Raw genomic sequence first — 144,179 nt, 5'->3', positions numbered from 1 at the left:
GAGAAATGGCATTATAGTCATTCAAAGATAGCGAAACTAGTGTCATATTCTAACTTCAAGAAGGAGGAGACCACAGGACAGTTATAACATCAATCTATCATATAATGCTAAATTTGTTGAGAAGTAACAGATGACATTTCAAATGTTCCTCATTATATATTTGTCAAGACATTGCAAAGTGCTATTTTATTGTTTTTGTATGCTTTTTCCATTTAATGGAAAAAATTGCAGTTTTGGTCAGACTGATCTGCAAACCAAATAGGCAGCTGTATATTCTGGCTATTTAAAAATCTTACTGTTCTCTTTTGGAGTGATTATTCCAAACTTATTTGTGAGAGTACACCTGTTGCCCACAAAATAATATGTCAGACTGTTGCTAAAGCTGCAAGACTGGCATACCAATGAACATCCATCTTCCGACCGCAAAAATTGCTGCACCAAAAACCATAAGAGCTGTGCTGAATCAGACTAAAAGCCCACTGTTTCGGCACTCTGTTCCCACAGTGGCCAAGCAGATGCCCATGGGAAGCTCATAGGGTTTATATGTAGCCACTAATGACTAATAGCCATTAATAATCTTATGCTCAATGAAAGGGGAAAAGCATTATTTGTGTGCTATGTTTGGATATTCAGCTACTTTTGACCCTATCGCCCAACCTTATCTGACTAATCTGGAAGACTGCGCATCTTGGGGGCTCTCCATTCATGGCATTACTGTAGGGATTAGGCTTACATTTCTCAAAAAATGACATGCCAGGATAGAATCTTAATTTGAGCTGAAAAAAAGAGACAGGGTCAGAACGCTTAACTCAGTCGCCAAGGTTAATGAGCTGCACAATAGGCCAAGTGGCTGGTGAGAAGCAGACTACCTCTGGTGCAGAAGAAGACCCTCTGAAACTGGGCGCATCAGAGCGGTAGACTGTCATTTCAACAGCCCAGTAGTTCACCACTGGGTCAAGTGAGTAGACCAATTAAGTAATGTCTGACATTCCAGCTCCATTCAAAGCAGAAGGGGGGAGCATTCGGTTTGGAAACAACTCCTGGCATAGGCAAGAACTAACTGCACAATTAGAAGAATCATTAACTTGATGGATGGTTCTTGTTAATGACATGTTTATTGCCTGCTCTGTATTACAAAGCCAGTCCCAACTGGACCGCTTAACTCAATAAAGGACTGTAGTGAGAAGCCTTTAGCTGTGTTCTCCTGTGAAGAGAAAAGGAAAGGAGTTGGGGGAGGGATTTACCAGTTCACAACTACTACAATTTTCTGATTGTGTTCACCAGCGTGAGCCCTGCTATGCAGTCAAGTGGAGCGATATGTGAAGAAGAACCTGTGTCTCAATGGTAGAGAAAACTTCTTAAAGCCTTGGACCGAAGCCACTGGGGCTCTCCTACAGGCTAAAAGTCTTGGGTTTTGCACTGACACAAAACCATAGAACAAATAAACTGGCCACGCTTAACTGAGTCAACGAACCCTTGTCATTAGCTGCATGACAGCCACTATGATGAGCTGAATGAAAATGAGAAGTTGCCTTGTGCTAGCCCGTTAGCTAATGAAGTGAACCAGTCCAACTCACACAATTCTTCGCAAAAGATGTGATTGCACTATCTGGCTGTGTGCCAGGACTTCTCTTGCATTTAATGTCACTCTGTTGTTTTCACCTTTGTTTTCTGCACACTGGCATGGTTGTTAAGTCAACATAGTTTATGCTTATTGATGGTCGGTTGGTATTTCCAAAATGTACCTTGCTGGCCAGCATTGCCCAGCAGGAGATTCCATGCAGCTGGCAAGGGAAATGCGCATGAGTCCTGCCTCCAAAGACCCAAACTGAATACGATCTAGCAGTTCCCAAGATAGTTTCTTCCATTTATGTATTGCTTCATGCAGCCAAAAGGAGTTCTGACAAAGAAATAATAAAAGCCAAAGAAATCACACCCCCAAAGTCTTAATACAGTATACAATAACATATTGATTGAAATCATATAAATGTACAAATGTATTCATCAAAATTCTCACTCAAATGGCAAAAGCCATCCTTCAACCAGGACATGAGTGAACGATGAAAATAAACAACAAAGCTTGGCCATTATCCAAATGTTCAGGGAAAGAGAAAAGGTAACAGAGTTGGTGCCCAGTGAGTTTCTCTGTGTAGAAATTTCTGCAATTGGAAGGCTATCACTGAAAAGTCCTTTTCTCTCCTCACTATCCTCTGAACAACCCTTAGAAGAGAGGCATGGAGACAGAGACCCCAGTTTTTGATCTGCAGGTTAGCACTGTGTAAGGCAGTTCTTGAAGAACTGGTAGTCCAAGCCATGCAAGACTCCGCACTTCAACTTAGTCTTGGAAACAAATGGGCAGCCAGTGCAGAGACATCAGATCATGAGCAATAGTTCTCACTTCCAAGCAAACATGTGATGCTCTATCAGGATTAGGACCATTATGTATAAATAATGGAAGTTTAACCCGCCCTCCAATTTCCCCAATCTCATGTAAAGGCACCAATAGCAGTAGTGGATTCCAGCACATATGAAGGGACTCGTTTGGGGGAGACTGGTCTACAGTGAAATACTTCAACTCAGTATTGTATGTTAAAAAAACACACATACCGTACCTCAAAAATATTTGCATCATTCAAGCATAACATCTGTGCCCCAGATACAAGTTAGTTAGGGTTTGCAAAGCTTACACTGCTTTTCTGGTATCTACTAAGTAGCTGCCACTTAATTTTTAAGGTGTCCAAATTTTGCAGTGTTAAACATTCATTTTGCACTTCATATGTAAACCCCTGATGATTTGCGGCTGTACCAATTCTGAGATAATTTGCAGCACTAGTCATGATTCTGCTTGCTTTGGAGGGATAATTATGCATGGTAGGATAAATTTGGTTCTCTCCCAGGAGGACTTCGCAACACCATTTAAGTATCTTAAAACTGGAAATGGAGGAGAGAAGTAAACCTATTCCTGCAAAATGCCAGTTTAAGCCTTTTATTCCTGGCCTGTCTTAAGTCAACCGATCTGACACCATCAGAACTTAAGTGTGACATGAGCAGAGATCTTCTCCATACAGTTCATGGTGTCTCACAACATATTTAACTCTTGAAAAGCCCTGAGCAAGTACTGTCCGAACAGCTAAATAAATAAAAAAAAAATTCAATGGGCGGGTTCACAAATCACAACAACCAACCCTGGAAATAAGCTATGCAGTGTGGGTTGTTCATGAAATCATCCACAGTGCACCTAACAGATGATCGTGCTCAACATGGATTGCCCCTGCACCATTCCCTACTCACTCCTCTCAGGGGTATCCCAGGGGACTCTGCAGCAGACCGAGTTGTCTGCCTTCTTCCCGCTGTGATCGGCAGCCCTTCAGAGTTGCTGCTATTTTGTGCCTTTCACCATTTTTTCAGAAATCATTTTTCACACTCTCCAGTTCGACAGCTACTGACAGCCCCTTCAAAATGCAGAAATGGCCTATGGAAGGGGTGTCCGCTTGTTTGTCACTCATGGCTCACGGGTGCACAGGACATGTGCACCCATGCCTGCATATTTCCCTTTCAAACAGCTCTGAATAGCTCTGTCAAAAAAATTAAAAAGGAAGCAGAGTTTTGACAGCCAATTGAAAACTTCTATGTTCCTGTAAAAGAGGCTGGGGTCACACTTTTCCACTTTCCAGAATACCTATAATCTCAGGAAATGGTGAAACAGTGTGAAGATACTGACAAATGTAAAGTCCAAAATGAAAAAGAAAAAACTCCTAGAAGTTTTTATCGCAAAGGAGGAGGTGCTCTATAAGCCATCCATTTCAAAGACTACCCATTGCTTTGGTTTCTCTTGAGAACTTGCCTTTGAGAGCTGTCAAGGAAAATAAGTTACAAAATACAGTTTCTGGCAACTTTCTGGATCAAGTATCATGGTAGGTGCCAGCGTGTAGGTGCCATTTCGACAGCAAACTTTTCCCCACACATTTGCCAGGTAAGTCTTGCCATTTGGGGCTTTAGCATGCATACACATGCCCAAGTGCAACCAAAACAATTGATTAAAAGCTGTGTGGAAGCATTTGTGCCCATTACTTGTACTGTTTTGTAACAGTGACAGACCGGTGACAGTGTGATGCTTGGGCACTTGCTGTCAAATTCGAGATTGCAAAAAGTCGTCTCTGGGGGGAAATGGGGACAGACTGCATCTGCTGCACACAGGGTCCAGCTGCAGAAATGGTATCCATGCATTGCCTCTCTTTGGACAATATAATCTAGGAGTCAGGCATGGCAAAGAAATTCCAGAACTGAGTTAGAATGAACCACTGAAAAACACCATGACATATAGAACTAATGGATATTTCATTAAAATAATAACTCCCGAAATCAGAATCCTCAAACTCCTGTACAAAGTACTATAGAAGAATAAAAACAACTACAATGTAGTATCTGCAGGATATTGCTGAATGTAGGACATGGAATGCAAGCAATTAATCATTCAGTAAGGATGAAAATGAGCTTCCTCACTCAGATTCACACTATCTTCTCCCAACAGCAAAAAAGAAAGAGCAACACTCATTTAATATGGGGCCACTTATCTGCAATAGGCAGACATCAAAAGGCTGCCATATAACATGCTAATCCTTAATATTTCTTTCTGCTATTTCTCCAGTGTGAGGAAAGAGATAACCATGTTACTAATGGCATTCTGAAACAGTTTATAAGGCACGGCTCTTATTTATAAAAGCAAAAGCTGCAAAGGAAACTATCGCTCTAAGGCTAAGTACAGCATGCAGTGGGCATGGATAATTCAGTACAATTTGCCTCATTCAGGATTCCAGCAATATTATAACTTAAGAACAGCAGAGTAAGGGGAAAGCCTTGTTGCTGCAGCTCCAAAACCTCCTCTCTGGTACACCTCTTCTTTTAGTGCTGGCTTCAGGTGTCTGCACACTCTTGGGCAAGCCACCTTTAGTACCCATCTCCCTCTGCCCTCTAAACATGTTCAATTGCTTCTCCCACTGTTCCCATGTGGAATGCTGGCTGGAAATCCAGGACGTTGCAGGCCAAAAAATGTGGAGGTCACCAAGGTGGGGGTGTCTGGCCTGCTTGCTCATTGCCAGATGCTCTTCATTCTCTTCTGCATCATTGCCAGCATTTGCTTGCTGGACAGTCAGAGGACCAGGAAGCAAGCAGGCCATGGCATCTGTTGCTGCTGCTTCTCATTACTATGCTGTCTGGGCCAGAGCAAGAAGCCAGTAAGCAAGGCAGATGAAAAGGGAGAACAAATCCAAGGGCCTTTTTTCTGTGAGCTCTTACGGGCAAGTGGGCCATTGGCAGATGCCTGACTATGGCAGAGGCCGTGCCTCTTCAGGTAGGGAGAGGACTCTTGCGCTCAGCTCTCAACCATATCTTTTGTCCTGACCCCATTCACATTATGTGTCACCCCATTGTCTGTCCATACAGATTTTGAGTTCCTTTCTTAACCCACTTGTCATAGTATGTCTCATGTCTCCTGTGCCAAGTTTCTCAAGATCTAGCAGCTATAGTCTCCTTTTAAAGTTTACAGTCTGTGTCATATTCCCTGAATAGCACAACTCATAATGCAAGTAGCACAAAAGATTGCATAAGCTTAACCTCGGCGCAGATACTATTAATCTACTTGCCTCACAGAGTTGTTGAGAGGATAAAACGATGGGGTAGTTGGGAGAAGAGAATCATGTATGTTATCCTGAGCATCTAGCACTAGCAGCAACAACAACAGATCAGTGGAGGACCTGTAATGACAGTGGCTTTAAACCAGTCATGGTAGTGATAAACCCAAGCACCAGGAAGTAACTCTTCTTTAAGGCATTTCCAGTGCACTGGTTTAATTTATGTGGTGCTACAGTGACGGGAAAAGCTACCATCTGGAAATGGGCAGAGCCATCCTAAGTGGGACAGTGAGAAGCAATGGCGATTCAGTGCCACATCCAGAGCTGGGTTGGCTTGTACTGCCCATGGGAGAAGGCCATGAAGGTTTTTTTCTTTTCTTTTCTTTTCTTTTCTTTTCTTTTCTTTTCTTTTCTTTTCTTTTCTTATGCTTTGTCCCCAGAGGAGCACAAATTTTCTGAATTTGGATCCCATGGTTGCAATGGAAGCAAATTTCCCTATACCAGGCAACAATACACCACCTTAACCGCTTTCCACTTAGTAAAATCTAAGATTGGCTAGGACTGTACTGTAAGTATGCATTGCCTTACTGTCACTAACAGTTCTAGCTTGTATATCTACTCAGAAGAAAGACCTACTAAATTCAGTGGGACTCAGCCCCACATCACTGTGTGTAGAATCGAGACCAAAAATAAGGCTACACTGCACATCTGTTGATACTTCCATTTTGAAATTAAGTGACTGACACTCCATTAGCTTCTTCCAATGTATGCCACAAGGATTATCTTAGCATTCTATCCACATGCTTCTTTAAATGGATAAATAGCCCTGCTATTTAAGATTGGTATGCTGTTACACATGGAAAGAAACAGGGCAGCTGACTCAGAATCTAGAGAAAGTCTAGAAAGTTTGTCATTGCTGTTTTTAATATTATGAATCCCTGTATCAAACAGATAAACTGAAAAAAATATAAGGTCAATAATTTTCTAGATATTTGCCAGTCACCACAGTAAAACCAGAAAGTTGGAATTGGGCTATAGTTATTCTTATCTTAAATGAAGACAACAATCTAACAAAAACTATTCTCATTGGCCAATATTACAACTAATATAGATCATAAAACAATAACTAGTATCCCGGTTACCAGATTAAACATCATAATAGGAAGTTACGTTCAAACACCTTTTTTCCAGGGTAGACAACTTAAAACAAATGCAAGAAAAGCAGTTATTTTTAATAATTGACAATATTGTTTATTGATGCTGCCAAAACATTTTAGCCAGTGAAATTGACTTTTTTAAATTTCATGCCTTAAAGTATTATAATTTGGTATCCCATTGATTAATTGGATTAGGGCTATTTATTCAATTCCATTAATTAGAAATTTGGTCAATAAACAAATGACAGATAATTTAACACTTAAAAGGGGTACATGGCAGGGTACAAGGCCGGGCTTCACCACTTTTATTCACCTTCGCTATAGAATCATTGGCCAATATTATTTGTTTTTCACAGGGCGTCCTTGTGGGTGCAACTTGAGTTAAAATAACATTACATGCTGATGTTATAGCAATAACTTTGTCTTAATTGGGAAATGTAGTGACATTTTGGGCCACAAAATTAATAGATCAAAATCATAATTATATCAGGAAATTTATCAAGGCAAAAGAATAATTTATTACAGCTAATTAAAGCAGCTATGCCTGCACTTAGATTAGATTATGATCAGATCTTTAAAAACTGGTTAAAATAAATTATGGCCCACTTGTTCAAAAAGTATGTCAAGATATAACTACCTCGGAAAATGTTATTATCATTGCTGGCCAAATACTCAGCTATCAAAATGATGTTTTTGCTTAAACTCCTGTTTCTAATCTTGTCATTTAATTGTCGTTGGATAATAGGGAACAGAAAGACTGGCAAAAGATTTTGGAAGATAATCCTCTCAAAACTGATGCATATAGAATGTGATAAACTGCGCAAATGGGTGGATTGACTGTTCTGATTTAATATCGTATTTTGAGGCTACCTGTGTTAATTTACTTAATGGCCTGGTTGTGTCCGGATCTGGTGACCAGAACTAGAGCAACCACCATATTTGCAGAATTGGTCCCAGGCCCTGCTGGAGCTCTTAGTCCGCGGACAAGCACTAGCTGGGAGTCCTGTGGGATGAGCTAGACCAGAACAAGCTCTTCCCTCCAGGACTGGCCTCAGAATTGTGGTCGGCCTGTAGAGCCTGCACCTTGCCTGACTGGTCCTGCTGTGCACCCTGCCGTGCTGTCTGTATCCTGTGCATCTTGCCTTGCCGTGTATTCTGTCTTGTCATATTGCCCCAGCAATGCAGGTTTATTTACTAGCTGTTCTTCAGCTCCTGCATCTTGCCAGCCCCTTGCTGCATTTGCTTCCTCTTATCTCCTCATCCTACCATGTATCTTGCCTTACTGTGTACTATGAACTGCCATGTGTCCGGCCCTGTTATCCCGCCTCAAGTGCCAGCATCCAGCCTGATGCTTTCTGTGTATCCTGTCTAAGGTACCTGCACCTCTCTTTGTCCTCCTGGCTCTTGATCCTTGACTTGTTCATGGCCACATCCTTGTTCTGTTCTCTGTTCTCGTATTTCAGGTTTCTTTGGCCTGTATCAGGACTATGATTGAGTGGGATGGTGTAAATTGGTGTCCTGCAACAGCAGAGAGTTGGACCCGATGGCCTTTATGGTCCCTTCCAACTCTACTGTACTATGATTTGGACTTGTCATTTAACCCTGCTTTTGGACTCTGTCTTGCCTGAAGTTCCATTCCCTGGTCCAGGTGTCTCGACTTGTCTCTGGACACCCATGTCCTGGTCCAAGACCCTGACAGGTTGCCTTGGTACAGTAACAGCATGATCATACAATCAGAACAGTTATATATAGATCAGCCTTTGGATATATTGCAGCAGCTAGCAGAGACAGATGTAGACCATCACTGATGCAAAGACGGTACCACAGTAGCTTCTGAAAATGTGGAATAAAATGAAAAAGAGATTTACTGCAGGTCTTCCACCATTATTATGAATACCAGACACAGTGAATTTTATACTGAAGCTTGTTCTCAAAAGCTTGTTCAGGCATGTGAAAGGAATAAAGTAGATAGGTTTACATTTTTTATCATCAAAGAACAAATACTGTCTAAAGGAAACTGGGCAGGAAATTGGATTGAAGACAGGATGTTGGTTACCCCATCCCATGGTTTCAGTATTTGCAGATCCTGAGTTCTATATTTAAAATATTGGGTCCTACCTGTGTATTCAGGAGCTTGATCATAATTGACCAGTGGTTAATAAGTTAATAACCCAAAGGAGAATTAGAAAAAGAGTTTTGCTGCAAAATTCTTCGAGCTAAATAATGGAAAGATGCTGTATCAGTGAATAGATGTTTGAGTGTCTGCATATTACAGGAATTAATATATACACAGAGAAATATAAAGAATTCATATGTAATTAATACTGCAGATGAATGGGCATGTTTTATTTCATAGTGGAATAGTCACTGTGGCCATATAAGTCTTATATACAGAACATTATGCTTTTATTAAATTTGATAGTACCATGAACTCAAAACAAAATGGGTGAGCAGCTCTGCTGGGTTTTATTAGATCAGTCCTCCATCTAAATCAGGGGTAGGCAACACACAGACCATGAACTGCAGGCCCCCCGCTGCTTCCGGCCATGCCACTGAATTCAGTGGCAGCAACAGCAAAAAATAACACTAATAATCAAAACTGATGGGACTGACAGTACTACAGAGTAGGCTAAATGTGACCCATTTAGGAAAAATGAACAAAATTTACCCTTCCAGCACTTTGGAGTGGAGTGATTTGCCACTCAATGGGTGGGGGAGTGACTGGGGGGATGAAAATTGTCCCAAACCTTCCACTGTTGCCCACTGCAGTCTATATTACAAAAGATTAAAGGACTTTTAAGGTCTGTGGGTATCTTGTCCAGATGTGGGCAACCATCACAATAGAAAGAATTACTCTGAATATAGGACCAATGAATTCAGACTGAAATTCATAGTAGTATGAATCCTTGAAATTTGATACAATGCAGTTTTCATTCAGCCATGAAACCAGTTTTTTTAGAGAGGAAACAAGAAAATGTGAATTCCTGATGGAGAAGTGCACATCATCAGAATTTGTTTTGCTATTCCGTTAACCAATTGAACCAACAAGCTCCTGAACGGAGTCATTATTCTGCTGCTGCCACTGTTACCATGCTGCAGTAAGCACGATCAAGCTCAGTCCCATTAGGAAAAATCGAGTTAGATCAGCTGTGTCCCATCTTCCGAATGATTCTAAAAAGCCACCCACAACTCATCCAAAAACTGTTTCTTAGCATATAGCTTGCAATGGAGAGAAATGCTATGATTAGCTGCATATGATTAGCACAGGCATTCAAATCCCAGTACCCTTCTTAATATGTTCTAGCAACCAGTGTGTGTCCTTTTAATCAGAACAGCCTGTCACTGCAGAGCTGCTGAAAGTGGGCTTATTAATAACCTCTGTGTTTTAGCAGTGTTTTAGGGGCACATTTATTATGTGTTTATCAGTTTTTATATTAAAGATATAGATCATATAAATGGCTTTGGAACAAACTGAGTGCAGAAATGCTTATTAAACACACTCACCAATTCAGCTAAGAAGTAGGGGTAGGCACTAGCTTTAAACTCTAAATCATAAGTGGGCAACATACAGTCTGTTAGCCATATGCAGCTTCTGCCCCACCTGGGGTAGCTTCTGCTTTAAAAAAAATGGAGCAGAGGATTAAAGGAACATGATGGGCAGAGTCTACCACTGACCACCCAGTCAAGGAGGCAACATAGATTAAACTTGTGAAAAGCACATTGTGAGCTTTTCAAGGAGGCCTGATATGGTAGTAATTGTGGGGTTCAATTTCCCTGAGACAAATTGAGAGACAAAGTCTGCCAAATTCTGCCAATCCAATACATTCCTGGCTTGTGTTGCTTGTGTTGTCTTCCCCAGAAAGTGAAGGAAGGAGGTAAAGGATCGACTGAGAGTTCTTCTGCTAGTTCTTCTAGGATGCAGTTCAGCAGATTCTGGGGATTTGAACTATTTATTTATTTAGTTAAGATTTTTGTATGCTGTCCCAATTATTAAAATAGTCTCTGGGTGGCTTACAAAGAGTGAACCAAAAAACAGAATTTGAACTCATTAGAAGTAATAAGATATTCATTGACCATTTGCCTATCAGTCTGAAGCTACAAGTCAAACCAACCATTCAGCTTCATGGCAAAATATTTTGTTTTGGGGTGTTGGTAAGAAACAGAGTGTCCTATTAGAGCACTCATGTCTATATGACATACTATATGGATACAAATGCACAGGTGTCAGGCTTCTGTTGGATAGTGCCTATGATGTCAGTGAAGGTGAGCAAGAGACTTCCTGTGGCCATACCATTTCACAAATAGCTGGCTGCCTAAAAACACAAAATTAGGAAGAACATTATGGCTGTGTTTCTTCACACAGTTACCAAACAGCTGTCCACATGAACTCATAAGCAGGAGGTAACAGCACCCTTGTTCTCCAGCAACTCATTTCTATAGGCATACTTCCTCTGATGCCACAGGTGGCATATAGCCGATCAGGACTAGTACCTACTGATACCTTCTCCTCCACAAATTTATCCAGTTCCTTTTTAACTCCCTCCAATGTGGCCATCCCTGTATCCATCACTAGTTTTAACTATAAGTTGTATAAAGAAGTACTTCCTTTTACCTGTACTGAATCTTCCACCAATCAGCTTCACGGGATGTCCCCAATTTCCAGTATGATGGGAGACAGAAAGATGTGTACCTATCCACTTTCTCCAAACCATGCATAATTTTGCACACATTGGTCTTGTCTTCACCATTTTTTCCAAGCTAAAAAGTCCCTTTCCTCTTCCCTTTCCCCTTAGAGGAGTTACTCCAATCCCTTGATCATTTCAGTTCCAATTCCTGTACATTTTCCAGCTCTACAGTGTCCCTTTTTTTAGATCCTGTGAGCAGAACAGTACACAGCATTCTAAATGTAGTCATTAAAAGTCAGAATGATCATGAGTGTCCAAATTAAATAGAGAGCCCATGTGAAGCATGTCTTCACAGATTCAGCTGGTAGTAGGCCCAAATAGAAAGGACTTCAGACAGCAGATATGAAAACATTCCTAGCAAAGGCTTCTAGCCTGGGCACTGGTATAAAAGTGAAGATGTGACTCTGAAAGCCTTCCTCCTGAGCAACTGACTGGCAAGGAACTTTAGCCTATTCACAAGGTCCTCTGCCCTCCAGGGAAGAAGATCCAACCTGTGTGACATCTCTGAAAATCACTCCCTCTTCCCACTCCCTCTTGACTTCTGGCTGCTTTCCCCTGGGAATGCTGACAGAGACAAGCTCACACTAATTCTGACACTCTGCAGGCTGATTTCTTTCCCCATGGTTGGTCTGTTGTGTTATCTGAATCCATCATGGTATTTCAGAATGGTACATTTGGTCTTTAGAAACCATGAAAGGAAGCAACACCTTGTTTTATGGTTTATATGTACCACCAAGGCAAATTGTGACTTCCAAACATGGCATCTTGTTTTTCATGGCCTGCGAATGCAACTACCACCAAGCACCCTGGAAAAAGTCACAGTCCAAGAGCCGCTCCAGCCATCCAGCTTCTTCTGTGCAAACCAAGAGGCTTAAGAAGCAGGTGGTGTAGGCAGGAGCAATGCAGCTTGGGATTTAATTTTGGATGTGATGGCTGATGGGATATGTGCCACAGTGGGAGACTGAGCAGGGAGAATGGAATCTATGTGAACATGGAAACCACTTGATTGTCTGTCAGGTACACTGAGGTGAAAAACCATGAACTGCGGTAACCACACAGGGGTGCTTATAGTGATATGTGAGCCTAGTCATCCTATCAGCTATTCTTTGATGAATACTGTACAGCATATGCATTGTTGGAGAAAGCTTTATTATTTAAAAAAATATATCTTGGACATTATATAAATCATATACCAAGTTCAGACAGTGATGACAACATAAACAACAGTTTTATATTTAAGGAGAAAGAATACATATTTATTTAATGTAGAATGAGCCTGAAGAGTCTGTATGAGGAGCTTTGCTCTAGAGCACAGATCACCAAACCAAGACTTGCAAGCTGCATGTGGCTCTTTGAGTTTATTTTGCAGCTTGCAGAGGGGCCAAGAAAGCCTGATGTGACTTCTAATCTGAGCAGCCAAGCTGGTGCATGAAAAGAGGGACCAAAAAAACCTGATGCAACTTCTCTTCTGAGAGCCAAGCCAGTGCAAACAAAAGCAGGGAATGAAGCACCAACCTCCTGCTAATGAGAACCAGCTGAGGAGCTTCAACAGGGCAAACTCATACAGCCTCGACTATCAGTTGAATTTTCAAGGATTCATAGCCAAGATGGAGACTCACAAGACCTCTAGTAGCAACAGCAAGCCTTATAATTGTAGCAATGACTGTTTGGTCATAATAACTAATTGCATGTCCATATTTTATGGCTCTCAAACAACTGGCATTTACTGTATGTGGGTCCCTGCTGAGCCAGCCTGGCCACCTCTGCTCTAGAGCATGCAAAAGGGGCAGAGGGAGAATTGACAAGCAGCACTGATGGAGGAGGGCACAGCTGCTCTCTGCAGTGCTGCCCCGCAGATGCCCACCCCTTTTGCCTGAGCATGGATCTGTCACCCATCCTCATGCTCCAGCAATCCTGGAGAAGGAAGGGAGGGTGCCTGATCGGCTCCTTGTGCTCTCTGCTATGCTTTATGGTATGAACCCAATTTGTGCAGCAGAGGCTGCTTGACAGCTTAGCTCATGCCACAGCTATCAAATCAAGGAACCTCCTTTCTCCCCTTGGTGACTCCTGGAATGCTGCCTGGAGTACTGAAAGGGAAGAAAATGGCAGGCATAAGGATAGCTACCATGACGAGCCTGGTCGTCCTTTAGGCACGTCCACACAAAGGAAACCACACACAATGGAAACTGTGCAGGAGTGCTTGTCATGACATGTGAACGTGGCCATGTTGATCTGCTATGGTGTGTTCAGGAACACCTCTTAAACTGATGCCTGTTGCTAAGACAAGCTCTCTGTATGAAAGCACCCTCTGCAATGTGTCCTCTGATGGTTCACCCCCACCCTCAGCAGGGATTTCAAACGGTGCTAGATGGCCTCAGTAGGCTTCGGGAAGCTGTCGTGTTACTTTTCCACAATGCCCTAAACTGATGCCGCGTCGGGGTGAGTGCAGGAAATCAAAATGGTTGCCTCCATACTCAAGTAGTGTCAAAATGTTCCTGCATTTAGCATTGTAGTCACCAAGAGATATTATAACTATTTAATAAGAAAATTAAAAGAATGAACAAACAAGTCTCTTTTCATGAAAAGATTGCAACACTAAAAATGCTTCTTACTGATGGCCATGTCTCTTGTCATCCATATCTTGTAGTTTTGGTGAAGTCACTGAAAAAGGAATGAACATGTGTGTTTTTTAAAAGGCTGTCCCCCAGACCTAGTTGCTGATCTCAGTAGTGGGCCCTTCTTAAGCGCTAAATTCCCCAAAATTGCCTGAGGATACCATATGTCAGCCTTCTCAACCTGAGGTTCTCCAGATGTGCTGGACTAATCCTCCCACAGTTCCCACCTAGCAGGACCAAAGTAATCTCACACACCGGGAGGGCACCAAGTTGGGGAGGCTGCTGATGCCAGGCCTTTATGCTTAGTCAGGAGGCACCAAAATAATTTCCCTGGCCTCATTTTCTGTGGCATGTTCATAGCAAAGGAAGCAGGGAAGGACTTCTAGTAGGCTTATCAGCATCTCTTGTGCAGATTCCTTGAACTTGCCTGATCCTATGGCTTACATTTATTTCTGCTTCCTTTGCAGTCTCAGAATCTGTTTCCAGTCCTGACCTCCTTCCCAGGCTTAACTGTTTGAATAACCTGTCTGCATCCCTCCACATCCAAAAGCCTTAAAGGGCAAGCACTGCAACTCAGTAGCAGAAGGCTTTTATGGGCAGGAGAAGTGAACTGGAAATGCATGCCCTAAACAGCCAGCCCAAGTCTGGGTGCTGTACTGCCTGAAGTCTATGAGTTGTCTTCAACAGTCGTCATACATGGAAAACAAACAGAATGATCTCAGTTTTACCCAGATAGTCTCAGCAGTGGCTCCTGCCGGTGCCTTAACCTTAGCTGGTTCAATGCTGCACAAGCCACTTTGGTATTTAGAGGTAAGGACAGACAGTAGACCACCTCAGAACTGGAGAACTGGTTCTTTAAGAGAGAGTGTACCCAAGTCCAGAGAAGATCACCATGTTCCAAGTCATCTATCAAGAGTACCTCTGACTCTTCTGAACCAACTTTCAGTTTCTGGACTCAATTTTTATTTTATAATATTTTATTTAAAGTGCTTACAAAAGTATATGATCTAATATATTCTCCATCACAAATCAATTCCAAGGTGACTAACAGCAATATAAAACTTTCAACCCAAAATGAACAAATAAAAACATTTAAAATAACTTTTCAAAAATGTTCATTTTGTAGGACTCATTGACAATTATCCTCTGTGCCATTCTTTTGCATTTTGTGGTGCTGGACTGGTAAGAAAATTTGCTGTTGTACAACAAATGGGGAAAACTTAATTACAGAGAGGATCAGGTGGCATCTTGACATTTTAATTTTTCTCTCAAATGTATAATAAACCAATGTTTTATGTGCAAATGTTTTTATCCTGTAGTGGGTGATACTTAATATTCTGTCCATTACCAAATTAAATGGGAACATTTGTTGTTTCTGAACAAATAAAGAAAAAACGAAAGCCAGGAAAGGATCAGGTGGCATCTTGACATTTTAATCTTTCTTTTGAAAGTACAATAAAACAATGTTTTTATTTCATAGTGGAGAGTACCCTATAGCCAGTCCATCACCGTATCCAGACACTGACTGAGCACAGCATCACCTGCGTTTAGGAAAAATAAGTCGGGTGTCATTAGCATATTGATGGGTTGTTGTTGCTACATCCCATCAAGTTGTCTGTGACTTATGAGAACCTTATGAATGAATGTCCTTCAAAATGTCTTGTCCTTGACAGCCCTGCTCAGCACTTGCAAACTCAAGACTGTGGCTTCCTTTATGGAAATGAGACATCTCATATTTGGTCTTACTCTTTTCCTCCTGCCTTCAACATCCTCTAGCATTATGGTCTTTTCCAGTCTCTTACATGGCATGAGGAATCTCTGGAAACGGACATTCAGATAAGAGAGAAACCAGTGGAGCATCAGTGGAGAACAGTGGAGACAAGCCGATTCAGTGGATGAGAGGGAAACCAGTGGAGAACACCAGAACAGCTGATTCAGAAGAACAACATGGTCAATGGTATCAAAAGCATATCATTATATGGATCCATGATTTCAATCAGCTATCACTCATGAGATGGGTTACCTTTAACCAACCCCTTAAATACAGCTCCAAATTCACACTTGCAGAGGCAACCCTGCAATACAAATGGAATACTCTGTAGTTGGAGCACTTCAGTACTACCAAAGCCCTGGCAGCACAGAAGAAGAGGAGAAGCAAGATTCACTGTCCTTTCTCTGTGGTGGTTTTTTTAAAGTATTTCCTTCCAGTTGCTCACAATGGGAAAGAAACAAATTAGACCAGATCCAGATTTAAACACCCCAAACCATGTTGGGAACATGTCTTGAAGTTTTGACCGCTTTGAACCCTTCAAATCCAAAGATCTCCTTGTTTCACTTATGCCTCAGCCCATCCTCCCCCACTCTCTTCTCCTCATTATCAGAGCACCAGCACTGGAATAGTGAGAGGCCTGGATCTTTCTGTGGGGGTGGGGGGAAAAGGAGGAATCTGTTTCCCATCTCAGATAATATGTCTTTCTACTTTGCCCAGTGTCTCTGAGATGCTATCTTAATTTAAAACATTTTTCTCTTTTACAAGAACATTTGGAATGGCTAATAGTGGAGTGCTAATGTTAGCAAAAGCAAATATACATAAAACCCAATAATAAAAACAGAAACCAAGAACAGCTAAGATAGCAGGAAAAGCAGAAAGAATGGAAAGGGTTTTTTAAGCACCCAAAATACCTTTGCCAACAAGCTTTGCACTTGCATTGATCCAAAAGCAGGACAGAACAAATACCATCCATTTTGCTTATAACTGAACCAAGCTATTTAATACTATTGTGAGATGCCCATTTTATAAGGGTGAGAAATTCTAGGGAAGGATTACCAAGTATTGTTTCCTTGGCAAGAGAAAAATGAGCACTGGAGATTTAGGATGTGCAATACTGATACATATACAAGAAAAGCATAAGTGAAGACAAACAGCAGCACCCTGCAAACAGCGGATTTGCTACTCCAGAAAGAGCCCATCTACTCCCAAGATGCTTCCAGCTTCCAAATAATTCACAATTGTAAGTATCATTGTGAGTTCAATGGAGCCTATTCCCAGTTACACGGATGTAGGACTGCAGCTTAATCCCAAATTTAAACATCATAAACCATAACACATCATTCCATTTTGGAACACTTTTTCTGGTTTCATTATAGAGAGAAAGCCCTTTGAACCATCTTTGAAGCATGGAATATGCCAGGTTATCTCCAAAGGAAAGAGGGTGGTTCTACAGCACTGAAGAAAATAAATGCAGCAATTACAAGAAAAAGGAAGGAATGCACTTGCCCCTCTCTCAATGGCGTGATTTCTCACTGGGATTCCTATCTACTTGTACCAGACTGAGGTTTACTGTATGTGGGCTTTTCATTCATTGTAAGTGCTGGTAGAATTAAACTGTGATTAATCTGTACCATCTTGCCAAAAAAATAAACCTGTCAATGCATGCCAACAAGGAGTCCTTTATCATTTTGCTCTCTTTTATGCTCTGAATCCCTACTTCCTTTATAGATGTCAATAATTTTCATGGCATGGCCTGGCACACCATTAGGAAAAAACCCTGCATGCTTGGATGTAGGCTGGCAAAGAGAAAATAGTTTCTTACATCTAGACCAGTAAAAGAGGGTACAAGGGCCTTTGCTTTTCTGTGTGATCTGAACCACTCCAGATATCTTACTGAAAGATGCCTTGGTGTCAAGATGGCCTACTTAGAGAAGAGCACATGAAACAGAATCTTGCCACTTCTACTTATTTCTTGCATCAGATAAGAAGTTTGTAGGAGGAGCAGAGAGAAATTATTAAGCAGAGCACATCAAATTGGTACTTTCCATAAGCCTGTAATTAGAGTTATTTTTCCTTCAACAAACCAAACTACAAACTAATTAAAAATACCATCCTATCTTGAGATCAGGGTATCAACATTTCTGTGTATGATATTAGCATCTCATCTTCCTCCCCATGGTGGTTCAGCCACTAAGGGCACAATCCTAAGCACGTTTAGACAGAGAAATAACCTACATCCTACATCTACCAGGATGTTACTGCAGAATGCCAGGAGTTGTAGACCTTTGCCTACACGTGCATAGGGTTGTACCAAGTACGATCCTGTGCATGTATGAATAAAAAAGAAGCCCTATAACTCACAATATCCCATCACTCAGCTAGTTAGGGTCACGCCAAGCACTGGCCTTTCATTCTGTTGGGGACTGAGAAGCGTGTGTGTGTGTGTGTGTGTGTGTGTGTGTGTGTGTACACGTATGTGTGTGCATACGTAATTCACTTAGCTCAGGGGTTGGCGGGTTTTTTGCCTTTGGGACCTTAAAAATCAATTAATACTAATACTATACTACTAATAACTGTAGCAATTAATTTTATGCTACATTTACAACATAAAATTGTCAGGGTTGCACAGGAATTCAAGGTCCACATGTAGGGAAGTTAAAATTCATAATTAGGAACAACCAGATTCAGGTGGAAACCACCCAACTGTTTAATACAACTGTTGGGAAGAACCCTGATGAAATAGCGAGAGATGGTCATCTGGGGACAAAGATGCAAAAAGATAGCTTCATCAGTGCCCAGACAAGCAAGAGGAGTTTCACTGGCCTGCAGTCCTCCTGTGCCCCATTTCTTCAATCTGTTTGGTGGGTCAGCCATGAAGGTCTAAATAGATGCCAATGCAACCTGAAGATTTCCCTTCTGTCTTAAAATCTGGTGCTCAGTTGGGTGATGAAGCCACTGCAACTATTTCTGCCAATGCATCCTCCAGCCTATTATCCATCTCTCTCTTCTCTAACAATCAGGGTTCCAGCGAGGCCACAACATACATTGTCAGAATTTTCCCACATAAACTGGTTCAAAAATGTACTAAACCTTTGTTGATTTAAACCAGATAAATTGAACTAGTCACAGATTAACCTAAAGCAAAAGATTAATGGCTTGACTCCTTGGAGAAAAGTCCTCTTTAATTGCTTTTAGGCTCTGTAAGCTGGAGCCTCCTGGTTTTATAGTCAAAATCTAGAGCAAATTGCCCAAAGGCATTTGATTCAATTAGCACACTGTTGCCTGCATGTGTTGTTCATATATCTTCTCTCTTTTTTCATTACAAAGAAGGCAACATGATTTGGAAAAGTGGCATGAGGCAATTTTGTACAGAATTTGCAACCAGTCACAGAGGGTCTACCCCTGTTTTTTTGTTTGTTTTAGAACTTCAGCTAAAAATGCCCAGTTTCTATCCTTCACCATAGCAAAAACTTCACTGAAAATATTATTTGTAAAGCTCAGAAATGTATGTTTGCTTTAAAGGTCAAGCACCTCTTGACCACCTTCTACTAATCAGGAACTTTACTGTTATAACTGCACATTTGACAGCAAGAGAGAGTCAGGGAGAGGAACTGGCAGGAAAAATGGTGGACATAAAGGATATATTTCTCCTCCCTAGTTCTTCTGACTCTCTCTCAAGGTTATTTTTCTTTAGCCAGGCTGACACCAGTCTCAAAGAGTTCACTGCCAACTCTTCTCTGCAATGCCCATCCTTTGTCCATTTACTTTTAATAAAGAATAAAAACTATGTTGTTAAACATTATTTTCCAGTGCTTTCCATATTACTGTGGGAAGTTTCCTTGATATTGGAGGGATCCCTCAATCCCTGGATATTGAAGGAAGGCACCAATAAATGCAGCTGCAGCAACCGTTTGTCCACTTTAGTCTAGCAAAGTGCTAAGAGGAACTGTTCCAATAAACTAAAATCTTCCTAGGGATTATGTCCCCTTATTTGTTGTACTTTCTTAAGAACTTTGGAACAACTGCGATCTATGGAGCTCCCGTGTGTACGGTGATGTATGCTTCTTGTTTCTCAGCAGGCCCATTTGCCTGCAAAGCTGATGGCACTCGGTTTGCTGCTAGAGGGAACAGTGGAAACTACTAGTAAATAAACATAGTAGCAGGACTGTGGTCATAAGCAAGAATACTGGAACTTAATGCACTGTCAACCTCCATATTTATTCCCAATTAACTGCATTGAAAGCAACACCTCTGAATGAAAAGGCTCTAATTCAGCATGCTTGCGGATGGACAGCTCCTGGAACAAGCACTGGGTACTTCCAAAGTGCTCCTAATGCTACAGTCATTATGCATTGGGTAGTTATTTGTCTTCTCTTTCACAGATTTTTTTTCTCATAAGTGAAAGATAGAAGCAGCAGTGGAAAAACATGGGAGGGTTACACATCATGGATGATGTCATCTGGACTCTATGCAATTCTGTGAATGAGAAGAGGTGATCACACAATGAATTTCTCATCTGGAAGTGTCCATTCTGCAGCTGGTCCACCTCATTTTCCTTAATGGATTTTCTTTGCTAAGAAGAGAAGATGAATGACACAGTGGACAAGCAGAGGGAGGTGGCAAGTAATGATGATTCCTACAGTCCTGTTAAATTCTATTAATGAGGCAGGATGATTGCATGAAAACATCATCTGGAAGCACAAACACTAGTTCTTCAGGGAAAGGAATAAACCTGGACTAATCGTTACAAAATTAAGTTCCTGCCCTGTAGCCCACTGATTCTTTCCTAAAAACACCCCCTCTCTCAGGCTCACACTGTATCTTTACAAAGGAAACACGGACTTGGGGACCCCATGTTTGTCTTGCACTTTAATGTGTAGCTCCAGCCTAACAGTGGGAGAAAGCAAAGATGCAGAACTGATGACATTTTTGCTAACTAACGTAGCAAAACACTTTGTGTTCAGAAAGCACTTTAAGCAGTTCGCAAAAACCTAAGTTAAGATTATCCCTGTTCTTGTGCCTGCCTAGTGCAGGCTTTTGCCTCTCTCTTCTTACCTTCCCTTTGGCATGTCTTTGGGTGAGGTTATAGCAGAAATACTTCTGTTTCAAAAATGGTTTGTTATGGATGCATCAAAGGGGACAGGAAGACTGCCCTTCAGGTACCATATGCCCAAAGTTCCTAGGATGGAATGATAGAATTAGACACCCAGTCCTTCAAGAAATGTGGGATCGGCAGATGTGAGAAGAGGTAGATGTGTTACCATGGCATCACAAACCCTTAAGAAGGGATATGATTATTTTACAAGGTTTGTTAACAGAAAAAGAAACAGCTTCAAAGAAAAGACAGAATCTCAAGCTGCCGTAACCTTGAATCATTTTACCAAGCACCACTTAAAGTAATAAAAAGAGCAGGTGTAAATATATCAAGCAGATGACATTGCACTAGGTGTGTGGAGAGCCCCACTTCATACCTTGTGGTTAACTGCATGGAAAAGAAACAGCCTAATATTCCTTCCTTTAAATCTAACCATGAGGAGACGTTTAAAATACAAAAGCACACATTCGTCTTTTTTTTTCTTTTATTCCCACCCATGCTGGATTTCTTTTTTTAAAGGAGGATGGAGAGAATTTCTGAGCAGATGTGATCATGAATTAGTCTTTCTTTAAAAATACAAGCAGTAAATAGGGGGACTCCCCAGCCTGCGGGGTCTGTCTTCCTAGTAAGAAGAAAACACCCTGTAAAGCAGGCAGGCAGCCTGAATTATTAAAGCTGAAGGAATAATCTACTCCAGCTGATCAAAGGAGAGCCCTTGGGAGAAACAGTGGGGTTTTTCCACCAGCAGCCTGAAAACATCATACGTGGGTTGCATCTGAAACAAGAGAGCCATATTTCCATAATGCCATTTCAAGCAGAATTTGTCAGCTGAGAGCGTTCCACAGTTTCTTTCTCTCCCCCACACCCCGGTTGAAGGCAACTGAAAATCAAATGAGAAAATGGTGCTGGATTTCATTGAAAATAATTGGATTTGTGTCTTCTGTATGAATGCAATGCACCCAAGGTAATGCTATCACTAAGAAACAATTGCTGCTCTAAATGCAAAGGACAGCAAAAAGTGAGTATTGATGGGCAGCCATGTTTCCCAGACATCAGATGCTTTTTTGCCTGTGGGTGATACGGATTTCAAATGCTTAATATCTCCAGTGCGCTTATACAAAACCAAGCCAGGAAATTGCATGCCTCCCTTGGCAGGACTACACTGTCATTGTGGGCTCTTTGGATTTCTAAATCTCAGCTCTGAGCAATCTGCCCTCAAGTACATGGGGTAAAATTTGTCAACTTCACTATAAAGAGAACTTAACACAAAACTAGAAAGGTTTATTTACTGAAGAAATCACTTTCCCAAGAACTGTTATTTTGCAGATTCTGGAAATGAATCCGCATGAATACCATTTCTCCTTAAACCATAGACAAGTTGGAACTGTAACAAAATGTTGCAGCACAGAGTGATCCCTCTTCAACATGCCAACTGCTCCTTCCATCACTCCACAACTTCCTGCAGTTTTCAGTCAGCATTGCTGTGCCCTCTGAGCATATTCAATTTTCATCGGGCTGCTTTGGGATTCACCTTCTTTAAGCCATCCTGAATGCCTGTTAGTTTATATAGATATAGTCATGGTATACATCAAACCAAAAAAAAAAAAAAAGTATTTTTCTAAAATGTTCTGTTCCTCGGCAAACTTTCTGGCTTTTCCAAGCCTGCTGAGTCCTTACTTCTGCATGCAGCTGCTGCTGTTTTGGCTACATAACAACAGCCAGCACAGTCTGAATGGGTGGAACAAGGAAAGAAAATTCTCGGTATACATATGTCATTACAAGAAAATCCTCAGTATATGTATGTCATTACAAATTCCACCATTTCCCTTCTCAGTCCTCCATTTTATATTTTACTCCATCAGTAATATAGCCACACACAGCCCTTGCTGGACCGTTCTGGGGTTCCCTTCATTTAGTTTTTTAAATGGTATTTTTGTTAAACATGGATGCAATGAAAACAAGCTTTGGAGGCTCCAGAAGGGAGGGGAAGGGTCAATACTGTGTCTGACAGAATGCTAGAAAAACCAGGTGCCATCCTGGCTGGAATCTGGCACCCAAAGTCTCTGAGAGGTATCCTCCTCCCTTTGTGTTGTGGGGTGACAGCTATCAGAATTAGGGCCTCAAGGATGCCAGGATAACAGCAAGAAATGCCTGGCCCCAAGGACTGGGAGATGGGCCATCACCCCACAGGTCAGCTGACCTAGACAGGGGTGGGGGTGTAAAGCCCAGGGAACAGAGCAGCCATTTGTTCCTCTTTCGGGAGGTTCCAGGTATTGCCTATTCCCCCAAGCTGAGGAACACTGTGACATCCTGCAGATCCTGGGCCCATAGAAGGTATAGTGGAGCTGGGTATAGCTTAGGCTAGGATTAGCTTGTTATTTTCTGTCTGAGTGGTCCAACAAGGCCCTGGGAGTTGGTTGGCTGTAAACTGAATTGTTGCTGTTTTCCAATTTCCCATCCCCCTTTTACCTGGTTTTATCGTTTTAGTTCCTCCACCCTTATATTTTATCCTTTTAATATTTTTTTTAATTCCCAGCCTTGGGTTTGTCATGTTCTGAATCCAGGGCCTGGTCCAGGGTTCTGGGATCAGAGAGTTTCTGGGCAGGATTTTGCCCAGGTGGCTGGTGGAGTGAGGAATCCCTGACAGCTTTCCATTACAATGGGATTCTCCAGATCTGCAGACACTTTTCTACTTTTCATGGGTTGTTCTATTTTGGCTACATAAGGCTAGTCCTCAGAGGACTGAGAGTGATGGTGATGGTGGACATAAAGATGAGTCAGGCATGAAAAATAATGTCAAAGTTTTGTTAAAGACCACCTAAAAGGAGAAGTGAGATTTAAAAGAAGTGAGATTTAAAATTCTGCCCCAAGTTTTTTTTCCCCAGTTCCAATTTCCATTGGAGCTAAAGAAAAATGGCAGGTTGTCCTCTGCACACTCATAGAACAGGGTCTTTGTATGAGTCTCCCTGGGAAAGGACCCACATGAATGTGATTTGACCGTAAGATTATTAAAAGGGCCATGCTACATCCATTTAATCAGCATTCTGTTTCCATGGTGCCCAGTCAGCTCACCCTTTTCTCTCCCAATTTAAGCCAGAGAAGCAGATTTGCTCCCCTGGCACATGTACGAGCAGAAAGAGATGCATAATGTCACCAGGCCCTCAGATTGCCCTCAGCTTCTGTCTGGAAGGACTTCTTCACATAGTATCAAACTATTATAACTAGGAAATTCACTACCGCAAGATATAGTGTTGGAACCACTAATTTGGACCACTTTATAATAGGAGGATTGGAATAAGGTTATCCACAGTGCTGGCCATAACAGCAATATATGCCTTCCCATACTGGAGGCAGCACGCCTCTAAGTACCAGTTGCTGTGGAGCACAAGTGGGAGGTGCTGTTGACCTCATGTTCTGCTTTTGGGCTTCCCAAAGGCATTTACTACTACTAATAATAATAAAATATCAACAACAATAGCAATAACAAAAAATTCATTTCTATACCACCCGTAGCCAAAACTCTCTAGATGGTATCCAACGAAGTTCTGGCCACTGTGGAACTAAGGAAGAACCAAAATAGGACTTGGCTATGATCCAGCACAGCTCTTCTTTGGTTCCTAAATTAAAATCTACCAGAACAGAAAGTAATGAGAATGAGGATCCGGTTCTAGTCACAGTGATCCCGCAGAAAGCCAACATGTACGTGCAAACAGCGAGGCAGAAGGGAAAGCTGGAGAGGGCAGCTCCAGGACTTCCTTTCAGGGCAGGAGCAGTGATGTCATCTGTCGAAATGCCAAGGTAATTGGCAGGCTTTCCTTGCCCTTGTAAATGAATGAGGTGATCATCAGCCACTTGCACTTTCCAATTTATTTCAAAATCCATATGAATGTAATAGCTTTCTTAGGCTACTCAAAAGGCCACACAAATTTGTAGTCTTGGAGATCTCTGGAGCTCTTAATCAGGGGAGATGAAAAAATCTGTGTGGGGTGGAGGTGCTGAGTGGGGAAAGGCTGACTTGATGTTGACATGAGGCTGCCTGCGTGACAGTATTACTGAGTTGGAACAGGGAAGCTGCGGTCTGCAGACACTCAGGCTCCAGCAGGCTGTGGGATGCCTTCAGGTCCCACTTACAGCGGCCCCTTGAGCTGCTACAAGCAAGGGAAATCTCTTCTGGTAATAAGTAGTCTTTCCTCCACATGAATTCCATCATTTGTCTTTCATTCTTTATCTCATTTACCCTGGCCATCCCAGGTCATTAGGTCACTCCTCCTGGATTCAAGCTTAACCTACTTGCCCCTTGGCTTTGAGCTTGGCATGCAACCAATATTGGCAGTGGTTATATACATATGCTACACCACTTTTGTCCAGAGGATATAAATCAGGTTTGGAACACTTATTATGGATTCAGACCATAACAAGTCTACCAAATAATTAGAATCTAAATCCATAATAAGCTAGAAGACTTAGATCCTTTACCTGGCGGTTAGCACCATTTCACTAAATGTCATGTACTTTTGTTGGTAGATGTACATCACTGAGTAATTCTGAATGAAACACAAGATAAAGGTTACAAAAGTCTTCCTAAAGTTTTCCATAAATTTTGGATTTTTTTTCCCGAAAGGATTTACAATATTGAAATTCAGGGATGTGTTCTGTCAATGATTTTATCAGTAAAGATTTGATCTAGTTGGGTGGCTGGTTTATTGCTGGAGGGGAGCATCTTAATTGAATTTGTTATTTTAGAAATCCAAGTTACAGCAATAACTTGAATTATGAAGCTGCACACATGTGCAGGGGGAAATCACATTGCAATACTTGCACAGAGCTCAAGATTGTCAATTTTTGTTTGTTCATTTTTAAAGGCTCTCATTTGTTTAAATTAGCAACACCTGGAATGTAACAGATGTGGTAGAATATAATTTCCTGCCATGAAGGTGATCAAAATCTTAATGCCCCAGCAGGAAGCTTATTAGTTATGCTTTTGGCCTTGGCTCCTGCTGCGTGGAAGCAAGCTGAAGCAGCAAGATTACCCAGACTGGAAAATATCAGGTCAAAGAAAATTAACACTGGAAAGAGAATGAGTGAATGAATCGAAAGATGTCAATAGAAGGCTAACTCTGGTTGTTGTTGAGCTACAACTTGGATAAGGGTAGAACTTGCTATGGATATCTCTTCTGCCAGCTTTGAATTCACAAATATACCCAGCACAAAAACCTAACTCAAACTGATACTTTTGCAGTTCCCTTTGAGCAAACCTCAACTGAAAAGTCTCCAGTAGAACTGCCACTAACATTTAAGTTTATGAGCTGAGGAAGGAGGGGTTACCCAAAAAGTAGACTTGCATTTCTTAAATAGTGAGGAAACCAGATTTAGAAAAGAGTTGTTAGGTATAATTGCAGGCCTATCCAACCAAGTGGTATACAGATGTGTTGGACTACAAGTCCTATAATCCCAGCCAGTATGACTGAAGGTGATACAGATATGTTGTAGTCCAACATATCTGAAGGCCACCAGTTGAAAAAAAAGCAAAACTAAAAGATATTGTTGACAGGGGATTCTAGGGCTTGAACCAGAACTACATAAATGAGACTAAGACCAGGCTCAAGCCTCAGGTGTCTTTTACCAGTACAGACCAGAATAACTATTTGCAATTTCATTCTGTACAACTGGCAGGCAGTATGGTGCCTAACAATTGTCCAGGCCTGGTATAAAAACAAAGCGTCTTGCTTTTTGCCTTCTTCTGATGAACAGAGCTTTGAATTGTGTTCAGCCTAGAGTATGTTATGATCAGCCTAGAGTAGCCCACTCAGCCAAAATATAATGATTCCATCTTACTCGGATCCCACAGACAAAAACTTCCCTTTTCTAATACAGATGACCAGGCAGAGATAACCTGTAGGCTAGATTACCAAAGTTATAAGTTACTAAATGTATAGATCCCTAAATTGCTGCATGACAGAACAATAAGAATCTTCCAGCCTTTATCTCAGAGCTGTGGATGAGCTGTTACCAGACACTCAGCAGACAAAAGGCAAGAGATTGCCCTGAAAGCTCCGCCTCAGCAAGGCAGGGGCAACCAGAGAATATATAATGTATTCAAAAGGGAAGGTGGTGGCTTTTCACTTTCAGCACAGGTGCCAGGTACAAGCCTCCTGAAAGTAAGGAAGCATGAAGCAGGCCCAAGAGAGATTTCCCAAGGTTTCTCTGGCACAGATGCCCAGGTGCTGCTTTTCCCCAGCCAAAACAGAGAGGACCTGCTACAGGCACCAGGAGAATTTTCCCAGAGTCATACTCGTAGTGGGTATTCAAGGAACAGGGTAGACAATGTAGCAGGGCTATTCCAGCTAGACTGTATTTTCGTCTTTGTTCTTCTGTGATGATTTGGTACTTTGAACTGCTTATTTTTTGTGCACAGAAACTGATTTTCTTCTTTAAACCACTTTATTCCGTTCTGTACTTTTTCCTGAATTCTTAATGAATCTCTTACTCTGTGCTTTTTTCCCCACAAAACCCAGATTGTGTGCTTTCTGGATGAAAAGAAGGATGCTCACAAGTGGCACACCATGTTTTGGGTCATGCTGTGCTGTGACAGTGCCCTAAGAACACAGGCAGGCTGCAAAGAAGCCCAACACAGAGGACCAAGTTGAATCCTTAGCTGGTCACTTCTGAGGCCCAAGAGCATCCTCAGGAGACTGGGATGCTTTTATTTTTGACGGTGGCAGCCCTGCTGCACCAGATCTTGCACACCGTGATGAAGTTCTCTCCAGGCACCAGGTCCCCACAGCTTCCCAGTTTCCTACTGCTTCCAAGTTCTTTGTATCCTTCAAGCCAAGAATCAGGGATGTCTGCCTCAACTGGGGCCTGAGATCTGCGTATATGCAATCTATATAAATGCTGAGTCTTTATAAGATATAGAAAACCTCAGCCATCAAGACTTTGCATTGCAATTACATGCACTTAACTTAGCTGAAGTCATCAGAAACATAGGTATCTAATATGGACATGACATCAACAGTCATTCAGTCCTGCAGTTCAGATGCTAAAAGTTCCCTTAAATCAACAGATGTGTGCCATTTCAGTAGAGCATATTGAAATTTCTGTTGTGCATTAGCCTAAATACCAGCAGTCAATCGGCTAACTCTTATACTGGTAAGCATGACTTTGTAAGTAACCTGGTCATGACTGACAATTATAAGTACACATATATGGTTTCAGGAATGGTCCCTGTGGGTAAGAAGACATCACAAGGTTTTTTCAGCAACCAGACAACAGAAGCATCAGGGAAATCTTGCAGTGAAGTTCCCTTTCTTTCCTTTGTTAGAAGATGTGTGAAGCTGCATTTATACGAGAAAGGCATTTTATGATTCCTAAGTTTGCTGTATATTTTTATTTTTATGTCTTCTTTATATTGTATTTTGTTATAGTCATTTTTAATTTTCAGAAAATATATGGCAGTTTGGAACATTCATTTCTAAAAACAGGGTAAAATAAATAAAAATACTGAATAAAGAAATCATCTGTGTGTGTGTGTGTGTGTGTGTGTGTAAGAGAGAGAGAGAGAGAGAGAGAGAGAGAGAGAGAGAGAGAGAGAGAGAGGTAAAGTGCAGGATTCCACTGAAAAGAAATACTTTAAGTAAATTTTAAAAACAGCTTTGACTCATCTCTGGAGAAGTGGTACTATGGCAGAGTTAGAGGAAGGGAGATAAATTCTTTCATTTGTATGTGTCAATGGAAATAAGGGCAAGACATATTCTATGCAGGGGAATTCCTTAAGTAGAAACCAACACTGATCTATCCACTCTAGGTCAGTACAGCTGAAAATGAAATCACCAACAACAGATTCATATCCATGTAGAAAACTCTCCATTGACTTTTAATGTATTTATTTTGTCCTTTTCTTTTAAAGAGCTTTCTTGAACTTGCAGATGCTTTCTTATGTAGAGTTTTCAAGAGCCAAGCAAGACGATCAGAATCTTCCAGCCCCTGTAAGCCACACAGAGGTGTGCCAGTCCCCATTCTGGTTCCTGCTACTCTACTAGTTGAGCACCTAGAACTGTTGAATCACCCAGATCCATAAATGTGCAGCTCCTGCAACAGCTGGTATAGCCTTCTAACAGTGCTATTCTCAGCCATGAAGGAAGGTTGCTGTTTGAATGCTGCCCCAGGCCTTCTCTGCATAAGGCATTTAACCTGGTGCTTCATGAAAAGTTCTGTTTTCTTTGCAGGAGAAACAAAGAAGTTTCTCTTTGCATCATTCACATGTCCCCCACCCCCCGAGGTTTGTTTTTCAAACATGTTATGTTATACACTGCAGCACAGTGCAATTGCTAAATTACATGATTCTTTCTTCCAGTTTGTTGTGCCTTGAAAATATATTCATTAATTCTCCTTGCTCTAAAAAAAAAATAGTCACAAACATGGCTACAAAATGTGGGAGAAGCTCTGAAGGACAGCACTGCCATGCTTGAACTGTCACTATGAATGTAGCTTGTACATGGCCTTCCAGATGTTGCTGGATTTCAATTCCCTAGCAGCACTTGCTGGTATGGCCATTGACCAGGGAAGATGGAAGTCACAATCCAAGAACATCTGGAGAGCACAGCTGCCTGCCTCTGCTATACAGATGCTATTACATGCATCATCCGTTGAACATGGAAGAATCTGCTTATCTGGGACAGGGAAACGTCTGTGGTGACATTCAAAGATACACTCAGACCTGGTGCTTTCATCTAATTCCATCAGGTGCAATGGGTGCTATTGTTTACTACCAAAGAGGCAAGTATGTCATAGAGAAGGGCTGTAGTTCAGTGGCAGAACACATGCCTTGCACAAAGACAGTCCCAGCTTCAGTCCCTGTCTTTTTCAGGTAGGGCTGCAAAAGAATCTTGACTGCAATGCTGGAGAGCTACTTGTCAGTTTGTGATGCCTGGTCTGGATGAACTAACGGTGAATCTCAGTAGAAGAGAACTTCTTACGTTCCTATGTAGTGCATTCCTAACTAGATAGCTCAGGAAGGTATACTTGGTATGATCTCATTTTATCTTCGGATCTGGTCTCCTGTGAGAAAATCTAGGCTAAGGAAGAGATTGACTTAATCAAGTTAGCTGAGCAGGAATTTGAACCTGGATTTTCTGCTCTGAAAATCTAGCTAACATTCTAGCTAATACATGCATAAGCATTTAGCTAGGAAAAGACCTTCGGGTTTGAAAGACTGATAATCTGTTGGTTTTTGCTGTTACGGTAATACTAGATGTAGCATTTAGTGTTGACATTTGTGATGATTTATCATCTGTTTTATTATGTGGATTTTAACAAGAGTCTACAAAATTCCTAAGAGATTATAGGACTATTTCAAATGAAATAAAATAAAACAAAGCATTTGTTTTCTAATTTCAGCTTTATTTTACTGCTCAAAGAAATGAAGTAGTAAGCACTGGAATCATTTACTGTGATAGGCAGTAAATATTAAGACTGCAATATTATAATGTGTACTCAGATGTAAATCCCACTGAATCAAATGGGTTTGCCCCAGGCAGGTAGGTATAGGACTGTAACTGTGCGGAGCAATCCAACAGCAACTGGCAAAGAAAAAAATGTTAAATGAACAGCCCTATTAGATTTTTGCCACCAGGACAAGATGGTGGACACTTCCATGTTTTGTTTCTTCTCTTCCGGCCTTCTTCCTACCCCCAGACTTCCTGAAAGGGAAATAAGAATGTCAACTCCAGGACTGGTATATCCCACATTACATTCAGGACGTATCAATGACTAAAGAGGCTTTGGATCCTGCAAAGTCTCCCCCATTTGTCTGGAACACCCCCAGAACCCTGCCTTTTTGCCATGATTGCTTTTGGAGGGCTGAAAGTAGAACAATGACTGCGGAAGTTTTTGTGCCTGCAACAGAGAGGCTTGTAAGGGCAGAGCTCCTTGACCCATCGCACCCCATCTTCATGGAAGGAAAGGAAAAGTCACTGAATCCTTCCTGAGCACCGCAGGAGTGTGAGCTAACAGAATGGATTTGCCTCGACTTATACTAGTGCTGCTCCAGGACTGTCTCTATTGCCATTTCTGCCTGTGTTGGTATTTGAAAAGGCCGGCTGGTGGCTGAAGAGAATGTTTTAAGCACACAGTGTTGTGGTGGCAAATTTAGAAGGGGGGTACCTTCGTGATTGCCAGAGCTACCCCATCAAAGCCAAACCTCAAAGCCACACCTGTTTCCAAGATTACGCAACCTGTGATTATGCAATAAAAATGAGCTTTGCCACTTTGTTTGAATTTCTGTTGAGTTATGAATGCAAGATGAGGGTGTCACTTTTTGAGGTAGAACAATGACAGCTTCTAGAAGTTATTTCTTATTATCTTATTTATTATGAATGAGTGGTTTTTTATTACATTCATACCCCGCTCTCTGTCCAAAAAGCTCCGGGAGTGGCTTATGTGGAATTAATAAGCCAATTCCTGCCTACAGGCTTACTTTATAAAAACATGACATACAGAGGCTGACCGTGAGGGAAAGTGTCACAGAAAACATGTGCGTGCCCGGCAGGCCTCTCCAGATAGGTAGTTCCCAGGAACTGTTGGAAACTGTTGAAAAAACACCACTGCTGTTAACCCATTAAATTCAGGACTCCGACACAGTGGCAGCTGCCAGCCACAAACCAGCAAAATCAAGTCTCTTGAGAGGCAGTGGGGGACCCTGGCTTCAGGGATCCAATAACCCCCACCCAAGGGTCACCCAGTTTTGTGTCATCTGCAAAGCTGATAATCATTCCTTGCACTTCCTCATCCAACTCATCAACTAAAATGTTGAAGAATACAGTCCATTCAGGAGGCTGCCCAATCAAAAAATGAAATCAGATGGGCTATAAACTTGCAATTTGGCATGAACATTTATCTGCATGGGCACAGTGTACATATCAAATTACAACTTTGTTTCCTAATTGTAATTTTGTTAGTCTTAATAGCAGCTGATAATTTTTAACTACTTCTTTTAAAGGTGGAGTGTGTCTGGATCCTCAGTATTACTGGATCCTCAGGGGTTTGAAGGGTTCTTATGTGGCCCTGGGCTGCTCTCACTTTCCCAAGCGGTACAAGGCCTGCCTAAAAATCCTCCAAAAACCTGTACAAAAGAATGTTTGAAGGGAAGCCCCTCAATTCTCCCCCTTCCAAGTGGGATCACCAGGGTTTGGAGGGGTTGCTAGAAAACCCAACTTGTACCTTCATTTTTTCAGTTTACTGTCCTGCACTGTGCCCACAAATGCCATTGACTAATCCAAAAGATTAGTCAATTCAGTCTGAAGGTCAAGACCACATGGTTTGTGCAACCAGAGTTTAAATCAGGCAGGGGGGTCCAAAAGAATGTCCAGGAAGCAGGCCAAAAGTCTAGGTATCCGATTAGTCTTAAACAAAGCCAAAGATGCCAATACAATTCTTACTGTTTGCCACAAAGAGCAGGCTCTGACTCATCTAATTTATAGTCCCTGTAAATCAGTGCAGCTGGCTAATTAGGTCAGCACGTTGTTTTATGGGAGCTCCTGCACCTCAGCTGCTGCATCAACGTCTGCTGGATCCCAGAATCCCTTCTGGCTCCAGCTCCTGCCCTTGAGGAATTCCAGGGACTGCTCCAGAGAGCCCTAGCTGCTCCTCTGCTGGAAGGCAGGCGGCTGTAGCCTCACCCCTTGCATCTGGCTGTGTCTGGGGTCCACTGTCATTGGAAGAATCCTCCTCCAGGCACTAAATTGATAGCACTAAAGGAAGTGGAAAACCCTGAGGAAAAGTCCAGTGTGTGGGGGTGGGCAAAAGGAGGTTTGTAGGGACAAGGCTTGCCTCCCTGCACTGGCAGTTTCCCCAAGTTTTGAAGTGCCACTTGCAGCTAGCAGAGAGTGAGGAAGCTTTTCTTAGTTTCCCCCATATGTTCCTTGGGATACCTGGGAAAGGTAGTTACTTGCTAGCCCCTTGGCTAGATTCTCAAGCCTTTCGGCCAGTCTTGACAAGGTCCTTTAATCTGACTATGGGTTTGGATAGCACAGTAAGCCATGCTGGGTTTATTAAACCCTAGTATAAGTCATGGCTAGTTAGGCTGAGCTTATAAACCACCCAACAGGAAGAGGGCTGGTTTTAGACAGCATGTTAAATGAATGTGGTTTATAAACCACCATGGTTAAGAAAGCACCATGTCTCAGTATGCTGTGCGAACCCAGTCATTGCCATTGCCCAGATAGTAGATTTGAAAACTTCTTGGAAAACTTCTAATTCATCTTCTAAAATGAACACACAGGCCCAGTATAATCATTCTTTGACCTCTCAAGCATCCAGAAGCCAAGCAGTCCACATTTAAATAAAGGAACTGAATTTTCTTTTATGGAACCACTTTTGTAAAAGGAGACAAAGTTCTTAGTATGTGTGTTTGGAGTCATATAACACCCTTATACAATTCATGTTGGTCTTTACTAAGATTTAAGTCACTAGAATTCAAAATAGTGCTCTCAAGGTTCATATCATCCTTCTGTTATAAAGTGGTATACATTCCTTTAGCGGATCCAGTTATTTTCCTAATTAAACAGTCTTCTCTTGTTTTGAAATGTCATCTTCTCAGAAACGTTCCCCAGAAATTGTGAGCAGCAAACAATTCTATTCAAAAACTGAAGTGACAAAATAACCTATTCTGGGTGGCACCACACTCAGACCAAAACACTTTCTGCTAGAAGATGGAGGGTAAGCCACAGTACCTGAATCTGGCCCTTTGCCACGGCATTTTGTGCTTCATGAAATATAAATCAGCTAAGAGAAAGTGTGCAGACAAATTGGAAAGCATTCAGGAGGAACTCTATGAGAATAATAAAAAGTTTAGAAGACAAGTTATACAACACAAAGCTAAAGAAACCAGTTTTATTTGCAATAGAAGGTGAAAGGGGCATATTGACAGATTTCAAATATTTAAAAGGACATCAGATAGAGGAAGAAGGACAGTGAGGAGCAAGGAGTTGAATCTGCAGAAAAGTAGACAGAGGTTAAATGCCAGGAAAATCTTCCTAAGTGAATGAACAGCTCTGTCAAAGAATCAGGACCTTTAAAATGCAACTCAACTGTGTTTCATATTCTCTTTTCAGAAAAGATATATTTTAATAGCTGCTTGAAAGAAGCATATATTATTTTAAATTAGATTTTAAAGATCTTTTATTTCATTATAAAACTTCACAAAACAGGCAATAACCAGTATTGCTGATGCATTTCAAACCCTACCATCCTTTAATATTGCAAACTAAAGACTGAGCTCAGAAACAATGGACTTCTGTGCATTGTTTTTGCTGTGTTTACATAATACGTAAATGGAAGCCATGTTTTCTAGAAAGTCAACAAAGCCAGTCTTTTTTGAAAATGGTAATCATTGTATCAGAGATACATCAGATATGTTTCTAAAAACAAAATATATCAACCTAAACAATGTCAGCTTGGACACAGAAGTAGACAGAAACAGAAACCCAAGTCGGTCTACCTGTTGCCCAATTTTCTTCCAGGAGGTAAGTACCCCAGACTCAATAGCCCTTCCTAAGAGTCTGGAGATGAGACGTGGGTTCTAGTATGCTTTATTCAGGTGCACAGTGAACAAAGCGGAGCACAAAATAATTCAGGAAAATTCAAATCGTACTCCCTGAACAAACAACTTACAGGTCTTTTGATACCTTTCTTCAACAACTGTTCCCATACTTCTCATCAAAGACTCCCAAAGGCCAATAGTTGTATTCCTTTCATATTGCCATAAATCTTCTTATCTTGGTCATACACCAGTGGTTTTCTTCCTGTGGTTTTCTTCCCATGCAGTCATGCTCTAATGATCATTTCCATGCTTAAATCAGATAAAACTGATCTATGGTACAATTTAGTTTGGCTATAATTCATCTTGCTAGAGTTCATCCTTAGTTTACCAGGAAGTCCTCCCCCAAGGGGGCTCCAGCCCTAATTCAGGCCAAAATTCTGGAATCAACTTTCCAACTAGAAGGTCTGCAAAGAACAAGTAACATGAAAACTCATTCATGACTAAAAGATCCCATGTTTTACCAAACCAAGTAGTGACAAATCACCTGTCCATCTTGTAATCTTTTGACATTTAGCAAAGATTAATCATATGCAGCCCCTTCTCCTGGTTTCTGTATCCAGGCTACTGAGTGAGGCTGCGGTAGGCTCTAAAATGATTATGCCACTTGGGGATTCCCAAATTTTTCAGACCCATGGGCACATCTGGTAATTTGAAATACTACTGTGGGCACCACCACAAAATGTCTTTCAGGCAGGAAGTGTCTAGAAGGAAACTGGCTGCCATGGAGGCTTAGCTAGTCAGAGGTGACCTGAAGAAGGGCACGAGGGTGGAGAAATAGTGAGGCTTGAGGCTGGAAGGGAGGGGAGCTAAGGGAGAGAAAGAGAAAAAGCTAGAGAATGAGAGGGGAGGGAGAGGGAGACAGGTAAATGCTCATGTGTGTAGAAGTTCAGGCAGGGACAGAAAGCAACTTTTTCCTTCTCTGTCTGTCTGCCACCATTTGATGTGCAGCAGGGACAGGGATGGGAAGGAGAACTTGGAATGCTAATATTTTAAATGAAAATCTTGAAAAACATTAAGCTTCAGGTGGCCAGGAGTACAGAGCTTTACAGAAGCTGTTGGCGGTCTGTGTATTACAGACCCTGATGTGACCACTAATCAACATGGAAACATGGAATAACTGGCATTCCACTAGCTCACATTCTGTACTGTAATTTACACATAAGTAATCCTATGACATAGCCCTTTTACACTGTTGTCACAAAGTTCCTAGTCTAGAACATTCCCAAATGGCAGCTTCCTGCCTTTTACAGTTTTTATTATAAACCAAAACATGCTCAGATACCCCAAAATCTCCATAGGAATTGTTTTATGGAATATGTTTATAATAAAAATAGGGTATAAAAGGTGCAGCACAGATCATCTTCATCTCATTTGAAAGCTGAGATTCTTAACTAAATCATCTAACAAACAAAATTACAATCCATTGAAGGAAAACTCTATTATGATTTTTTAAAATTTTGTAGTCCAAACTACTGTTAATGCAGAGAAAGGGGCATTTTCTTGTTTTCATAGCCTCAAGAAGGATTAAAACTAAGATTGCCTGTACTTGCTGAGCGCTGAAAGCCATTCTGACATTGATTGAAACCTCCTTGGGGAAAATTTCATCCAGAACAAAAACTTTTCACATGCAGCATTTTTCTTGCCTCAAGCAATTTTATCTGGGGTAAAAAATGACCCAAAATATGAGTAATGCTTATTTTTGTTAATGCTGGATTTTACTACAGTGGAGTATTCTATTAAGCATCCTTTGGATTTTGAGCATGACTACCAAAAGTTGCTGTCTGTCCCACTAACTGGACATTTTTGCAGCGGCACCTGGGATTTTGCAGCTAGCTGGAGTAAGATGCCATTTTGCTGTTACTTTCAAGGAGATTTCCCTGATCTTATCTGAGGAAAATACAAGTCATGTTGAAGACGATCTTTTAGCTCACATCCTTGCCTTTATTTGTTCACATCTGGCAAAGTAAAGCAGTGTTTTTGGCCACACACAACTCTTAATATTCATACTTGAGTAAGTAATGAAATCAATCTGTAACTTGGTTCTGAGTATCCTTAGGAGCAGATGATCAACCAATCAATTAATAAGAGATGGCTCTGTCTGGGAATATCATCACCACCACCACCACCACCACCACTCTATACATCTATATCCTGGTCCCCCCCCCCCCCCCCCGCCCTCTTGCAAGTCCTCCTCCTCTCAGCTTTATCCTCAGAACAATCCAGGGTAATAGGTTAGGCGAAGAGTCAGTGATTGACTCCACGTCATCCAGCAGGCTTCATGGTCAAGGGGGAACTAGAGCCCAAACTAGAACTCAAAGGGGAACTAGAACCCAAAACTCCTGCATCTCAGTCCAGCATTCTAACTAGTACACTGCTCATATTTAGCATGTGAGAGAGGGCTTGCTTCCCCAAAATCAACTTTGCTTCCTCTCCCTCTCTCCTCATATTGCATTTTTCCCTCATACCACTTTTGAGAGGGGGGACCTTCAAACACTATGGGATACCAGGTGCAAACACACACAGGAAATGAAGGGAAGGAAAATGAGAGAGCAGCACAAACACTAATTACAGACCATCCACACTGCCCCTGACACCCTGGGTCACACTGGCCACCTCAGATGCAAAAACAACAAAAATCAGCTAACCTAACACTAATGCAGAATACAATACCACACATGGTCTTCTCTCCAGCAAGATAGCACAGCGTTCTTTGGCAAAGTCACCAGCGGCAATAAGGAACCTCTCCTAGGAGAGGAACTCAAGCTGTTTGAGCTCCCTTCTTTGATTTCCCTTAGATCAATCAGATGACTCCTAGGGTGACATTGCATGACATATTCCAGGTGAGAATTCTATGCCCTTATTGCCCCCAAATCTCCTTTATCAAGGGGAGTGTGAATTCTCTTCCCCTTGATTAGAAAGTACAATATCTAAAGTTTTGCACTTCAAGCCCTGTCTGGCCCTCCCACGGTCTTGATGCCTCATTCTCCTTGAATCGTCTCTGATCCAGGTAGTCTCTTTTCCAGGCTAGGAATTTGGCAACATCCCAGGGCTTCCTTCATTACACAGTAATTCTGTTCCTCTTCATTTTTGAACAAGGCCAGATTAACAGAGATGCATCAGATCTACATCTTTCAAAAGAATAGCCAATAAGTGCCTATGACACACTTAAACACAATTATGGTGCAATCCTATGCCTGTTGTGAGATAACAGAGAAAAGTCCTACAACTTCTAGAAGTTTCCAGCTGATTGGGGAAAGTTGGAAGTTCTAGGGCTTGTACTTTTCTAAGCAGGCATCCTTTGAAAGCAGCCTATAGTCCCTAGGCAGTTTCATAGGGGAGGGAGCATAAAATCCCATTGACTTCCCCCTTCAGGAAGGACTCTAGGTATAGCTATGGCTTTGGAGGAGAAAACTCCCACTTGGAATCCTCTACTCTTCAGGATTTAGCTCCTGAGATAGGTGGTACCACCTTGGAAGAGAATGAGGTGGGAAGAAGGAAAGTGGTCGTGCTTGTGTGTGGGAGGGGATAAAGAAGGAAAAGTGTGGATATGCCAGACCTACAGTCCTCTCAGTTCCCCTCCCGGCCCCCAGGAAGGTGAGCAATGTAGATTGGCTCAGGGGCTCATCCAAATGCCACAAAGGAGGAAAGAGACGTGAAACTTACAAGGAGCCTTTAGTTTACCAGCCGTCAGTTTTACTGAATTATGCCCTTAGGCTGCAATTTTATGTGCACTTATCTGGGCTAACCATCCAGTAGACATCCACAGAATTTCACCATCAGCATAGCACTCACATTAGCAATGGCTGCACTATGTAAGGGAAGAAATTCATTTTCAAAACAGCTCTGTTTTGAATTGCAAATGGAAACTAAACTCTCAGTTTGAAAAAGGTGTTTAGCTCCTGCCCAACAAATGAGTTAGAACTTGATGTGTTTTTTGGCAGCCAGGGGTGGGGGGTCATTTTAAAATAGCAGCTACTCCTTTTTCTAGTTCAATCAGATGGCACTCAGCTCTGAACATGTGGGGCCAAGTTGTTTGGGGCCAGAGTAAATGCAATGAAAGTCATGTGATTTGCTATGTGTTATGTTATGTTAGTCACGAATTCATGCCCAGCCCATCACAACCCCATGGACAGCATTTGTCCAGTCTCTCCTGTCCTCCACCGTCCCCTCGAATCCACCTAAGCTCACACCGACTGCTTCAGTGACTCCATCTAGACTCCTTGCTATGCACTAGGGAGTACCTAAACTGTACCATTGCCTACATTTTCCTGATCTATCCAGGTATTCTTTTTCCAAATGGGCTGATGTAGGGCTTCAAGTCCCAAAAGCCCCTCTTCTCATGGCCAATGCTCAGGAAAGTTGGGAATTAAAATCCTAAACACCTGTGTATCTACATTCTGACCAGCCCTGCTCTAGTTGATAGCCATCACCTTATCCTGAAAATGCCATAGTTTTAACTGTGTACCATATGATTTTTAAATGGTACCTATTTGAAAGAGTGAATCTTGCTGCAGAGGAATACCAGAAAATTGCATCTGGAAATTATTATTAAGATATAAACCCTATTATTCCTACAGTAAACATATATGAGAGAGAGAGAGAGAGAGAGAGAGTTCTATGAAATGTAGCCCTGAAAAGAGGCACCATTATTTATTTTATATCTATATCACCCAACAGCTGGAGTTCTCTGGGCAGTTTATAACACTTCATAAAACAGACAATACAAATAAAACACCATAAGAATTGCTACATTTGTTTTTGATCTTTTGGTACATGAAATGAAAAAGTATCTCAGAGTGAAAATCAAATGGAATTGAAGAATTAAAAAATTTCAGAATTGAAAAACATCAGAATTGGAAAAGATTTAAACATTTTAAAAAACCTGAGAATGATGAGTTGTTGCTTTTGGTTTTTCATTCGTAGTAAAGTTCTTTTCCAATCTGGAAAGGAAACAAAATGTTAGCATTTGCTATTTTGAGGAAGAACAGATTCCCATTACTAAACTTCTGGGAAACTTCCGCCAATCAGAATAGGAAGTATGCATTACAAGGACCAAACACCTGGAAGGCCAATCACATAAGCACCTCATATTTTCCCAATCAAAATATTAGCTAATATTCTCTGCTGCTATATGGGGGTCAGTATTCTCAAGTACTTTTGTTCCTTTCCACCCTCTATCTGCAGTGAACCCTTTTCAAATCCTTACCATGCCTGCAGTCTGATATATACCTAAGACTAAATCGCATTAAACTCAGTAGAGCTTACTTCCGACCTGCACAGGATTAATTCTTGATGGATTAAACCTAAAAAGATTTATAAAAAAGAAAAAGCTGACACAATGTAGCAGAAACAATCTGGAAAAAGTGACAAAGTGCAACTTTAACCCAGATCTACATCTCTATCTTTTGTCGGCATGGCCCTACATGGCCCCTTGGCTGAACAGTTAAAGCGCCAGTGGTGCTCACCTTGCATATATTCATATCTATCATTGATGTTGCAATGTTTGGCATGCATGTCATGCTTTCAGAGTAGATAATATGTCTTAACATTACCTTCCGCCTAAGCTAAGTCAAACTGGAAAATCTACTGTGACTCTCAGCTTAAGGCAATCATTCGTAAAAAAGAACAAGCTACCAGTAGCACTCTGGAGATCAGACTTGCACTGCTTTGCTTGTCCAAGCCATCTGTGTATGGGAGAGCCATTATTATTTAGTTATTAGTCATTAGTTATTAAATAAAGCTATCTGTGTGTCAGTTATTGATAATCCCCAAGGCTTCATCCAACTGTCCTTTTCTCACACATGATTAGCAGATCTGAATGAAAAGAGTGAAATGCTCCATTACTCCAGTGTTGTACAGAAATAATATCATTGTGTGTGTGTGTGTGTGTGTGTGTGTGTGTGCGCGCCCGCATGTGTGTGCATGAGAGAATGAGAGAGAAAGAGAAGCTGATAAATTGGATTCTGATTATCCAGCCATTAATCACCACTATATCCGTTTATTAGGCATTAAGATGATGTTATACTTGAACTGTTTGCAAAGATTATGGCCAGAACTGCAACAGAGGTTTCTCTGAAGATACTGATATTTCTTGTTACTCTTCTTTATTCTACTTCCTTTCATCTCACCCAAATATACACTTAGCCACTATTTCATTTGGGCATATTTTCCATTTCTAAATAAATATATTTTTCCATGAGCCAGAAATTGGGTACGCACAGCCCTTCAGATGTTAGTAGACTACTGAAACTTCCATCAGTCACAGCAAGCAAACCCAAAGATGAGGGCAGATGCAGTTGCAGTTAAGCAACATCCAGAAGGCCATGTGGTCCCCATGCTGGCAGTCAGCTTGGCCATGAATCCTCGTTAAGGAGATTCCTGTCTCTGTGAAGGGAGGTAGGAAGCTTAGACTTTTCATAATTAACCTTATATCATTCTTCCTTCTTTTTCTCCAGTCTGATCTACTTATCTCTGGATCAGAGAATATAATAAAAGAAAATGGTTACTAATACTTTACTTCTTGATTTTGAAAGAGTTCTAGTCTTAAGTCTAGTTTCAACACTTTGGTTTCATGATGGGTGCCTTAGGTTCTCTGGACTGTAAACTGTAAATGAGCCATAAGCTCTGGGAGATCTGACACATTTCATACTTGCCCCAGGTATCCAGATTCACCTGTCTGTAGTAGAGAAGGTGAGAGCTTTACCACCATCCAGAAGTTTATGCTCATTTAGGCTGTTTCTGCAACTCAAGAAGGCAGTTCAATTCAATTATAGGTTTAGTAGGAAACAGATATAATATATAATATACATAATATAGTCCTTGCAAAGCTAAATGTGATTTTTAAATATTTTTTCCTTAAGAATAAGAGACTAAGGATTAGACCCAGGATCTGTCTTTCATGGACAGAAGAACTCCTCACCTAGAACATTGTAAGGAATTTGTAATTTGTACAATTTGTAAACTCTCCCTCCCCCTCCCCCTCCCCCTATACACACACATAGGCCCCTGATGCAGCAGGATCTTCTGATTCTTTCCGTAACATTTTCAGAGAGAGCTGCAGCGGGGGAAAGAGAGTAGGGAAGCCCTCTTGCACTAGCCCAGTGACATGTGCTGAAACTGGATCCAACCGTATTCATCTAAATTAATGAAGATTACAAATGGTCAAATTGTTATAGCAGGCAAGGGATGAAATCTTCCCCAGAACAATTTGTCATGAGAGGATCACACAGATAATTATATAGTGGACAGGTGATTGTCCAAACAGAAAAACTGAATACAGTATAGAGAATCATTTCGATTGTGATTAAAGCATAATATGAGCAAATGAAAGAGGTAGCAACCCATGGCACACAAATCTGGTATTTGCTAATTTAGAGCCATGAAGAATCTTATGCTAATCATGTAAATCCTGCATTTGGCTCCTGGACATCATGCTTTCACACTCTAAGTAGAAATATCCTGAAGACATCCATTGGGATCCAGGTTGGGAAGCATGGCCAGTGTCGGACCAGCTGCGTGCACAAAATCTGTTCATTTAACCTTGACATGTTACATTGTAAGGTATGGTGAAGGCGCTTAAGCATTCGTGGGTCCATATTATGCCTATAGAAAGGCCATTTCAGAAGGGGGTCTGAACCAGGCCACTTTCCCTGTAAGGTGGAAGCATCAAAACCTTCTTAAACCCCAGAGGAAATTTAGGGAAAATATTATTATTTTTTGTAACGTCACCAGAGTTTGAGTATGGGCTCAAAACCGTTGCTATTTGTTTTTCGGCGCCAGGCTAAGACCTTTTTATTTAAAACTTATTTTAATTGTTAATTTATTGGTATTTATAGGATTTTAAATCTTTTAAGCCAAGATGCACTGGGTTTTAATATTTTTGTTGTATAATTGTTATATTTGCATATTTTGTTTTTGATGTGAGCTGCCCCGAGGCTTTGTTGCGATGGGGGCGGCATAAAAATGTTGTAAATAAATAAATAAATAAATAAATAAATAAATAAATAAATAACTTTTTGTGTGTGTCATGTAGATTATTACTATTTATTTTGTATCCGAAATGTTTTAGGTGTACAGATCATTAAACTAAACAGCTTGAGTGGAATGGGCTTCCTATTCAATCCCTCTATTTCTTGTGTACTGCCCTGGATGTTACCTTGCACCTCATTTGCACCAGGCACCAGGCCCATTTGGACTTATAGGGAGATTCCCTGGGTCCACAAACCTAACAGTTTGGAGAACAACCCTTGCCAAGGCATGATTGACAAGCCCCTCTGCTGCACGGAGACTGGTCATGCTACCAATAAGACTTCATGGCAGTTATTAGAAGCATCATAAAAACTTGATCTGCACTTCATATTCTGTGCATAGTATAGAGAAGACTTCATGTGGAATCTATTCACCCAGCCCCAGATGACTGGTAGAATGTATCAAGTGGTCCTTGGCTAAGATAAACGTCAGGTGTAGATCATCCTGGAGTACATTCCACAACTTCCATGTATTTAATTATCATATGCATTAATCTTTCTAAAACTTTTTTCTTTTGTCCTTTCACATCATTTTATCTGCTTGACCTTCTAAGTTTTTTCTATTACCACTCATGCAATTCATTCTGCTAGAAGGTGGTTATCTTAATGAATTGTAGACCTAAGGCATTTTGGAAATAATAAATAGAAGCATTTACACAGCAAACACGCACTCACACAAAGTTAGGAGCACATAATCATTCCCAATGTGATCTTTCATCAATTTAACATCATTGCTAATTTTTCACTAATGGAAAAATTGTTTTGATGCTGGGAGATTTCAACACTCACCAGGGTTACTTTAAGTTGACAAGAAAACTGTGTCAGTAGATAACTTTTTACATTCTACAAGTCATAACTTGGCTCTGTTCTTCAGGAAGAAGAGAGTCTGAACTTGAGGAAGGGGCTTGTTCAGCTAGGTTGTCAGACAATTTCATGATAATGTGTGGACTTCTTACAACTAAAAGCAGATAAAAATTATGTGCCCCAGAAACTAATGGAATATGATTCCTAATCATTTATTGTATTCCTGCATTAACTGTGCATAAAGCTGAAGGACATAGAATTCTATTGACACATGTAGCTCTTGGACATTTTGGATAAAGGGATATTTTGTTGTTCTGCCTACATTGGTCATACTTGTTAATGTACTGCATGTGGTCTTGGTGTGTATGTGCATGAAGACTGATATCCAGACATTCTAAGTTTACCTGTGTAGGGGCACGGGACAGTGTTCATTATAAATGGGTGAGAATAATCCCTGTACACTAAACCTAATGTTGGGTGTTGCTTTTTTGTCTTGGGTTTGTTGTTTTTTTGTTTTGTTTTGTTTTGTTTGTATTTTGAGGTCAGTCTTTCTGTAGATGAGCAGTCAGATCAAAATGCATCATGTTTCTCTCATCAGGTCCAATAAATGTTACATTCACCTTTTGGATTATGTTGCTGTCTACTCGGGATTTGGGGGGAGGGGGTCCTTTCCATTGCTCCCCAACAAGTACCTCCCCACCCCCAGTAAGAAGGAAAGACTGTGTATTCCAAGGAAGAAACATTTGTCTCAGAGAAAAGGAAATAGAGATTCTGCTTGAACAATAAGACATCTGAAAGTAGAATTTCTTCAGACTTGTCAAGCAGTATCTTCCCCTGCCCCTAATGTGCTGTGCATATAGAGTCTGAAGCCGCATGAGCACAGCTGCCCAAGGGCAGATAAAGTACATCAATGCTTCCCTTCTTCATGTACCTGCAGCTTTGTCTTCCATCCACACTTTAGGTTTCTCTATTCATGTGAAATCTGCCAGTTGATGTCACCCAGGAGTTACCAGAAAAAACTACAAGCGTACTTATTTGACAAATAACTCAGCTGGATACACTTTCTGCTTCACTGTGGCATAATAAACTAATCATTCTCTCTGGTTCTAGCATCTCTGCTTCTTGTGGTTGGTTTTGAGCTGTGGCAGATAGGTGCCTAAGTAGTCCATTGTCTGAATAATGGAAAAGTGTGTGTGTGTTTGGGAAACTCTGGGTAAGGTAGGCATTTGGTCTTATGAAAGCACCTCAACATGGCACAATCACATCTGACATTTGGGGAAATGAGATTCTGAGAATGTGTATTGCATGGGAATGAATCAAGGATATTTGACCGTCTTAAAATTGAGAGGGGAAAACATGGATGGGCAAATCATACTCCACTGAACCAGGACAGTGCTCATAGTCTAGTCATCCTAAAATTTCAGCGGTCTTCACAGATGTATGTCCACAAGTGTCTTATTTTTCTATTATTATTATTTATTACTACTACTACATTTCTATACTTCCCGTAGTTGAAGCTCTCTGAGAGTTTCACAACATTTTAAGTCACCCATCCAGATTTCAACGAGGTCTGAACCTGCTTAGTTTACAAGATTAGGCAGGATCAGACCCTTCAGGCTCTATATGATGGGATATGTCAGTACAGGCTACTGGGATGGAAGAACTGGCTGAAATAAGAAAGACAAGTAATGTGGGGAAAACCTCAGGTGATAACACTGCCTCAGCACCTGGTGGCAAGAATACATATATTTCTTTATTATGGCATTTCTGTATTTAGGGAACACATCATTGGCAAACAATAGAAGGAGAGGAACAGCTGAGGGAGGAGAATTGTGTATTTTAGCTTGAGACATCACTGTGAAGATCAAATCTATGAACCTTACCAGAGGAGGCAAGAATACGAAACTCATCTGCTCAGAAAATAAGCAGAAGAATTCTGGACTACATGGCTGAAGACTACAGGTAGAAGAGTGATGGTATTTTGAATGCTCCAGCAGTTGAAAGTCAATGCCCTTCACACAGTAAGCGATTGCATCAGAAAGAGATTTGGCATTGTTATCTCCCCAACACGCCTACTGTGTGCAGGGAAACTTTAAACTGTAGTCAGAACTATAACTCCCATGTTTACTCCTGGTTCTTTACTGCTACAATCTAAAATCCTACCTTCTTTTCTGCTGAAGATGGGTTTAGTTGACCAACTGCAACGAAGTACTAAAATGGACTGTACTCCCTTTGACTGCAGAGGCACGGCCATTTTTCTCAGTATTACCTTCCACATCTTGCTGAAAGAAGAAAACGAACACAGGAAGCAGACTGAGTCAGAAGCTACTTTCCAACATGTCAGTATTTTATTTGCAGAGAATGGCTGATTTTCTTTTTTACAGAACATAGCTGAGCATTCAAAAATGTAATTCCACAGCTTCAGTGTGAAATGGCTCTGCCTAATTGACAATCTAGGAACTCTGCAACCTAACAGGGAGTTTCTCTACTCCAGGCTGTTAATTTTCTGCTAATACAATGTACCTACTTTTGATCAGAGTGCTACATCAGGGACTTCTCCCATTCTGCTTTTCTATTGCATAACTACTAGCTGTGCTGTAGCAGAATAGGAAAGTACAAGAGGATATTGCACCTTCCTTCCTGTTCATCAGTAAATGCAGCATTTTCCCTGTTGGTTTGTCACCAAAACAGAACTGGCATTCCCTGATATAAAACACCCAACTTATTTAACTTTGCTTTATTCTGAAAACAGGGGTGGGAGGGGAAAGTATATGGACGTATTTCCTGAGAAGAACAATAAACTTCTCTATGTAAGCATCCTGCAGGCCCTGTCATTTATGAATGTGTTACAGAGAATAATAGGAAAATGCACATGGTACGAATTCGCACACCAGCCCAGGCAGGTGTGGTAATGCAATGTGGTTTCAGCACTCAACTCCCTTGGGCCATTGCCAGGATTCCCTCATTTTAGCAGGGCCCTCTGACATATTTCCCATGATGCCTTGGAACAATGCTACATGGCAGCAGCGCATTGGCAGAGCATCACTGGGAGGCAATGGGGCATGGCAGAGTATCAGTGCTCGGCTGCCAGCAACTCAGCGGTTGCTAGGCAGACCAGACCAGCAAAAAATGGCAGCTGGACCCGCCCCTGCAGCGATTGCCGTTCCCACCGCCAAACTCACTGGTGTAAACGGGAACTGTGCAAAGACATTGTAACTGGTATCACCAATCATGACAAGTGATGGTGCTGTGCAAAAACCTTAAAACAGGCTGTTGATTCTCCATGCAGATTCACAGTAACCAAGCAGACTGTATTTCACCATGCTTGCTGTATTCACACACAGCGACAAGCAATTTCTGGTATGGCTTGTCATTGTGTATGAATTCAGCCACCATGTATTCAGAGTGAAAGGTGATGGCTCATCAGCTGCAGAGCAAGCTCTTCTTAAGCATCTACAATACAACCAATACAAGTTTCTGCTCCCACTTCCCATCTTGTAGTACTCAGGGTTTCCCTTTAGGTTTCAGAAGTTTTTGTAATTCCACTTTTATTATTCTACAGATGTCATGCCAGAGTCTTTCCCAGATGATAGCAATTGCTTTACACATTTAAAAAGCAGAGTTGTAAGAGGGTCGGTTGTCTTTATCCTCTGCAAAGCCAGGATGACAGATGGTGTCATTCTAAGTAGTCATCAAAGCCCCCTTGCACGCACACAATCACACACCCCCCATCAACAAGTTCCCTTCCAGCAAAGCACTGAAAGAAAGGGGATAAATTTCTGGAGGTCAAGGCCACTATGTAAGAAGTGACAGAAGAGGGCAAGTTAAGAGTCCCACACAAAGGGCTCAGTTGTCACTTCTCTTATTTATCTGTCAGAACCATTTCATTTCCATCTGTGGAAATGCCTCTCTCTCTCTCTCTTTCTCTTTCTCTCTCTCCCCCCCCACCCCAATCTAATCTAATCTAACAGCCAATGCTGAAACGGCTTCTTCCCATAAACTGTAATGCCTTCAGACTGTAGACCCTTGCAGGAGAGCACTGAAAGCAGCAGGAAAGAACTTGAACTCCCCCATACACCTTTAAAATGTGTGCTGACAGGACAAAGAATTAAAGGAGAATTTCAATAACATCAAGCTGCTACACCCACATAGTTGCTGGGTGGAACTGAGTATGACATCACAGAGAGCCAATCAGAAAGGTTCACTTACATGCAATTAATAACAGAATAATGGCTTCAATTTATTTGTGTCAGTCTCCTACTAAACCCTGCCACAATTACTAGTCTATGTGCACACTTTCTCCAAAGAAGAAAATTTATTAAGATCATTGTTGAAATGAATATCTAATGTATTAAAAAACCCAGCCATGTTCCAATAGATCAGATACCTGACAAAGGCAGTTAATCTTTATGATCAGTGGGCATTTTGTGCATTTCTAACTAGAACATATTTTCCACAAACAGTAGATCACATTTTAATTATTACAGAATGCTGACACGCTATTTTTGTCCTTAGATTTAGTAAAACTAGTTTGCATGCTGTTCTCTTTAGTGTTGGCTTTTTCCCCTGCCATTTCTGCTTTTGAATTCCCAACAACAAGCTCAGACAAAAAGCTTTTTGTCCAAATAATTGACAGAAGATTGCCCCATTGAAATAGACAATTTTCACATTGCTGATTTTCAGAGATAAATGGTGCTGTGAAGCCAAGGGGCTGCCTTTGACTTTCAAACTATCTGCTGCCTCAGCTGAACTGTAAATTGAACAGAATTTGCAGAGCAGAGCTTCTTTATTGATAAGGGCCTATTTTGGTAAGGATTAAGCTTCATCACAGAAAAGCAGAAACATGCCAAAAGTCTGAATGCTTCTTCAAACCTGCTTTGGACTCTCCTTCACCTTCTTAAGTCATCTCTGTATATAACAATACAACCTACTTAAGGACTATTAAAATATGAAAACACCCCTGCACAGAAAGAATAGCCTGCAGAAAGGATATTGCCAATTAATTGAATGCCAATTAATATCTTTGTTCACTTATATATCAATGGTATTTTCTGGAAAAATTGATGGAACACCAATGGCATTTCCAAATACACAAACAGAATGCCTGTATACATGAAGCAACTGGACTTGTCCAACATAATAATCCATTGACTGGGCTTGGCCAAGATAGTAGCTTACACCCAAGGGCTGAATGAGGGCTGTCACTGAAACATAGTTTCCTGTTGAAATGCGTGTTATCATGTCGTCTGAATCTAGCCAATATACCAAACTATGGTAAACAAACCCACAGGCTCTTTTAATAGGTTTTTCTGGTTAACAAGATTCAGATCCCATGGAAACAGGAATGAAACAGAACCAGATAACTCCTGTTTCAATAACAACTCACCATTCAATGGCAGCTCACACTCACCCCATACTCAGCCTTTGAATGTGGGTTCTCATGTTGTCTGAATCCAATCATCATGGGTAATAAGTTGTCATGTTGTGCAAAGTCAGAGTACTTCCCATAGGGTTACTTGTTTTTCCCTAACTACCCATCCTGGCAAGCCATGGTTTTTTGAATCATGATGGGTTGTCCTGTTATCTAAGCCACCAATCCTATCATAAGTTGCAGGAAGCAACTTGCAAGCCATTTGGCAGAAGTAGTTAAAAACCTTACTGCTCTTGCCAAGCACACCTAGGCTGTCTCCAGTGACTATCTCCACAAGGTGCCTAAACAGTACTTTTGAACAACGGTCACTGTTTCACTCTCCCCTCCTCTGATCACAACATCTCCTGCAGTTCCAATGATGTCCTTTTCCCACACCTTTGATACTCATTTTTCATGATCTCTGAAAGCTAGCCAGAGACAACCCCTCCAAAGTGCCCAAGTGGTGTATTGGAGTGGCCATCACTGGTTTGCCACTTTTGCTTTAGCACTAGAAACGTGCACAAATGTTTTGTTTAAGTTTTTAAATTATTATTATTTGGTTGGTCATTTGGAGCTGTACAAGTGCAAAACTCCAACTGCCCAAAATGTGTAGCCTTGCCTGATCAATGTCCTGGCAATGCCTGTTCCCAAATTTCAAATACATTGCTTTGCTTTCCCTTGACAACTGTCAAGCAGTGAGCAAGCCATACATGAGATCTTTGGTTATGAAATGGGGCAGTGACTACATCACACCCATCACAGTGAGATGCTCCAGGTTTTAAAGTTTTAAAGCTGGACCAGACAGTTCTCAGGCTCCTCCACCTTTTCCTAAGCCTCTAGGTGCATTGGAAAGTGTAAAGGTTCAGGCCAGCCCATTTACATGAGGAGTTACTTTTGACAAAACTAAGGGCATTCCTTTAAAAGACATACACAATAGTGGTGAACCAGTGAGAGCAATTCCAATGTGCTGCTTTGGCACTTTAGAGGGGCTGACAATGATTTTCACTTCAGAGGAACTGAGAGGAACTGTAGCAACTGCAAATGGGATAGTGATTAACAGTGGGGTTAGAGTGAACCGGTAATGATCACTCCAAAATACTGCTTGGGTACTTGGTGGAGTGATAGTCTACTTTTATGAATCAGAGTCGGAATAAATGGTGATGTCTCCCAATGAAGGTGGGTAAATAGTAGGTCCCTACAAGGATCTGTTATAGAACTCATGCTTTTCAACTTATTCATATTTGATCTGAAATTAGGAGTGAGCAGATAAGCAGCCAAGTTTGCTGATGACACCAAATTACTAAGGATGGTTAAAACAAAAAATGGATTGTGAGGAGTTCCAAAGAGATATGGATCTACCTGCATTTTTTACTTTCTTTGGGGGCAAGACTGTGGTCACCTACACTTCAAGATTCTCCAGTGATGAGTTGAAAGGTCCTCACTCAAGCACTTCAGTAATCATGGGATTGTTGGGTCACTTCATTTGATCACTGCAGGGCAGCATGTTTTATTAAGGTGATCATTTTGAATATTCAGACCCCAGTAGGGAGTTGCCATGGTTTGCTGTGTTGCCTAAATCCAGGAAGCCTGGCTTGTTGGAAGGGAAACAAGAGGTCATGGATTATAGGTTGATTATGACTATATGTCAAGCTGCCACTGGGGTCTGAATAGGCAACCTGCTACTTGTGGGTGCCTCAGCCCAGGGTGGGCTGCCACAATTGTGTTAACCAGGTCATTTTGTGGCCTTGGACAACTCACTCTTAGAGATCCACCAGCTGCAACATGGTGGTCTAGCTGACTGAAGTGTTATAAAGGTTTTCAAGAATGCACGCAAATTTCTTTCAGCCCTTAGCATTTATGTGTTAGTCTAATAGGTTATTGATATCAAATATGTTAATAGCAAGCTAAATAAATAAGCAATCTCCGTTTACAAAAATCTATGGTTAGGTCATTACCTGATCTTAACTACAGCTGATTTCACAACTGGAATTTCTCCCTCCATATCCTTGAATATCAAGGCTGCAATCCTATGCACATTTTGTGGGAACCACTGGACATAGTGGGAGTTACTCCTGAGTAAACATCCAGTAGATTGCAGTGTAAGCTATCCACACTATGGGGATAAGCTTCCAAGAACCTGTTGTAAGTCTGAAATTTGCATAGATAATTATCAGTTGTAAAGAAACAAGTTCCAGATTGACAGGACTTACTAAAGATCCTGGTTCTTCTGTTTTGGCCAAATTCTCAACAAAAATATAAAACCAGTGCCACCAAATTTCAGGAAGGGGCACATGGGAATTAAAGCGCCTCCATACAAAACTAAAAACAGAAACCTTCCACACAGAAAACTCAATTACAGAAGGATGCATTTTTGTCCCACTTTCTATGTGCAGAGCATAATGTTTTTGCACAAACATATATTTGTTCAATCATCTTAGTCTTTACTCCAGTCTGAAATGGTACAGCCAGCATTCACTCAGTGCTGAAGTAATCCCCAGGTTCTGGCTGTAGATACCCAAGCCGCTGTGTTTGAGGATAAAGGTGAAATAGAGGCCTGCCTGAGCTGGGCGAGAGTGAAACTTCAGCAGCAACAGTGGAGCTCATCAAGAGCAAACTATTAAGTTATGGGATGCAGCAGAATGAGGGGAGGTAATAAAGAGAGCTTGGGAGGAAATAAATTGCTGTAAACCTAAGCCTTCCTTGAGGCGGTTCCACAACCTGGGAGCAGACAGCAAAAGGTCACCAGTAAATACACACCTGAAGGTGGTGGTTTTGAAAGAAGTTTTTTCCCCCCAGAAGATCTAGCTGGATTGTATGGGAGAAGGCAGTCTCCCAGTGTTGTTGCAGCTGCTGAAGTTGGGGCAAGGGAAACAGCTGCACTGCTCAATGTGCTGAAATTGTGCCACTGCCTTAAGTTTTACTTTGTGATGCTTTTCCAGACATTAGTATGTTGTTCTATTACATGAGGACCTCTTTGGATGCAGCCACATGGAGGAATTGCCATTCATCCTGATTCTCCCACGGATATAACATCCACTGCTTAGCAATGATTTTTCACAGTACCATCATAGCTGAGCAAAGACACACCAAGTGAGACTTCCTGCGCTCTATGTGGCTGCAGTGAGAAGGCTGGATATTGTTCCCCTTGTTGCATGCTGTAGAAACATCTGAGAAACTTACTGTTGGGACTGAGAGATGCCATCCTATCTTGCACTTAACTGAAGTGAAGGGCAGTGCTTTGTTATTGCTAGTTATACATAAGGATCACTTGTGCTTGGGAATATGCCAAATAACCATGGAGCTCCTTCTTTATTTCAAATGGATAATCTTTTTTTTAAAAATTTATACAATAGCACCACCTAGCACAATTCTTCTGCAAAATATCAAGAATATAATTGTGCTGTTTTTGTAAAATGAACACTCATACATATTTTAAATCCTTTATAGCATTACCAAGCATGTGGGGATGGCAGATCCTCCTGGAAGTTTAGACCTAAGCTACAAATACTAGCATATTCAAAGAACAAGATATAAAAGCTTTGCCTGCCTGGACAGTCTTACTTACAACTGCTGGAGTGTTCAGGGTGTGCTTTGCAGTGAAACTCCTTTTCTGGGAAAATAAAAATTGATAGAAAAAGCAGCATTTGCTAGGAAACATTGTATATAATTCCAGGCTATCAAGTCTGAGATTCTTTGGGTACACTCCCTTTCTGACAAAAACGGGGTAAAGTACATGGCTGAAACTGGTATCATCCTCTCACTCTGAGGCAGAACAATTGTAAGTATGTTCCTACTTATGGCATCAGAATAGGGGCTGCAGGTGGCGCAGTGGTTTAAACCACTGTGCTGCTGGGCTGGTTGATTGAAAGGTCGCTGGTTCGAATTTGCACAATGGGGTGAGTGCCCGTTGCTCCGTCCCAGCTCCTGCTAACCTTGCAGTTCGAAAGCATGCAAATGCAAGTAGATAAAAAGGTACCACTTTGGTGGGCAGGTAACAGCGTTCTGTGCACCTCGGTGTTTAGTCATGCCGGCCACATGACCATGGAGACTGTCTGTGGACAAACGCTGGCTCCCTTGGCTGGGAAACGGAGATGAGCACTGCCCCCTAGAGTCAGGCATGACAGGACTTAATGTCAAAGGGAAACCTTTACCTTTACCTTTTATGGCATCAGAAGACTGGGATAATATCCTATCCTTGTTTCTGGTCAAGGAACTTATCACATTGGAGAAACTTTAAGTATTTTTTTTAATACCAAAGTTAGGGAAGGACAAGAAAGTGTCAGCAGAATCACCCCAAATCAAATGATTTCCAAAAATGGTAGAAGATGCTATTTTGGAGCTAAAATGCAGTTAATACATTCTGTTCTGAAGACAAGTATGTTTCTCTGAATTAGTGCTAAAATAAGGAACATTTGTATTCCATATTGCAGACATAAAGAACTTTTCTTAAAGTTCTTTTCCTATATCAACAAAAAAGTTGTGAAGTTGCCACTTGGTATTAACATTAGGTGCACTGGGGACTTTGCTTGCAGCAGTTTGGGCATGAAAATGCAATATCTTGACACAACTTTTGAATAGGATTTTCAGATTAGAAAGAACAAAAACTGATGCATGAAAGTGTTCCATTCACAGGAAGGAAGCTAACTAGGGGATTTGTTGAAGTCAGACTCCTCTCTGACCAACTTCAAAAATCAGACAGGTGGACCTGGTTCATGTTACACAACATGAGTGCTGTTATACTGTTGAAATTCAGATCCTTTTCCTCAGGGTGGCTTTCCCCCACATCAAGCTACCTAAAAACCCAGGGTCAGTAGTGGGGTTTGTTTCACCCATGAACCTCAGTGACCGTTCCCACCATGAGTTGCTGGTAGCAGTCAAGCAAGCCAAGTGGCAAGAGCAGCAAATAAAACCTTGCTGCTCTTTCTGAGCTGCCCCAAGCCACAGCCAATGCTGTTTGCCTCACCAGTCTCCAGGTGCCTGGCTGGGACAACTGATTGGAAGCATTTTGGCTCACTGCAGCTTCTCCGCTCCCCACCCGGAGATTGCCTTTTGTGATCTCACTTTGGAAAGCCCGTCCAAAGTGCTCAGGGGGCTGAGGATAGTTTGCCACCACTTTCTAGTGGGATTGGCACTGCTTTGCCCTGTTTTCCTGGGGGCAGGGAACATCCCATATATATGGAAATGGTTTTGTTAATGGGTTTCTTAAAATACAGAGGGAGTTGTGCAATTCCAGAGGTGCAGTTGTGCACATGTCCATGGGTGCAAAAATAGGAAGCCTCACCTGCATAAAAGCAAAGTACTTCTGCACTTAATGCATAAGCTATGGAACACACAGCCATGGAAAGTAGTGATGCCGACCAACTGGGATGGCTTTGAAAGGGGATGGAGAAATTCATGAGGAGAAGACTACCCATGTCTTGTTGGCTATTGCTGCCTCCATTATCAGAGGCAGTATACCTGTGTAAAACAGGTGCTAAGGTTGGGCAGGTGGAACTCTTGTATCCATCCTGCTTGATAGTTCTTGTGGGCAGTTGGTTTTCCACTGCTGGAATGCTGGACTGCATGGACCATTGGTCTGATCAAGCATGGCTGTTATGACCTCAGAAGTGCCTACTGACAAATTGCAGCAGGTGCCAGCCATGGATATTGACTCAAAGAGATTCCCCAAAGGGAATTTTTGCACTTTGCTTGGCTTTGACAGCTGCCAAGAGTGAGTTGTTGTGAACTTTGCTCACAAAAAGGGATATATTCCACCCCCCCCCACCCCCCAGCACTGGGATCCTCAGGGTTTTTTGTGTTCCCCTAATAAAGCCCAATGTCCCCAACTTATCTATCCTTTTCCAAAATTCTAGAGCTTGAGAAGAAAAATGTGTCCCACCCCTTTTTATTGCAGCAGAGAAGTTTGACAGATGTGAACATTATTTAAAAGGGGTTTTAAATTTTTTACCCCCCCCCCCCCCCCCCCCCCCCTGTTTTTTTTTCTGGTAGGCAACTCATGACGTCCCAGAAGTTTTGGTGTACAACCAGCATCAGTCCTAGTCAGCATAGCCAAAGACTGATGACACATTTCAAAGGCCAAAACATTTTGGTATACAAAACTTACGAAGTGCCCTGAGTTTATCACCCCTACATTAAGGGTTTCAAAGTTGTTATAAACCCCAGAATACAATGTCTAATCAAATGCAAAACTGTAACTTATTGCAATGGCTGTCTGCATACTCCTAGAATTTCAGGAATATAAGAATTTATTATATTCTCTTTCACTTTTAGCTCTCCTCCAAAGAGTGCACACAAACTGTTACTAGTAATGGCCAAAGTAGTCCAGGATCTTTTATGTACTGGATATATCTTATATCGCTTTTTTTCTTTTTCAGTGGATTTTTTCATAATTCTTTTTGCATTAATAAAACAGCTCTAGTATGTATTTATATACTTTGCAGGAATATCTAGTGTACACCCAGAAAGGGACCACTTACTCTATCATCAATGAATGCAATAGCTACAATTATTTAACAGTCACAGACCTCAAGAAATTTTGGCATAATATTCCCATCCGTCCATGCTAGCATAAAAGACGTTGAGGGACAAGAGGCATTGTGGTCCAAAGGATCTGGAGGGGCCCAGGTTGCCCACCCATTCTCTATGTGTTATGTTCACAATTTGATAAAATGAAGTTACTTCCTTTTAATGTGAAAAGAATGAATTAGATATAAATTAATTGTAATCTCCTATCAATACATTTTCTCAATAGAAGTGTTGGGTCATCATCATCCAAGGCATGGTAGTGGTTTGCTTCCAACAACTCAGCCAAGAGTACCTGGACTTCCATTTCTCTCCCAACGTATTTATTTCTATATAAAATGCCCATCCAATTCGAAGCATTTTTTCTGGTCTTGATCTTTTTGCAGTCTTTCCTTACGTAGTGCTTCATAGCGCCTACTTCATTTCCAGTATAAAAAGTACCTAAGCCTTACTGGATCACAGCAAGGGTCCATCTAGTTGGGTTTTGCTTCCACAGTGTCCAATCAAATGTGCACAGGAAAGCCACAAACAGGGTATGACTGCAAAATCACCTTCCCAGCCATATTCCCCAGCAATCAGTGTACATTAACACACCATCTCTGACATTGGAGGTAGCTTAGATTCATCAGGACTAGTAGCTGCCAGAATCGGAGCCTTGGGTAATCCTGCAAGTACCAACAGAACCAGGAACACCTTTGCAAGCACTTGCAGGGGACAGCTGAGGAGCAATTGTGCAGTGCAGCTGGACACCTGGAGAGGAGCATAAAAGGCTGTACTGCTGCTCTTTGTCACAGCAGTATTTGTTCCAGTGTCTCACTCAAGCTCTGGCTTCCTGCGCTGCCTTGCCTTAATCTTGGTTCCTGCCTAGCTCCCTGTTCTTGCTTCCATCCTCGTCTCCAGTCTGACCCCGATTCCTAGGTACCGGTACCCATCCCCCCTGACATCACTTAAAAGTGAACTTGATCTTGGATTTGGGATATCTTGGACTGTGTTTGCTTAGATCTATTTTCTTCCAGGCTTTGACTCTGGACTGTTACACTTATGTGGCTCTTGCTTCTGGTCCTCTGAACCTGCTGTAGGATTCTACCTTGCACTTGTGCCTAGATCCCAGCATTCCAACCACAATGGCCTGCTGCTCACACCCTAGACCTTACAGTAGCTATTGACTGAACAAATACACGAAGGACAAGTCAATCTCCTTTTAAAGGTATCAAAATTATAGACATCATGACATTTTCTGAAAGTGAATCCCTTAATTTAACTGTGTGAATCAGCTGAATCCTATTTTTGTTTAGCCAAACTATGTCACACTGGAAAAGCTATCTGATTTCATATATAAGGTTCATTGAACAAAATTAATAAGTGTTTGAATCTGTAGCTTTATTTGAGGGTGGGGGAAAAGACCAATCATGTTGACAATGCACTTTCAGACAATCTTCTATTGCTTTATGTATCAGAAAAATACTAATAGCAAATGACAAGGCATCAGCTACATTCCTTCATTGCCCAGAATTCTGAATCCTGATCCTGAAGATATTTAGTGGAAATGTAAACAGCTGATTTCTATCCATATCAAATTGCAATGCAGTTCAGTGCACTGTTTTTTATCCCTGTCTGCAGAACAACTAGAACAGAATGTTTCTATATACAAACTATTGGCAATGAATGCAATTTATCAAAGGATCAATATTAAGTCCCAAGTCAGTACAGCACTCTTGATTTCAGGTATTCTCTGATCTAGAATTACAAATAGCTCTCACACACCATACAGCTAAAAGAAAATATCTTTATTCTAAACACACCTTACTTCTAACCTTAAACAGATAAGTCACTTAGTTCACAATTAGTAATATTTAATAACAGAATGATTCATGGATGTACAGAAGAGCTCGATTACATGTAGTCAGAAACTACAAATAAACCCTATCTCCAAAAAACATTTAAGTGCAAACATTAACAAACTTCAATTCAACATCTTTATTAATAGTGTTTCATTGAGATTGAAAGTTTTCACTTTTTCTCATTTCTACTTTCACTTAGGCGGAGGAAAAACATGAGCATTCTTTTTACAGTAACTTAAAACACTGCTCACTAATTAACTTCTTGCCTCTTAAACTACCCTATTCAATGATCTGTAAAAAAACAGTGCCCACTCTCCTTCCTATTAAATCTGGTATTTCTCCGTTCCTTTCAGTGAATTTCTGATTTGACCCATATTTCTCTAAAAACTACAGATAACACACACACTGGTACCATATAAAGTACACACAGATCATATGTATACATATAGCGGGAGGGGCCTATTTAGAAAAATCAAGTTGTAAAAAAAAGTGGGGAATGAAAGAGGACAAGGCGCACACAAGACAAGTTTTCCAGGATGTCAATTTCATTTATTTTGTTCACTCTTTATGACAGTTTTTTCTTTTGTTCTGTATTTTTTCCATGTAATTGTATATGTTGGGAAAATAAAAAAAAATAAAAAAGGTAAGTTTTACAGGTAATATCAGAAGGAAATAAAAGTTTCTGGTGATAGTTTTGAGGACTGGCCAATGCCAAATTGTTCCTTAAAGTGTCCTTTTCTTCCACACTGAGAAGACTGGCCCACCAGCTCCTAGAAAAGAATGTAAAATTGTGTGCCCCTTTCTGTGACCACATATTAAAATATAGAACATTGGCAAAACTTAAGGACCTGAAAGACAGCTTATTAACAAAAAGTATTCCTCACATTGCAGTTTAACTGGATTTCATCTGAGGAGAGGAAACTCTCTTCAGCAGTACATCTACTTAGTGTTTACTTCAGTAGCAGTTGCTGTTCACAGTCAACTTCTAAGCTGAATATGCACTTATTTGCCCTTGAGCACCAAACAGGATCCACTGTTACCAGACCTGTTTCTTTAGGAAAAAAAAGATGAAATACAGCACTACTCTAAGTTCACTAGAGGTTTTAGTCTGCTTTGGTGTCCTAACATCTGCAACTTCAAAGTGAATCACTCAAAACAAACTTTTCAGTCAAAATAAGAGCAGGTTCTGCTATTTCCTTCAATATGGAACACAACATCAAATCCATTTGGTACTGGAGAAATACCACTGAATTCCATCAGACTGTTTCAAAACAATATTACTTCATCATAGATGCATCAATCATTTTAGCAGATTTATTAATTCCACTTGAGCTGCATCTGTGGAAGAGAATGGCGGGGTTAAAACATATGTCTTTATGCATACAAAGGCATTTGCCTTTACTTTGCTAAGTGACAGTTTAATTTTTGCAAGCCTTCTATATGAATTAAGCTTGTTCTGGAAGAGAATGTCGAGACACTGGCCAATGCAGCTTTTCCTAACAAAATGTCTGATTACTTCCTATTTCAGTTCCCTAATCCTCAATCTACAGCTGTTGCCATGATTTATTATTAAATTACATTTCTAAACTGATCACAGATGAAGCTCTCTGAGCAGTTCACATCATTTAAGTCACCTATTCAGATTTCAACCAGGCCCAACCCTGATAGCTTCCAAGATTAATCAGGATCAGGCAACTTCAGGCTATACAGAAGTTGTTGCATATTACAAGTGGGCAACATGTGGTCTTCCAAATGCTTGGGACTACAATTCCCACCATTGTACTCCACTTCCTATTCTGGGTAGCATTACCCAGTTATGTTGCATGTGAAACTCTCCTCTGTTTTGTCTTAAAGTTAGTGCCATGTGTGGAGCCAACCACCATTACATTGCCATTTAGAGGCAGCTGCTATGTTTCACGAGAAGTATCTGTTTGTCCAAAAGAATTGCACGAAAAAGAATAGAAAGATTCATACAGAAGGAAATACTTAAATAAGTTTATTTACATACCATCAGGAATTAATACATTCAAAATTTGCTGTTATATTTTCAATCAGCTGTGTTTCTCTCCCCTAAAGGAATACGATCCCATAGCTGCAACAATTGCTCACCAACCTGAGGTTCCAGTTCCTATACCAGAGGGGGAAAAGAGTTTTAAGTAATAATAAATATTTCTGGCACTGCTGAAGTTATAGAAGAGCTAATAAAAATAGACCACTATATGAAAATGGCATTAACAGTTGATGCGATCAGCCTCAAATTTCTTCCATTACAAGGCATGAGACATGCCTTCCTTCACTCTTAAAGAAAGATTTTTCCCTCTTGATACTACTTTTAGTATTGGGATAAAATCATCTAATATTAGCTGTAAAATTAATTACATACTTAACATTGGAAACTAAAGCAATCAAAAAACCTTACCATGATCATACAGTTTATAAAATCAGCATACCTGGCCATCTCGGCTTATTTGTACTTTCTTATTATCATTCCATGGATTGAGCAGGTGATGAGCAAATTGAAAGGGAAGACTTTCCTTCCGTATCCACTCCACTTTGAACACTCCTCCTAAACCAGTAGAACCCCACTCTTGGCTTTTCTCACGTCCTATCTCTGAAGACATTCGAGCAAAACCCTGTGACAGACATTAGTAAGATTGAACATCCAAATAAAATTTACTCTATTAAAACATTTCATCACTTTTAAGTTGCTTGTTTCAAATGGGTTCTAATCTTTTATCAAACTGCTGGTTTCTCAGTTTTTCAGGAGGAAATGAAAGGGGTACATGTGTGTGTGTTTGGGGAGGAGGGCTAAATAGTGATCAAGACTTTGAAAAACAAGCCTTAAGTTCTTTTAACTAAAGTGGCTATATTACAATTACTTTCCTCATAGTCCTGCTGAGGTTTTGTTTTATGTATGATCAGTTCCAAGACATTTCAATACTTCATCACTATTCTTGATCGAATTCCACAAATGCTCCTCTCATGTGACTCAGCATGAAGGGTGAGCCGTTACAATGGCAGCAAATGGGCAACACTGGACCCTACCTAATAAAGGAAAGCCAAATTCCTGACAACTAAAAACAAAAGTTGTGTTCTGTTTTGATCAGATCCTATGTTGATCCCCATCCTTTATACCTGTTGCAGGCACAATAATCCAATAATTTGAAACTACAACCCATTTTACAGAGAGGACCATCCTTGGAAAATGCAAGTAAATTATGATAAATAGAGATTCTAACTTAAACTTTCTTCTGCTTCAACTTCTTGCCCTCTTTTTTCCCCATTGTAAAAGCTACCACAATTTTAAACTGAAAGTGATCTTCAACTAACTTTTTGTTATATTAATAATGAAAAATCCTTCTGATCCAATAGTTAATTGCAATATTCAGTTTTCAAGACTCTACTACTTCAGAATGCAGGTAGGGGAAATCATGAGAGCTCCCACATACAAGGGCAGCATACATGAGATGCAGGTTAGGCTAAAACCTTCTTCCTGACATGCTACCATGCCACTTAAATGAGTCTACAGAATGGGGTTACATTCAAAACTAAGTCTGAGCTCATTAAAAAAGCTAAGAAACAAATCTAATAAGGCATCAATTGTGGATTTGCTGGATGTTATATACTGGTGTATATTCTGCTGGAGTGCTCACCTGAAAATGTCCTGACCCTTGAACAGAAAATACCAAATAAACAACACTGCTTTCCCAAAAGGCTCGATTCAATTTTCGTTCATTACTTGGGGTTGTAGACCAAATTCCCTTTTGCTGCGAAATCTCAAGATTCCTCAGGTTGCTGCTTTTCATAATAAAGTACCGAACAGGCATGTTTGGCCTTGGAGAAGGAGACTTGGAACCCTGCAAAAAGCAATTCCTTTGATCATGTTTGTACACATGGATGCTCTACAATTAACCATCTATTACTATTAAAACCTTAAAAAAGGGTATTTCATTCTTTGTAGAAAACAGGTCAATTAACTAGCACCTTTGGTACAACAGCAAATTTTATTTTAAGTACTTTATGTTAAAAGTTACGAAAATAAATAGATGTTACAATCAATTATTCACAATAAATAAATTGATGGGAGCTTCACCAAGACAACCACAGTGCAGGGCCAACCAAGTAACCTTATTATTTCTTATATCTGTCAATAAGTCACTAAAATTGTCAATGTCACTAAAAATACATGTAGATTTGAGAGCAGGAGGTTTTAGTGAACCAAAGAATTCTTACTGGCAAAGGCCGCATTTTTGCCAATCCTATGCCTTCCTCATGTATTCTCCAGAACACACACGCAGAACTCTCATGAACTAAAAACAATAGAAGACTTCTTAAATATTTAATGTAGAAGTCTCAGTAGTCAGTCAAAATTGGAATAGCTTTGGTGTAACAGCCTACAAGACCTCTTCTTAGGTAAGTATTTCCATAGCACTTGCTTTAGCTGACTATCTCCTAATCAAATTATTTTCTTCAGTAATCTTCTAGTATTTGTCATTTCTGTTCTACCGAAGCAAGAGAGTATGGCCCTGTTTTGAGGTGGCAACAAGGAAAAGGCAATATATATTTAACGAACGTAAAATATGTAGAAGAAACTACCAGACTAAACAAATGAATACAAATGATGTCAGTTTCTGAGTTTCAAGTGCTATGTATGATTGTGCCTGAAGCAATAAAATATTTTATAAGGTACAGCAAGCATTCTTTAGTTTTCATTTAATTTTAACAGGATGAACAAGTACCTTCCCAGATGATGGAGGAGAAGGACTGGCACAGGGACTAGGATAACTACTACTGTCTGTAGACTTAACAGATGACTGGTCTGACCTATCATCTGTGCTTCGTTTGGAATGCAAAACACTTCTTTCTTTGTATTTCAGTGGTTGGTGAAATGCTGGAGATGCAGACTTCATTAAGACTCTAAGTAGAAAGTAGAACACACTATTTACCCAGTTAGGTTCAAATAACCATTGCAACAGAAAGTTTTCATATTCTAAAAGGATTTCAGAAAATGTCAGGTACTGGCAATTATGGGGTTCAAAATCTGGTCCTTTAGGTCTATACTCTAAAGCACATTTTATGTAAACAACAACTCAAGTGCGCATTGAAATGCAGTGTAGAAACCAAATGAGCCAAGCAACTTGTTCAGAAGTAAAGAGCGCACAGCAGCTGTATGCAAGTTAGTGCTGGAATTTATCAGAAAAAGGGCACAAGGAGAATTAGTATAAAGCAGGGGAGGTTAAGTTGTAGTCCTCCAGAAGTTTTGCCCTGCAGTTCTCCTCTCTCACCATTGGCTGTGCTGGCTAGTGATAATAGGAGTTGTAGGCCAAAACATCTGGAGAGCTACAAGTTGCCTAGCCTTGGTATAATGGTTATATCAGAATAGCCCCCAAGCAATAGCCCCAAAGCCTCTTCTGAAGCAGGCTGCAATCATACCTCCTCTATAGATCTTATGATGAAGAAATTCTACCTCTCTGGAAAAGTGGTAAGTGTGATGACTGGTACTGCAATTCACTTAGTTTATTTCAGAAAATAAAATTAAACTCTATTCTATTTACTTTTTGTTGCATTTTTTGAAAACAATGCTTTTAAAAAGCTTTAAAACTGGACCGTTACCTTAATATTGTATTGTTCTGTTCTTTGTTTATATCATAGCTTAAAGTTGATTTGGGGGGATTTCTGAAAGAGAAAAATGGCTAAATAATTTCATGTTGTTTGGAAAGATGTTTTACAATTATGTTAAAACTAAGCTTGTTTCTTTAGCAACCGTGCAGGGAAACTGATAGAGATCTGAATATTAAAGCCTCTTTTTATAAATGCTATTTATACTGTTTGCATATCAGGTGAATTGTGACCTAAACTTGATATACTAATAGAGGAAGAAATTGTTGTGTTAGGAGACCTTTGCTTCCTTCCCATTGTGCAAGTGCAAACAGACCGCTTTTGCAAGCTGTTTGCGCAAACAGACTTTGGATTTGCCCCTTCTGTATAGTTCAGAACTTGGTTTCTGTTAGTGCAATGTAAGTTGGGTAAGTGACATGACAATATTCGATACAACTCTACTACTGTTAGATGGGAAGTAAATTCAAAATTATCTAAAATGTTTGACTGGAATGTCTTCCTACGATATCAGAATATCTTTTTAATTATATTGAGATTATGTAAACTCATCAGCAAAATATATGTGTACTACCTATTATGATTTTTAATTGACTGTTAGCAAGACTAGAATATAGGATTATAGAGTAAAACACTCTTGCACATACACATTATTTATTTCATTTGTATACCACCCAGTCGCCAAAAGGCTCTTGTGTACATGTCCATGCTTGAGTTTGTGTGTGTTGCTCTTTGTCTCTCTCTGTGGGGAGCAAGAAGGGAATACTGCTTTTCTAGTATAGATAAGGTACTTTTTGAGAAGTTCAGAAGCAGGGAACTCAAACACAATGTGGTCCAACCATCCCCAATTTTTTCTAACACTCTTCAGTAAAATTTCAGTATTTTAGTTAGAGAAAGCAACAATTCAGACCTAAAATTAAAAGATTTATGTAGCAAATCAGGCTTCTGTTGCAAAAAAGCCATGATAAAATCTAACATTCCATATTCACATGCTGTGGGCATGCCAGAAGCACAGCAACATATTACACCACTACATGGCAAGCTGAGTCCCTTTATTCTTCCTTCAGCATGCAGACTGCACACCACTCAGAAACAGCACATAAGAAACAGAAGTGTCTTAATTTGAAATTACCCATGTAAAAAGGGAAAAGGGGCAGTAAAGAGAATTCAGGCCACTGCTCTTGTTCTACCTCTCCTGTCTCTAGTGAAAATGAAAGTGAGTTGCATCCCTTTTTGCTACTATAAACCCTTTGCTACTTTAAACGGTCACTGGGTTAAGCTTCATACAGAAAATGTGCTTCCTTTATGTGCAGAGCTTCTGAGCACAAAATACTGTTATGTGTTTGGTCATCACAATTCAAGGTACTGACCTGTCAGCATTAAAAGCATCATCCACAAATTCTGCTTCTGCTGAGCTTTTTCGGCTAGTGTTTGTTCGCCATGACGATGCTAAAGGAAGCTCTTCAGATGACATGGGTCTTGGTCTCTGTCCGATCCCTGAAGGCTGCTGTAGACCTGCAGACTGTTCTTCAGTGCTCAACACTGCAATGATTGCTCGTATAGTTGCCTCATCAACTTGAGACCAGGGCTTTGAAGGGGCTCTCATGCGTCGTAAAAATAAACTGTGCCATTTCTGTCTCAGTTGCAGCAGGAGACTAGCAGCCTATAATAAATGAAGTTCTTATTCTAACACACTTTTGTTTTGTGGGCTGTTTTAGGGGCCCCAAGGAAAACTACAAGTAATTGCATAAATTAAGGTTTCTATTTTTTATAACTGGATAGCATAAGGAACAGTGACATGACTCTTGGAAACACTTGTTACATTTACATGGCATGAAAAGCCACCCTGTGAATAAGCCTGGTAGTGTAGGTTGTTCATAGAACAATCCATGGTACACCTGACAGTCAAGTGGGCTGCCCACTCCTTTCCCCTCAGTATTACTCATCTTGTGTCCATTCTCTGCTGCAACCAATGACCCTTTTGCACTTGCTGTTTCCCCCCTGCTTTTTGAGAACACTTTTTGCAATCTCTGATATTAGTGATGCAGTAGCCACTGGTTCACCACCCCTTTTTAAAGATTAAAAATAGGTGTTCAAAGTTGCACAATTTTTGTTTTGTTTTGGGTTTGATCAGATTTTTGGAGGTTTGCAATAAGGTCCCTCTGCCAGATTTTTGGGGATATCCTTTGACAAACACCTACTTTTGATATGTATCAGAAATGCTCCCAAGAGCAGTTTCACAGTTGGCTCCCTGACAAACAATCCAAATAAGCTCATATCTATCTTTATGAAATGCAACCAAAACCATAAATTCCTGTTTAGAATAGGGTGAGCAGTTCCAACCAATAATACTGGAAGATTAAGGGAACAGAGAATTCCTACTTCACATGTCATTAGTTTGGCATTCTATTTTTTTTCTTTTTAAATTTCAAAATACTAAAGTAATTCTTGAGACCATTATATATATATGCAAACATGTTTAATACTGAAGTATCCACCTCTGGATCCAGTTTGAAATTGAGCCAATCATCCAGTTTCAGTGCAGCCAAGTTAGCTGTTGTTCTGTCTTCCATCTCACTGTCACTGCTATCATTAGGAACACCGTCTGCTGTATTGGAAAATACAGATCCCATGCATTAACACTTTATAAACACTGCATTCATTATGTCAGAGTAGTTTAACAACAATTTAATATTTGCATTTTAATCCATATTAAAAATTCCAAAATAATAACTGCTTCCATGCCAGAAACAAATAGCTTTGTTCTTCATGCAGTGCACAGTTAAACTGAGGAATTTACTTTCACAAGATGTAGTGATGGGCACCAATCTGAATGGCCTTAGAAGGGGGCTAAACAAATTCATGGAGAAGACTATCAATGGCTACTAGTCCTAATGCCTATATGCTATCTCCAATAGCAGAGGGAAGATGCCTATCTATACCAGTTGCTGGGGAATTTGTGCAAGAGGGGAGCTATTGCACTTGTGCATTGCTTGTGGTATCCAATGGACAGCTCACTGGTCATGATAACAGAATGCTGGACTAGAAGGACACTTGGTCTCATCAAGCAAAGCTCTTCTTATTTTCTTATGTTTTTCTAGAACCTGGCAATGATTCAGTCATTGCAACCTTACAGATGCGTGTTATTTACTTAAGAAATTACCTTATATGGAAGTAATCATTACATTGGTACATATGTATTTTTATCTAGAGCTATTTGAGATTAAATATAGATATTACATTAACATATACTCTCTCAAGCTTTACAGAATATACTGTTTCAATTAGTAATAAAATTTCAGTATCAAAGTATTTTATATAAAGGACATTTTACATTTACAATATATGTATGACCTAAGAAGCCTATAAATTATTCTATTTACTATAGCAATGTTATACATTCATTTAAATCATACCTCCTGTTCTAATATTAATTAAAAATAGATTTGGGTTTTAGATACAAATAGCCTTCAGCATTTGATAAAGAGCTAAGCTGAGCCGAGCAGCCCTGTGTACATCCAATGAAGACAGAAATCTGGCTTGCAACATGTGTCCTGCTCTCTTGAATGACAACCTTTCAGCTACTTGAACAAGTGCTATCCTATATTTCCTAATTCTTTTTCAAGGCAAACACGCCCAATTCTTTTATCATCAAACTTTATTTCCAGTTACCAGATCATCTTTGTTGCCCTTCTCTGAACCCTTTCTAGTTTGCCTGTATCTTTCTTAAACTGTACTGTGCAGAATTGGATGTAGTACTCCAGTTGAGGTCTAACTAGTACTGAGTGAACAGGTACCTTATGTGATTTGGAAGTAATAATTGTTATGTTATGTTAGTCAATAACTCATGTCTGACCCACCGTGATCCCATAGACAACGTTCCTCCAGGCTTTCCTGTCCTCCAACCTCCCCTGGAGTCTACCTAAGCTCACATGGACTGCTTCAGTGACTCCATCTAGCCACCTCAATCTCTGCCGCCCCCTTCTTCTTTTGCCATCTATTGTTCCCAGCATTAGGGGCTTCTCCAGTGAGTATTTCTTTCTCATTAGGTGGCCAAAGTAAAGCAGGTTGCTTACCTGTAACTGATGTTCTTCGAGTGGCCATCTGTGCATTCACACATATGGGGTTGCTGTGCCTGCGCAGTGCCTAGGCCGGAAGATTAGAAAGCTAACGGTTTTTGGCGGGAAAACTCCGCTCCCCTCCCCCTTCGTGGTATAAATAGAGCGGAGTGTCCACCATTTTGCTCAGTCTTAAAGACTGCACGTTCGCCCTCTAGAGGTTAAAAATAAAGTAATGATAAGACACCATTATATTCCCACAGTACCAATGTGAATTATAGTACGGTACCGAGAACAATCTCTAGTCAGTGATATAACCTCCCGGTACTGATGCCATTAATATTTCGGTACCGAAAAAAAAATAACCATGGTGACATAATCCAAATGGTACCGATGCAAATTATAGTATGGTACCGAGAAAAAACACGATATCCACTCACCGACACCGAGTGGGGCCGGCAGGTGGGTTGTGTGAATGCACAGATGGCCACTCGAAGAACATCAGTTACAGGTAAGCAACCTGCTTTTCTTCGTCGTGGCCCCTGTGCATCACACATATGGGTGATTCGCAAGCTTACCAGACTCGGCGGAGGGAGGTGTTATCATCGAAGAACGGATGAGAGAACAGCTCTACCAAAAGAGCAATCCCATCTGGCACGTACATCAAGCCGATAATGCTTGGCGAAAGTACATGGACCAGCCCAGATCGCAGCTCTGCAGATGTCTTGCAACGGAACCCCTGCGGCAAAAGCGGACAAGGTCGCTACTGCTCGTGTAGAATGGCCAGTTGGAGAGACAGGTAAGTCTATTTTCGATAGTCTAGGTGATCCAATTAGAGAGTCCCTGAGATGATATCGGTGATCCATTTTTTTGCTCGGAGTATTTAACAAAAAGTCTATTAGTAGTACGAAAAGATCCAGTGCGGGATCTGTAAAAGGCCAAGCAGCGGCGAACATCAAGCATGTGTAAAACACATTCTATCGGGGTCGACGGCGACGGAAAGAAAGCTGGTAGAACGATATCCTGATTCAGGTGGAACGATGTGGCCACCTTGGGTAAAAAGGAGAAATCCATCCGAAGGACAACTTTTTCCTTATGGAAGTTCAGAAATGGTGGGTCTATGCGGAGCGCACAAAGCTCGCTAGCTCTTCATGCTGATATAACCGCTACTAGAAAGGCAGTTTTCCATGACACCAGGCGTAAGTCCGCAGTTGCTAAAGGCTCGAACGGTGGTTTGGTAAGCACTTGGAGTACTACAGAAAGACTCCACGTCGGCATGGCAAGGCGAATAGACAGATGTAAATTTTGTAGTCCCTTAATGAAGCGCCAAACCAGCGGTTGTGAGAAGACTGATAACCCGTGTATAGTGCCACGATAATGGGATATAGCGGCTGCATAAACTTTGATGGATGACGGTATAAGTCCCTCATGATGCAAATGTAAAAGAAATTGTAAGATATTGGTGACTGAAGCCGTTGCAGGGGAGAACGAATGGCACTCTGCAAAAGAGGAGAATCTTCTCCATTTAGCTGTACAGGAACGAGTGGACGGTCTTAATGTAGATTCGATAATCACCTCAATTTCTCTGTCGGTAGGCATCGGTATCATAATATTTGCTGTCGAATTCAAAGTCGGGGCTGCATATACCGTGTGTTGAGTGAGGTCACCCGTAGCGTGCGGTGTCCCCAGTACCGACTTGGTGACGTGAATCAGGTGATTCGCCATACCGTCAGCTTCAGAGAGAATATATCCGGATGGCGGATCGCTCCTCCTTGTTGTGTTAACAAGTGCGGGAGAGTTGGTAGATGAAGGAACGTTCTTCTGGACAGCAGCAAGAAAGTGGTAAACCACAGTTGTCTCGGCCACCACGGAGTCACTAGTATCCCCGTGGCCCTGTCCTGGGCTATTTTTGTTACCACTCTCGTCAGAAGTGGGATTGGAGGAAACGCATAAAAAGTCATGTTGCTCCAAGGGACCATGAGAGCATCTCCCATCAATCCCGGCCTGACGCCCGCTCTGGAACAGTAAAGGGCACACAGGCTGTTCTGTCACGTGGCGAACAGGTCCACATCCGGATAACCCCACAGGCGGAAGAGTCCCTCGCAAAGTTGTTTGTCCAACTCCCATTCGTGGGTTGTCGACATCTGTCTGCTTAATGTATCTGCTTCGACGTTGTCAGTTCCAGCCAGGTGAACCGCCATAAGTGAGATGTTCCTCGGTATGCACCAGTCCCAAATGTCCATCAATAGGCGTGCTAAGGCTGGAGATTTTGTGCCCCCTGCTTGTTGATGTAGAAAACTGCCGCTACATTGTCTGATGCAATTTGGACAATTTGACAGCATAACACAGTCTCGAAAGCCTTGAGGGTGTTGAAAATCGCCAAAAGTTCCAGGAAGTTGATGTGCTTCCTCGCCTCTCGTCGGTTCCAAGTACCTTGGACCCGAAGTCCCGAACATGCCGCACCCCATCCAAGGAGGGATGCGTCAGTGTACAGAGTTGTCGTTGGCCGAGGTGGTCAAAACGGGGTGCCGATCGACAGGTTGTCTGTGATGGTCCACCGCGTTAAAGTGTGAAGGACTGCATGCGGGATCCGAATCTGCTTGGTGGCAGGATTTTGTTGCGGTTGAAAAACAGCGTTGAAGAACAGTTGAATGGGTCGCATACATAACCTGGCATACAGGACAATGGCAATAGCAGCAGCCATATGCCCCAGTAGTCTCTGAACAGACAAGGCTGGAACCGTTCCGTGTAATCAAATCCAATGAATATGGCTGCATAAAGCATTCTGACGTTCCGGTGGGAGGAAAGCTTTTTCCCGTGTCAAGTCGAGTCGTGCTCCGATGAAATCGATGACCTGCATGGGAATAAGGGTCGATTTATCATGGTTAATGCAAAGGCTGAGAGCATCGAGCAAAGCGCAGATCATTTGTATATCAGACAAGAGAGCTTGTTCGAATTGCGAGACGATCAGCCAGTCGTCTAAGTATGGGTAAACCTGTACTCTGCAAGTCCGCAAGTGTGCGCATACCGGTGCCATACACTTTGTAAAGACTCGAGAGGCTGTGGCCAAGCCAAAGGGTAGGACGTTAAACTTGAACAGGTCGGATCTGACAGTAAAACGTAGAAAGCGTCTGTGTGAAGGATGTATGGAAATATGAAAATAAGCATCCTTCAAATCCAGTGAGGCGAACCAATCCTCTCTTTTCAATAACGGAAGAATGTTCTGTAAAGTGGTCATCCGGAACTTCCTTGGTTTGATGTACTTGTTAAGAGTTTGTAAGTCCAGGATCGGACAGAGACCACCGTCCCTTTTCGGGACCGTAAAATATCTGGAATAGAATCCATGCAATCCTTCCGAGCAGGACAATTTTCGAATTGATTCCTTGAGAAGTAGCTGTGAGACTTCATCGTGTAGCACCGATGAAGAAGGTGTGAAGCGAATCGGGCTCAAAGGAGGGATAACATCGAATTCTATCCTATATCCGAATGAGATGATATATAACACCCACCTATCAGATGTAATGGACTCCCAAATGGGGAGTCGACCCTGGAGCCGGTCCCCAACAGGGAGAAGGGAAGGTGGTGCTGGAATAGAGAGGATGGTTCGCGCAAGCCGTCAACGTGGGCGTTTATCGGTATCGAATCGCTTACGGCTTTGGGAAAAACGCTGTTGTGCTTGCTGCCTCCGACGCTGCCATTGTTGGTATTGTTGGGTTCGAGGGTAATATGGTTGATTCCGGTAGGACGACTGGGGCCACTGCCACTTACGTTTTTGTGGGAGCTCCATGTGGCATGCGGTTAGGCGTGATTCATGAATTGCCTTTAATTTTCGGTCAGTCTTCTGGTGGAACAGACCGGTACCATCAAAAGGCTTCTGCGCTTCATCTCATCGGGGAAATTACAATTGTGCAGTCACGCATGTCGGCGTAGCAAGATGGCGGTGACGAGGGCCCTTGAATCAGTGTCTACCTGGTGACGAGCGGTAGACAGCTGCTGTACCACCACCTGCATCGCCTCGTTAATAAAATCCCTGGCAAGGTCTGCTTGGTGGTCCGGAAGGGAGGAAGTGACGTTATCCAGTTTCTGCATGATAAAGTACTGGTAACGTGCCAGTGTCGCTTCGTAGTTCGATATGCACACGCCGAGTCCAGAGGCCACATAAACTCGGCGCGCAAGCATATCAATTTTCCTCCCTTCCTTGTCCCGAGGAGTGGTATATCCCCTGGACTCCCTGCCCTGGGAGGATTCAACCACAAGAGAGTTCGGTTTTGGGTGATGGAGCAGGAAGGGAATGTCATCGTCCCAAACTCTATACATAGCCTCATATCTGCGGGAGGTCGCTTGTGGTTGGGCCGGTTGGTCCCAGGGTTGGACCATAGCCTGGCACAGTGTAGTTATAAGCGGCAGAGCTATGGATGCAGACTGCTCTCCCCGAACGACGTCACAGAAGCGATCTGTCAAAGGGCCTGGCTGTTGATGGGCTTCAATTTCAAGCGAACCAACCAAGTGGGACATGAGCTCTGTGAACGAGACATGAGGTTCGTCAGGTGAAGCAGGCCCTTGATATGTGACAGCCACATCAGGGGATATGGAGTCGACCTTCGAGTCCTCCACATAGTGCAGCCGGTCGTCGTTTGAGGAGGAGGTTTCAGGGAAGGCTGGGCGCCTCGTCTCCGTACACCTGGAGGTGGATGGCACATCCCTCAGGACCAATGGTGATCTCTGCTCATGAGGGAAATAGGGATATGGCTGGTACCCACCCCAGCCAGGGGGAGCACCATATCCTGGAATCAACCAACTTTCATCTCGACACTTGGATGAACGGCTGCGACCTCTAGGAGGTAATGGTGAGGCCACATGAGATTCAGTCGGTGGCATGGGTGTTGGTGAGCGTTCCCTCGGCGGGGAGTCTCTGATTTCGCCATCAGAGATGGACTCCCAAAGTGGCTCCTCCTGTTGCTGGGAAGGCATGCTCTCAGGCCGAGTGGTTGGCCTGGGGGATCCCGGTGGTGTCACCTGCATAACGAGTTGCAGGGCTGGTCCCGAGGGGGTCAGTACCGTGGCGGCCGTTGGTACCAAGAAGCCCGATGAACCTGAGCCTTGTTGTTTTGGGCGGTCAGGTTTCTTGCTCTTGTGAGCGGGCTTACCCACCTTTTCCTTCCTCAACTTCTTATGGGTGGAAGTTTTAGCCAGACTGGTATGCTTGCCCTTCACCCGTTTCTTAGTCGGGGGAGAAAGCAGCAACTGAGCCCCCATAGAAGCAGCGCCCTCGTCCAAAGGACGCTGAGGAGGGTCGGCAGAGGTCGAGGAAGGATGCTTCGCCAGAGTGCTCACGGTGGAGAAGGAGCGCTGAGGAGGTGTGGACGAAGAGGAAGCAGGCCGTAGGAGCAGTTGGTCGGATTGCATTAATGCCTGATCCCGTAGGAGCTTTCTGAGACGATTCTCCCTATTTTTCCACGCCTGCTTGGTAAATACCAAGCAATGACTGCACTTGTCGGTCCTATGCCCCTCGCCGAGGCAGAGGAGGCATAGATCATGTGGATCGGCCGGCGACATTTTAGATCCACATTCAATACATTTGCGGAATGCCGCCCGCTGCACCATCGCGGAAAAATGAAGAAAAGAGGACAGTATAGAGGGTAAGATAATATTTTTGTTTTTGTTTTATATAGAGAGAAAGAATTCAAGAAGAAAACGGACAGAATCGGGGAGAAGAACAAACCTGGAGTAAGAGAAGTTTAAACTTTTTGAGAAAAAACATCGAAGAGGCACAAATCTATAGCAAGAGACGAACAGGCACGAGGCACAGTGAACGGTGGTCGCAAAGACTGAGCAAAATGGCGGACACCCCGCTCTATTTATACCACAAAGGGGGAGGGGAGCGGAGTTTTCCCGCCAAAAACCATTAGCTTTCTAATCTTCCGGCCTAGGCACTGCGCAGGCGCAGCAACCCCATATGTGTGATGCACAGAGGCCACGACGAAGAATTTGAGTTTCATCTTCAGTATCTGGCCTTCTAAAGAGCAGTCAGGATTGAGCTCCTCTGACTGGTTTGATCTCCTTGCAGTCCAAGGGACTCGCAGGAGTCTTCTCCAGCACCACATTTCAAAGGCCTCAATTCTTCGGCACTCAGCCTTTCTTATGGTCCAACTTTCACAGACATACATTGCAGCTGGGAAAATCATAGCCTTAACTAGACGCACTTTTGTTGGCAGGGTGATGTCTCTGCTTTTTAGTATGCTGTCTAGATTTACCATAGCTCTCCTCCCAAGGAGCAAGCATCTTTTAATTTCTTGGCTGCAGTCCCCATCTGCAGTGATCTTGGAGCCCAGGAAAATAAAATTTGTCACTACCTCCATTTATTTGCCAGGGAGTGAGAGGACCAGATGCCATGATCTTAGTTTTCTTAATGTTGAGTTTCAAGCCAACTTTTGCGCTCTCCTCTTTCACCTGCATCAAGAGGCTCCTTAGTTCCTCTTCACTTTCTGCCATTAGAGTGGTATTGTCTGCATATCTGAGGTTGTTGATTTTTCTCACAGCAATCTTAATTCCAGCTTGTGATTAATCTAGCCCAGCCTTTCATATGATGTGCTCTGCATTTAAGTTAAATAGGCAGGGCGACAATATACAACTTGCCACAATTTGTTGTGATCCACACAATCAAAGGCTTTAGCATAGTCAATGAAGCAGAAGTAGATGTTTTTCTGGAACTCCCTAGCTTTCTCCATGATCCAGTGTATGCTGGCAATTTGATCTCTAGTTCCTCTCCTTCTTCGAAACCCTGCCTGTACTTCTGGTAGATCTTGGTCCACATACTGCTGGAGCCTAGCTTGTAGGATTTTGAGCATGACTTTGCTAGCATGTGAAATCAATGCATTGGTGCGATAGTTTGAACATTCTTTGGTATTGCCCTTTTTGGGGATCGGAGTGTAAACTAACCTTTTCCAATCCTGTGGCCACTGTTGAGTTTTCCAAGTTTGCTGGCATATTGAGTGTAGCACTTTTACTGCATCGTCTTTTAGGATTTTGAATAGCTCAACTGGAATACAGTCACCTCCACTAGCTTTGTTCTTGCTAAGACTCCCTAAGGTCCTTTTGACTTCACATTCCAGGATGTCTGGCTCAAGGCCAGCAACCACCCCTTCGTGGTTATGAGGGACGTTAAGCTCTGTCTTGTATAGTTCTTCTGTGCAATCTTGCCACCTAATATCTTCTGCCTCTGTTAGGTCCCTGCCATTTTTGTCCTTTATTATGCCCATCTTTGCATGAAACCTTGCAAAGATACCTTGATACGTTCCCTTTCACGTATCTTTCCCTTTCTCCTTGCCTTTTGCTTCCCTTCTTTCCTCAGCTATTTGTAAAGATTCCTCAGACAGCCATTTTGCTTTCTTGCATTTCTTTTTCTTTGGGATGGTTTTAGTTGTTACCTCTTGTACAATATGGCAGACCTCTGTCCATAGTTCTTCAGGCATTCTATCAAATCCAATTTCTTAAATCTATTTGTCCCCTCCACTGTATATTCATAAGGAATATGATTTAGGCCATATCTTAGTGGCCTAGTGCTATAATACTTATAATACTTATTAAGGCATCCCAAAATAGCATTTGCCTTTTTTGCAACCATATCACACTGCTGAGTCATATTCAGCTTGTGATCTACAACCATTCCAAGACCTTTCGCACTTGCAGTAATGTTGGGCCAATTATCTTCTAGCTTGTAATTATGCATTTGGTTTCTTTCTTGGTGTAGGACTTGGTATTTGTCCCTATTAAATGTCATTCTGTTGTTTTCAGCCCAACACTCTAACCTATCAAGACTACTCTGAATTTTGTTTTTGTCTTCCAGGGTAGCAGCTATCTCACACAATGCTGTGTGATTTGCAAAATTTATAAGCATTCCCTTCACTTACAAATCTAAATTATTAATAGACATTGTGAGGATCACTGAATTCTGCAGTACGCCACTTACCTCTTCCCAGTTTGAGTAAATGCCATTAATGACCACTCTTTGAAGCTAGTTCTGTAACCAACTGTGGATCCACTTGACCGTTATTCAATCTAGCCCACTTTTAGCTACTTTGTCAAAAGCTTTGCTGAATTCAATGTCTACTAGGAAGGTTACCCAATCAAAACAGGAACTCAGATCAGATTGGTAGGATTTGTTCTTGACAGATACATGCTGGCTTCTAGGAATCATTGAATTGTTTTCAAGGTGTTTGCAGACTGACTCCTTTACAATCTGCTCCCAAATTTTCCCATGGATTTCACTATGGCTGTATCTGAAAAAGGTTTTTTTTTGTTGTTGTTTTTTGCATCCCTTGCTAATCTCAGTTCATTTCTAGCTTTGGCCTTCCATACACCATTCCTGCAATTTCATGCTAACTACTTGTACTCTTCCTTTGTAGCCTGGCCTTCCTTCCTCTTCCTATACATATCCTTTTTGTTTTCAGATACTCTCTAAGCATTTTGTGAAGCCACATAGGTCTCTTCTATTGTCTACCATTTCTCTTTCTTGGGATGGTTTGTAATTGTGTCTCTAGCTTTTCCTTTTTAAAAAATCCATTCATCTTGGAGTCCTTTTCTCATTAGAGTCACTTACCATGGGACTTAACTTTGTTTTCGGTTTATTAAAATCAGTTTTCCCAAAATTCAGGATGCATGTTTAGCTACACTTGACTTTTGCTTCCTTTAGAATTAAGAATTCAAGTATGACACTTCCTCCTGGAATTCCCATAGTTACTATTTGGTCCACTAAGTCAAGGTAGTTTTTTTTTTCATTCCCCCCCATTCCATTTAAACAAAATGGTGTTTACATTTATTCTAAGTAGTGCATAACATCCTTTCGAGTGTCTGCTGAAATCATCCATTCCACTTTGGAACAATACTCATATATTAAAATTAGAACTTACCTCTGAAGGATGAAGGCTCCTGTAAAGCATTACTCGGCAACCTAGCTGATCCACAGAACAGAGCCACAGTGACTGGAGTCACTACTGAGCAGCACCTGATATTTGCTATTCGGTGGGCTCTTGTCATTTCATCATATATTAGCCAGTCTGTGGGGAGTGCCTGAATAGCTGCTACTTGACCATTTGCTGGAGGAATCTATTAAAAGTAACACAAAAAGGTTTAAGGGTTTTCTTAACATATTTCTTCTTTCAGTCCAATTGAGACAATTTAAAACATCAGTTTGCAAACATCAGTTTCCTATTTATTTACAATTTTTAAAAAAAATGTTAGCAGCACCCAACAACATCATTTTTAATCAAAGCAGTGGAGGAGTTCATCAGTGCAAAGATGCATGCCAACTAGAGGTCTATAATACGATTGTTCTAATGGAAAACAGGGAAACAAACTCTGGAAATAACTCTAATATATAGAACAAAAATAATCTATATGAAGACAACCTGAACTATAAATGATTAATATGTATATATATATATAAGTTTAATGCGTAAATTATTGCTTCATATATAACCTACATATGCAATTATGCATAAGTTTACATACGTATGCAAACATATTCCAATTATGGCAGGGGAAGGAAATCACATAAAATCATTTTTTAAGCTAATGCCTAAAGTGTTCTGCTAAATTACTATTTTTCTTTCAAAAGAGAAATCCAAGAAAACTGAGATTACAGAATGAAATCACCCTTTATATCATGGGTAGGGAACTTTCAGGCCAGGGGACTGAATCTGATACACCAGATCTTCCCCTTTTGCCTGCAATGGCCTCCAGTGAAGCTCCTCCTCCTTTCTTTTCCACTTGCTGGCAAAAATTAGCTGAGGGGACAGTCTCAAAAGAAAGGCAGTCTCTCTGAGAATGATGTAAGCATGACAGTGCATGTCTTTCTGTGTGAAGGGGATGTGTGAGAAATTGTGGGGCAGGGGCAACAGCCAGCAGTGACTCTGCTCCTTTTGTATATTGTCTTGTCCAATTCTAACATGTGGCCTCAAATATTCAGCTTGGAACCAACATGGCCTTCAGCCTAAAAATTGTTCCTACTCTTTTTCAGTTTTCAAATTTCAAGTGACAATTAGCCATCCTTTATGCTTTAAAATTATGAGAGAGGAATCATGACCAAGGTACTATCCCATTCTGTGAACTGTCCACTGCTTTGATAATTAATTTTATTAAGCAAAAAAGTAAGGATAACACTACTTCCATACTATACATGTCTTTTTCATATAATGCATAGATATGCCTGCATGAAGTCAATTTAGCATATCCAGTTGCTACAAGTCACACCACAGGAATCAGTACAGAAACTGACTTATAGTATGCACAACAGAGAAACACACAGCCCACATGCAGAAATATTGTGTAAACCCTACACAAACTAGACCAGGAAACACTGCTGGATGCTAAAACATGTTTAGTGAAAGAATACAGAACATCATTTGCCACACCATTCAGCCAGCTCTTTCATTTCCATGATGGTTCTCTTATTAATGCAATTGTTCTTGGTCATGACTTGTAATAAAATACACATCTGACTAAGCAAAACATTCCAAACCATTAAAGGTGCAATCCTATGTGTGTTTAGACAGAAAAAAGTTCAATAACTCCCAGCATACCCAAACATTGAGCCCTAAACCTGCTCACTGAATAAATGAGCTGGCCTTCCTTCCCAACCCACAAGACTGCCATTTTACGGAATACTACATTTTGTATCTTACCTTTTTATACTGGGGCTGACTAAGAACAGAGGTAGGATGAAATCGGACTTTTTTTTCTTTTGGCCCGGTCAAGACAATGTTCTCTCTATCAACGTGAACAATATTTGGATACATTCCAGCTACTAAGGCACCTTTAACCACCGCCCAATTCTCAGAGTTTGTATTAACATCTCTTATATCACCACCTCCTCTAGCTCTAACAAAACCTAAAAGACAAGACATTTATATTTCATTAATTATTTAAGAAACAGTTCTCATTTTCACAGTTTCCCATTATCTCACACATGCCTGGAAAGCGTTAACATGTCAATTGTCACTCTGTTTTTATGATATACTAATTTGTGTGATGGAAATTGTGGATTCATTCCTGAGGAATCCTGCCTTGCAATGCAGGATAAGGGGTTTTAAAAGGCTGTTCTTTTTGCAATGTAAGATACTATTATCCAAGAAGTATAGTGAGTCAGTGTTGTGTAGAGGTTCAATTCTGGACTGTGATCTAGGTTCTAGTCCCTACTTCACCACAAAGCTCACTGGATGTCTTGAGTCAGTCACTGACTCTCGGTTATCAGACCTGAATGCTGTATCAGGAATATGAAAGTGAAGTAATACAAAATAGGTTTTTTAAGTTATTCTCTCAGCCTTGGTATATATTGCATGAGCAGCATTCACAGATGAAGATGGTTATGTTCCTATCTAAATCACAGGTGGAAGTTATTATGTATTAGCTCTAAATTTAGATGACCAAGATAGAAAGCTACTAGCTACAGCAACCTGAAAATTGAACCTCTGAAACTATAGCGGATCCCAACAATCAGAAATTTGTTACAAGAAGATCTTTCCTGAGGTGTTAATGGGTTTATAATCTATTTAATCTGAGTTCAATGAAAGATTAAAAAACTGGCTGTAGAACTAGATAGTGGACAGTTTGATCTCTCTGTTCTCTCCTTTCTTTGCATGATAAGCATATTCTAAAGTTGCACACGAATTTAAAAACTACCAGTTATCCATAGGGAAAAGTATTACTGTGTATGAATGTAAATGCCTACTCAGATAATGTAAGGGAACTTTCTGTAATATTAGAAACAGTTATGTACTTGGCAAGTTTGCAGGCTTGCCACACAGCTTGTGTGGACTTTAAAAATCTAAAGATTAGTGAAAAATATTAGCAATGGTCCTTCAATCAAACTCCTTTTTTGTTTACACTTAGTATTTGCTGTGGGGAATATTTCAAAATTGTGGGAAACAATGATCGATGTTAGAGCAAATCTTGCTAAAAATGCTAACAGAATTATAGCAGATAGCTAATTAACAGATTCTGACAGGTAAGCCCTATCGGCATAATTCATTTTAAGTTACTTGGTTTTCTTTGCTTGACTTTTTCAACTGACTAATATGCCAGTGTAAGAGTACTATGTCTACTAGTATGTATAGTCCTAAGTTTGCCTTTGTTTTATGCTAGGGTAACAGAGAAGTTAGTAGTATCCACTGATGGCATTCATATGATTCAGCAACCCATTGTGGCTAACTAGGAACAGCAGATTGTCAGGTCATGAAAATCTGGATTGCTTCCTGAAGGACAACAAGCCACCCTGAAAGCACATGATCCATATGCCATATAGACTGGGCTAAGATAGTCCCCTTTGTAGAGGCCTTTAAAGACCTTCCTGGTCATGCAGGGACCTGAAATGATTAGCCAGGTGTCTTTATTTTTGGCCAAGTCTTTTATGGTATTTTTAATAAATTTTTAATTCTTGTTAATGTTTTTACTGATTGAATTTTATTGTTTTTATACTTTGTTATAAACCACTCAGGGAGCTTCAGGTAGAATAGTAGTAGTAATTGCAGTAGTAGTAGTAATGGTCCATGCCAGCTGGTTGAATTGTCCAAACCCACGAGACCAATCCAATTGTTCACTGTGGGAAATGGTGAGTGAATTACTTGGCAAGAGCAGCAGGAAACCACTCTTTGGCAATCTTGTCAGCAACAGACCCTCCACTGATGCCTAAACAACACTTTACAGCAACCACTGTTGGTTCACCTACATTGTCCTCTGCGAATATCCCTTCCATTCACTTCCCAGCTGTGAAATATGCATATATTTCTCTTTAGTTACCACCCTGATTTGCAATTTGTGCTTATGACTCTATTTTGAAGAAAAAAAAAACCTTTCCCAAACACTTAAAAAAAACACTGAGAGGTTGCAAAATGGTGCAGAGTCCATGGGATGCCAAAAACATTCTCAACTGTGGCAGTCTCAACCATTTGACCGTGGCAGTCAAAAAGGGGGTGGCCTTAACATTTGCCCTTTCTGGAGCAGCTGGGTAATTGAGAAGTATCTCAAAGGTGGAGGCCACTAAGAAATGTCAAAATTCAGGCAATCAACTTGCTAAGAGAGAGATCTACAGCTCACCATCATTCAGTGAACTTTCATAGTTTCTTTCCGTTTTTCCAGTGCATGCCAACTGTCAGTTAGGCACTTGATAGGTGCCAACTGTTTGCAATGCAGGCTATGTGCAGTCTTATTTATTACTTTGCTTCTGGCTCATCGTTGTAATTGACAAGACAGTAGGCTAGGCAAGATGACATGTTATTAGTAAGGTAAAAGAGTACACTTGCAAAAAGACCAAAATAAGTTTTAAAAATAATCTAAGAAGATATTTTCTCATATTACAGGAGCTAAAAAATAATTACAAATGACCCCTCCTGTACTTTTTGCAATCTCCGGGGAGAGGGGGGAAGGGCAAGAAATAAAAGGAGTGATGACTGGAGCAGTGGCAGAAGAAAAAGGGTCATGATCAGAGTGGGAATGCTGGAGACAAAACAGTTTGTGCCACAAGCGGCCTGAGATACTGACTAGAGGAATGAGGAAAGTGGGGACAGAATTGTCTGCCAGGTGTGTTGTGAGTTGCTCTGTGAACACAGCATTACATAGCTTACTTGTAAAGTAATTTGCCATGCTGGGTAAACTCACAAGCTGCACAGTGAATATTGCTTGTGAAACTCAAGTACATATAACCATGGTCAATTTGTAATCCATGGCAACCACAAAGCAGATCCAAGTACAACAATAGATGCAGCTAATTTTCTTGCAGCTATTAGCCCAAGGCTTTACTATAGCTTTATTATATCTCAAGCTCAAATGTCAAAAGTCAACTACCATATCCTTGATCAAGTCAAAAGAATCAATACAGTGAAGTCTAGAATGAATGTTCAAAGATTTGGTGGAGGTAGGGGGTATATTCAGGTTAATAAATATGTACCTGAAGCTCTGAGCTGCCCAAGCAACTGTGTTCTCATTCCTATGATAATTTCCATTGTTGCCTGAGAAAGGAAGTTCTTCTCACAAAAAGCTCTTTCCCAGCCATCACTTCGTGCCTTCTGCCATGCCTGCCAAACAAGTTGATTCAAAATGCATTTGAGTGACATTCTTTATAGGCAGGCAACATGTGCCTATTGGCCATTTTAAATATAATACATTATAAACTCTTTCTAAATCTTAATTTATTACAGAAATTCAAGATTTCAAGTTTACACAACCAATTTGTCTTTTAAACATATTCCCAGGAACAAAGCAAATCTAGCTTGTGCCTGTGACTTACTAATCTGCTGGCTTTCACAGAGACTTTTGACATCGGATAAGAACAATGATTTCCACCCATGAGCAAGTCCATGGGTAGCAACTATCAGGGACTGAAGAACTGTTTCCAAATCATTACAGAAATAGCTTACACTCTATTTGACCTTGCAGCCAATCAGAAAGGAAGCACATCTGTTAAAGGTCAAAAGATTTTCAACACTGACATGTGACTACCCAAACATGTGACAGAATAAGCTATTCCATGCTACAGGGAATGAAACAACTGGGTGTCCATACTTTTCACATCAATGGAGGCTTAAGAACTGAGTGCTAGTGCTGTTAACCTTTCTGCTCAACCCTGAAGACCAAAGGAACTATAACTATTTACCCTCCCACAAGCATAGCATTACAGCAGTCCACCTCAACACAAAGAGTGGGTAGGATAGCCTCCCCCACAGGAAAGACTGCAAGATTATCACTTTATGATAAGTAAACCTACTCCCGTATGACCCATGCAAGTGTCTGGCAATCAACCAAATCATTAATACACACAGTATTACTACTGTTCACACAGTAGTATGTTGTTTCTCTAGCTCAAAGCAGTGGAGAATGGTAAGCAAGTGGGAGGTGACAAGCAGAAATTAATTGGCAGGAGCAAGGAAGAGAAATAGGAAGAAGCAGCAGTGCAGGTTGAGATGTGCAAGTGCTTGACAATTGTTTCTGCCCTGGACAGCACTAGATGGCTTTTCCAGATGAGTAGATCTAGGTAAAGTGCCTCATCTCTTCCAGATACATAAATCCTAAGTGATCTTTTAGTAGACAGGCAATACCTGGAAAGCCCGAAGAAGTGCCATATGGTCACTGAATGTTCCTGCAGTAAATCGTTTTCTGCACAGCATTGCTGCACGTTTTTGCGAGGCCTGTGTAGGTAGCACAAAAGGATCACGATATGCAAGAGTGCATGCAATGGTCAGAATAGGATCCAGGCACTTGAGAACAACAGCGCACAAAACCATTTTACCAAGATGGGGTTCTACTGGTAAATCAGCCAGATGATAGCCAAGTTCCGTCAGATCCTCCCAGGTATCCATAGCATCTATTGTCTATTAAAAGAATAGTAACTAATGTCAACATACAAAGAAATGCACAGTTCAACTGAGAATAGTTTAGCTGCATATTTAAATAGGCTTAACATATATTTCTTTTGCAATTAAAAAGGATATTCATTTATTCTCATTTGTTATTCCCTGGTGGTATAAGAAACATTAGGTCCCTGGTGAACTTAAAGAATAGCCACTTATGATAAGATATTTACAGGGTCAATCTTTTAAGGGAACAGTATTAGACCAAGAACACATGAAATTTGGAAAGATGTTTACAGAAATATGCAGAATTGTTAATTAAACATCTGCATAGAAATATAATTAGAGGACATGACAAAAGCCACTAACAGAAACAATATAGGAACATAAACTGGTGCTGTTTACTCAACTTAAGCATCTGCACAGCATTTCTCACAATTAAGGCAGGAGGTGGTTCTGGAGCTTTCATTAAGAAGTCAGCAACTGGACAGTTGATGGGGGCCAGTAATTTTGTATGCAAACAGAGCTCCTAGAAATTTAAAAAAAACTTTTTCAAAAAGTTCCAAAATACAATGCAATTTGTTAATCTACTGCACAATCAATTTTATATCACCTCAGAAATAAAGATCACTGAATTCAATAGGTCTTACTCCCAGGCAAGCAAATATAACATAAGGTCAGAACTTTTGTTTGTTTAGAAAGCTTCTGATCCAGTTGAATATTTCCACTAGTGAAATGAGAAGAAAGAACATGCAGAATAGAACCTTCCTCAGGGCATTCCATCACAGGCAGTAGGAAGCACCAAATCCAATTGTCCCAAAATGCTTTGTAAAGAATCTGTAACAATAGCAATCTTATAGTTTCAGCTGATTTTCCTAGGTACTCCATTCATCAATTCAACATGTCCTAAAAATGCTGTCCCCTGGTGACTTAAGATCTCATGAAAGCCACCCATATGCTCTAGCACATGGGTCCTCAATCTAAGGCCCGGGGGCTGGATCCGGCCTGCCATGCCCATTTATCCAGCCCGCCATGCCCATCTGGACCCACCATGAGTGGGCCCGTGCCCACACACATGCACGCTGCTACCCACCTCACCCCGTGCACGTGAGAAAACGATTTCCAAGTGAGCAAGCCGCTGCCTCATGCACCTGCCTCGCAGTGCATGCCCGCCCCCACCTCGCCTCCCCTCACCACGCACGCCTGCTCACACCTCACCTCACCGTGCGCGCCCCGCCCCTGCCACAGTGCGCATGCCCACATGCACCACCCCTGAGCCAGCCCATGTGCACTGTCAGCACCACCTTTCCGGTTCGAGCCCAGTACAGGCAGCTTTCAACTGGCCCCCTGGTGGAAAAGTTTGAGGACCCCTGTTCTAGCATTTCAGGATCAGTGAAATTAGATAAATATAAGATCTACATATATACAATTGTATATAACCCTTCCCCTCCTGTATATACTACAAAATGTGTAAGGAAAGAAAAAAAGAATTTCCATTGTGACACTTAAGCAGATTTTTTGCATGACCCTACTAAAAGCGACTCCCTCCAAATTCAATGGAACTCACTACCAAGTAAGCATTCCTAGTATCCAGCATAAGAATAACTGTTCATCGACTGAACATTTCTGTTTAACCTACAGTATAAAGGGGAAGTAACCAAAATCACTTTGCTTATCAATTGTGCTATGGCTGCAGAGCAGTACAAACTAAACTTGCAACACCAGCATCAGGTACCATCACAAAATTCAAGAGTGAAGCACTGTATAAAGCAACAGCTCAACACATAATTGAGAGAACCAGAACAATTCTTTTAGGTAGCACCTGATAAGACATTGCATAAAATACTTAATTCATTGTATTTGTAACAGAAAAGCAAAGCACTGGGCCCACTATTTGTAGAAGGTCAAAATATTTTGAGGTGTTCCACAAAAAATCTCTCAAATAGCAACCATGTATACACAGGTTCAATTCAAATATTGTCCAGAACCATGGTTAAGAAAGCTTAACCATGATATCTGAACTACCAAACCATTGTTGCAGCCATTAATAACTAGACTATCATACCAAGTGAATGGATGTGTACTCATGAACATGTGGCTGAGGGAACAGACAGTAAAGGCAGATTAGCACCTCTAAGCCACGCTTAGCACCAAGTGTGGTTTGATTTCATGGCTGAATTAAGACTTTTACAGACTTAAAGAAACAAATGAGAGAATTACCTGCAGGGGCATTCTTAGAAGTTCTGGAGTCTGAAATTCCAGCATGTTTTGAAATCTTAGTTTACTGAAAAGTCGAAAACAAATTCCAGGCCGACAACGTCCTGCCCTTAAAAACAAAGTGTTAAGATAGATTAAAACATAGAAAAGTAGAATAAATTACGTACAGTATCAAACCAGATCTTAATGGTATCTCCAAAGCAGACAGATCTACAAACACTCACAAAAGTGCCATTTGTTAAAGCTTCTGGCTCAAAGGCAGCATGGCATCAGCTTCATGACAACAGTATAAAGAAGCTTTCAACTGGATGCTGGGGTGATTCAAAGTGCATACTATAAGAAACATGACCAGATGTCTCCAAAGAAACATGATACTTTTAGAAATTGTCTGTTATTTGAGGCATTATACCCTCTTTTTGAGAAAACAAGAATTGATTGTTTCTAACTTGAGTGTAGGAAAAGTAATTGATGATACTTCTATTACCTGCCCTTCCTCTGAACAGCACTGGCTTTAGAAATCCATACCATCTTTAACATAGTTACACAGTTCAACGCATCAAAAGACTTCTGAAATACAAGAAGATAACTGTATCAGGAGTCAGATTTTGAAGATTGAGATAACATTAACAAGAGTTCTATATGAAGTGATTTTGCCACATACTGTAATTTACAAACTCTGTTGAAAATCTGTTTTAAATAGAACACACCAATATGTTTTGCTAATATTACAGAATTCTTTATATTTCTCTACCAGATAATGCAAGTTTACAATTTTTATTTTAATACGTCTAAATTAACAGACCTCTTTCATTTTTCCAGAGTCGATCACAAAGACAACATCATTAACTGTGATACTGGTTTCAGCAATATTTGTAGAAAGAATCTGCAGCAAAAATAATATTATTTGTGATAGCAGCTGATGGAGGAAAAATGAAAATTCTTGAATGGCTGAGAGTCATTTGATACTTACTATTTTGCGGATGCCTGGAGGTGAGGTCTTTAAAACTTTCTTCTGATCAGATGTCTGCATATTTGAATGCAGCATAAAAACTTGAAATCTAGTAGCAAAGAATTATAACTAAACTGAAATAAAATTTTGTAAGAATAAAAGCATAATAAAAACTCACAATAAGATGTGAAAACATTTACCTGTGAGCATTATCGGCAAACCTCTTGTCATCAAATAATATGCGATCCCTCAAGCCAACAATTTCATCATAGCCAGGAAGGAAAATTAAAACAGCTCCTGTAAAATAAGCATCCAAAATTAAAGCAAGAGAAACCAGAAAAATCAGTGTTGAGTCTTTTTCCCCCTTTGTGAAGGCTTAAGAGTAGACACGCCTGGAAGTGGGAGAGAGTGCGTTTAGTTCAGGTTCATGTCTCCCCGCATTACCATGTAGTACAGGGGTCTCAAACTCAACTTACCTGGGGGCCGCTGGAAGTAGAGTCTGGGTGAGGCTGGGCCGCATCAAGTATTCCACCACCGCGGTGGTGGTGGGCCACTCATCCCGCGGCCGGCCCGGGTGCCGCCGGCGCTTTGAAGGCTGCAGGGCCCCTCCCCTGTGCCCCGCCCATCCCGGCAATTAGCCCGCGGGCAGCGAGTTTGAGACCCCTGATGTAGTACATCTAAATGGGAATCAAAGCCTATCAAACCTGCCTACCTACATTCATATTCATATAGGTTCTGCTCATAAAATCCGTCCCTATAGGATTGGGTATAGTTACAATCTAATATAGTGTTAGGACTCTGAAACACTCCCGCAAACAGACCAAAAAGTCAATTTAGTTCAGTAGTCTCCTTCCAGCAAGCTCATAAGTAGAACATAATAGGTCTTGGTTCGCATGAAGGCCTAGTTCGCACATAACTAAACTTGTACTCTTGTGGTGGATGTGCTGCCATTGAATCATGGCTAAATTGTTAGTACGCGCAAAACCTGCAGTATTAACTATGGGTTGCTAACAATAAAGCACCCAGAAAAATATCCCATGACTTTTGATTGAGGTGTGAATTCTAGGTTGCTTGTTTTAACAATACATAAATCGTGCACAACGGACACGTCACAGCCAGTATGCTCGGTTGTCATTTGCAAACCAGGCCTGTGTGTGCTTATGTGCAGCACAGCCTGTATAACAGAGGACAGTGGAAGTTATCCCTCTGTGACTGACCCTAAAACTTGTCTAGATAATTTATTAAAATGAAAGCAAGAACTACTTATGTATTTACCTGCTTCACAGCTATGACAGATATTATACAATAGGTGCATGATCAGGTCCAGATCCACCTTTTCATCATCAAAACTGTGATGATATGCTTTCAAGAGTTCTCTATCTTCTGTACTAAGTTCACCAGCATTAGCTTGGACCAAGGAACTTTCATCTAGATTACCAGACTCCAGTGAGGCACTGAAATACATAACGTATACAATACAATAAAACAAAACCATACTAGGACAATATTGAAATAGATTTAGATCTACCTAAGTACTGAATTCAAAGATTGGAAGATTCAAGATTTGCTAATGCAATTCCAACAATATTTGAAAACTACAAAGGAGGCCTTCCATTCATTTAAGAAACTTTGACAGAAGAAACATTTAAGAAACTTTGACAGCCTGCTAATGGGGGAGGGGGCATTAGTTTCCCCTTTCATAACCCATGGCAGCTTTGGATCCAACACCAAATATTCTACTAACTAGCCACAAAACTAACAAGATGAAACAACATAAGTAAACCCTAACTGATCTATAGGATTATGCATAAATTGAATCATTCATTTTATTTGGGCTATGTTTTGTTGTGCTTTATTTTATGTTGTATTTTTCTTTTTTTAGTAAGGTTCTATTGTTATAAACAATCTTGAGAACACGTTGACAGGAAAATAAACATACTTTTAAATAAAGAAATCATGTTATGCTTAAGCAATATGTCTTAAGTGCTTAAGTATATTGCAAATACACACGTGCCAATTCCAAATAAAAGCACAACTAGTTCTACACAACCTACAATTTTCTGGAGTTGTTTTTTTCAAAAAAAACTGCATATGCAATGCATCCAGCCACTTTTGGAAGGGAGGAAAGCTCCAAATGCAACTTGTGAAAAGGAAAGGGATGTGTGGTTAAAGGAAATTAAAATTAAAGTCTTATTGGAGAGATGCATTGCACTCAACATCAGAGAGACTTTCTGGCTAAAGGGGCAGGAATATAAATCTTATAAATGAATAAATAGATGTAACTTCTAGGATTCCAGTCAAAAAGTGTAAATTACAGGGATCACCTTTTAAAGAAACACATCTGCACATACGGCATTGTTTTAAAAGTAGTTCAGTAATGTTCCCATTAATCCTGTGTCATATATCTTGAGTGCAGACAAAAGTATAAAATTAGTGATTCATTTCAGTAAGGACCACAAATATCTTAAAGTGTTAGAAAAGTATTGTGGCCGTAAGTCTGGAATTAATAGCAGCATAGGGGAAAGAAAAGATAATGAAATGCAGTTTCTGGAATAAAAAAAGAATGGGATTGAACTCTAAAGAATATTTAAGCCTTTTACTAAACACTAAATGTCCTCAATATCTTCAGAAACCTGCTTTAATTTTATAATTAATTTTCATTCTTTAATATTTGCTGGGCTTCATTAAGAAAATGTTCTTAAGAATAAATGTTCTTTATTCATACAGAATAAAGTTTCTATAAATCAAATCTAAATGATGCCTCTTACATAAGCAAAAGTGCCAGTGGGCTTCCCTATTTATCCTAACCCAGGAGAGGGGTCTCCCTGTATACATTCTAATACTTTCCAGAACTAGAAAATACTTTACCAATAGGATTCCAACAGGTCAACCACTTCATTCTGTCCAAAGTGCTTAGCCCAGTCCAAAGCTGTCCTGTAATCATTGTAAAGAATATTTAACCAAGCATTTTGTTTAAGGACAAAAGTACAGCTTAAAAACAGAGCACATTTTCCATCTTTTCCAGCATACCAAAGAAAGCATTTCTAATCTCACCTTTGTTATGCAAAATTAATCATGTTGTATATGATTATGCAAGAGTAATTCCACTGGGCACATACAAAGGCACTTGGTTATGGTTCTAGCTAATTATACATTTTCTATTAATAAAAAAGTAAAAAACTGAAGCAGACCTAACAGTTCAAGTGGGTTTATGGGTTCACAAATCTTTTTTGGACATGTGAGCACATTTGAGAAACTGCTGTGGAAACTACCACAAAACAGTTCCCATGGGTGTCTGGTTAGTCAACAGTGAGCTGAAGAGGTGGCTTGCAGGGGTTGGAGAGAAATAGTGAGGAAGCAAATGGAAGGAAGAGGGAAATAACAAGGCTAACAGGTAGAGAAGAGAGCAATATCAAGGCTAAAAGCTAAAACATGAAAGACTATTACACTTATGTTTTCCAAAGTTTCGATTAAAAAAAAATGAAGAGGGCAGAAAATGAAAAGCTTTGTGGGCACCATTGGAGGTCACTGCAGACATTGAAAATTCCAAGAAGTACTAATCTATTATATAAGAAGATATAATTTATTATTCTGTTGATATATATTTACTGAGAAGTACTTTCAGCTGTTAAATAATTACATTCTAAACCAAGATTTTTGTTTTACTGTAGAGAAAAGCAATGCCAGAAATTCTGTGACTTTGATTATGTGACTTAAGTTTGGCTATGTCTACATTGCAAATTTTCTTCCCAGTTGTCCTTGAAGCAAAGAGTACAAGCAACTTTCAAATGATTCCTGTTAAATTGTGAGTCAAACTGAACCTGCACCAAATACTGAACTGAATGTTTTACTTTGTTCCAGGCCAAAACAGTTCCTAAACTGTTACAGGAAAATGTCTAACCTCATTCAGTTTTATGTAAAGAGGGTTCTGTTGAATCCAGAAATGAAGCCAAGCTGGGCTAACAGATTCCAAATAAGAGCTCAGCAAATAAACAGATGATTGAAGTGTAAAGCAGTACAGACTCGACTTTTGTATTCTGCCCACATTAAGGGCAGAGAAGGAGAAGAGACAACCTCCAAAATATCTGATAAACTGTGGTTCATGTATACTAAGGTTAAGTGGAAACAAACCAGTTTTTAAAACTGCAGTTTGCTTGTTTCCATTTCCCACTGCCATAATTATCAAGTTCAGTTTGTCAGATTCAAATGGCCACAGCTCATCAAACGTGAAAAATTAGCATTTTTTTCCTTGTGGATACACCAGAGGAAGAGAGAAGGGAAACTGCATGATCAAACCTGCTGCAGCATGTCCTTGTAATGCTATATTATGGTTTGGCATCTAACTGTAATGTAATGTATAAACTTTAGCATAACTTCATCATAGTTTAAACACACACAATCAAAACAATATCAAAAGGTTGCACTGTTATTTTACCAGCCATTGGATGATTTGATGTGAACATTTGCTCCCATACCAATCAACTGTTCTACCTGACTCAGGAAACCTCTTCCAGAAGCTATCATTAAAGTTGTTGCACTTGTTTCACTGTGCCTGTAATCAACTAGGACAAGAGGGTAAAATTAGTGTGTTTTTAAAAGAAATTGCTCGAACTAAAATTCCAAAATATTGGGTTACTAAAAAAAAAAAAAAAAAAACTTTAAAGAACAGTTTAAACTCATTGCTTTGGCCACAATCCTATGCGCATTTACCTGTCACTTCTGTGAAAATATGTTCAACGAAAAGTTTCATGCTTTATGAGAATACAAACAATAATGTATTGTTTGTAAGTTAATGTTAATTAATGTTGTGGAATACTGAAATGTCCCAAAATTATGCCAAAGAATTCCAGGAAACTAGAAAGATCCAAAAAGTCAAGTCTAATTTTTTAAAGTATAATCTGTTAATTTTTTTCTAGTCAAATTACACTAACATTTATGGCCTAGCGATTTGATTCTGAGTTCTGAGTACGGGGAAGTTACTCGTATCACTGTGAACTTACCACTGACATTTTCAGTTAAAATAAGGTGGAACACCTGGGCAAAGGCATCAATATCTTTATGAATCCAGATATCAGAAAGGCATGCATCCATCTCTTTAATTAACCAGGGTTCAAGGCAATTGACGTCCTTTTCAGCCTGTGAATAAAAATACATTTTAACATAATAATTCAATCTGAAGTCTTTCTAAAAGCAGGAGTTCCATCATATATTTTGAAAGTAGCAGAATGCTTCAAAATCTCAAAACTGTACATAATTATTTATGAAAACTAACCTGGGGAAAATCCTTTCCATAAACTGAAGATCAGTCCAGACAAACATGAAAGGAGATGGATCTATGTAATATAGTGTTATGTTCTTGCTGTAACTTTCTATTGAGCATAGAAGCCCTTCTCTCCAAGTTTAAAACAACTTTTACTATGCCAGAGTAAAAGGAGCACTTCAGAAGATATGAAGCCCGAACCCCATGAAAATTTTATGTAGAGTGGTACTACACAAAATATCTGCCTATGAAAAATATTTGATTTCACATAAGCTATAGTAAAAAAAATTCCTACGAATACATATGCAGTGATGTGTGGTTTAAAATATGAAAAGTAGATAAAGCAAGGAAGTAATTTCCCCTCTTGGCAGGACTTCTATAAAGTCAGGGTACCCTCTGCACATGCATTTCTGTTATGCTTCTGGGTTGCCTGTGAGCAGATAAAGTTACTTCAAGCACTGGGTATTGGTGGAGATTTGGATCCAGGTCACATCGTTCCCATTTCATAACAATTCCTAGTAACACAAAGTACTGGAAGACTTATAAATGTGCATACCAGCTGACTGAAAACTGTGTCACCACCATCATCCAACAGATCACATTCTTCAGCTACATTTGGAATTGCCCTCTGTCGCTGCAATTCCGGCTTGCTGTTGTCTTGTGCAGAATACCACTCAGTGAGAGTTGTCTGTTGTTTTTCCTCTATTTAACATTTTTTGTGTTTTACAGAAAAAAGTCAAAAACAAAATGAATATTAACTTCCAAATAGACTTTTGCAACATTTAATAGCAATAGAAACACCTTCTAGCACTTGTAAATACAGATACCAACCTCTCTGTTTTTCCTTTTTGTATTTGATCATCTCTTTATTTGTATAGCCTGTACTTTTTAACAGGTCTTCCAGGAACATCTCCTTTACTTCAAATGGTTTTCCTGGTACTGAAAAAATGATTGGTATTATAAATATGCATGATTTACTCTAAACTTATTAACCAATACACATGCACTGAAAGAGTGGCTATAATAGCACCCTGACAGCACCCCTTGTTTATATTATTAAAAGAGCAGTGTGTTCCTTGGACCACCGACATCATAAAACTAGTACTGTAAAGTCAGACACATGACACTGTGCAAGCATACTAAGTGGGTCCTGGGGTGAGTACCTCTGGTATATCTTGGTTTTGAAATGTACAGATTATTTTTAATTAATTTAAATGGGACCATGTGGCTGAAACCTGCTAAGTTGAAATTCTTCAACAATTGGGCAGAGTTCCAGAAACAACTCTGCAGACCATATAGTTTAAAACCATGGGAGATTAGTAACTTGAGGAACACAGTTATAGACTTGTTCCCTCTTCTCTGCTATTAACAGGTGAACTGAGTGGAGAGTCATTCTCCTTTAGGGGATTACTAATCCCTTATAGTGCCCCATGGCAGAGCACACACCTAGGGTGACAACAAGCATGCTTTCATTTGGACAAGGCAGGTGCAATGCATCCAACTTTGACAACTACATAAGTTTGTTTGAAGGCTTCATTATATCAAAGTATGAACTGTTCAAAACTCCTGTTTTATAAAGTAGTAACCCTTGGCCATTTCAGGTGAAAACCTGCCACAGTGCTTAACCAACCTTGTTTGCTATCTTGCCAAAAACAAAATGCACTGTTAAATGTACATGCATATGTACATATCTATATCTATGTATTTATAAATAGTAAATATATTAAATATACTTTAGTACTGTTATCCTTTGGACTCATTTTGAAAGTGTGGCTTCTAGATTGAGAGAGCTATTACTACCACTCTATATGACTCTGGTGCGTCCGTAACTGGAGTATTGTGCTCAGTTTTGGGCCCCTCATTACAGAAAGGATATAGCCAGGTTAGAGTCAGTGCAGCATAGGGCCACAAGGGTGGTGGCCAGTTTGCAGGGGATGCCGTATGAGGCAAGACTGAGGGAACTGGGTCCCTTCGGCCTGGAGAAGAGGAGACTCAGAGGGCATCTGTTGACAACATACAGGTATGTGAGGAGATGTCACACGGAGGTGGGTAGAGACCTGTTCTCTCCTGCAGAGGAAGGCAGGATGTGCTCCAACGGAGCAAAGCTCAGGGAACCAAGGTTCCATTTAGATGCCAGGAAGCATTTCCTGACAGTTAGGACCCCAAGGGTGTGGAATGGGCTTCCACGAGAGGTCGTTGAGGCCCCATCGGTGAGGGTGTTCAAAGATAGGCTGGACATGCACATGGTGGGCATGTCGTGAGTGGAGCCGGCTGGTGCCAGAGGTCAGACTAGATGGCCTGGGAGGCCCTTTCTGACTTGCTCTGTTTCTATGTTTCTAAAGTAATAGAAAATCAAGTGAAGGAAAATAATGTTCATAATCATTTAAGTTTTTACAAAAATTAACCTCACTAATAGTTCCCTTTCATTGTTCCTTCTGTAAAGTACATCCAGACATCACAGAAGACTAACAAAATAGGATCCATGCAATATATGCAATGTTTTCAGACTCAACAGATAATCATGGATCTCCAGGTTCACCACACTTTCTAGTAAAATTGTGTTGCTGAAAGCTCAGAAGTTGTAGACCTGATAACATTCACAATATACCTTCACATAATACCTGCTGTGCAGTAGTTACAAAAAATCATGAGGAAAATGGGTGTTTGAATCTACCCTGAGTTCAGAATGGAGAGAGATACATGCCAAACAAAATAGTAGGGTAGCAAGTAAGTCCGAACTTCAAATTGCCAAATAAAAATACTAAGAATGCTGTAAGCCAGAAATAAAGGTAAAGGTTTCCCCTTGATGTTATGTCCAGTCATGCCTGACTCTAGGGGGCAGTGCTCATCTCCGTTTCCTAGCCGAGGGAGCCAGCGTTTGTCTGCAGACAGTCTCCATGGTCATGTGTCCGGCAGGACTAAACACCGAGGTGCACAGAACGCTGTTACCTGCCCACCATGGTGGTACCTTTTTATCTACTTGAATCTGCATGCTTTCGAACTGCAAGGTTGGCAGGAGCTGGGACGAAGCAATGGGAACTCACCCTATTGTGCAGATTTGAACCGGCGACCTTTTGATCTACCAGCCCAGCAGCACAGTGGTTTAAACCACTGCGCCACCTGCAGTCCCAAGCCAGGAATATATATCAAATAAAATGCTAGAAGGTAGGGCCACCAGTAAGAAACCTTCAGGTCCAGAGATGTTCCGTAGAGGTTTTTCTGTAAACAGCTGCTGCCCATATTATATGTCAAATGGCCTTTGAAGTTCTCTTACAAATTCAAAATATCCAACAGTTCGCAAAATAAAAAAGTGCCACCAGCCAACAGTCTAAAGCCTAAAGTATTTAAAGTATGAAGTATAAATTGTGCAACTAGTTCAACACATGCAAGGAGACTTACATTTTCCCACACCATGGCAAAACACATACTTTATAAAACAGGTTGTGATATAACATCAAGGTCTGGATTTCAAAGAAATACATTTAAAAATAGGCATGTTGAACATGCATAAAGAAACGTATCAGATTGTTGCCTCAATGTGGGTTCCTAGTAGTATTTGAACTTACTATATATCACTGGACAACCTCCAAAATATCTGACAAAAAGATTCACATCCAGAGTAGCACCGGAAAGTATGAGTTTCAAAGATGAATGTTTCTGTAATGTATCTCTTAACTTTGTTAATAAGAAGTCACTGAACCGATCCCTCTCATGGACTTCATCCTGCAACAAAAACAGGATGGGTCTCTCCATAAAAAATATTTGCACATTTTGAAACATCGTACAATACATCTTTTTTACAAATGTTGCCACCTGTTGGCCATAGTTAGATATCCCTTTTAATTAGAACTAGAAGACACCGTGCTTAGAAGTTAACATGAAGTATTCACAGTATTCAGCACAAGTTATTAGAGTAGCTGAACAAATAACAGATATGTGTTAACATAATTGCTGTGAGAAAGCTGTAGGGCAGCAAAGGGGCCTCAATGAAGATATTCATTTTCATTTTCGATTTATATCCTGCCTTTTTCCTACAAAGAGCTCAAGGCAGCTTACCTCTCCTCCTCCATCTTATCCTCACAACAACAACCCTGTGAGGTAGGTTGGGCTGAGAGTCTGTGACTGGCCCAAAGTCACCCAGTTGGCTACATGGCTGAGCGGGGACTAGAACCCAGATCATCTGAGTCCCAGTCCCATGCTCTTAACCACTACACCACACTGGCTCTCACAGTAGCTATCAGCCTCCATGAATTTCTTGTTTATCCTTGAAATAAAGATGCTCATACACCTTTTTGCTGAATTAATTGACATAGCTGGACTTCCTCTCACCCTCCCTTCCCTTGCCTTCCATAAAGCAGGGGGAGCCTGTGTATACTGAGAGCCTCTGAAACAGAGGCAAAGAGGAACTTTATAAAATCCATGGCAAAAGAAATTTTTTCGGCTTTCCACTAAGCACAAGGAATGCACAGGTAGCCAAGCAGATCAGGAAGCCCTGTGATGAAACAGACATCTGTAAGCTTTTCTTTTGCTCATTTATTGATCTGTTTCTACATTTCATCACTATACATATATCTTCCTTGACACAAGTGGCTTCATTCCTTCTAAGTATACTCTAGTCCAGGGGTCAGCAACCTTTAACACTCAAAGAGCCATTTGGACCTGTTTCCCACACAAAAGAAAACACCGGGAGCCGCAAAACCCTTTTGACATCTAAAATGAAGATAATACTGCATATATCGTTTTTTATCTTAATGCTATGTATATCTTCATTATGATTTAGCTGCAGCTCTTGTTCAGTCACTAAAAACAGTTATTTTTAATCTTACATTATAAACTAGTAGGACTCCTTTCATATATTTTGAATAGGAGAACAGCTTCCTGCAGAGTCAAAGTCAGTGCTAAAGGGCTGCATGCATTAAACAGCAAACCCCATAAGTTCGTCAGCAGTAAAAGCAAATGAATCTCCCCACTTATCATTAAACGTTTGGTTTTCTTCAGAAACTTTTCTTCGATTTATCCATGGTTGGCCTACCAGGGGAAGTTGCAGATATAGGTGTGTTTACTGACTGATTAGCAGATAAACAGTCAAGTGATGTGAACTGTGACAGGTCCCAAGCACAGCTTTTAACACTCAGATGAAACAGATTACATTTGGACAAAGAGAATCTTTTCAGCAGCGTTTCGTGTAACATGAGAGCCTGTAGGAAGCTTGTTCCACTCTTTCCCTGCATGATAGCAGAGGAATGTAGCAATTTACTTAACCAGTCTCGGCCGCAGATTGGCGGCTGTGCCTGCGCGTGTTTCGAGCGACAGAGCCGCATGTAGCAGGGGGATTCAAGAGCCACGTGCGGCTCTGGAGCTGCGGGTTGCCGACCCCTGCTCTAGTCTAAACAGATGTACTTCAGGAAGGTCAGGTCCTGGGATAATATATCTCAAAACACATCAGTAATACATAGTTCATTCTCCATACAGAATGAGCATTATTTTTATCCACATCTGTTAACCTTTACCATAGCCATAAATATTTGAAATTTTATTTGCTTGAGGCTGTGTTACATATTATCCTATATCTAACCCCTAATCCAGCCCTTCACAAATTTATTATCTCACTGCCCTTTTTCTTTTCTTACAAGAACATGATTTCTGCTACAGGTATTACATTTTCCTGTCCAATATTACAGCATTGCTTATCAGCATACCTGCCTTGCAGCTTTCTTGTATTAGCTGCTATTATATTGAAGCATTCTTTTAAAAATATATTGCCACTTATCCAGTGTTTTGCCTTTTATATGCTCATCATCTAGTTTAAATGAGTTTTAAAAGTGTCAGCTTGAAAATCACACAGTCCCAAATATGACTGAATGCCTTATTTTCAAAATATTTAGGATTCAAAGGCCAGTCATCCTTTAGAATTATGTTCTGTGAATAGTGTTTCTTCTACTCTTTGAAGGACACCAGTGGATACAACCCTGTTCGCCAGCTCAAAGAGAGTAAATCAGATCACACTGGTTCTTACATTAACATTTCAATAAGAAATGTAAAATGTGGTGCACAACTTTAAAAATAGTGTTATTTTCTTAAGAAATAAAGGGTCAAACTCACCACAATTACATGAGTTACTGTTGACAGTGCACTATCTCCTGCCATTAATGTACGAAGTAATACACCATTTGTGCAAAATGTTAACAGCGTCTTTGGAGAAACTCTGTTAAAATGTCAAAGTAATTTAAGAACTTTACATTATGAAAATTTAGCACAATACAAATAAATAACATTATCAATAAGATCTGCATCTTACCACAATTTTATCACTTCAATTTTTTTACTATGTACAAACCGTATTTGATATGCGTCTTTGGTAGATAAATTCCTAATACAAGAATGTAATTAACAATCTGTCTGAGTAAGAGTAAACCCCATATCAGGCCTTAAAGACAAAACCATATTGTACATAGTGTATTCTCATATAAGATGAATATCTGTGTCTGAGAGAAACATAGCCATGTACACTTTCAAGATGTATAAAACAGCTCCACATACTGATTTTTGAAAGTTACTCTTTTTTTTCCATTCCTATTTCTATGAGATCTAAGTTTAGAAAGGAAAATTGCACATCCAACTTTTATAATGCTGCACTGTTCAGCATTTTGAGCTGCAATGCTCCCCTTTTCTTCTAATGAAAAGACAGGAAGCCATAGAAAAATCTTCCTCAATACAGCCCTATTATCAGGGCTAGTGAACTGCAGCAAAAGCAAAGAATCTTGTAGCACCTTTAAGATGAAACAGTTTTTTGCATGAAGTTTTCATAGACTATATATTGTCCACTCCAATAAATGCATGAATGTTACTGAGAGTGTGAATACATTATGTATGGTTGAGAATGTGAAAAATAGAGCATAAAATACACCATCAGTATTAAAACAGAACAAGGATATTTTTGAAGGCCTGGGCAAATAAAAAGCTTTTCACCTGGTACCAGAAAGACAAAAATATAAACCAAGTAACCCTCCTTATGAAAAATATCACAAAAATGTGGTACCACAACTGAGAAAACCCACTTGTGATTCATCACCCACTTAAATCTGGTAAGCTGGCACATACAAACAAGGGACTGAGCTGTTCTTAATATTTCAAGCATGTCCATCGGGGAATAGGAGATGCCTTTCAAACTGGCATGTGCAATATATAGCAATAATGGTTAAAACCCCACATGATTCCCTCCTTAACATCTCTAAAAAGGAGGTGAGATATAGTTCCGATTGGTGAAAGCAGTTTGTGGGTCCTGGGGCGGAGGGCAGGGTAAGGTGTCTAATTTGAATTTGCAAGTATATCACAACAGATGCTAGATTTTGGCTATACCTTGTCAAAGTTTGTTTAAAGGATTTCTAAAATACTCTTTATCCAAATATACAACAAATACTGGCAAGACCTGCTTTCCAATCTGATCTGATAGCCAATTGTCTGCCCAATCTTCTCTCTTCTTTCAGCAGCAACTCTTTCAGCCACGGCAATTGCCGCCAAACGTCTTGGCTGAGTGCAAAATATGCGGCATGGTATTCCATTTTTGTAACAGTCATCAAGCAGAAACTGAGGAATCTAAACACAAAGATTGTATATTATCATTGAAAAGGCTGCAATAGATCCACACAAAAATAGGTACCGTTTACTATAAGCCAATTTAAAAACATTAAAACCCTGGATGGAAGGAAAGCTCAAAGTTACAATCCTTTTTCTGTCTAAATATGGACAGGACTGAGCCCTTAGTACATTTCATCTTTTATGACACTTTTCAATGGTAAAAACTAGAGAGAAAGGTGCTGCTTACACATAATTACAATTCATCAGTTTAGTAATTAGTGTGTTCTTCAGAACACATAGGCACACTGTGCTACCTGCAGCACACCAACCTTGTCTGCTTTACTCCACAATCCACAATCAGGTCAGTAACGCACAATCGGTTCCTGCTGAGCATGCTGTTCACACCAAGGCAGCTGAGTTGTTGAGGGCCTAAACAACCCAGAAGTCTGGAATCAGATGTTATGCTTATCTGGCGTTAATTGTGAGTTGCTAAGTAAAAGCAGAAGAATCAAGCACACTGCAGGCATCATGCTCACTCTCCCCCATTCTATATGAAAACCAATGGGTTGTTATTACATGCAAATCAGGTCTTCAGACTGGCAGGAATCTAAAAAGGAGTTTAAGAAACAGGTTGCAGTCAGATGAAGGGGATAATGAAAAGGGAACTGACAGATGAATTCGGATGCTCCTGCACTTACCACATGATTATATCTTCTTACAGGATGAATGCAGTTGTATCGGAGCAATAAAGTTGATAAAGCAAAGCGTAAGGGTGCACCTCTTTTTAAACTATTTCTAATCACATTTCATTCCAGACCCATTCACAACTATATAATTAAAAATGCCAGCAAGAAAAAGGTTTTCACATACTACACATAAATTAAAACTTCAGTGTTCAGACCAAAGATATATTGCTAGGTTATCCTATCAGAATACATCACATTAAAACTGTCAGCTTCCAAAACCATCTAGACAATCTACTCTGGTAATATGTAACATTCTGCCTTGCTAAATAAACAAGCTCTATCATGGACCTAATCATGATAAACTATGGGCTAACTCATAACGGACAGCACCCTTTAATTTGACAGAAAACGTTTAACTCAGGGGAAAATACTGACTCTTTTGTCTTAAGGGATCCATACACAGAAAACCCAGACTGTAACAACTTGCTTTAGATATAATGCTCAACAATGGTTCAAACATTGCAACAAGCAGATTCTTAAACTGATCCTTTTTTAAACAGTAGTTTCTTGTTGCATATAAACAGCTATTCTGGTTAGTTTTGACTATGATTTAGCCAAACATGGCAGGTTCAGAAACCATGGTTTAATCTTGGATTATTTGGGCAAGCTTTAATTTAAACTACATATAGTTTGTCCCAGTTCAGACAGAACATAGTAAAAGGAGGCTATTGCTGCATTATTTCCTGAGTTTCTTTTCTTTCTGGTGTCCACTGAGCCGTGACACCCCATTCCTGGTTCCCATGCATGGAAAGATTAGCAAGTCAGTGAGAGATTTCTTCTCTCCCACAAGGGAGAGCTCTCCAAAGGAACACCACATTATCAAATTGCTAGTCGGTGCCCCCACAGGAGTACAGATTTTTCCACAACTGTTGCTAAGAGCTAGAGAGAAAATGACAGTAGTGGAGGGTATTCTAATTAACAGATAAAACTGAGTAATCTTTGAGATTAAGATTTTTTTCACATGTGAATCTATTTAGGCATTTTAAGTACTCATAAAATACATACCTGAGTGGTTTTTCCTGATCCAGTTTCCCCCACAATCAAAATAACTTTATTTTCTTTAATAATTCTAACAATTTCATCCTGCTTGTCATAAACTGGTAGAGACTGTCGAAATGAATCAAATTCTGATTCTCCCCGTTTCACAGGGATTTGAGGGATGCCATTGTTAAGTCGCCCACTTGTTTTGCTCATTTCTCTATTTTCTAAGGAAGAACAAAAATAATGACTACCCCAAACTTGAGTATTAATCTACTCCGATACACAATGGGTGGGTCTGCACAATCAGGGAACCACTGTGGCATATTTTTCCATCTCATACATACCAATTACACACAAACAAATTACCCTCCTTGGCTGTAGGTTGTCCTGTGAGACTCAATCTAGGGGCCAGGAGGGTTTCAAAATCACCCCCACAACCCTAGAACTAGCCATGGCTTCCCAGGCATTTTGTTAATTCACCTATCCCTCACCCTCATCAAATTCAGATGGTATGACAATCCATGCCTGACAGGTATAACTATGGTAATTTAGTTGCATACAACTGGCATAGGTGGGGCAGAAAAAGTACATTGACTTACTTCCCTTCCTTGACTGTGTAATTTAAGTCAATAACTCAGTTATTAGTTATGTAAAATTTAGCATTACTTAGGAGATAAACAACTAATATATAAAAAGACAGTCTAGATAGCAAACTAATATTTCAGTTACTATTAAATTAAAATGCAATCTTGGCATGTAATTATGTCACTACTCAAGGAACATGAGCAGTTTGGCTGGAAAAAAGGGGACATTGTCAATGGAATAACTGAGCCCTAGAAATGGATGGCAGCTTTATTTTTTCAAGGAACCCAATCTACATATTCTCTGTATGTATTTCCTTCACCAGAACATATAACTAAATCTTCAAAACCCCATGCAAGCCTGGGATCAAAATATTGCACAACAGTTGAGACCATTTAAAGCCATAGTTGTTCCCCAGATTATCAGTATGGCTTTAAATGGTTTCATCAGCTTACAGTTCCTGACTGAAAGCTGACTAATTTAATATTCTTGTCTGTGGGTTTTTCTTACATGGCCCCTGGACCACACAATCTCCCATTTCCTTGCACAATCAGGTCCTGATAGGACTGAAGTATCTTTAGTACAGCGTTCCTCAGTGCTGCTTATTACAGAAAAATTGAAGATCTCAGTCCTTCCATTCATTTGGTAGCTATGTAAAAGGTAGGCAAATTCAGTTCAGTCCAATTGTACAATGCAAATAAAACAGGAAGGAAACGTATTTGTTGAACCAAAATGTCTTTTTTAACCAGCCAAGAAAATATATTAAAACATAGTAATGTTCTGGAGGCATCGAAGTGCAGGTTTCTGTGTTTATTTGATTTCTGTATAAGTTTTTTATAGTTTCTATTTCTTATAAAGTGTTTTAGGACTCTCCAGAATCCCACAGAAAATTCCTGGGAACAGGTCAAATCAACTGAAAATAGCACTTCCATTAACAGAATTGTAACCCCTTTTGTGAATGGAAAGGCTACTCAGGATCCTAGCCAGTGTAATTGATTGATCTTTAACACCATATTGTTTGCATTTCTTAGTTGAAAAGTAAGTCAGGATTTCGTACATGTAGATTTTTCCAGATGATCACATGATCATCTTGCAGGAAGGGAAGCTATCTCTCTGCATTGAAATGTTTTCTAAGAATGAAGTGCCAGCACAGTGGTGACAAATCTTTAGAAGTGGAATAAAAAAGTTAACAAATCCACCAATCCTGATGTAACTACCATCAATTAATAACAACATGAAATTGTAATTGTGACATTATATGTATAAAACGGATAGCCTCCTAACATTTTCCAACTATAGAAATGTCTTCCTTCCATGAGTCATTAGGTATTTAAAAATCAGAATGTATTCAACATACCAGCTTCAACAGCAAATACATTTCCCCTTTCTGTCTTTGGTAGAAGTTCTGTGCGTTCTTTATTGGTAACAGGAAATCGCTGTACCAGGCTTCTAATAGCATGTTTTGTGTTTGGAATCAAATTACATGTCATCACTGTATGGGCCAACTCTGATCCATCCTTTTTCTTCACAGTTAGATACCGGTTTGCGCCCTTCCTGCAAAATTTAACATTTAACACAGATTGACCAGAAATGCACATGAAATGGTTGTTTCAAATTGTTAGAGATTTAAGTAGCAGTCTTCAAGTACATCAATTAAACTGTACTAGCATATGATTTTGAAGTCTATTTTAATACACTTAAATCGCAGAAAAACTTTCAGGCTTCTAATAACCTAAGCTTTAGCATCCTGCCTTAAATATCTACTTAGTCAGTTATGTTCAATATCTTAAAAATTACTTTCTCCTTTTTCAAATATAGCTTAGACTGGTTTTTCAGCAGGCTCTTTTCACTATCAGACACAGTGAATACTACCCTGCACTGAGAGCTCAGAGTAAGTTTCATAGGACTTATTAAATTAAAAAGCCATATTTTATACATTGTCTGGTGCCTGTTCGCATCAAACAAGCACTGCTGAAGGCCAAGGTTTTTTCAAATGAAACCCTCAGACAGCACATTTCTTTGGACTTTCAGCTCAAAGAATGACTGGCAGCAATGGTCTGTTCCAGTTATTCTGAACTGTGAAACGCAGCGAATTATCAATAATCTTTCAACCTACCATTGCAAACAGTTTTATACATTTCGACACATTGGCTAAACAGAGCAAAAAATATGCAGCCTTGCTTTTTGATTTGATACAAGAATTTGAAAACAGATTTCAAGGTTTCTGGAAAAATAAGCACTATTTTGGTATATTTGCCACTCCATTTTCTGTCAACATAAATATATTACCTGCCAATATTCAAGTGGAATGTATACAGCTGCAATCTGACATTCAACATGAAGAAAAATTTGATTGTGGACTTTTATAGGCCCTATCATCCCACAGATACATATCCCTTGCTTCATAATCATGCCTTATTCATGTCTTCACTTTTTGGAAGCATCTACATTTGTGAGCAACTATTTTCAAGAATGAAGCACACTAAGAGTAAAATTAGAACCAGAGTATCTGATGAGCACCTTGAGAACTCACTGAGAACTGCAACTACTTCCATCGAACCAGATATTGATCCATTAGTTTCTCAAATACAATGTAAATATCCCACTAGTTTTATGCTGACCTCTTTTACTTTTATAATCAAAAATAAAAAAAATCAATGAAGTTTTATTACTTAGGTATGTTCATTTTCTCTATTACTAATCACAAACTTGGGACTTGCTCAACAATGTTAAGATTCGTCGAATGGGGCGCCACATAATTAGGATTATGTGAGGACTTTTTTGCTTATCTGTGGTGACAGATATCACAAAACTTATGCACCGACTTTTTTTTTTGCTTATCAGCTTTTGTTAGTGTTTGTACATTTAATGTGTGGCCCAAGACAATTTTCTTTCTTCCAATGCGGCCCAGAGAAGCCAAAAGGTTGGACAACCCTGCTATAAGTGATTCAACTTCCACACAAATTCAACTTAAAGATGGATTTCTGTTTTCTCAAGAATGAAACTAACTCGTAACCCAGGGACTGCATCTACATCATATATTTTCACCACAATCAAATGTGCGTTAGACATATATTATATGCTATGCTGCTAACTCGAAATGAAAAGGGTGAATGTGTCCATTTTCAGAAGGGTTCAACAGTTTCAAAACACTCAAGTCATAGAAGACAGAATTGTACAAGTAATCATGGTTCTGAAATACACAGTCTCATTCATGAGAAAAGAAGTAGTATTGTTTAACGAGGTATTAACTTACCCCTTACTTTTAGAAATCAGTCCAAGAGACTGACTCAATCGGTGAATGAATGCTCTTTCAGTACTGGTCAAGGATGAAGGAAATTCCATTTCTGGGAAGGGGAAAAGAATAATAGGAATATTCAACCACTTAGAACTTCTTTTGCATGAAAACAGAACAACCAATCCTTAACAATAGTAAATAGAGGCTGGAGTCTTGTACTCACTAACCTGGCAGTCAGTTCACTGAATTCATTTGCACTTATTTCAGATAGGATTACACTGTAACCCTGTTCAGATGTAACAGATACATCCAGTGACCATTTTCAGTGTGATTAACTCACAAACTGCCATGTAATAGCTTAGCATAGTCAGTGTGTCACCCAATGAACTTGACTAGTGATAGATTGAAAAGAGATCAGTGAAGATATTTCACACAAAACATAGTTTAACATTTTGCCATGGGTTTAAACAGAATAAAATAAATGAATAGTGTTATTTATTTATTTAGCAAACTTATATGCCGCCCCATTCGCCTAAGCCTCGGGGCGGCTTATAAATAAATAAATATCACTAGTACAATAAAATACAGTCGGAGGCATCCTGGCCAAAGTTGTTAAAATCAACAATTAAAATGACATTTAAATAAAAAGGTCTTGGCCTGGTGTCGCAAAGCAAATAACGACGGCGCCAGGCAGACCTGGAGCGCATTCCATAGGTTGGGCGCCACCGCAGAGAAAGTTATGAACTGGGCAGTAAATGAAATCTGTTCAGGTATGTTAGGTTCAGGTAAGTTAGACTGGGCAGTAAATGAAATCTGTTTGTTCAGGTATGTTTAACAAACAAGGGCTGATGAGAACCTACCAAGAGGCTGGTCATGATGATCATCATTTCTCTTGTGACTTTTACAAGGTATGCAGCTCACCACTGTGGAAAACAAGCTGCAGCACCTTAGACTCATCTAGTGAAATAATGCTTACGCTACCATACAGATGCTTTGCTTTATCAGTTTGTATTTCTGCAAATATATGTGCAAGTAAAATGTACACTCACTGGCAAAACCTATGCTGCTCATGCTTAAGATCCCAGATTCAATTCCTGATGACTCCAGTTAAATAAGCTTGACTAACCAAGGCAAAAAGGACCTTTCCCCACTTCCCAAAGGAGATAATACCAGTCATGATAGGTGTATCAGACAGACTAAAAATATCTCAGTCAGCTAAGCTGGGGGAAACTCCTGCATACTTATCATTGTAAAAGCTGAGATAGACTTTCAGCCGATGCCTTGGAAACCACCAACAAATCACTCCAGCAGTAGTATCAACATACTGAAATGAGATAAGCATTCTCTAAAGAATTATTCCAAAATGCACGTTTGGCCAAAGATAGGTCTTAGATCTGAAAAGAACGAAGATGATTACCCCAAAAGAGCTGTCATCCAGCAAATCAGCATAAGACAGCTTCACATGCATATTTTGAGGTAGGCCAATATATCTGGAAAATTATACAAATACTACAGAGGACCAAGGCTTTTGTACCATTGCTAATAATGCTTGTCAGGATCCCCTCATATTACCAGGCTACAGAATAGGGTCCCTTTCGTCTCGTCTTGATTGCACTGACTTTATTTCAGCCTTTTCCAACCTGAGAGCACTCAGGTGTGTTCGACTGAAATTCCCATCACTCTCAGCCAGCAGCCCCAATGGCCACGCTGTCTGGGAATGATGTGAGTTGCAAATACCTGGAATGCACGTGTTGGGGACCCCTGCTCTAACTCCATCCTCACACGAAAAGCAGCAATAATATAATATAATGGCTGGAATTCCGGATCCTTTAAAGAACCACCCTCCCCCCCGACATAAGGCAGACAACGACCCCCATCAATTCCGTACCACCTCCCGTGAAGGGAGTCGTTACCTCGCTGGTCCCCATATCTGAACCGCTCCAGAGCGATGTTCACGGCGATTTTCACTTCTTCGTCGATGCGAATATCCTTCAGCCCCTTGGCCCGGCCGCTGCCGGGGCAGGACGACGCTGTCGAGGCAGCAGAGGCGGTGGAAGGCCCCCCGCTCTGAGGGCCCGTGCCAGGAGGACGGGGAGAAACGCTGCTCGGGCGGGACATGGCGGAGCGCCGCGGTCCCCGAGCACCCCAAAGACACCCGAGTGCTACCGATGCTGCTCCGCGACTGGGAAGGAAAACCGAAACGGGGCAAAGGCAGAGGGAGGAAGAGGGACCGCCCCTGAGGAAGGAGATCCGGGCGGGCCCCAAGCAGCGCGTGATGACGTACGGCCTCCTGGGCGGGAAAGGGGGGCAGAGGAGGAGGAGGAGGAGGAGGAAAAGAAAAAAGGCGGGGCCAAGGGAGCGAAGAGGCGGGGCCGGGGGCGAGGCCAAAAGGGTTGTGCGCGCGCTTCCGCCGGTCCAACGCTGCGTTCCTCGGCAGAAGCGGACTTGATTTTTCATTTTAATTTTTTTTTAAATAAGCTAAACGCTTGCAACCTTTTCATGCATCCCCAGAAGTTAAAACATAAATAAATCCTGCTTCTTAGGATGTGAAACTTAGGAGTGCAATCCCGTAGGCGCTTCCAAGTGTCCTACCTATGACAGCCCTGGTCAGCTCTTGTAAATTCCAAGCTATGGTTTCCATGCATATTTACTCAGAAATAAGTCCGATTGACTTACAGGGGACTTATTCCAGTGGAACGGGTATAGGATTACAGGGTAAGGTCAAAGCTTGGGTTGAGGTATTCATGCTTAAAACAAGAAGACCTGGAGCAGCAACTATCACAGTGCTACACAAGGAATCTGAGGCTTTATTGTGTTGGGCATATAATGCAAATTTCCCACAAGGTGGTGCAAGTCCAGTAACTATATTTTCCTATATCTGAAAATAACTACAGTTTTTGACTTGCTGCCTGCTGGTGGCCACTGTTACCGGAGGGCTTGCGTAAGGTAAACACTGCAAACCAGGCTTGAGTGCTTTTTTTTTTTTTTTCTGGCTGGCTCAAGCTCTAGGCCAATTTCCTGTGATTAGTTATGTGGTTTCAAAGTCATGCAGGAATTTTTACATTAATAGCTACAGGAGTGTGAATGGTGCCAAACAATGTACATTTCAGCCTGACTGAATACATGATTTTGGCATTCCCAACCTATGCTAGGAAATGAATAGGGGAATGCAACTCTGCTTATTCTCCTAGATATCTCAGCAAGTTAACCTCTAGTTGGGCTATCTGAGACATGGGGCATACTGTTTCATTGGTTGCATTCCTACTTGGAAGACCAATCCCAGAGGATAGTATTATGGAACAACTACTCGGCCCCATGTCACTTATGCTATGGTCAGTGTTCCATCTTGTTCTCCATTCTTTTTACTATCTACACAAAACTACTGAAATAGATCTTCTAGGAGTTTGGAATGGGATATCTATTTTACATCTGGTTCAGGTGAGACAACATACATGCTACATTGGTGTTTAGGGTCAATAATGAACTGGAGAAGAGCCAACAAACTAAAGCTCTGTTTTGACAAGACAGGGATATGGTTGCTGAATGATTCATCTGCCTCACCAAGCAGACATAGTTAAAACTGTCCTTGATGGGGTTACATTACCCTTAAAGGATTGGGTCTGGGGGTGCTCAGTAATATAGCCTAGTCGCTAGTGGTGCCATGGGAACATGAAAGTGCTTTATACTGTTAGTTCATCTAGCACAGACTATTGACACTGAATGACAGCAACTGCCCAAGATTTCAGACAGGAGCTTTGTCTGCTCTACTTGAGTATGGTGTTGGTCAGCTTGGGACCTCAGGATGCAAACCATGTGCTCTACAACTGAGCTACAGTGTCTCCTGCATCATCTATGATCCTGAGTGTCAATGGCATGGGGTACCCTTCACCAGCTAATGAAATGATGATAGCTGTGTTTCTTTCTGGATGGAAATACTTAACCATAGTTATCCCTGGTTTTGTAATCCACCATCTTAGACTACTGTAAAGTGTTACATGTGGAGCAGTTCATCCAACATGCACATATGATGTCTTTTCAGCACCAGACCAATACTTTATAATTTTCCCAGGCTTTTTCATTTCCCCAGAACCAGTGCTTTTTTTGTAAGAAAAAAGGTGTCGGAACTCATGAAATTATTTACCTTTCCCACATGGTCAATCGCTGTATACACACCCACACACGTCAGTTGTATAACGAAACATAACTGTCACTGCCCACAGTAAGCACTCAGCATGCGGCCACACAACCAATCACAAGCCAAGCAGCACCATCACAACCAATGCGGACGAAGTATGCATGCACCGGATTTGACACACAAGCAGCCCGCATGCACCGTTTTAATGATTTTGTCACTGACCTGCTACGCTCGATAGGGTGATTATCTCTGCTGCAAGTTTAATCCTGTTTCTGTTGCATTCTTGTGAACAGTTCAGGAAATATGTTTTGAAGGGCACCAGTAGAATGTAGGGACTCAGGGTACAGGTTGTAAGGATCATCATATCACGACTTTGAGACACAGGAAAGAGGTTGTGAGCAATAATGAGCAATTCCACAATATTGCTTTATTATCCACACTCAGCATGTTTTGCTGATCTGGATTTCAACACTTTCCATAATAGTATTATTTTCCACTTTCGCTTGGGAAACTAAATGATGCACTGCAATGCTGTGAACTGTGCCCATGTCTAACTCTTCAAATAGATTACCCAGCTAAAGGGCAACCAGCAATGACAAGGTGGGGCCAGGACATCAAATAGCTTTATTGAGAGTATAAACCTATTTATCCTTAACTGGAAGCAAGTACAATTGAACTCATTGGGTCTTCTGAATAGAAATGCGTAGGAGTCACTGTTAAAACTGTATTGACAGTAGAAGTTATACAAATCTATGGGTACTCCGAAACTAAGTCTGTGCTATTTACCACTTAGGACATTTTTCTGGAATAAAGTATGGTAGGAGAAAGAAAACTAATGTTAACTGTTAAGTCTCTTTTATTATTATTGCTCAATAATGAAGTTTTCCTGTGCATTGCATCTAAAATGATTTTATATATAATATTCTCTAGCATGGAAAACCAATAATTCTTTCAAGGGTTAAGGTTCTTATGAAATGATAACTGTCTGGAAGATCTGATGACCTAACAAGTAAGCTAGACTTTAGCTCAGTAAAAAATATTTCTTGTATGTAACTGAAGCTCTGACAGATGCTAAAAATCATTTGATCTTCTCTTTGACAGACACATAAAGTCATGGTCAAGTGTTCAGCTGCTGCATTAAAGAACATGGTTCTTATTTTATTTTATTATTTTATTTATCTCTATACCACTCAATAGCTGAAACTCTGGGAGATTTATAGCAATTAAAATACAATATAACATAGAAAAACAAGCACACTATAAAATTTCACTACAAACTGCCATAAAGCCTAATAATTTACAAAAATTACTGCGGAAAATTGCCCTCACCATAGAGAGAGAGGAAACAAAAGTGAAGAGAGGGATGCCTCCAAAGCATGCCTTCCTTCCCTGCCTATCAGGAGAGGGAAATCTTTCTGGCATATCTTTGCTGCAAAGAGAAAGCGCTGGTGCATTAGGGGAGGGAGCTAGAGATAAGTCTCAATTTTTCTGCTTTCACAATTTTTCTGTTCCCCTAATCCCCATGAATGTGGAGTGCCGACAATACATGGTCCAACTTACATACAAATTCATCCTAAAGACAAATTTCCACTTTCTCAGGAACAGAACTCATTCATAACCCAGCAACTGCCTGTATTGGTAAATTGGGATCACATTGGTCTGATGTCTTAGGTATTGGAGATCTGGAATATATCTTCTCTCATTGGAGTTTGTGCTATATGGGATATACTGATGGCTCTAGAAATGTCTTTAATGGTACTATGAGTTCAGCCTATTTTATCCCTAATTTTGGAATTCAGAAAGGATTTCATTTGTCTGAAGGGGTACTTCTTATGACAGCAGAGTTGATGGTCATTTTAATGGTGCTCATGTGGGTTAGGGATGTAAGACCTGACAATGTATTAATGGTGGCAGGTTCTCTTTCAGGTTTGCAGGCTCCTCAGGCTGGTGGAGTAACTTGCAAGCATGCACTGGTAAATGAAATCTGGGCTATGAACACTATCCTTTGTCTTATGGGAATTTTTGTTGTGCACGTGCTCATGTTGCTTTAGTGGGTAATGCATCTGCTGATTTGCAGTGATCTGTGAAGAATGCTTTGCAGCATTCTTTTGTTGATATTCCTTTGCCCCTTTCCTGGAGGGAAGTTTCTTGTTTCATCTGGCAGGAATTAGGTGACACTGGTCTGCAGGTATTTTCCTCTTGCCCTTGTGAGTGATTTTCAAAATTTTAATCAGCCAGATAGAGTGAGACAGGTTTGTTTCTTAAGGATACTGTCTGGTCATTGTGCTGTTCGCAGAAATCTGTTCAGGATGGTGGGGCTGATTCAAACCTTTGTGAGATGTGTGGGCTACAGAGAATATTAATAATTTAATCTGGGATTGCCTGCAGTATGTGGAGGAGTGGATTCCTATTAAGTGTTTTTTTGCTACTAGGAGAGGTCCTTCTGGTGACTTGGGAATTCTTTTGTGTGATGGTGAATTTTGTTTTCTGGTGATGTCTGTTCTTTGGAATTTTTAAAAGGCCTGTAATTTAGTTGGGGTTTTGATGAATTGAGAGGTTATATTTTAATGTATTTTGTATTCAATGTTGTAAGCCGCCCCGAGGCCTTGGCAAGGGGCGGCATAGAAATGTTTTAATAAATAAAATAAAATAAATATTGGTTTGATTGGGCCTGCAGGGGCACAGTGGTTTAAACTGCTGTGCTGCTGGGCTTGTCGATCGAATCTGCACAACGGGGTGAGTTCCCGTTGCTCCGTCCCAGCTCCTGCCAACCTTGCAGTTCGAAAGTATGCAAATGCAAGTAGATAAAAAGGTATCACTTTGGTGGGCAGGTAACAGCGTTCCGTGAACTTTGGTGTTTAGTCATGCTGGCCACATGACCACAGAGACTGTCTGTGGACAAACACTGGCTCCCTCGGCTAGGAAACGGAGATGAGCACCGCCCCCGAGAGTCAGGCATGACTGGAGTTAATGTCAAGGGGAAACCTTTACCTTTTTTATTGGTTTGATTGATTTTTGTCATCAGTAGGTGGCAGTAATAGGGCCTTTGTCCTTGCTTTGCCACTAAACACCAGAAAAAGCAGCATATCATGCTCAGTTCTTTTGGATGCTAAAATTTATTAATGTTTCAACAGTTTTCAGGACCGTTGGTTTTTTGCTTCTTTATTTAAGCAATGTAAGGGAAGCACATGCTAGTGTCTGTTGGACTGAAATACATTTTTACTGAAATTGATTGCATTTGTTATGTATCAAAGCACCCATTTTTGCATTCATTCATTTTCCAAATAATAAGAATATAGTGCAGATAACACACAATAGTTATTTTTTGTGTAAAATCTAGTATGAAACTATATGCAAGATGGAACCATGTGTATTTTGGGGGGGGGGGGTGGACAGTGGTGTGAGGGAGAGTGTGTGTAATTCAGGCAGAGGGGATTTTAAGCCCTTCCCATATTATACTTTTTTTTTCTTTTTCACTCTCTCACTGTTGCTTTCCTTTCTATAGGAGAATATAAAGCCATTACTGAAAGAAGGGTAAGAAGTAGGCTTATCCTGATGCATAATCCTCACTTTGTTGCATAAAGGCTTTCTCCTTCCTTTATAGAATTGATTCATCCTTTATAGAACTGATCCACGTGCAAACAACTACCATTTGCCAGCTCACTGTCATGGAATAACATTAAATTATCCTAGTAAATTGTCTATTATGCTATATAGGGCTTTTCTTGTGGGGGGCATTGTGTGTATGCATACACACACACACACCATATATGTGTGTTTGATATGCACATCTAATTTACATATCTGTATAGATACCAATCAACACACTCACCTGCATTTTTGGTTGCTTAGGGCAATAGCTATGAGGATTGTTGTGAAAACCAAGCAGCATCTCTGCTTTGATGGCTTAAGACAAATGGGGAGGACATATATATACATTTAGACTCCAAATATCCTAATATCCCACTCTATATATTTGTTCCTTCAGATTCAGTTTCTATCCCTAAGGATGGTTCAACTATATATAGTCTCAGAGCAGTCATAACTACAACTCTACATACAGAATCCAATGGAGAGGAAGAGATATTTTTAAAACCCCCACTCTGCCATTCCAGCTATGTCACATTGATGGAGTATAGGACTGGGTGTACTTCTGTATATAAGTCATAGGACACCAACATCCATATACTGCCCACCCCACAGAGAAGCTGTAGCTCAGATTATAGAGCAGATGACTCAGGGCTATTTTAGGATGCTCACTTTTAACACTTTTTATAGTGGTGCCTCCTCAACAATAGTTTAATTGTACACATAATTAAGTGCAAACTATGATAAAACTGGCTTGGATGGCATCCATTACCTATGTGGGGTTAAACCAGAATGACAAGCAGGCAGCTGCCTATTTTCTGCACCTGATATAGAGGCAAAGAACTTGAGCAAAGAGCTCCCTGCTAAGCTTCTGCTCCTGGTAGCAGAACAACTAGGTGGCCAGGCAAGCACTTGTTCAGCAAGACTGCATTTGTTATTGGGTCTCCTGTCCCTTTTGCTGCATGAATTTGGGATAGCATCAAAGTAGTTACTGGAGGGAGCATCTTCAAGTTGCTTTTGGTCTTTTCACGGGGCAGTGCATTTCAAACCATTTTTTCCCTCTGAAGAATCCTCTCAGGCATCCAGACTGGAAGGGATTCTGAAAGCTGTTCTCATGATCCTGGAAAGATTAATGGACCTTAATGATGAATTGTGCCATAGGAGGATAAGAGTTTGCTCCATACTCCTTGGAAAAGATTCTTGGAGGATGATCATCAATTAGAATCTTCAAACTGTAATTTGTAAGCATGAACTAAGATGTCTCACTTTTCTTCAAATTACCAAGAAGGCAGTAGGCAGTTCCACCTTACTGTTATCTGAACCATAATTCACTGCTTTTTTTCTTGTAACGAAATGCAGTACCCCTATTTGCCTACTATTCCCTCTTTGCTCAGATGACAATGCTTCCGGCAGAGGATACTTTAAATTGCTCTCTCAGGCAACACTGAGCTGACAGTACACATGATGTTGCTTTGTATTGAAACAGATAACTCGTGTATATATTCCAGCAATTTCTATTCTGAATGGCAGTGAATTCCCTACAATTTGGGGCAGGGTTTTTCTACCCTTGTTGACAGAGGTGTTTTAACTGCAGGTGCTGGAAGATTGAACCCAGGACCTCCTGCATGCAGAGCTAGTGCTTCACCAGAATAAAACTAACAATGGCTGCTAAAAATTATGGCTATATACTATCTCCAGAATCAGAGATAATATGCCTCTTAAAGCCAGTTACTGTGGAAAATGAAACAGAGGTTGCTATTGTACTCAAGACTTGTTTCCTTCAAGGGGGCTTCCTGAAAGTGTGTGGCTGGCCAAAGTGGGTGCAAGACAAGATTGGTCTCTGCTGTGAACTCTTAGGGCTATTCTTATTTTCTTTCTAAGCTACTGCTACTTCCAATGAGTCAAAATAAAGCAGAAACTTAAGTAATATATCAAAATCAAACTGTAAGTAGGTGAACTGAAGAGGCATTTGAGTACAGAAGACCACTGGAGGGCATTTCTGGGCAAGACTAAAAAACTGTGCAGGGCAGCAGAGTTGACCTTGATCATGAAGTGGTGCACAAACCAAGCGTTTAAAAACTTAATTTATTTATTAAAAATTATATACTTCTCCCTCAGCACATTGCTCTCAGAATGGTTCACCAATAATCAAACGTAACATAACAAGTAACCAAAAACCTATTACCAACAAAACCAAGATGAACAACTATAACACAGAATAAATTGTAACGTATTTAACCACTGCAACCAATCATTGTAATAAAAACCAATATAAAAGCATAGCTCTAGTCAACAGTTAAAATAACGGGCAAATAAATAGGTTATAAAACATAAAGATTCGGTGTCAGCAGTAATGAAACTACTTCAAAGCAAGGATAACCTGTTTGTTGGAACATACAGTCTAATTATTACTTCCACAGAAAGCATAGCTTCTCAATAAATAATCTGTAACTTGGTGAAGACATTTTTTTATTATTATTATTATTATTATAACATTTCTATGCCGCCCCTTGCCGAAACCTCGGGGCGGCTTACAACATGATAAAATACATTGAAATACAATAGTACATAATAAATTACCATTAAATATAAAAATACAAAAAATACATTGATTTACAAATATAAAATTAAAATTATCAGTATAAAATAAAAATATAGGGGGAGAAAGAGAAGGAAGAAGAAGTTGCCCTGGCCAGATCATATGTTTTAACAATTGAAATGATGTTTAAATAAAAAGGTCTTTACCTGGCGCCGAAAAACCAGTAACGACGGTGCCAGGCGGACCTCTTTGGGGAGTGAATTCCATAGGTTGGGCGCCACCACAGAGAAAGCCCTCCTCCGGGTACTTACTCTCCTAATTTCTTTCATGGAGGGTTCCCGGAGAAGGGACTCTCCCGCAGATCTCAAAGGGCGGTCGGGCATATACGGACGTAAGCGCTCGTTCAGGTAGCCAGGACCCAAGCCGTTTAGGGCTTTATAGGCCATAATCAACACCTTGAATTGGGCCCGGGCTTCAATGGGAAGCCAGTGAAGCTGACGGAGGACTGGAGTCATGTGAGCATAACGCCCCATCCCCGTCAGCAACCTGGCAGCTCTATTTTGCACCAATTGAAGTGTTCGGACTGTCTTCAGGGGAAGCCCCACGTAAAGCGCGTTACAGAAGTCTAGGCGGGAAGTCACCAGTGCGTGTGTCACCGTCGCCAGGCAGTCGTACTCCAGGTAGGGGCGCAGCTGATTAATCAGCCGAAGCTGAAGGAAGGCGTTCCTCGCTACCGCTGTCACCTGAGCTTCCAAAGAAATTTGAAGCATGAAGATGACATAATGCCAACTTTAGAACAGAGAACAGCACACCAACGATTTTTTTTCCAAGATGTAGCTGAAATGAACAAGCTAAATCTTTCAGAAATATGATGAAAAACAATGAAAATGCAGAGTTCCTGAAAAGGTTAGGCAAGAGTTACATTATTATGATGGCCTAAGCCCCCTTCATGAGTTGATCGCATGAAGGGTTGCACAGGTGAAAGCAATGCAGCTGGTCTTGCCACCCCACTTTTTACAAGCAATGCCCATCATGTGAGTCATGCGTGAAATAGTCTCATTAAGTCAGGGGTAAAGGTACTCACATAACCGCCCTCACGCACATGCATTCAGTAACTGCATGAAAACTACGCACATTTCAACATGTGTAGTGCTCCGCCATGCAGCCAATCAAGATTCTTCTTTACATGGAGGAGTGCTATATCTATACATCCATAGTACCACATAACTGTGAATGCATGGCCAGAAGATTCCAGGGCCAATGTATGCATCTTTAGAACTTGGTGCTAAAATTATTTGTTTGGGGTGTGTTATAACCTCTTTTAAAATATCACTATCTGTAGCTGTGTAGATTTGTTAAGGGATTTTTTGCTTCTGTATTTGTTGAAACATGTACTATGCACTGATTATAAGATAGCCAGGCAGTCTCCAGGCTTTGGAGGTTCTAGGCAATCGCAAATGAAGGGTAGATCCCCTCAACTGCAATTTCCACACAAAGTGTCCACTAGTCCCACTTCTTGGCGTTAGTTCTGCTGCAGACTTTTGCTTATATGCAAACCCTGGGGTGCCGCAGGGTTCAGTTCTGGGCCCAGTGCTCCTCAACATCTTTATTAATGATTTAGATGAGGAAGTACAAGAAAAGATAACCAGATTTGCAGATGATACAAAACGGGTGGAATAGCGAACACCCTAGAAGACAGAATGAAGATCCAGGGACAAGTGACAAGTCCTCCACCTAAGAAACCAAATGCATCAGTGCAAGATGGGGAATACGTGGCTCAACAGATCTGAAAAAGAAAAAGATCTTGGAGTAATTGTGGACAACAAGCTAAATATGAGCCAATAGTGCAATGCAGCTGCAAAAAGGGGAAATGCTATTTTAGGATGCATTAAATAGAAGTATTACTTACAAATCATGAGAAGTAGTAGTTCCCCTATACTCTTCACTAGTCAGAACTTATCTGGAATACTGTGTCCAGTGCTGGGCACCAAGATTTAAGAAAGATGCAGAAAAATTAGAAAGGGTCCAGAGGAGGGCAACAAAAATGATCCAGCATTTAGAAACACTGCCCTATGATGAGCGGCTGAGAGAAGTGGGCATGTTCAGCCCTTAAGAAGAGAAGACTGAGGAGGTACATGATATGCCACTATAACTAGCTCAAAGGCTGTCACAAAGAGGAAGGTCAAAATCTCTCCTCACTGATACCAGAGCGTAGGACACAGAATAAACAATTCAAGTTGCAACAACCCAGATTCAAGCTAAATATCAGGAAAAGATTTCTTACTGTCAGAGAATACAGCAGTAGAACCAGTTGCCTGGAGAGGTTGTGGGCTCTCCCGTACTAGAGACATTCAAATAGAAACTTGAGAGGGATGGTTTAAATTGGTGTCCTGCAACAGCAGGGGTTGGACCCCTTGCCCTTGATGGCCCCTTCCAACTCTACTATCCTATGATTCTGTGATGATCTTACCTGGCAGATAGGGTCGGAGTTGAGCAGCTGTTTGATTTCCCACAGCATTGTGGGAAAAAGAATCTGGCAGCCCTCTGCTGTTTTAACCCTTTGCAGTACTGCTGCTAGGTAAGAGAACATGAATTACTAGCCAGGTTAAAACTATAGTAACTAAATAACAAATAAGCTCACCCAGAGTACTGGATGGGTGCACTAGTGCTACGACCTGTGGTGGCTGTACTGCAAGTGGTTGCAGCTGGGGATGGCAGTGGGAGACCAACCAAGCATCAGCCAGAGTGGACCCTGCTATGCACATAAGCCATGGCTGTTGCCCCAATTTATTAGGTGCTAATATTGAGCCTACAGAAGAGAACTGAAATATTGGATGTTTTGAGATTGCTTCATAATCTTACTCTATCAAAATCATATCAAAAGCAAAAGATGCACACATTAATATACCATAAATCCAAATGATCTATAAATAAAAGTTGATTTGAACATATGATAAATCAATAGTGAGGAAGATCAGGATGTATCAACTTGAGGACCAGATATTATTCACCCCCTTGAACTTCTATTCCAAATACCAAAATTAGCTGGTATTTTAAACAGGTTGATATTAGCTAAAAACCCTGGTTCACAAGCTACGTGCCATAAGTCAGCGTTCCTCAGCCTGGTTTCCTTCAGGCATGTTGGACTGCAATTTACATCATTCCCAACCTGCATCTGGAGGGTGCCAGATTGACTAGATCAATGGGAATTGTGCCCAAACACATCTGGAGGGCACCATGCTGAGAAAGCCTAGTATAGTATGTCAGGTCCTGACAGCCCGGAGAGAAAGAGAGTGAGCCTGCCCTCCTTCAGAATTTGAAAGGCAGGGTGGGGCTGTGGCTAATAGCTTTTCATCCTTTAGTTTGGACTGAGATTAGTGTATGGAGTTGAGGAAAGTGGTTTGACAGAAAAAGTAAACAAGAGATTTGGAGAAACTTTCCTACATGAGAAAAATCTTTATTACTGTAAATAAAACTGAGGCCCAGTGCCAGGTTTCTAGAGGCCCCAGGCAAGGGAATACTGTCTCTGCCACAGTGTTTCTTCCCTGCTGCTCCTACATAGAGCAGCATCAGCAAGAAGAGAATAATAGCCCAGGCTGTTCTCTCTCTCTCTCTCTCTCTCTCTCTCTCTCTCTCTCTCTCTATATATATATATATATATATGTATGTATGTATGTATGTATGTATGTATGAAAAAATAAGATACAAATAAGAAAAGAAAGAAAAAATATATACACAGGAAGGAAAGAGAACACCAAGGGATATTACAGATATATAGCATATAATTTCAACATCTAACTTGTTCATGAGAAAGCAAAAATTTCTATCTCTTCCAGCTGCAGTTAAATCAATTAATTCTCACTTAAGGTACAAAAACAAATTAATCTAATCTATCAAAACAGTTGTAAATTATGTCTTAACTTTAGCATGAACATGTCTCTAATGATATTTTCACAAATTGTTTTCCTAAACATTATTCTTCATAGTAAGAATTGCTCATAATCAGCTTTTCATTTTTCATTAACTTCTTTGGCAGTTCTATTTATATAATTAGTTAATTTCACCATTATTGAATATTCAGCTAGGTTATTTTTCCAGTCTTTGGTAGTTGGACAGTCTTCTGCTTTCCACTTTCATGCTATTGTAACTCTTGCCACTGTTATCATATATTTAAATAACTCTATTTAAATAACTCTAGCATAGCCTTTGGAAAAGTCTCAGGTATAATACTCAATAACATATTCTTAACATTCATGAGAAAATTAATTTTTAGACTTATCTTCATTTCCACATGCATCTGTTTCCAAAATGTTTAAATATATCACATAGATGGTAAAAAGTCCCATCTATTTCCTTATATTTCCAACTTTTTCCATTATAATTCTTATCCATTTTGTGTATATGTTTTGCGGTAATATCTGCCAAGAATACATATCCATTTTTTTTAATGCTTGGCTAGCACTAAATTTTATATCCTCCATCAATGGCTTCCCATTGATGATGCATTATTTCTTCTTGGAGGTTCTGCATCCAACTAATCATACATGTTTAAGTTCTTGTGTTTCAGTGTCCTAATGGAGCAGTTGTTTGTAGATTCATCCTAATACATGGTCTTTTGGATTTTAATCTGTCTTTTCAAAATCCATCAGGTCTCTTATTGTACCTTTTCCTGTCTGAAGTTCCCTTTTCAATATTGAAACCAGTTGATAATAAAGAAGCCATTTTACACACACACACACACACACACACACACACACAGAGTGGTACCTTGGCTCATGAACTTAATCCGTTCTCTGGTCATGACCCAAATGGGTCATGAGGCAAGTTAAATTTCCCCATAAGGTTCAATGTAAATTAGGTTAATCCATTCTGTAACAATTTTTTAACTCAGAAAAATGTGAAGCAAAGTGACAACAAAGATTGTGGCCATCTCCCCCCCCACCACCACCCCAAGCAAAAGCGCGGCCATCTCCCTGCCCCCCAAGCATGACCAAGATCGCGGCTGTCATCACTGCATGTGCCCATCATCCTGGTGCATGGGGGGGGAGACGGGCATGATCGCGGGCGCACTGGGGGAGGGAGAGATAGACGCAAACAGTGCACTGGGGGTGGGGAGATGGCCGCAATCGCAGTTCCATTCGTGCAGGCAAGGTGTGCCTGATCAGAGGCTTGCTCCTGCAGGTAAGACAGGCGGGATCTCGGTTCTCTCCCCCGTGGATCTGCTTTGCTGCTCCCGTCTTTCCTGCAGCAGTGCACCTCTGATCAGGCATGCCTTCCCTGTATGAATGCAACTGCAATCGTGCCCATCTCCCCACTCGGTGGGGGGGGGGGGCGAGATGGCTGTGATCTTGGTCGCCACCCAGAGTGGTGTTCATGACCCAAGCCAAAATTTTTCAGAAATTTTTGTTTGTGACCCGATTTGTTCATGAACCAAGGCGTTTGTGAGCTGAGGTACCACTGTATATTGCATCTTTTAATTCTTGCCAAAGCTTGATTCATTCTTGTTGATCAATTATGTATCCATCTATCAGGTTGTGCTCACTTGATAGCTATAGGCCTCAGGCTCATGTTTAGGTTACAGGCTGCCAGCTATGTGATTAACATCACATAGCCCCTAAATAAGAATGATCCCCCTCCCCAAAACAAAAGTTCTTGTACCTTAGGAGTATTAAACATTTAAGATTATAGCTCATCCATCTATATAGGATTAGAATAAGAGATGCATATAATTTGCTCTGCATTTTGCATATGAAGATATGAAATGTGCTTTGCTTTACCAGATCAAACAAAAATCTATCTAGGCCAGTATTAGTCAATAGCGGGAAGCACAGAAGCTGCTTTTAATGTCATAGCTATTCTGATGTATGGGCTCTCAATATTTGATAATCAAACCTATACTATCTTTGAATATGATGATTCTGCAATAGCTATTATAGCCAATGGCCATTGGTTGGTAGATGTATCCTTTGTGTATCACTGTAAGGGGTCCAGGGCTGGGATGTGGATGGCAGGAGAAAGGACAAAGGCACTAGGACTGGGACAACAGAAGCTGAGGCAAGACATAGTCCATGGCAAGTCCGAGTCGTAGTCACAGAACAGGTCCTGGCCCTGGCCAAGAACAAGGAGCATGCATTAGGGCAGGGATGGCAACCTGTGGCTCCGTCGCCGCATGTGACTCTTGAATCCCTCTGCTGCGGCTCCGTCGCTCACAGCCCCTGATCTGCGACCCGCGCCGGCACAGCACAGCCCTTCCCCGATCTGTGACACTTGCCAGCATAGCACAGCCCCGATCTGTTTCAGAAATGCAACACACTATAGTTTTTTTATACATAGCATAAAGGTAAAAAAACGATATATGCAGTGTTATTTTCATTTTAGGGGTCAAAAGAGTTTTGTGGCTCCCAGTGTTTTCTTTTCTGTGGGAAACGGGTCCAATGGCTCTTTGAGTGTTACAGGTTGCCGACCCCTGCATTAGGGGGAAAACATGGATGCAGCCATGGACAAGCCAAGGGTCAAGAACAGGAAGGCTACCAGTGATGCAGGTACCTTGAGGTAGGATACATGGCATAGGAAGATAGATGGCAAGGATCCGGCGAGAGGCAGGAGCTGAGCCACAGCTAGTGGGCAAACCTGCATCGCTGAGGCAACATAACAAGATAGGATACACTGCATGGCAGGATACAACAGGAACCACAGGTGATTAAACAACTGTACCAACGGATCCATAACAATTTGGAGCAGGATGTCACAGGATTAGGTCTTTACCTCTCTGCCTTCCAACATGGCTATTTTTTTTTACTTAGATGAGGACACAGAGGTAATACTTATTAAATATGGTGATGACATAAAGCTAGGACAGGTATCTAACACTATAGAATTTAAAATCAATAATCAAAATTATCTTGACAAACTGAAATGCTGGGCCAAACTAACAATATGAAATTCAACAGAGATAAATGTAATGTTCTACATTTTGGTACCCAAAAAAGGATTGGGGAACAAAGGCACAAGTATGGGATAACTTAGCTGATTAGTTGTACATGTGAAAAAATTTTGGTCCCCTAACACTGAAATCCTTTGCGTGTCTATTAAAAAGTAAGACCCAATGAGTGCGCTGCAGCTTACTCCCAGGAAAGTGACTGTAGGACCGTCATGAGTTATCACTGTGATATTCAGATATAGGTCAAACAGCTAATTCAGAAAATAAAAAATAGCTGTAACAATATTTTAAAATTATTCATAAAAGTAGGGATGAAAATGCAGAACTTTCATGAGGTGTTTGGGAAGCGAGCAATTACAACACTCATAAATGCTTTTATTTGCAAATAAAATTTGGCACTTCAAGTCAAATTGAAACTATTGGTCACCCAAAAATGTTAGCTGTTCCAAAGACAATGAGGTTGGACCTTTGTGCTTAATGAGCAACCTAACAGAAAGGCATAAAAATGTGCATAGATGGCAAAGTTTTCTCTTTTTCTTGCTGTTGCAGGTTGGATAGTGGAATCAGATAGTGGATTGATTTTTAATTTGGGCTAAATATTAGCATGTTCACATACACAACTCTTGTGAAGAGGCAATTTATAAGAACATAAGAAGAGCTGTGCTGGATCATACCAAGAGGCATCTAGTTTAGATTCTGTCTGCACAGTGGCCAGCCTGCTCTGCATGGGAAGCATACAAGCAAGACATGAATATAGCAGACCCTCCCACCCATGTTCCCAAGCAACCAGTGCATATGGGCATATTTCCTCTAATACTACAGGCAGCAAACCCCCATCAGGTCTAGTAAACATTGAATGAATTTCTCCAATCCTCTTTCAAAGCTGTCCAAAAACGCTGTTCATGCTGAAGCAACTCCCCTAATTTAACCATGTGCTGTGTGAAGGTGTTTCTTCTTTTATATGTCAAGGATCTCTCACTAATCAGCCTCATGGCGAGTTCTCAGGATTTAGAGTGATGAGAAAGGGAACACATGTCTCCTCTACTTTCCTCACACCACGCTTAATTCTTTACACCTCATGTCACTCCTCGCCTTTTTTCTAAGCTAAACAATCCCAGCTGTTGTAACCCTTCCTCACAGGGGAGTTGGTCCTGCCCTTTGATAAGTTTAGTTGTCCGTTCCTGCACATTTTCCCAATTCTGTAATATCCTTTTATAGATGTGGGGACCAGAACTGTTCACCAGTGTGGTGTAACGCAACAAGATCCATGGAGTGCACACGCAATTTGGGTCGGGTAAAGTTCGTTCTCTTTTTCTGTAATAAGGAATTACAGAAAAGCGATCGTACCAAACGGGCTTAAACCCTAACGTTGCGTGACAATCCGACCGTGTTCGCTATGCAGGCGGCCCGCTGGGCAGCCAGTTTCGGTCGCTGCGACCACACCAGCGGCTGCCGCCGCCCCTGCCTCCTTTCTCATCTGCTTCTGAACTTTCCCATGGAGCGCGCGACTCCGTCTAGGCTGCTCCTTTCGGAAAAGAGCGTGCCTGAGCAGGACTGCTCCCTCAAAGGCGCGCACCGCCACCAGGATGCCGCTGATTGGCGCGAGGAGAGGCGCGCGCTGAATTCGTGCGCGAGAAGAGGCGAAGCGCCTGGAATTCCCCACCCCCCCTTGTTTGCATTGTGCTGCTGCTCGCGCTTTGTACGTGCGACGGCCGAGCTGGGAGGGATTGTGTGTGTGGGGCCCCCGCGAGCGGAGGGCTCCGAGGAACTTGGGCGACTGACTGAGCTTGTGCGGCCGGAGCCGTCATTCCCACTCCCTGCCGTCATCTCCTCCCCCTCCGCTGGAGAGAGCGCATGATGGCGGCAGCGGCAGCCCCGGCCGCGGTGGTGGAGGTGAGCATGAGCAGCACCGGGAGTAGCAGCAGCGACACTTCCAGCACGGGCGAGGAAGAGAGGATGAGGCGCCTTTTCCAGACCTGCGATGGGGACGGCGACGGCTACATTAGCAGGTAACTGCCGCCGCCTCCGGTGCTACAGCAGCAGCACCGATAGGAGCAAAAGCTCCTTTCTGCGCCCCAGTGGAAAGTGGCGGCTCAACTTCTTTGCAAGTTTCTCAGTGGAGAGTTGCACTCTGCAGAATGGTGGGGAGTCGCTCGCGGACGGACAGATGGCTCCGGGGCAAAGAACGCGGGATGACCCAGTCATGACGTCCGCTTCAGCTTGTAAATGGCTATTCCAGAAGTCGTTGCGTTACGAGTTATTTTCCTCCACCTTTTGTGTCCCATTATATGTGTTGGCATCAAGTGTTACTGAAGGTTTACATGACAGTTATGGGTGTCAAGAAGCCATGTTTCTCATCACATAAATTCCTATTGCAAACCCTAAATGTACTAAGTGCTTAGCATGGTTATGGTAGTGACTCCACAGGGACTTTGTTCATGCCCAAAGGCATGTTCCACTTTGTTACTTGTGTGTGCACTAACTACTGCTGAGCTGTTTCAAATTAAGTTGGGTAGTTAGATTCATTTCCAAGAAACTATTAGAAAGTCTTTCAGCATCTCTGTTACACCTATGCTGTAAAGGTGCAATCCTCCGCAAGTTTAGACAGAAAAAGTCTTAGAGCACCTTGCATTCCCCAACCAGCTTGCTGGGAGTTGTATGACCTTTTTCTCTGTAAGCATGCATACCACTGTGCCCTTTTAAGTTTAGGAAAGGGCTGCAATGTATCCTTTGTATTTATGGGCCAGGAGATCTTGTATTATTCTGGTGGAGTGGGAAAGAGTTCTACTGCTTTATTCCCACAGACAATCCCATCTAAGAAGTCCCATTGATGGCCTTTTGCTGAGTTGAACTTAATATATACCAGAACTTACGTTCAAGGGTTGGTTCATTCGATGAAGCAGCTGAAGCAACACAAAAAAGTTTAAAGAAGTGTGTGTATAGTTCTGGTTACATCAGCCCTTGATGTGGTTGTGCAAATTATTTCCAGCAAAATGGCTAATGCTTTGAAGCAAACAGGCACAGAATGTTTTTTCATATATGGATTTTATAGCATATGCAGTACACCAATCGTATACCAATCAAGGAGGGTAGTGTGCAAGTTCATCTCTTTGGGTAGGTTGACATTTCTTCATATTAACAGTTTGTTCATTGGTATTTCCTCCTGGCTGTGGACTTATGTGGAGGTAGTGGTGATAAGCCACACGCCATTTTCATTTTTCCACAGTGTCCCAGTTCCCAAAGATGGAGAACTTGCAGCCCTCCAGATGGTACTGGACTATAGCTTTCTTTATTCCTGACCACATGCAGTGATGGGTAGAGTAAGTGGCATTCCATTCCCAATAAGCCTTCACTCTCCACTAACTCAGCCCATGTGAAGAAGGTGGGAGACATTTTTTAAATAATGTGTTAAAACATATTTAAAGTTTCTTATGTTGGTCTCTAAATGTAGGATTTTGAGATTTACAAATGTATTTTTGGAAATTAGATGAAATGTGCAACTCTTACAGCCTGTTGTAAACACAGCTTCTTTCAAAGAACTTCTTTCTTTCATGCTGAGTTCAGTGAGATTTGCTTTATAGTGAGGTTGGCACTAAGAGCAGGATATTAAAGATGTCTTCTCCTAAACTAATCCTAATGATCGATCTCCATGTATATGCAGATTCAACAAACTCTCCCTAGGTCTAGAATCTAGAGCATTCTTGCTAGGATCTTATCCCACTGAAAGCTTATCATTGGGCTGTTCAGCTGAATTCCCAATGATCTCTGCTTTTGACTGTCTATAAGCAGACTCAAATATGTCAAATTGAGGGCAAGCAAAGAGTGTGCCTGGACAGTTACTTGAAGGGTATGTCCCTGGTAAGATGAGCTGGCTAATGCTTGTTTAGCTTCTGCATGATGAAAGAAAGGGAATGAAAATGTTTTGAGGTTTCGTTTAAAAGAAACATATGCAATCCTTGCTGTAGCCTGAAAGGGGTTAAGCTAATTAACTAAAGGTTGACAGAGGGTATTCTTTAACCCTTTGTAGTTGGACAGTTTGGTCCTTAACTCCTGAAATGTAAATTCCACGTTTTTTCCTTCCACTCTCTTCCCAAACCTCTGTTGGCCTCAAAGTATTAGCTGTTGGTTTTCTTCATGTCAGGGTCTCCAGGCTCTTGTGCACTTGAGCATTCCAGTTCTAGTATAAGTAGGCCCATGGGTGTTTTTCACTGCTGTGAATGTTTAATGCAAATAAATGAGGAAACTTTTAGTGGTGAAACTACTTCAAGGTTAAAAATTCAATGTATTGGGGCACTTGTTTACCTGATGCCAAGCCCCATACCTTTAAAATTTCCCACTGTCCCTCAGACTGCCTGACATAATTGCCACCAGGGAAGGAACTTACCTTCTGGGAAACACTAGGAGGCATCTTGCTGGGGCCCCCATAAATGTAAAGCAGGCATTTGTAGAGAGTCAGTGTGGCTTTGATCTAGCTGCTCATTGCCTTAGATCTAGATATTCATTGACACTGTCAAACAATTATTTTCATAATATCTTTACTGGACCAGGATCAAAAGGCCCACTTCCTGCCACCAGTATGCCACAGGATTGTTTGGATTTCTTCTCCAGAATTGTAAAAACTTTCCCTCACTAATACCAGGATTCATTTTTGTAGGCACTTTGTTTTTATGGACCTCCACATTTCAGAAGTTGTTGGTTTTGTAAGCTTGAAGAACAGCATTCTGTAGTCCATTTTTACTTTAGTCTTGAATACTGGCTCCCTAAATATTGAAGCTGTTTTCAAATATTCATCTCTTTTCACTCTGTTGTCTAAGACCCACTCTTTACATACTTTCAACTAATATAGATGCCACTTATTTGTTTCCTCCCATAGCAGTCTAGATCCATGTAAACATCCTTCTGCTTGTAGCTTGGGTGGTAAGTCTAGCATGCAAATGATATACTAAAGTACTGGTTGTTGTTTGTTGTGTTCTTCTGCTAAACCAACAGAAAGCTTGAAAGCTTTTTGTACGTGCACATGTAAGCTTTTACATGAAAGCTTTTATATGGAACCATAGAACAGGAGTAAGTATGGCAGCCGGGACTTCTGTGAAAGTCTCCTTAGATGGTGCCATAAGCTTTCCAGTTCATATCTACCTTTCTTGCTAGATCCCAATAGAAACTTCTAGGAGTACCTTACTTTCTTTCCTTTCAGTACATAGTCCTGGTTCATGTGGTGGCTGATGTGGGTCAAATTTGATTCTTTGTTTCACAAATGCAAGTCTTCAGGGTTGGCCTTGTTCTTCAATTATCTGTAAAGATGTTTGGAAGTCAAGAAAGACAAACTTAGAATCCTGTAAATGCCCACCTGCTAGTGCACAAGTACATCCTCCTAGGTGGACCACCAGCAGTCACACAAGACAATTTGAAAATGAGTAGAATGCCTTTTCTTATAAATGTGTAATTTATATTGTGGGTTATGAGTATTTAGAACTTTAAATAGGCTCTATTTTATATGAAGATACAACATTCATTGAACATTTTTGTATTTTTATTTTCCTCCCTTGCATATCTGTGAAGTTTTTTCTTGGTCTTTAAAACCATTTGAAACTAAAGATGCTTTGTGGAGAACTGATTTTTATTCCTTTGGTAAAGACAAGTACTTTTTCAATGTGTATATCTTTGTTTAGAGTATAGCGATGGTCTATTTGCATACCTAATGAAGTTATCTGTAGTTTCAGCTTTAGAATCCCTTTGTTGTGCCTTAAATTGAAAAAGCTTTGAATACTAGCTGGGTAGTAGAGCCACATATGGAGAGAAAAGGACACCTCCTGAGAGAACAGTTAATTGTCAGTCTGTGAATAGTTAAGCTGACATTTTAAAATGGCAAATCAAAGAATAATTGCTGACTGATACTGGAAGGGAATTCAATTTGAGAGAGAAGGTATAATTTGGAATCCAATTAGTTAAATGGTATTGCTTACTGGGCAGTTTTGAAATTATTATTAAATTTATTAATTTATACTTGTAATATTTCTGAGCACAACATTACAAAAATAAAGGGGTGTAAATAAAATTTTAAACATTAAGACATATTATTAAGGTTTAGATCAATTCTTCCTGTTTTAAAATATGAGGTTTATTTTATTTTGTGTACTTGGGAATAAGTTGAATACTTACCAAATTTCAAAAGTATGGGAGCAGTGTCCTAGTTTGGAGCACATCTGTTTAAATTATATGTATAAACTTTCAGGAACAAACATCCAGCACTAGAGGTAGAAGGGGGATGTGATGGTGGGAGCTATAGAAACCAACTACTGAGGCAGGATGTAGGATAGAAACATACAAAAAAAGCGAGTCAGAAGGGGTCTCTTGGGCCATCTAGTCTGACCCCTGGCTCCAGCCGGCTCTGCTCATCTAATCTCCACCATGTGGTTATAATTCTTTTGCTGTGTGTGTGACTTGAATTAGAAGTCTTCCTCTGTGTGAGCCTTACTCTTCCCTCTTTCTCAGGTCATAGGTTTGTTTCCTGCAAATTCCTACCTGCAGTTTTAATGAAAGCTGATCCATGTGTTCCATAGATGTGAGAAACATGGAGAACAGTACCCCCCTCCCTCTCAGCTTTATCTGGAGCATTGGAAATATCTGTCTGCCTTGTTGGGTAGCTTGAAGGTCTCTAGATCAGTTTTTCCTAAACTGGTGCCTTTTACATATGTTGTGCTACAATTTCTATTGGCCTTGATGGATGGAGATGATGGGTGTTGAAGTCTAATTATGTTATTTATTATGTTTTATGTTGTTGATTTTCATTATGTAAATGATCTAGGGAAACATGTGGCTATGAGACAGTATACAAACATGCTAAATAAATAAAAATAACACACCCAGAAGGCACTAGGTTGGGGAAAACTGGGTAAATTTTAAGAATGGACTCTGAACCTTTCTGGCATAGTCTGCTTCAAAATTTTAAATGTATTTGTGAATGGATTAGGGAAAATTTGATGTCTTAGATTTCTCTGCAGCATCAGAGTTGTACCTGTGTTGGTAAGTTGAAAATGCATATTATGTTTTTAATAAATTTGCTGTATTTATTACTGCTTACAGAATTTGAAGGAATTGAATTGATGCTAATTTTCCATGTTCTTTCAGGAACAGATTCATACCTGATGATGTTATAACATAGTACTGCTCTGTTTTACAGTATAAATATTTCACATATTTACAACTTTGTTTTCCATTTTTTTGGTAAACCGTTTAAGCCATTCATTTGTGTTCAATCATGTTTGTGAACACTAGATAAGATCTGTAAATAGATAATATAGGAGTGAACAAGAATCATTGTAGTTCACAGTTGTGTTTATTGTTGTCTTTGTGTTCCTTGTAGATTGCTTGTTTCTGAAAATGCTGAGAGCTATGCTTCACTTACTTGCATTTACTTCACACAGAGAAAGTTAATTTGCAGCTCCAAAACAGCATAATGATAGAACACAGAGCAGTAACATACAGTTTGCAAATGTATTACGTTGATCTATACTATTATGCTTCATTAGTGTAAGACAGGCAAATAAAATACGATTGTTTCAATTTCTGTCACTATAGAGTTAGCCATCATAGTCTGCTCTTCTGACAAACATGCTTCAGCAGAAGTAGGTGTAGGGAATTTTTATACCAGATTAGTAAATGCAATAACAGCTAAAAACCTTGTGTAAAATGTCACAATCTGCAACCATTGTTCATTGCCAAGAGTTGCACAAAACTGCAACAGTTGTACTTGGGTTGATTTATAGAGGCTTAAAAAAAACAAACCTGAATGCTTGTGTATGATGTCTGTATAATCTAGAGAAGCTGAACAAAGGCTTCTCCAACCTAGTGTGCTCTAGGTGCTTTAGACCACAGCATTCCATACCATTGGCTATGCTGGCCTGCAGCAATGGGAGTGGAAACCCTAAACATCTGGAAGGAACCAGACTGGGGAAGCCCAGTTTCACAGGATAATGCAAAACTCAGCCTCTGGTACTGCAGTTTGGTATCTGTTTATTGGAGGGGAAGCTCTTGAACTGTGTGAGACTTATTTCTGAGTAGACATGGAATGGGTATGTAAGGGGATGTAAAGGAATGTTGAGAGTTTCTGTCTTCAATTCATAAATGTTAAATATTGGTTTGGTTTTGTGGTGCTAGTAGTCTCAGCCAGATTTTAAAGATAAAATACAAAGCAAGAGACTAACGTTGTTGTATGAACATAGAATTTCTTAAGTCACTGAAGAGTGGTAGCATAAGGGCTATGTTACCTGGGGGAAGGTAGAAGAACTTAGGCTAAGTAACCTGAGAATAGGTACGAAGGAAGACTAGTGATTGGTCTTGCATGGGAGAAGAAAACATGAGATCAGCTGAGAGTATGGGGAGAAGACTCTAAAATGTAGATTGTACAGTACTTAAGCAGAGGTAAAGAGGTGGTTACGAAAGGGTGCTAGGTGTCTGATATTTCAATCTCCTTTTCCTATTTGTACTGTGGTGTGCATATTCAAGTAACATGACTTTGCAGAGCTTGGCGATAGTTAGCTCAAAAAATCTCAAACACCTATGAATTTTGGTGTTTGCACATCGGAGATACAGCTTTGAGCAAAACTAAAACCAAAGATTTTGATGTTGGTGGTACAAATGAGAAATACATAGATTTTGTTCTACTAAAAGGATTCCTTGCATCAAATTGTTCAGTCAATAGTGAAAAAATTTGCTGCTAACATGTGCAAATTAATAGTTTATTTGCATTAAAAACTGCTTGAGACAGTATCACAGACAGTAAGTTCTTAAACATTTGTCAGAAACTTCTACCAAATATATGTGATTGCACACATCAGAATAGTCCCAGTTATTAATCTGACTGTTGCCCTTCTCCTCTGGAGTTCATGATTTTCATTCATGGAAATTGGAGAGCAAAGAAATGCCCAATGAAAATGTGGCATAATAAGGGTTTCAGATTAGAGCTTCATGTTCTGTGCAAAGGCCAATACTGGTCCTAAGCTTTATATGCTCATTTTTAGTTCAATGTAATTTATTTATTTAAAACATTTCTATGCCGTCCCCATCACAACAAAGCCTTGGGGCGGCTCACAACAAAAACAAACAAACGCATATAAAAATTATACAATAAAAATATTAAAAACCGGTGCATCTCGGCTTAAAAATTTTTTTTTGTTAAAAAACCTACATAATAAATTAACAATTAAAATAAGTTTTAAATAAAAAGGTCTTAGCCTGGCACTGAAAAACAAATAACGACGGCGCCAGGCGGACCTCTCTGGGGAGCACATTCCATAGGTGGGGCGCCACCGCAGAGAAAGTCCTCCTCCGGGTACTCACCCTCCTAATATCATTCACAGAGGGTTCCTGGAGAAGGGCATCTGTTGCTGATCTCAAGGGGTGGGAGGGCATATATGGACGTAAGCGTTCCTTTAGATACCCAGGGCCCATTTGTATGGAATTATATTTATTATAATGTATTTATCATCCTGTAAATATGTCAAAAATAGAAAAAAGGTCTACATTTCTCCAGATGCAAGCAACAGAAAGTATCAAGTGCAACATTTCTGCTAACATAAATGAAGCTGCGCTAAAGCAAAGGATCTCTAGAGCAATACCAGTAGCGCTTGCTGGTACAATTAGTTTCCCTGGAAAAGCCTGCATAACTGTAAGCATTGTGCCAGAGGTCATTTATTACAATGTAATTTTTATTAGTGGTGGTATTGCACTGAATACCTCCTAAAGGAACATTTAAGTTACTATTTTTGTTGTGGATTTAATGAAAGCAACCACAGAATTAATAAAGTAAGCCGTACTGTACACAGTGGCTTGGATCATAAGCCTGCTTCTTTAGTAAAATGGGGACTGGGAGATATTAACCTATTTTTCCTTCCCTTTCTGCCCCACCCATCTGTTCTGGAAGGTTGGGAGATTCTGTAGAACAGTGGGGGTTAGGAAGGGGGTAGTAGGAAAATCTGCTAGTGGAATCCTCTTTTGAATCAAAATCTTTCCATTAATGGAAGGAGAATTTCTTTTCATGGAAGTCACACTTGGGGTTGAAGCCAGTAACACTATAATATAAGCTACCTCAATAAACAGTGTTAGTGTTAGAAACCTCACATATATTTTAATAAAATAGGTACAGAGTGATAAAATTAACTTGAAACTGTTGCTAATTGTTTGCTTCATAGTAATTTTAGTGTTACTATTGAAAAACGTGATTAAATTAATGGTTCTCTCAACAAAATATTGAATCAAAGAAAACTTAAAATATAGAGAGGATACCGCTGTGTTAAATCACCAATATGTTAAACTGAAATTTGTTAGAGTAAAATGCAGTTGCCTCTGTAGAGGTTTTGAAAAGCCATTCTTTTCTTTGAGCAATGCACTTGCAACCAAAGCTTTTGTTAATTCTGTTTAAGGGAACTGTGAACTGCTGCATGGTTATACATCATTGCACTAGGTTGCTAGGCAGGTTCAGGCTGCAGGATAGGTAATCCAGTAGTAAATCACAATCATTTGGCTGTTGTTTGTAAGGAGTATGTTGTGGTGAAACAAATTGGTAGGATGATGGAGGTTGCTAAAAGGGATGCCTATTGGCGGTTTGTTATGTGATATAATAAACCTAGATTCTAGTCACAGTGACAAGCTTTATTCTTCCATAAATGGCCTTTAAACATGATAAAGCTAACAGTAAGAAGATTTTGAGCAATGAGAAAAGGTTCCCTGAGTATTTAGTCCCTTATATAAACTGCTACATTTTATAGTTCTGTGAAATATTAATGATAGAAGGAAGAAAAATTAGATAATGCAAACTTTCAGTTACACCACAATATATACTAATTTAATCATGTATATATTCAATTGATTAAAGAGATATACCTGATTGAGCAGCATATTAAACAGAAAAGTGTTGTTGTTAGTAGTATTAGCAGCAGCACAGCCGTAGTGGTAGTAGTATTTTAATACAAGTGCCTTTATTCAGAACAGCTGGGGGTCTTCAGTCTTAAGATGCATTCCTTGCTTTTTCTCAGTTAGGATGGAATGTCTCTTCAAAGATAATACCAGCTACAACATGTATACAATCTTACATCCAGGTGTGCTTGTCCTATTGAATCAGTTGATCAGTCAACTAACAGTGCAATCTATTTGTAGGACTCATTCTCAGAAGCAAGCAGCATTGGGTACAGTGGAACCTGCTTTGCAGTAAACATGTATGGGATTACACTCTAAAAATCCTGTGGCTAACTAATTAAAATGCCTTTCATCCGGCTGAATTCCTAATGTTCAGCTTTTGTTGATTGCACAGTTGATTGCTCAACTGCTGTGGCCACTGATTGTACCACATTATGAAAGGCAGTGAAATGCTGACATAGCCAAAGGTAATTGTGATGATATGGAAACTGGCAGTTGCTAGATGGTTTGACTACCTCTGCATCTGAACACAGTGCCGTCAGATCAACAGCATGTCCTATTGTGTTTAATGCTAATTTTTACATAAGATGATATTTTAATGCACATGCTATGGGATAGAAATGCTACTTGTATTATTCAGTGGCATATGCGATAACAAAAAGAAAATGAGATAAGAACATGAAAAAAATGGCAAACCCATGCAAACAGCTTTAGAAAGATTTATTTGGGGAAAACCTTTTCCCAACTCTTCTTCAGCTGTGTGGAGGTGCAGTAGGAAGAATTTATACAAGTAACTATTTAGAATTGTACTGTTCAGATTATGTGTTATTGAAATTTCTAAATACCCATTTGCTGCTATGTGAATATACCGTTAATTTAAAAGTATCATAGCTTTTGTGTTATAGTGATAGTTAGGAGATAGTTCTGGGCTAATGCTAAGTGTAGGTCTCTTGACTCAAATGTAATAGCAGACTACTTGGATCAAACGAGGGAAGTGAGTAGGAAATATGAGGCACCTGGACGAAGGAATAGTCAGTGGTGGCTGGACTTGCTCAAGGGAAGAGCCACATATCATAAAATGGCAGATCCTTGAAAGCTGCAAGTGTGTGGCAGCAATAGGTAGTGAGCGGCAAGCAGGCTTCTGTGGGTGAATGGCAAGCAGGTGCCCAGAGCAGCAAGTGAAGAGCTGCAAAATAAATTCAGAGCTGCATGTGGCTCCTGAGACACAGTTTGACCAGTCCTGAAACATGTCATAGGCTTTGAAGATCTGGAGTGGTAATCTTTGCATTGGGTCATTGTGTATGAGTATGGCATTGTCTATCTGAATTTTTTTTCAAGTATAGGAAGCATCATGGTGGCTACCTAGACCCACCCTTAACCTATACCTATCTGTATAATTCCTTTATGTATACAACTAGAACATGTAAAAAAGCAACATCCCTAGATGTGTATAGTTTTATGTATATAACAACCATAGTGATGATGCAATGCATGTAGAATAGGGTAAGGACTGCTCTACCATATTTATTGTATGTGCAAATACTGTGTTAATAGTATTAATTATGGTATTGGAAAAAACACAGAATTAATGCTGAATTGTTTTTATCCAGTTCATTGTCTTTCTGTTAAAATTTATGTTTACAGATATTTTAACTGGCAATTTTTAATGACTTTTATTTAAATATATAAAGGAACTTGAAGTCACCAGCATGGGTAATTATGTTTTTTGAAATAATTTGGCTCTTTTCTCAAGGACACAGGTGTTTGATGCTGTCATTTAAAATGAGCATTTTACAGAAGTAAAAACAGGACAGAATCTTATAGCAATTTAGAGACTAACCCATTTATTATAGCTAAGCCAGCCTTCCTCCGTGTATTGCTCTCCAGATTCTTTGGACTGCTAATTATCCTACCCAGCATGACTAATGGTGAAGGATGATTGGAGCTGTATTTAAAACTTCTAGAGGACATTAAGTTGGAAAAGGCTGGTATTAGCTTTTGTGGACTACAGCCTACTACCTACAGCCTACTACCTCAGGTGCAAGAAGTGTTATCTCCAGCTTGCATGTGGGTGTGCTGATGCTGTGGTGAAAGGGCAAACTATGAGGTCAGGGAGACTGAAATTTGTAAAATACTGACTGTGATAATTACCTTATAAACCTTAGTTATTAACAAAATGGGTGTTGTGGGGTAACACAGACATACTAAAGGAGCGCTTGCGTCCATATATGCCCCCCCGCCCCCTGAGATTGGCGGGGGAGGCCCTTCTCTGGGAGCTTTCTGTGAGGGATATTAGGAGGGTGAGTACGCGGAGGAGGGCCTTCTCTGCGGTGGCGCCCCATCTATGGAATGCGCTCCCCAGAGAGGTCCGCTTGGCACTGTCGTTATTTGCTTTGCGACACCAGGCCAAGACCTTTTTATTTAAATGGTATTTTAATTGTTAATCTGTGTTTTATTTAATGGTTTTATATTATCGCCGAGAACTCCAAATTTTTAATGTTGTTCTATGCTTTGTTTATTTTCCTTGTGAGCCGCCCCGAGGCTTCGGTGATGGGTGCGGCATAGAAATGTTATAAATAAATAAAATAAAATACTTGCATTGATAATTTGATCAACACACATGATAAAAACCCATTGGTTCTTCTCCAAGACACCAGAGATAAAGTTGACCCGCTTGATGAATTGTAGCTCAGCTGTTTCATGTTGAAATCAGTCACTGAAGTTTTCTTCAAGAATGGCTTACCTTCACAGAAGGTTCTGAGAAGCTGGTTTTTCTTGCCATGGTTTCTGAGTATTCTGGTTTCTGATGTCATGTTTGTGTCTATTTTGTGTGGAGCTTGGCCAGGTCATCCTGTGCAGTAGGGCATTGGTGACAAATGACAGCATATAGCACATTGGAAGATAAACATACAGCATGATTATGATGTTGTGAGTAACAACATTAAGTCCTGTGATAGCATTGGCAGAGTAGACAAGGAGATAGAGATATCATCAGGATGTGCTACAAAGCCTGGTTAATGTTACATTGGTGTTGCTGGTGAGTAGCTGTTTGATATTGCAGGAGAGGTCTGGAAACCAACTACAGACACTCAGTGCCTGTAAAAGAGTCCTTAACTCTTGTTGATTTAACTAATAAGTCTTAACTAAAGAATCAACTTGTAAACTAACAAACTATAAGACTGACACACCATTGTTTAAACAAGTTTGTATTTCATAATTCATTTTTATTGCAAATATAGGCAGTATGTATCTTATAATGTAAGAATATAATTTAGCTCACATGCACTAGTCCCTAGTTAATTCCCCAGATGGTACAGACGAAGTAGATTGCCAAACCTTTAGGAATTCAAACTTACATAGTGACATTTTTAATTTGGATCTGTTTCAATTAAATGATCCCATACACTAGACATATACAACAAGGATCTAATACAAAAGCAAGATCAAAATTTAAAAAGCGGTTAACTTGTCTTGCACTATTAGTGCTGACCTTATTCCAATTCAAAGGACTAAATTAGCCTAGATTATAAATATAGCTTGGGACTTGGAGTTGGTTTTCTCACCAGGTTAGCAGGTTCTGAACTGTCTCCTATCTCTGTCTCTCTCCCTTCTAATTTCAGTATCAAAAGGAAAATCAAGCAAGTGGCCATGATGTTTGGTACTCCCCTGAGCTTCCAGGTGTTCTGGCTCCTAATGCTGGCTTTGCTTGTTCTTCTGTGACAGCCCATAAACAGTTTACCAAGCTAGTGCTAATGGCTTGTATCTTACCAGTCCTGTATATGTAAAATTCCACTGCTGTGTACAGGGGCATTCAAGAACAATCAGCTGCATTGTGTAATAGGAACATTAAAGCATTAAACATTTTTAGGATTCAGTAGTGTCCCTGCCCTAGTACTATTGCCCCATTGGAAACCAATGTTTGCACAACATCAGGAATAGTTACTAGCACAAAAGTTTGTTGTGCTCAGAAGTGCTATTGATGATCCACAAACACCAGCTTCTGCTAGTGCAGTATCAATGGTGGTAGGACATGGACAGCATAGGAGCCTTCCCTTTATATCAGTATATGCAGTATTTGTAGTCACTGAGCTTTTCTGGATGTCTAGGCACAGATCTCTGAAGTACAATGCAACCTTTCTTTTAGTTTGGATTGTTTCCATATTTTTCTTTTATGTGGGCCTGATGCCAGATTTTTTGTCTGAGGAACCTTCCTTTATAGGTCTAAACTGAGGTAAGACAAGAAAGGGAAAAGTTCTAAAAGTAGCAAGTTGTAATGAAACCCTGTGTTCTCTTCTTGCAGTGTTTTAGTAGTGGGGAGAGAGAGTAGATTAAAGTTTCAGTGCATTTATTTGAGCATTTTAAACAGAATGGGTGGTGACAGGCTTGTCCAGACAAGTCTTAGAAATTGTTTTGGAAAAAATCCCACATGAATACTCTATCTTATTGCTGGGAATATTCACATACATCTGCTAGAATTAGTAGTGTAAATGTGAAATATTCCTTATTTAGTTATTGTTCTCTATCATTTGGGTGTTAATTAGCTTAGTTCATTTTAATGAGTGCATTTAACACATGTCCTGCTGCTAATCTTTTTGGGAATTAAAATTTTAAAATATGCTAAGCATATTTGTGTAGTCACAGTAAGGTGGCAAGAATATTAAACTGTTGGACATTAACTATAATAATTAGAAACAAATATTACCCCCCCCAACATTAAATCTTGGTTCTTAGTAGTAGCAAATCATGAGAAAGCACCAAATAAAATAACACCTAATGTTTTCTAAAGCAAGCTTTAAAATGTAGAAAATGCAACATAAATATTTATTTATTTAGAAAATTTCTATGCCGCCCCATTCGCCGAAGCCTCGGGGCGGTTCACAAAACATTAAAATATAATACATTAAAAATATAAAACGAATTTACAATATAAAATAAGTCGCCCTGGCCAAAGAATAAAATAAGGAAATAATATTAGCAATTAAAATGACGTTTGAATAAAAAGGTCTTCGCCTGGCGCTGAAAAACAAATAACGATGGCACCAGGCAGACCTCTCTGGGGAGCGCATTCCATAGATTGGGTGCCACTGCAGAGAAAGCCCTCCTCCGGGTACCTATCCTCCTAATTTCCTTCACGGAGGGTTCCCGGAGAAGGGCCTCTCCCGCAGATCTCAGGGGGCAGGTGGGCATACATGGACGTAAGCGCTCCTTCAGGTAGCCAGGACCCAAGCCGTTTAGGGCTTTATAGGTCATCACCAACACCTTGAATTGGGCCCGGACTTCAGTGGGAAGCCAGTGAAGCTGACAGAGGACTGGAGTCATGTGAACATAACGCCTAGTCTCCGTTAGCAGCCTGGCGGCTCTATTTTGAACCAATTGAAGTATCCGGACCGTCTTCAAGGGTAGCCCCATGTAGAGCGCGTTACAGAAGTCAAGATGGGAAGTCACCAGCGCGTGTGTCACTGTCGCCAGGCAGTCGTACTCCAGGTAGGGCTGCAGCTGATGGGTCAGCCGAAGCTGAAGGAAAGCGCTCCTCGCCACTGCTGTCACCTGAGCTTCCAATGAAAGCTCCAGGTTGAGGAGCACTCCCAAGCTGCGGACCTTGTCCCTAAGAGGGAGTGCAACCCCATTCAGGACTAGGTTCAATTCACCCTCTCCAAAGCCCGATCTGCCAACCAACAGGACCTCCGTCTTGTCTGGATTGAGCTTCAGTTTATTGGCCCTCATCCAGCCCATTACCTTGGCCAGGCACCGGTTCAGCACAGCCGCTGCATCACCTGGATTGGTGGAAAAAGAGAGGTAGAGCTGGGTATCATCAGCGTACTGATGATTCCGCAGCCCACACCTCCTGATGATCTCTCCCAGCAGTTTCATGTAGATGTTAAACAGCAAAGGGAACAAAATGGACCCCTGCAGTACTCCATGGCATAGCTGCCATGGTGCAGAGCCATAGTCCCCCAGCACCACCTTCTGGAATCGGTCATTGAGATAGGAGCAGAACCACTGCAAAGCAGTGCCTCCGACCCCCAATACCGCTAGCCTATTTAGAAGGATACCATGGTCGATGGTATCGAAAGCCGCTGAGAGGTCCAGAAGAACCAACAGGGACGCACTCCCCCTGTCCTTCTCACTGCACAGGTCATCGTACAGGGTGAGCAAGGCAGATTCAGTACCGTACCCGGGTCTGAAGCCGGACTGAAATGGGTCCAGATAATCAGTTTCATCCAAGAGTGCTTGGAGTTGTCCCGCCACCACTCGCTCCAACACCTTGCCCAGAAACGGGATGTTGGCCACTGGTCTATAATTAGTGGCCATCTCTGGATCCAGTGACACTTTCTTCAGGACCGGTCGGACTACCGCCTCCTTTAAAGGGGCAGGTACCCGACTCTCCCTCAGAGAGGCGTTAACCACTTCCAAGATCCAGATCCCAATCCCGTGCTTGGAATTATTTATTAATACTTTTATTAATTATTAATACTTTTGAGTCTGTGTAGGATTGTAGTCCAAGGACATTTTGGTAAACCTTTTCTTGATGGTTTTTTTTATTTTTATTTTTAATTTCCCTGAAACTGAACTGCCACTGGTATATTGTACATCTAGAAGAAAATTCGTATCTCAATAGATAATCAGGTAAATATTTAAAATGAATTTCTCTACTGTTTACTGCTCTACTTTGGTTATTGGATTTATTTCCTTTTTTCTTACAAAGAACTCAAAGTGGCTTACACCATTCTCCTCCCCCTGGTCTTAGTCTTATCCTCACAACAACATCCTTGTGAGGTAGGTTGGACTGAAAGGCTATGGGTAGCCCAAAGTCACCCAGTTGGTTCCATTGGCTCTGTCATGTTGAGCACTTATATTTTGCATATCAGGTATACAATTTCACTTTAACTGTGTACTGTGTCTGGAGTAAGCCAATATAAAGGGCATTGTAGGGAATTAAAATAGCTGGCACTGGTTTTGACACTGCCTCTTTCAGCTGCTATCAAGGGGATTCACCATAGAACTCTTTGCCAGAGTTGAATCCAGGGTTGTCCTCATTCTTGAATGTTGGAAAATGCTCTAAGTATACTTAGGGTGAAGTCTTAATGACCTCTTGACATTTTTTTGGAAGGCCATAGGATTATTTGCAGTCCCTTCGAACATGGGGCCTCCACTCTGCCCCTCTCATAACTAGTCTGGAATGAGCTGACTCTTGGAAATGGACCTCAGAGGCGCTAAAGGGCCAAGGGCTTACTGTGCATTCAGCCAATGTTCTTCCCTCCTCCTCCTGCATGGTGTTTATGCATAGCTGAAAATGGTTGTTTGCATGAAATGAAGGCAAGAGTGCAGAGTGATAGAGTTCACTGCTGTTACACTGCATGCTTTGGGTTGGACAAAGGCCAGCCAGTAATCACACTTAGCCACTATACTTAGTCTTGGAGACATTGGTTATGAGTCTGAAAGCAGCAACTGATCTATGTTTGTTTATTGTTAGTGTATTAACTAACAATTTCATGGAGTTGCACAGTTTCATGGAGTTGCAGTACATGTAGTCAACATGGCTTCTATGAGAGTGGCAGTTTTAAAGCTGCTGTCATCATTGAAATCATAGCTGTCATATAGCTGTCTTATTTGCTTTCAGAAAAAGACCCACCTATCATATCTGAACTGGTACTTAGTTGAAAGTAATTAGCTTTCTCCATGCAATCCTCTTTTTCTAAGATCATTTAGGGCTGTTCTACGTACTGACATGGATGTCACTTTAGTGTAAGAAATACTATTTACAGTTTATAGATATTGATGCATTACTATCTTCATGTATCCAATAGCATTGATCATTATATATTAAGAACCTAAAATACATGTCTATCTGCTTGTTTCATATGACTTCTTAATACAGAACACAATTAAGTCTATTCTGCCACATACTTCTTGGGAGCCATTCACATGTCTGCCTAATTTAGCTTCTTAGCATCTCTTTGATAATTGTTTCCTTATACTCTTGTTAGTATTGGGTGTTTTCCCAGAACAGCAGCTGCTGGTAAAACACAGTGCAGAAGAAACCCTGTCATATTTTACATTCTTTGTCCCCTCTTTGTGGGTCCTGAATCAATAGGTAAAATTGCCAGTGTAGTTTCAGCTTTCATATTTGCCTTTTAGTTATCATTTCTTATCACTTAGTAAAAATGCTGTGCTCTTTCACCATCTTGTAAATTTGGAATCTTTAATTAGATGCTGCTATGCTAGTTGTTTCAAAATAAGAACTAATTTCCTAAATGAGGTATGTTAGCTTTGATTTCATTCCCTGCTTCCTGCATGCTCAAATTGGGTATTTTATGAGTCATTCGTCCATGTCACCAAATCAGCAAGGCTTATAGCACTGAGAGAGCCCAATATGTAGGAAATCTATTAATATATTCCAGTACAATAACAAACAGTGGAGTTTTAAAAGATGAATGCAGCGACTGACATTTTTTGCAGGAGATTATAAGCACAGTGAAAAAATATATTTTGTGACATGTTGCATGCTGGTAGTCAGGAAATCATTTCTATGCCTATAGTGCATGGCAATGTATGTGGATTGATCCTAGCTAGCTAAACTTTTCAACTCTGTTCTTCTTTTCAAATGGATTATAATGTTGGGATGGGTTTTAAAGGCTCTGAAAGCTTTTATATTTGTTTTGGTTTATAATTGAATCCAGACAGTCTTTTGAAGATAAAGCACACACATTACGTACTAAAATGTAAGAAATAATGCTATAAGGCAGGGGTCCTCAAACATTTTGAACAGGGGGCCAGTTGACAGGTGCCAGAGGTGGCTGCGGGCTGCCGGCGGGGGGTAGGGGAGCGCATACGTGCATGCATGCGAGGTGGGGGTGAGGTGCCAGCTTTATCACGAGGAGATCATTTTCTCCGATGGAGTCTGCGAGCAAGCTGCTGCTGGTTGCACACACAGCGAGGTGCTGACTTGCTCTTGAGGAGATCGTTGTCTTCAAGCGAGTTCAAAATGACCTCCTCGCAAGCAAGCCGCATGCCTGTGCGTGTGCCCAGCGAGTGCAAAACCTGTGGGGCGGGCCAGTTAAAAGGGTATGGCGGGCTGGATCCAGCCCACGGGCCTTAGTTTGAGGAGCCATTCTATAAGGCATGGACAAATTGCACTGTAAAGACAACAGGTTTAGTGCCAAGAGAGCTTTGTAGGGCAGAATGTTACAAAGAAGTCATAAGTGATGAAAGGTGCATGGAAGTCATTTGGACCTATGGCAATAGTTGCATCACCCCCAAACTAAAAACCTAATCTTTGCAGGTAGAAGGAAGGTGAGATGTTTTCCAAAAAAAGCTGAAGTCAAATAAAGTAGCCATCTCAGTCTGAATATCAGTTTATTTGTCCTCATTATCAACTCTGGTCACTGGCTTAGTTCCTTGACAGTCATATCAAAAACTGATTAAAAAGAGAGGTGGTATCATCGGTCTATTGATGACACCTTGATTGTTATCTCCATATAACCTCATATAACAGATTCATGTAGATGTTAAAGAAAATTGGGTACAAAATAAAATTCTGCATGACCTCACAGTGTGAATGCTATGGGGCAGACTTACTGAGTTGTAGAATTATAGAATAGTAGAGAGCAATGGGGGTCAGAGGGTCATCAGATCCACCCCTCTGCTCAGTGCAGGACTCCAAGTTAAACCATCCCTCTTAGATGGATGTCCAGTTGCATCTTGATAGCCTCTAGTGTGAAAGAGCCCACAACATCCCTAGGTTTTATTGTTGTAACAGTCAGGAAGTTCTTCCTGATGTTCAACCAAAACCTGGCTTCCTGTAACTTTAGTCCATTATTCCATGTCCTGCACTTTGGGATGATTGAGAAGAGATCCTGAGTTTTCTTTTTGTGACAGCCTTTCACTTGTAGAGTGCTATCATATCTCCCTTCAGTCTCCTCTTGTCAGGACTAAAAATGTCCTTTCTTTCAATCTGTCCTCACAGGGCTTTGTTTTCAGTCCTTAGATCATCCTTGTTGCCCACCTCTGAATGCTTTTCAACTTATCTGCTTCTTTCTGAAATTGTGGTACCCAAAACTGGACACACTGTACTCCAGATGAGGCCTAACTAGCACTGAGTAAAGGGGAACTAGTATTTCACATCGTTTCAAAGTGATACTTATATTAATGCAGCCTATTTCAGGGTTTACCTTTTTGCAACCACAGCACATTGTTGACTCATATTCAGTTTGTGATTTACAATCATTCCAAGATCTTTCTCACTTGCAGCATTGTTGAGCCAAGTATTCCCATCTTGCAATTAGGTTTCTTTTTCCTAAGTGAAGAACTTGGCATTTGTCCCCATTGAATTTCATTCTTTTGTTTTCAGAGCAGATTTCCAACCTATCAAAATCACCTTGAATTGTCTTTCTGTCTTCCAGAGTATTAGCTATCCCACCCTTTGTTTGTGTCCCCTGCAAATCTGATAATCATTCTCTGTACTTCCTCATACAGATCATTAATAAAAATGTTGAAGAGCACAAGTGTAGGTCTGTACCCAGTGGTACCCCACTTCTTATGTCTCCCCAGTTTGAGGTGCCATGAGCATTCTTTAAGTCTGATTCTGTAGCCAACTGTGGATCCACATTATTGTTGCTTCACCTAACCCACTTTTAGCTCGTTTGCTATCATGGAGCACTTTGACAAAAGCTTTGTGAAGTCAAGCTATATTATATCCACAGCATGCACACAGTACCTCAAGGAGGTTACACCATCAAAAATAGTTTCCCAGCAGCTTCTGGAAGTGGCCCCTAGAATGGGAATGGGCTGTACTACTGCAACACAGTGTCCCCACTGCCATCCCAACCCATCCAGAAGGATGTTATAGTTGGCAGCATAGAAGAGTCCAGAAAATTAGCATTCATCCTGTTTTTATCGGCATAGGCCCTTGCCTTTGTCATTATCAACTCCCACAGGGTCAACAGTGAAGGGGAATCAGAGTTGGAGCGTCCCTCTCAGTATGCGTTTGTTCTATTCTGGTTAGGAGTTAGGATATAAGAAGGGTTGTAGGATTTGCATCCTTGGCTACTTGCTATGAACCAAGCCTCAGGGTATGCATTGGAGGTATGGGACAACTCATGGAGCCTCCCAAGTCTCCTCATGGTTGTTTTAAGATGTACTAGACAGTTTTGCAAATTATTGCTATGCATACTTTCTTCCCAAAGGTGTGGGATTTAATGCATCAGTACTGAAGTGCCAGTTGGCTGTTTTTTGCATTTGCTGTTGTTGCTTATTGACTTACTCCTTTCAAAGTGAGTGTGTAGGGACAGGAGTGAAGAGGAGCAGCAGCTTCTATTTGCCCAGTCATTATCTTCTCAGGATAGCTGGAATATAGGGCAAGCCAATGAGCAGTGGGGATTGTGGTGAGGGGGAGGTGCCTCTCCTCAAGCAAGAAGGACTCTGTAAGAATGCTTTGCTCAAAGGCTTCCCAAAACGTGGCCCGCATTGGAAAGCTTAATATTCATTGATTCAACATGGCTGTTTGAAAATGTTACTAATTTACTTTGGTCGACATTTCATTTTTCTTTTCTTTTCTTTTCGGTATTGCACAAAAATAGTCCCTCAGTACAACAGCACAAAAAATCACCTTTAAAATTAGTTACAAACTTAAAAATTAATGATGCATAGTGGTGGATCCACATCAGAAAAATATGAGAAAAAATATATAGACATACAAGTACTTGACAAAATTCACCTAAAGCATACCCTTTCAAGCTGCATTGATTTAAGTTGGAAAGATTTGACTCTATGCTTCACCCATTGAAATGGATTAAGAATTGTTTAAATTTACTTGGTTCTTCTTGCCGTTCTTATAACTTCTTAGACTGATGTGTACTTTCCTGATCTTAGTGTTAACTTCACTTAATAATTCTTTTAGATCAGCTGAAACTTTTAACTAGGTTGGAAGTTAAATGAGCTCAGGCTGAATGTCAATTGCAAAAAGATTTTTTAATGTTTTCATTTGCTTTCCTTTGGAAGCCAGGGGTACAAGGGTGTGTCTTTATGGTATACACACATGTATGTATTCTCCCTCTCCCACACACACACACTTCCTACTTCAGAATTTTCCACCTTTAAGTGAAATAAAAAGTACAGGCCATTTGGATGTGATTTAGCTGTACAGGATTCCCAGAGGTGTTCTAGATTCCTGGTTTTTTTTTTATTCTTCCCCTGTAGAGAGTCTCATGCAGCATGATGAGCTGTTAGGTGGAATGGGATAGTCATATCCTCATTAAGTTTTAGGTTTTGTTTCCAGACATCTCACTTTTGTTAAATTTGCACCTAGTGGGCTATTAAAAATGCATGCCATTATAGTCATCTT

At 40.6% G+C, this 144,179-nt stretch overlaps 2 protein-coding genes across 10 annotated transcripts in view; one reads left to right on the top strand and one right to left on the bottom strand.

Annotated features, from left to right (window-relative positions):
• Positions 1 to 39,244: 39,244 nt before the first annotated feature.
• Positions 39,245 to 105,962, bottom strand: YTHDC2 (YTH domain containing 2). Of its 9 annotated transcripts, XR_006416246.1 has the most exons (33): positions 105,634 to 105,960; positions 103,739 to 103,829; positions 101,840 to 102,036; positions 99,925 to 100,124; positions 98,025 to 98,191; positions 96,698 to 96,800; positions 94,162 to 94,318; positions 91,427 to 91,534; positions 91,152 to 91,297; positions 90,336 to 90,471; positions 89,771 to 89,897; positions 88,204 to 88,269; positions 86,611 to 86,789; positions 85,536 to 85,632; positions 85,357 to 85,444; positions 85,189 to 85,269; positions 84,871 to 84,953; positions 84,390 to 84,495; positions 82,579 to 82,698; positions 81,918 to 82,190; positions 80,771 to 80,897; positions 77,511 to 77,716; positions 75,738 to 75,933; positions 65,269 to 65,378; positions 64,141 to 64,433; positions 62,768 to 62,830; positions 61,894 to 62,071; positions 60,808 to 61,011; positions 59,605 to 59,787; positions 59,163 to 59,282; positions 45,545 to 45,663; positions 41,223 to 41,288; positions 39,245 to 39,490 (listed from the first exon to the last, which is right to left on the bottom strand). XR_006416246.1 is itself a non-coding variant. In XM_044445928.1 (31 exons), exons 1-30 carry the CDS (start codon positions 105,836 to 105,838, stop codon positions 59,202 to 59,204), a joined length of 4,371 nt encoding a protein of 1,456 aa, XP_044301863.1. In that variant the 5' UTR covers positions 105,839 to 105,960; the 3' UTR covers positions 43,977 to 45,663; positions 59,163 to 59,201. The 9 variants fall into 9 exon arrangements, 7 of the variants coding, with proteins under 7 accessions (XP_044301863.1, XP_044301864.1, XP_044301861.1 ...); XR_006416245.1 differs by lacking the exon at positions 39,245 to 39,490 and having other exon boundaries at positions 40,428 to 41,288; XM_044445928.1 differs by lacking the exons at positions 39,245 to 39,490; positions 41,223 to 41,288 and having other exon boundaries at positions 43,977 to 45,663.
• A 16,806-nt stretch (positions 105,963 to 122,768) lies between these two features.
• Positions 122,769 to 144,179, top strand: part of MCC (MCC regulator of WNT signaling pathway) — a 240,214-nt gene continuing 218,803 nt past the window's right edge. Inside the window, exon 1 of the mRNA XM_044446082.1 lies at positions 122,769 to 122,931. Within this exon, the coding sequence (XP_044302017.1) occupies positions 122,777 to 122,931 (155 nt within the window). The 5' untranslated portion in view covers positions 122,769 to 122,776. The remainder of the gene's footprint in view (positions 122,932 to 144,179) is intronic.

Source organism: Varanus komodoensis, unplaced genomic scaffold, assembly GCF_004798865.1.
Source record: "Varanus komodoensis strain SLA01 unplaced genomic scaffold, ASM479886v1 scaffold5, whole genome shotgun sequence".
Taxonomy (NCBI): domain Eukaryota; kingdom Metazoa; phylum Chordata; class Lepidosauria; order Squamata; family Varanidae; genus Varanus; species Varanus komodoensis.
This window is presented reverse-complemented; position numbering and strand designations above follow the sequence as displayed.

Bases quoted from the DNA above. Each gene is read 5' to 3' on its own strand.
- YTHDC2 (XM_044445928.1), bottom strand. From the start codon at position 105,838: ATGTCCCGCCCGAGCAGCGTTTCTCCCCGTCCTCCTGGCACGGGCCCT. The intron at 89,898-90,335 runs GTAAGTTCACAG...CTCTTGTCCTAG, and splicing joins TTTAACTGAAAATGTCAGTG to TTGATTACAGGCACAGTGAA. The intron at 88,270-89,770 runs GTAAAATAACAG...CAATGATTACAG, and splicing joins ATCAAATCATCCAATGGCTG to GACAGCTTTGGACTGGGCTA.